The following is a 144,179-nucleotide window of genomic DNA, read 5'->3' on the forward strand; positions in this document are numbered from 1 at the left end:
CGGCAATGGGAACGCGACTCGACCCTAAGACCCTCCGTATTGCAGTGGCTCTGCGCCTTGCTGCCCCAATTCACACAGAATATATGTGTATTTGCAGCGAAGTGCAAGCAGACCAATACGGTCTACATGGTCTTAACTGTTCAAAAACCAAGGGCTGGCATGCAAGACACAATGAGGTCAACGACATCATTAAGAGAACCCTTGCTACAGCCGGATGCCCTGCCGAGAGGGAGCCACGATCACTTGCAGCAAACAATACCCACAGCCCAGCAAACCGCCCCGACGGGATCACCATCTATCCTTGGAAGAATGGCAAGCTCTTAACATGGGACTATACCTGTGTGTCCACACTGGCTGACACCTATATCCATCACAGTGTGGGGCGACAGGGAGGAGCTGCTGATCACAGGGAGGAGTACAAGATCAGCAAGTACAGGGACATTAGCCAACAGTATCAATTTGTCCCAGTGGGATCAGAGACCTTGGGATCATGGGGAAAAAATGCCACACGTTTCCTTAAAGAATTGGGTTCCAGACTCATCGACACCACCAGGGACCCAAGGGCAGCCACTTTCATGTTCCAGCGCCTCAGCGTCGCCATCCAGAGGGGAAATGCTTGCTGCATACTTGGCTCACGTCCAGCCTCGGAGGAGCTGGAGGAAATTCATCATCTTTGATACATTGTGCCATTGTATTCATGTTTATGTTTTTTTCTGTAAATGTATATTGTTTATTAATAAATGTTCACATAGAATAAAAAATATATAGGGGGTGGTAGGAGAAGAAAATATTCAAACAGCTCCTGGGAGAACCTTGAGTTTTCTCTGAGGTACGTTTATTGTCTTCTCTGAGGATGAGGGTCCCCATTCCAGCTATAGAGGTGGTACTTCCCTATATATTATATATATATATATATATATATATATATATATATATATATATATATATATATATATATATATATATATATATATATATATATATATATATGGAGAAAAAGAGAGAGGTTAAGAGAGTGGTGAAGCAATGTAAAAAGAGAGCAAATGAGAGAGTGGGTGAGATGTTTTAAACAAATTTTGTTGAAAATGATAAAAAGTTTTGGAGTGAGATTAATAAGTTAAGAAAGCCTAGAGAACAAATGGATTTGCCAGTTAAAAATAGGAGAGGAGAGTTATTAAATGGAGAGTTAGAGGTATTGGGAAGATGGAGGGAATATTTTGAGGAATTGTTAAATGTTGATGAAGATAGGGAAGCTGTGATTTCGTGTATAGGACAAGGAGGAATAACATCTTGTAGGAGTGAGGAAGAGCCAGTTGTGAGTGTTGTGGAAGTTCGTGAGGCAGTAGGTAAAATGAAAGGGGGTAAGGCAGCCGGGATTGATGGGATAAAGATAGAAATGTTAAAAGCAGGTGGGGATATAGTTTTGGAGTGGTTGGTGCAATTATTTAATAAATGTATGGAAGAGGGTAAGGTACCTAGGGATTGGCAGAGAGCGTGCATAGTTCCTTTGTATAAAGGCAAAGGGGATAAAAGAGAGTGCAAAAATTATAGGGGGATAAGTCTGTTAAGTATACCTGGCAAAGTGTATGGTAGAGTTATTATTGAAAGAATTAAGAGTAAGACGGAGAATAGGATAGCAGATGAACAAGGAGGCTTTAGGAAAGGTAGGGGGTGTGTGGACCAGGTGTTTACAGTGAAACATATAAGTGAACAGTATTTAGATAAGGCTAAAGAGGTCTTTGTGGCATTTATGGATTTGGAAAAGGCGTATGACAGGGTGGATAGGGGGGCAATGTGGCAGATGTTGCAGGTGTATGGTGTAGGAGGTAGGTTACTGAAAGCAGTGAAGAGTTTTTACGAGGATAGTGAGGCTCAAGTTAGAGTATGTAGGAAAGAGGGAAATTATTTCCCAATAAAAGTAGGCCTTAGACAAGGATGTGTGATGTCACCGTGGTTGTTTAATACATTTATAGATGGGGTTGTAAGAGAAGTAAATGCGAGGGTCTTGGCAAGAGGCGTGTAATTAAAAGATAAAGAATCACACATAAAGTGGGAGTTGTCACAGTTGCTCTTTGCTGATGGCACTGTACTCTTGGGAGATTCTGAAGAGAAGTTGCAGAGATTGGTGGATGAATTTGGTAGGGTGTGCAAAAGAAGAAAATTGAAAGTGAATACAGGAAAGAGTAATGTTATGAGGATAACAAAAAGATTGGGTGATGAAAGATTGGATATCAGATTGGAGGGGGAGAGTATGGAGGAGGTGAATGTATTCAGATATTTGGGAGTGGACGTGTCAGCGGATTGGTCTATGAAAGATGATGTGAATCATAGAATTGATGAGGGGAAAAGGGTGAGTGGTGCACTTAGGAGTCTGTGGAGACAAAGAACTTTGTCCTTGGAGACAAAGAGGGGAATGTATGAGAGTATAGTTTTACCAACGCTCTCATATGGGAGTGAAGCATGGGTGATGAATGTTGCAGCGAGGAGAAGGCTGGAGGCAGTGGAGATGTCATGTCTGAGAGCAATGTGTGGTGTGAATATAATGCAGAGAATTCGCAGTTTGGAAGTTAGGAGGAGGTGCGGGACTACCAAAACTGTTGTCCAGAGGGCTGAGGAAGGGTTGTTGAGGTGGTTCGGACATGTGGAGAGAATGGAGCGAAACAGAATAACTTCAAGAGTGTATCAGTCTGTAGTGGAAGGAAGGCGGGGTAGGGGTCGGCCTAGGAAAGGTTGGAGGGAGGGGGTAAAGGAGGTTTTGTGTGCGAGGGGCTTGGACTTCCAGCAGGCATGCGTGAGTATGTTTGATAGGAGTGAATGGAGACAAATGGTTTTTAATACTTGACGTGCTGTTGGAGTGTGAGCAAAGTAACATTTATGAAGGGGTTCAGGGAAACCGGCAGGCCGGACTTGAGTCCTGGAGATGGGAAGTACAGTGCCTGCACTCTGAAGGAGGGGTGTTAATGTTGCAGTTTAAAAACTGTAGTGTAAAGCACCCTTCTGGCAAGACAGTGATGGAGTGAATGATGGTGAAAGTTTTTCTTTTTCGGGCCACCCTGCCTTGGTGGGAATCGGCCAGTGTGATAATATATATATATATATATATATATATATATATGTATATATATATATATATATATATATATATATACATATATATATATATATATATATATATTATCAAAATTAATGTTTATATTAGTTATTGAGGCGTTGGATTGAGAAAGGGAAGGGCTGGCTTTTCCCTACATTTTAAATGATAAGAACCATATACAAAGTACTTTACGGGGAAGTAACAGACTGCATTATCAAAGGATATTAATTTCTGTAATTTCTCTTTTATTCCAGAACTTTTATTGAAGACATCAAATAATATAAATAAACTTAGTGAACAACAGCAATATGTCAAATCGTATTACCTTTGGCAAGTCTAGCTCTCTGAGATTGTATTGTGGTCAGTATCCGTTTCTGTACTTTTTCTTATTCTCTAGCATTGCCACAGATTACGCTTAAAACATTTCTTTAAATATTTTGACTAGCTCCTTCAAGTAATGTAGATGAATGGTTCACAGAACCGACATGTTGGTAAATTAGACACATGTGCAACTCTTGGGTATCTTTATTAAGGAAACGTTTCGCCACACAGTGGCTTCATCAGTCCATACACAGGAGAAACTTGACGAACAGGAGGAGAATGAGGTAATCAGTCCCTCAACCTTGAGTCGATGTGGTCAGTCCATCAATCTTGCCTCCTTCACTCTTATCACCTAGTCTTCCATTGTCTAATGTCTTCTCATGGGGCTGGGAAGCATTATTAGCTCAGGTTTTGCTTCTCCTGCGGAGTTATTTTCAGACTGTTTCTCAGCAGCTCTTCTAACCCTTACTTATTAGTTTCTAGGGCTTGTGTTCTCCTCTCTCTGTTCTTCTGTTCTTCATTTCACGTTTTTTCCCGCCTTTTAACTCCTTGTTTATTTTTCTCTCTGCTATTTTTGCATAGTTCACTTTCTTCTGCACATTGCCTTTTCTTTCTGGGAAGGAAACCCTGCTTCGCCTCTCGGCACTTTCCAGTTAGTCATTGCATCATCTTATTTCCTGATTTTCTTTCCAGTTCCCTTTCCCTCTACACTGCACTCAGGAATTCAGTCAACCCTGCCTAGTGTCCTTTCATGAAAATTGATTTCTCCTGTTCCCCACCTGCTACTCATAACTCAGTGTTCACTTCCACTTGCAACTGTGTTGTCGCCAGCACTCTGAATGCTCTCCAATTCTATTTGGCTTACACTGAATTCGCTTAAGGGGAATACCAGATCCATTATTCTTGGCTCATCTCCTACTCTCTCATTTCTTGTGTCCTGGTGTGCATGTGTGGTGTGTGTGTGTGTGTGTGTGTGTGTGTGTGTGTGTGTGTGTGTGTGTGTGTGTGTGTGTGTGTGTGTGTGTGTGTGTGTGTGTGTGTGTGTGTCAGTGTGTGTGTGTGTGTGTGTGTGTGTGTCAGTGTGTGTGTGTGTGTGTGTGTGTGTGTGTGTGTGTGTCAGTGTGTGTGTGTGTGTGTGTGTGTGTGTGTGTGTGTGTGTGTGTGTGTGCGTCAGTGTGTGTGTGTGTGTGTGTGTGTGTGTGTGTGTGTCAGTGTATGTGTGTGTGTGTGTGTGTGTGTGTGTGTGTGTGTGTGTCAGTGTGTGTGTGTCAGTGTGTGTGTGTGTATGTGTGTGTATGTGTGTGTGTGTGTATGTGTGTGTGTGTGTGTGTGTGTGTGTGTGTGTGTGTGTGTACATGTGTGTATGTGTGTATGTGTGTGTGTGTGTACACACCTACTTGTGGTTGCAGGGGTTGAGACTCGGCTCCTGGGCCCGTCTCTTCACTGAGTGCTACTAGGTCCTCTCTCTGCTCTATGAGCTTTATCATACCTCGTCTTAAAACTATGTATGGTTCCTGCCTCTTCTACATCGTTTGCCAGACTGTTCCACTTTCTGACAACTCTGTGGCTGAAGAAATATTTCCTAACATCTCTTTGACTTCCAATTGTGATCCCTGTTTCTGCGCCCCGTCTCTTGAACATCCTGTGTGCGTGCGTGTGTGTGTACTCACCTAATTGTACTCACCTAATTGTGGTTGCAGGGGTAGAGACTCAGCTCCTGGCCCCGCCTCTTCACTGATCGCTACTAGGTCCTCTGTATGTATGTGTGTGTGTGTGTATGTGTGTGTGTGTGTGTGTGTGTGTGTGTGTGTGTGTGTGTGTGTGTGTGTGTATGTGTGTGTGCGTGTGTGTGTGTGTGTGTGTGTGTGTGTGTGTGTGCGAGTGTGTGTGTGAGTGTGGTTATTTCTGGCCGCATCTCTCAACGTGCCGCTTGCTAGATTCATTACCTTCAAGTCTGGCATTTCTTATTATACTTCGTCTTAAAGCTGTGTATGGAGCCTACGTCCACCACTTCCTCATTGAGGTCGTTCCACCTCCCGAATTTTCTGATACTGAAGAAATGCTTCCTGACATTCCTCTTGCTTATCTGTCTAACATCCAGCTGTTCTCTTGAGAACCTGTTCCCCGCCACTCAAATCTGCACCTGTTACCCCTGTGAATTTCTTATAGTATTGTGTATGGTGTTAAAATTTCATCTCCAGGCGTTTTATAGTCCAGTTTACCTGGAGTTTACCTGGAGAGAGTTCCGGGAGTCAACGCCCCCACGGCCCGGTCTGTCACCAGGCCTCATGCTGGATCAAGGCCTGATCAACCAGGCTGTGGAGGAATTTTCTCCAGGAGGGGGGTATTAGCCCACTTCAGCCCTTTTCAGCCCCTTTTCAGCCCCTTTCAGCCCTGAGGGGCCCAGCCCTCTCAGAAGGGGCAAGCATCTTGTTTACTGCTACAGCAAGTAATTGATCCAAGATGCAGTATGGGTATGTGACGTGGTCAAGCGACCGACGCTCCTTGCAAGTCCAGTGTTGCAAAGTGTAGTTTAATGAAATATAGTCCATCTCTTACCTTAGCAGGACAATTAAGGAAAATCCTGCTCCTACTTTATTACCATGGTAAAGATAGTGTACATTGTTGTCTATGTTTAAGACAGCAAGAATCAAGCATTCTGCTTTGCTTCATGGAGGAAATTTGGCAAGGAAGCAAAAAGTACTAAGTCAGTTTTTCCTTTATGTTCGAGGGGCATTGCAGCGGCGTAGGAGGCTGTGAGGTCAGATTACTTTTGACTCTACTGGGAGTCACACTGACGCCAGGATAACCAACAAAGAACACTGATCCGTGCGTTAGTGTGAACAAAGTGTCTCACAAAACACGATAAACACTTACAGAGAAGTGTGATCAGCTTCTTTAATATGGTGTGAAAAATTATTGATGAACAGTGTAACAACGAGTGTTGCGATCCAACAGAGTGTAGTGCAACATTCTTCAAAGAACACTATTCTTCAATCAACTCATCAGATATCCGGGCATAACTACGGGTCAGATACATATACCCCGGTAAGTGTTCTAACTCGTGATGTACTACTATTGACTGTGCAGTTGAGTCTAAGTTACGAGTTAGTCACTTATAAACCCTGGTGATACGCAGACTTTTAAGTCCACACAAGTATGTACATCAGCCATCAGTGATTGAAATATGCTGACATAACACCCCCTAGGGGTAATTTATTATTAACATAATGTAAACAGTTACAACCCGTTGTGAAGTGACTTCGACAGCTTCTCAAGACCTCGTCTGCTGGGGCGGCTGTGTGGACGATGAGCTAGCTTATCAGCTAAGTACTCCCAATATTTAATGTATAACCTTAGCTGGTAAACCATTTCTCAACACAGGCTGTTACTGCTGGCTGCACGCAGTCCAACGTACGAACCACAGCCCGGCTGGTCAGGTACCAACTTTAGGTGCCTGTCCAGTGCCTGCTTGAAGACAGATAGGGGTCTATTGGTAATCCCCCTTATGTATGCTGGGAGGCAGTTGAACAGCCTTGGGCCTCTGACACTTACTAGTGTCGTAAGATTAATTTCAGTTAGCTTATCTTAGTAGGTAATTTCTCTTAGTATAGCATCTTGACTCATTACATACCCCGGCACTTTCTCCATTTTCTTGACATACCTGGAGTATACCTGGAGGGGATTTCGTGGGTTATCTCCCCTGTGGCCCTGTCTGTGACCAGGCCTCATGGTAGACCAGGGCCTGATCAACCAGGCTGTTACTGTTGCCCACACACAAACCGATGTACGAACTACAACCCGGCTGGTCAGATACTTCTTGATGGTTTGCCATATGTTGCGTAATAGATCTAGGATTACTCTTTATTGGTATTCCTGAAGATTACTCTTACACTTTCCAGGACAGCATTTTCTTCAGACGTTATTCGGGTGAAATGAACCTCTTGCGATATGCTAGATAGTATATTCACAGTCAAGTCTTTCTCTCTGTATTAGGTCTCTAGCCTCTATTCTCCGAGTCTATACTCCGTGTCCGGTTTTTCTGGTCCCTTCCAACTCTTCTCGGCATTACATTTGCTGGGGTTGAATTCAAGCAACAACTTATCTAACCAATACTTCATTACGTCTTGCTCCATTTGCAGCCATTCCTCATCGTTATCTGTTTGTATTTTCATTAATTTTGCGTCATTCACATAAACCTGAAACAGTACTGGTAATAATCAGGATCCCTGAGGTACTCCGCTTGTTGTTCTTCATTATTCTAACATCTCTTCCCAGAAAATTCATTTTACTTCCTCTTTGATCCACCAGAGTACATCTAATGTTATTTATTCCTAGCTACACCTCTAGTTTTTCCCTGAGTCTCATACTGGGAACAGCATCAGATGCCTCCTTGCAGTCTATGAAAACGCAATCCACCCAATCGTCTCCCTCCAGCCTCACGTCCATTACTCTGTAATGGTCGTGAGACTGGAGAGAGACGGTTGGGTAAGAAAAGATTTTTCTTCACTGAACCTATGCTGGTTATTTTAGGTAGCAACTTCTCTGCAAGTGTTCCAACACTTTTCTGCGAAATTGGTCGGTGGTGTAATACTTCCTGCCTGTCTTCTTCCTAAAAAATAGGTACTACATTTTCTGTCTTCCTGATCTCCTGCAGATATCCCATGACTATTGACTGGTTGCAGATTTTAGCTCGTGGTTCGAACACTGCTTCTGCTCCCTCTACATAAATACTTGGGGATACTTTCTCTAGCTCTACTGCCTTTTAGGCATCTATTTCATCATTTTTTTTTATTTATCCCTTTCCCTGTTATGTTCAGTTACAAGTACCTGTTGATGTTCTTTTATCCTTAGCGGTTCTGGCACGGCCTCTGATTCCACAGAAAAGATTTCTTTAAATCATTTTAGCAACATTTCAAAGATTACTTGTCATTTCCCGTGAGCTTTCCCTTGTTCCTTCTTCATTCAAATTACTTTGACCTTTACTGAAGTTATTTTCCTGGCATGGCTACGAAGCAGTTTTATTTCAGACTTGGCCGTCGCTGCATTGTAATTCTCGTAGTGTTGCTCGGCCTCTCTCCTCGCCCTTGCATATTAATTTCTGGCTAATCTGCTCACTTCTCACTTCTCTCTTCTCTCTTCTCTCCAATCCTATAGTTTTTTTTTCACCTACGCTTCTCTTTTTCTGCCTCTCAGCTTGTCTACTTGACTAAAACCTATTTTTTTTCTATTTTCGTTTGTTCTTCTGGGAACAAAGTTCTCCTCTGCCTTCCAACACTTACTGTCGATGTATTCCATCATTTTTTTTCCATTTCCCTTTTTCCATTTATTTTCCCACTGCACAGAATTCAGGAACTGCCTCATCCCTGAATAGCTCTTTCTTCTGAGGTTGTCTTCTCGCTCCCTTCATTTCCTATTCGTTCTTTAACATTTACTTCCACAAGGAACTCACAGTTCAGTACTGCATAATGTGTGTGTGTGTGTGTGCGTGTGTGTGTGTACTCACTTATATGTGGTTGCAGGGATCGATTCATAGCTCCTGGTCCCGCCTCTTTGCTCCTCTATACTAGGTTACTCACTCCCCGCTCCTAGAGCTTTTTTATACCTCCTCTTAAAGCTAGGTATGGAACATACCTCTCCAGAATATTCCACTTCCTGACAACTCTAAGGCTAACGAAATACTTCCTAACATCCCTATGGCTCATCTGGGTTTTCAGCTTCCAACTGTGGCCCCTTGTTCCTGTATCTCATCTCTGAGACATTCGAGCCCTGTCAACCTTGTCAATTCATCTCAGTATTTTATACGTCGTTATCATGCCCCTCCTATCCTTCCTATTATCTAGTGTAATCAGATTGAGTTACCTTAACCTTTCCTCGTAAGACACACCCTTCACTTCCTGGCCTAATCTTATTGCAAACTTTTGCACTTTCTCCAATTTTTTGACGTGTTTGAATAGGTGTGGGTTCCATTCTGGTGCTGCATACTCCAATATAGGCCTGACGTACATGGTGTACACTGTCGTGAATGACTTTACTTGGATGTCGAATTGCTATTCTCAGCTTTGCCAAGCTCCCATATATGCTGCAGCAGTTATTTGATTTATATGCTTCGGTGGACATGGGAACTAGCTAGAAAACGACCATACTATTTCTTTCGAGAACCAACCCTCCACTGCAATCGATGAGGCAATCAACTCCCTCCACGACAGAATCCCGGAGGCCACAAAGGCATGCTGCGAACAAACAACTTCCAAAATTTAGAGAAGTACAAACCAACCAGGGAAATTAAGGACAGCATGAATAACTACCAAGCTGAGTGTAGCAGGCACTTCCACACAGGACAACCCACACGGGAGGCACTACTAACGATGAGGAGAGAACTACTCACCCTAATCACCCAGCACAAAAGAGAAATGTAGAAATATCTTGTGCTCCAAGTTAACCAGTATAAGCACCGCCCAGAACAGTTCTGGAGTAAGACCCGTAGGTTACTGGGGGCTAAACACACCCTCACAACACTTCACATACTCCTTCATCGACGAAGACGGTGAGGAAGTGACTACCCTGCTCGAGGACCCACAAGATGGGCTGATGGGCGAAGTGTGGGAGAAAATCTTTTCACACAATGACAGTAGAAGATTTAACAATAACCACTACCAGTGGGTCATCCAATGGCGGGACGTAAACCTGGAAGACTTCCACCCAATACCATTAATTGACACACTTCTCTCGAAGACGAACACCCTCTCACTAGACCAGTCACCCTCAGGGAGGTGACCCAAATCATTGGCGAATGAGAAATACTGCACCTGGCCCCTTACGCATAACAGAAAAAACAAATAAAGTACCTTGCCCATAACTGCAAGATGTCTCTGGTGAATGTCTTCTCTGCTGTCATGGCGTCGGGATACTTCCCAATGGCACTTAAGACAGCAAGGATGATTTTCGTCGCAAAACCCAGCAAGGACAACCGGAAACCAGAGAACTACAGGCCTATCTCTCTACTCGAAGTCACGGGCAAAGTCTTCGAAAAAATCATCTCAAACAGACTGAACTACTACATGGAATTCAACCACCTCTTCACCGAAAAGCAGTTCGGCTTCAGGTCCCACCGCGGAACACAGGATGCTATAAATATCATCTTTGATGCGGTGGACAGCCTGAGGAAGCAAGGGAACCTGGTCCTAATTGCAACTAGGGATGTACACAAAGCCTTCGACAGCCTGTGGCATGATGGACTCATATTCAATCTTGCAGATCTCCCAGACCACAACTGGACCTTTCTCAAGCTCAAATACAACTTCTTAACAGGTACATGCATCATTCCCAACTTCCATGGTAAGGCAGCAACACCCTTCACACCGACAGCTGGAGTACCACAGGGCTCATGCCTCATCCCCATACTCTTCAATATATATGTAAACGACCTCTCACAACCTGAATTCAATGATACCATCATCACCCAATTTGCAGACGATGTTATCCATGTAGTTTCATCCACCCGCATACCTGGTGCAAACAAGCACAGGAGAGCAATAGAGGAAATGAACGAGGAACTACGAGGAACAGCTAACTGGGAGAAAAAATGGAGAATCATGACTAACCCAGATAAAGTCCTCATCAGCACCGTCGGCTGCTTCGCATCAACCCTAGAAGACAAAAGGGATATCTCCACCAGAGGTTCTCGTATCGCTATCAGAAATCCAAACAAGATCCTGGGTTATGAGATCGACAGATTGCTTCACTCCACATCCCACATCACCAAGAAAGTGAACATAGCAAAAACCCGCCTCAGCAAACTATTCCGATTCAAAGAAGCCCTCTCTCACATCAAGAAACACCTGTATATGATGATCAGACCTCAACTGGAATACCGTTGAGTACCCATGTCACTAACAACTAAATCCAACATGCTACAGCTTCAAAGAGTCCAGAACAGAGCCCTAAGCTTTATCACTGGCACCAGATTTAGAGACAGAATCAGGATGGAAGACCTGCACGTACAACAGGGAATCACTGCAATTAATGTCAGGCTAGACAAACTAAAGAAGACATGCAGGAACTCTATGTACCTGACAGAGAGAACCCATCCCAACCATCGAACACCACCGACTACATCATCAACCCCCCCCCCTTCCCCCACAAATCCCAAAGAATGACCCTCCAACAAAGAGTCCGACGCTTCATTCACAACGAGAACTTCCTTCGACCGAGGATCCTGAGTGATCTTCCCGAAGAAATAGAAGAATGAATATCACCAGAACCATTCTATGTTCAGCAACAAGGAGAAACTCTCTCCGATTTTGGGAGACCTACTTCTATCAATCTACAACTTACAACTAACCTTGTAACATCTGCAAACATCCTACTGCAAGACACCACCACAGAAACTGCTGCAAACTTCAAGTGAAGTTTGCAGTCTTTGGTCTCTTAAAGTGTGCTCCGTTTGCTGCCATCTTTGTCCTGCCCCTATCTTCATGATTTCGCACTTGCTGGGGTTAAACTCCAGGAGCCATTTGTCGGACCAGAGTTGTAACCTATCCAGATTCCCTTCTAATCTTAGCTGATCCTCGCCCGCTAGTATTCTCCTTATCAGTTTCACATCATCAGAGAACAGCGACACTTCTGAATCTATTCCTTTCAACAAGTCATTCACGTATACAAGAAACAGCACCGGGCATAGGGCTGACCATTGTGGAACCCCACTCTACACATGTGCCCACTCTTTGTTTCCTTCCTGTCAGATACTCCCTGTCAGATACTCCCTGGCCCACTGAAGTTCTTTCCCTACTATTCCTACCTGCTCCTCTAATTTCTGAACTAGTCCCTTGTGTGGTACTGTGTCAAACGCCTTCTTGCACTCAAAAAAATGCAGTCTACCTATTCCTCTCTCTCCTGTCTTACTTCTGTTACCTTATCGTAGAACTCAAGTAGATTTATGATACAGAATTTCAAAACCCTGAAGCCGTGCTGATTGTCATGTATGAACCCAATCCTTTCATTGTGCTAAACCACTCTTATCCTGATAATCTTTTCTATGACTTTACATACTATACATGTTAGTGACACTGGTCTGTAATTTAACGCTGCCTGTCTCCTTTCTTAAAAATTGGAACTACATTTGCTGTCTTCTATGCCTCAGGCAATTGCCTAGTTTCGATAGATTTATTGAGGACTCCTGTTAGCGCCAGACACAGTTCCTCTCATCTCTCTCTCAGGACTCATAGAGATAAATTATCTGGGCCCACCGCCTTCAAAATATCTAATTCACCTAAATATCTAATTCACCTTGATTATTCCTTGATTATGTGTATTGTATCCAGCACCTGCTGGTGTATCCTACCTCCACGGTTTGCTGGAAGCATTTGTCTCTACTGTGAATACTTCTCTAAATTTTGTGTTAAGCTCAGCACATACTTGCTAGTCTTTTTTTGTGAGCTTCTCTCCTTCTTTACTCAGCCTTATTACCAGGTACTTCATTATTGTTTTCCTCCTAATGTGACTATAACAACTTTGGTTCAGATTTGGCTTTAGATGCTATGTCGTTCATGTATTGTCTCTTAGCCTCCCTCCTTATACATGCATATTCGTATTTGAATATTCTGCTCAGCTCCTTTTCTTGAGTCCTTTGCCTTCTATACATTCTCCATGTTCCAGAGCACGCACACACACACACACACACACATAAACACACACACACACACACACACACACACACACACACACACACACACACACACACGCACACACACACACACACACACACACACACACACACACACACACACACACACACACACACACACACACACACACACACACACACACACATACGCCAAATGCAAAGTCATGAAGATAGAGGAAGGGCACAGAAGACCGCAGACAGAGTATAGGCTAGTTGGCGAAAGACTGCAAACCTCACTCAAGGAGAAAGATCTTGGAGTGAGTGTAACACCGAGCATGTCTCCGGAAGCACACATCAACCAGGTAACTGCTGCAGCATACGGGCGCCTGGCAAACCTGAGAACAGCGTTCCGATACCTTAATAAGGAATCGTTCAAGACACTGTACACCGTGTACGTCAGGCCCATACTGGAGTATGCAGCACCTGTTTTGAACCCGCACTTAATGAAGCACGTTAAGAAACTAGAGAAAGTGCAAAGGTTTGCGACAAGGTTAGTTCCAGAGCTAAGGGGAATGTCTTATGAAGAAAAGTTAAGGGAAATCGGCCTGACGACACTAGAGGACAGGAGGGTCAGGGGAGACATGATAACTACATATAAAATACTGTGCGGAATAGACAAGGTGGACAAAGACAGGATGTTCCAGGGAGGAGACACAGAAACAAGAGGTCACAATTGGAAGTTGAAGACACAGATGAGCCAGAGAGATTTTTTTTTATTATTATCACACTGGCCGACTCCCACCAAGGCAGGGTGGCCCGAAAAAGAAAAACTTTCACCATCATTCACTCCATCACTGTCTTGCCAGAAGGGTGCTTTACACTACAGTTTTTAAACTGCAACATTAACACCCCTCCTTCAGAGTGCAGGCACTGTACTTCCCATCTCCAGGACTCAAGTCCGGCCTGCCGGTTTCCCTGAACCCCTTCATAAATGTAACTTTGCTCACACTCCAACAGCACGTCAAGTATTAAAAACCATTTGTCTCCATTCACTCCTATCAAACACGCTCACGCATGCCTGCTGGAAGTCCAAGCCCCTCGCACACAAAACCTCCTTTACCCCCTCCATCCAACCTTTCCTAGGCCGACCCCTACCCCGCCTTCCTTCCACTGCAGACTGATACGCTCTTGAAGTTATTCTGTTTCGGTCCATTCTCTCCACATGTCCGAACCACCTCAACAACCCTTCCTCAGCCCTCTGGACAACAGTTTTGGTAATCCCGCACCTCCTCCTAACTTCCAAACTACGAATTCTCTGCATTATATTCACACCACACATTGCTCTCAGACATGACATCTCCACTGCCTCCAGCCTTCTCCTCGCTGCAACATTAATCACCCATGCTTCACACCCATATAAAAGCGTTGGTAAAACTATACTCTCATACATTCCCCTCTTTGCCTCCAATGCAAAGTTCTTTGTCTCCACAGACTCCTAAGTGCACCACTCACCCTTTTCCCCTCATCAATTCTATGATTCACCTCATCTTCATAGACCCATCCGCTGACACGTCCACTCCCAAATATCTGAATATATTCACCTCCTCCATACTCTCTCCCTCCAATCTGAAATACAATCTTTCATCACCTAATCTTTTTGTTATCCTCATAACCTTACTCATTCCTGTATTCACTTTCAATTTTCTTCTTTTGCACATCCTACCAAATTCATCCACCAATCTCTGCAACTTCTCTTCAGAATCTCCCAAGAGCACAGTGTCATCAGCAAAGAGCAACTGTGACAACTCCCACTTTATGTGTGATTCTTTATCTTTTAACTCCACGCCTCTTGCCAAGACCCTCGCATTTACTTCTCTTACAACCCCATCTATAAATATATTAAACAACCACGGTGACATCACACATCAGAGAGATATTAGGAAGTATTTCTTCAGTCATAGAGTTATCAGGCAGTGGAATAGCCTAGAAAGTGATGTAGTGGAGGCAGGAACCATACATAGTTTTAAGACGAGGTTTGATAAAGCTCATGGAGCAGGACCCATCAAGGAAGGTTCCTTGATGTTGGTGAGGGGCTCTTGATTTAGGGAATTGGATCTGTGCTCCAGTTCTCCGAATTAAGCCTGAATGCCTTCCACATCCCCCCCAGGAGCTGTATAATCCTCCGGAGTTTAGCGCTTCCCCTTGATTATAATAATAATCATGGAGCGGGGAGAGAGAGGACCCAGTAGCAACCAGTAAAGAGGCGGGGCCAGGAGCTAAGACTCGACCACAGCAACCACAAATAGGTGAGTACACATACACACACACACACACACACACACACACACACACACACACACACACACACACACACATCCACACACACACACTGTATCTACTCACCTACTTGAAAACATCCTATTTGTGATTGCAGGGGTCGAGTTATAGCTCGACCCCTGTGTGTATGCAGGTGTACTCACCTATTTGTGGTTGCAGGGGTCGAGTCTTAGCTCCTGGCCCAGCCTCTTCACCGGTTGTGTGCACGTGTGTGTGTGTACTCACATAGTTGAGATTGCAGGGGTTGAGTCCCAACTCCTGGCCCAGCCTCTTCAGTGGTCGCTACTGTGTGTGTGTGTGTACTCACCTATTTGTACTCACCTATTTGTGGTTGCAGGGGTCGAGTCCTAGCTCCTGGCCCCGCCTCTTCACCGGTTGCTACTAGACCCTCTCTCTCCCCGCTCCATGAGCTTTATCAAACCTCGTCTTAAAACTGTGTATGGTTCCTGCCTCCACTACGTCATTTTCTAGGCTATTCCACTGCTTTACAACTCTATGACTGAAGAAATACTTCCTACTATCTCTCTGACTCATTTGTGTCTTCAACTTCCAATTGTGGCCTCTTGTTTCTGTGTCCCCTCCCAGGAACATCCTGTCCTTGTCCACCTTGTCTATTCCACGCAGTATTTTATAAGTCGTTATCATGTCTCCCCTGACCCTCCTGTCCTCCAGTGTCGTCAGGCCGATTTCCCTTAATCTTTCTTCATAGGACATTCCCCTTAGCTCTGGAACTAACCTTGTTGCAAACCTTTGTACTTTCTCTAGTTTCTTGACGTGCTTTATCAAGTGCGGGTTCCAAACAGGTGCTGCATACTCCAGTATGGGCCTGACATACACGGTGTACAGTGTCTTGAATGATTCCTTACTAAGGTGTCGGAATGCTGTTCTCAGGTTTGCCAGGCGCCCATATGCTGCAGCAGTTATCTGAGTGATGTGTGCTTCCGGAGACATGCTCGGTGTTATACTCACCCCAAGATCTTTCTCCTTGAGTGAGGTTTGCAGTCTTTGGCCACCTAGCCTATACTCTGTCTGTGGTCTTCTGTGCCCTTCCCCTATCTTCATGACTTTGCATTTGGCAGGATTAAATTCGAGAAGCCATTTGCTGGACCAGGTGTCCAGTCTGTCCAGGTCTCTTTGAAGTCCTGCCTGGTCCTCATCAGATTTAATTCTCCTCATTAACTTCACATCATCTGCAAACAGGGACACTTCTGAGTCTAACCCTTCCGTCATGTCGTTCACATATACCAAAAATAGCACTGGTCCTAGGACCGACCCCTGTGGGACCCCGCTCGTCACAGGTGCCCACTGTGATACATCATAACGTACCATGACTCGTTGTTGCCTCCCTGTCAGGTATTCTCTGATCCATTGCAGTGCTCTTCCTGTTATATGCGCCTGATGCTCTAGCTTCTGCACTAATCTCTTGTGAGGAACTGTGTCAAAGGCCTTCTTGCAGTCCAAGAAGATGGTGTGTGTGTGTATGTGTGTGTGTGTGTGTACTCACCTAGTTGTACTCACCTAGTTGAGGTTGCGGGGGTCGAGTCCGAGCTCCTGGCCCCGCCTCTTCACTGATCGCTACTAGGTCAATCTCTCTGAACCGTGAGCTTTATCATACCTCTGCTTAAAGCTTTACTATGTATGGATCCTGCCTCCACTACATCGCTTCCCAAACTATTCCACTTACTGACTACTCTGTGGCTGAAGAAATACTTCCTAACATCCCTGTGATTCATCTGTGTCTTCAACTTCCAACTGTGCCCCCTTGTTACTGCGTCCAATCTCTGGAACATCCTGTCTTTGTCCACCTTGTCAATTCCTCTCAGTATTTTGTATGTCGTTATCATGTCCTCCCTATCTCTCCTGTCCTCCAGTGTCGTCAGGTTGATTTCCCTTAACCTCTCCTCGTAGGACATGCCTCTTAGCTCTGGGACTAGTCTTATTGCAAACCTTTGCACTTTTTCTAGTTTCATTACGTGCTTGGCTAGGTGTGGGTTCCAAACTGGTGCCGCATACTCCAATATGGTCCTAACGTACACGGTGTACAGGGTCCTGAACGATTCCTTATTAAGATGTCGGAATGCTGTTCTGAGGTTTGCTAGGCGCCCATATGCTGCAGCAGTTATTTGATTGATATGAGCTTCAGGAGATGTGCCTGGTGTTATACTCACCCCAAGATCTTTTTCCTTGAGTGAGGTTTGTAGTCTCTGGCCCCCTAGACTGTACTCCGTTTGCGGTCTTCTTTGCCCTTCCCCAATCTTCATGACTTTTCACTTGGTGGGATTAAACTCCAGGAGCTAATTGCTGGACCAGGTCTGCAGCCTGTCCAGATCCCTTTGTAGTTCTGCCTGGTCTTCGATCGAGTGAATTCTTCTCATCAACTTCACGTCATCTGCAAACAGGGACACCTCAGAGTCTATTCCTTCCGTCATGTCGTTCACAAATACCAGAAACAGCACTGGTCCTAGGACTGACCCCTGTGGGACTCCGCTGGTCACAGGTGCCCACTCTGACACCTCGCCACGTACCATGACTCGCTGCTGTCTTCCTGATAAGTATTCCCTTATCCATTGTAGTGCCTTCCCTGTTATCCCTGCTTGGTCCTCCAGTTTTTGCACCAATCTCTTGTGTGGAACTGTGTCAAACGCCTTCTTGCAGTCCAAGAATATGCAATACACCCACCCACCCCTTTCTCTCTTGTCTTACTGCTGTCACCATGTCATAAAACTCCAGTAGGCTTGTGACACAGGATTTCCCTTCCCTGAAACCATGTTGGCTGCTGTTGATGAGATCGTTCCTTTCTAGGTGTTCCACCACTCTTCTCCTGATAATCTTCTCCATGATTTTGCTTACTATACATGTCAGTGACACTGGTCTGTAGTTTAATGCTTCATGTCTGTCTCCTTTTTTAAAGATTGGGACTACAATTGCTGTCTTCCATGCCTCAGGCAATCTCCCTGTTTCGATAGTTGTATTGAATATTGTTGTTAGGGGTACACATAGCGCCTCTGCTTCCTCTCTCAATACCCATGGGGAGATGTTATCTGGCCCCATTGCCTTTGAGGTATGTGTATGAGTATATGTGTATGAGGTGTATGTGTGTGTGTGTGTGTGTGTGTGTGTGTGTGTGTGTGTGTGTGTGTGTGTGTGTGTGTGTGTGTGTGTGTGTGTGTGTGTGTGCGAGTGTGTGTGTGAGTGTGTATGCATGTGTGTGTGTGTGTGTGTGTGTGTGTGTGTGTGTGTGTGTGTGCGTGCGCGCGTGTGTGTGTGTGTGTGTGTGTGTGTGTACTCTCCTATATGTACTCATCTATTTGCGGCTGCAAGGGCCGAGACATAGCTCCTAGCCCCACCTCTTCACTCATCGCTACTAGGTCCTCTCTCTTTCTCTGCTCCATAAGCTTCACCATACTTTATCTTAAAACTATTTATGGTTCCTGCCTCCACTACATCACTTAAAAGACTATTCCACTTCCTGACAGCTCTGTGACTAAAGAAGTCCTTCCTAACATCTCTCTGACTCATCTGAGTCTTCAACTTCCAACTGGGACCCTTTGTTTCTGTGCCCCATCTCTGGAACATTCTGTCCTTGTCCGTCTTGTCAATTCCTCGCAGAATTTTGTATGTCGTTATCATGTCTTCCCTAACCCTCCTGTCCTACAGTGTCTTCAAGCCGCTTTCCCTTAACCTTTCTTCGTGGGACATTCCCCTGATCTCTGGAACTAGCCTCGTTGGAATCTTGTTGCACTTTCTAATTTCTTGACGTGTTTGACCTGGTGTGGGTTCAAAACTGATGCTGGATTCTCCAGTATGGAACTAACGTACATGGTGTATAGAGTCTTGAAGGATTCCTTGCTGAGGTATCGGAACGCTATTCTCAGGTTTGCCAGGCACCTATATGCTGCAGCAGTTATCTGAATGAAGACAAATGGGTCAGAGAACCGACAAGTTGATAAATTAGATACATATGCAACACTTGGGTATCTTTATTGAGGATACGCTTCGTCAAACAGTGGCTTCATCAGTCCATACAAAGTAGAATGGTGAAGAAGAGGATGAGTTTGAGGTAATCAGTCCCTCAACCTTGAGTTGATGTAATCAGTCCCTCAATCTTGAAAAGAATGCAGCATATGTGCGATGAAGTGGCTTATTTACTGTAGGCAGGTGAGGTGCAGCAGTAGTAGGTGGTGTCACATTTGGATTTGTCAAATGTGATGTCACCTACGACTGCTGCACCTCACCTGTCTACAGTATATAAGCCACCTCATCGCACATATGCTGTATTCTTTTCAAGATTGAGGGACTGATTACATCAACTCAAGGCTGAGGGACTAATTACATCAACTCAAGGCTGAGGGACTGATTACCTCAAAATCATTCTCTTCTTCACCATTCTTCTTTGTATGGACTGATGGAGCCACTGAGTGGCGGAACATATCCTCATTAAAAAGAAACCCAAGTGTTCGCATGTGTTTAATTTATCAGCAATTTTCTAGTGGATGTGCACTTCAGGAGATGTGCTCGGCATTATACTCAACCCAAGATCCATCTTGAATGAGGCCTGCAGTCTTTGGCCACCTATCCTATACTATGTCTACAGTCTTCTTTGCCCTTCCTCGATCTTCATGACTTTGCATTTTGAGGGGTTAAATTCGAGGAGCCAGATGCTGGACCAAGCTTCTAGCCTGCCAACGTCTCTTGGTAATCTTGCTTGGTCCTCGTCTGACTGAATTTTTCTCATTAACTTCACACCATCTTCAAACGGACTTTTCTGAGTCTATTCCTTCCGTCATGTCATTCACATATACCAGAAACAGCACTGGTCTTAGGACTGACCCCTGTGGAACCCCGCTTGTCACAGGCCCCCACTGAGATGCTTTGTCATGTACCATGACTCGTTGCTGAGTCCCTGTCAGGTATTCTGTGATCCATTGTAGTGCCCTTCCTGTTATACATGCCTGATCATCAAGCTTTTGCACTATTCTCTTGTAAGAAACTGTGTCGAAGGCCTTCTTGCAGTCCAAAAAAATTAAATCTACCCACCCCTCTCTCTCTTGTCTTACTTCCGTTACCTTGTCATAAAACTCCAGTAGGTTTGTGACACAGGACTTACCTTCAGTGAACCCGTACTGGTTGTCGTTGATAAGCTTGTTTCGTTCTAGGTGCTCCATCACTCTCCTGATAATCTTCTCCATGACTTTGTATACTATACACGTCAGTGGCACTGGTCTATAGTTTAGTGCCTCGTTTCTGTCTCCTTTCTTAGAAATGGGGACAACATTTGCCGTCTTACATACCTCAGGTAGTTACCCAGTTTCAATGGATGTGTTACAAATTGAGGTTAGTGGCACACAGCGTGTCTCCTCCCTCTCTAAGGACCCACAGAGAGATGTCCGGTCCCACCATCTTTGAGGTATCAAGGTCACTTAGCAGCTTCTTCACTTCCTTCTCGATTTTGTGTATTTCATCCAACACTTTTTGAATATCCCTTTGTTGATGTACTGCTCTGTTCTGACCTCCAGGAGACCTTTCTGTATCCACTCTAAAGACTTCTTTAAATCTCATGTTGAGCCCCTCACATACTTCTTGGTCATTTCTTGTAAGCTCCCCACCTTTTTTACTCAGCCTGATTACCTGGTCCATGACTGTTGTCTTCCTCCTGATGTGGCTATACAATAGCTTCGGGTTAGACTTGACTTTATCTGTACACACTTGTTTCTGGCTCTTCAACTGATGCCTCTAGTTTCCTAGGTCCTTTGTCTTCTGTACTTTTCTCGTTCCCTAGTGCACTGAGTTTTTGCCTCCCAACACTTTTGGGTAAACAAAGGGCTCGTTCTGGTCTTACCATTATTTCTGTTGATCTTGTGAACAAACCTTTCCTCTGCCTTCTTGCATTTTGATGTTTTGTAGTCCATTTCGTTTACTGACTTTCCTACCAATTCTCCTTCCTTCTGAACCTCCTGCAGGAAGTTCCTCATACATGTGTAGTCCCCCCCATTTGTTGTTTGGCCTTTCCCATCCTGCTCCTGCTACCCTCTGCACTTGTAACTCTACTATGTATTCCAAGCTCAGAACCATGTGATCACTAGCTCCAAGGGGCCTTTCATACGTGATGTCCTCGATGTTCGAGCTACTCAGGGTGAAAACGAGGTCCAGTCTTGCTGGTTCATTCTCCCCACTCTCAGGTGGTAGTGTCACTAACATTCTGATTCATGAGGTTTCCCAGTACCACATCCATAATCTTGACTCTCCATGTATTGGGACCCCCTTTGTGGTTCCAGGTTTTCCGTATCAATCTCCTTGTGATTGAAATTGCCCTTAACTAGTAGCTTTGCTCTACCCATGAGAAGCCTTCTGGCCACCTCAGGATCTGATATCCGGGTGGGAAAATTGCGTAAATTATTAACCACGTGAATGTCGTTTCTATGACTGCTATAATGTCTGGGAGTGTCTCTTTGATTCTTTCGTGCCACTCCTCACATTTATTTGTTATTCCATCCGCATTCGCATACTAAACCTTCAATTTCTTTTCTAAAACTGTGGTCTGGGGGAGAACGTTGGGGTTGAAAAGGTGGAGCCCTGTTGGGGACCTGTGGGGGGTTGCTGTGGGGGTGAAGTTTGTGATGAGGAGGGTAGGGGCAGAGGGAACAGTGTATGGGTTTTGGTTTAGATTGTTTGGATGCATTGGGGTTGCTGTGGTTGGGATCCTTCTCTGAGTGGTTCTGTAGGAGGTTGTGTTTCCCCTTCCTCCAGAGCCTGGGTTCTCCTGCTCATCTCCTTCATTGCCTCTAGTTCCTCCTTGCGCCGTTGTACTCTTTCAGTTTCTGCTTTTTTCATGTGTTCTGTCTTGGTCGAGGTACACCCTCCAGTACTTCTGTATGTCTCTTAGTCATGCTTTCTCCTGCAGGATCCTGTTTCGGGCTGAGTCTGCTTTGAAAATCACTTTGACTGGCCGGTTTTTTTTTCTCTTACAAACTACCCAATTCTCAGAAAATTTATCAGCTGGGTAGTGTCGTCCTCTCCTATGCTTTCATGATACTTTCAATCTTTTTTCCTCCTCCTGTCTTCTTGCTTCATAAGTTTCTCCTTCGACTTCTTGGATCCCATAGACAAAAGCTGACCTCTCCCTTTCGTCCTCCCACTGTATTTCCCTTTGCATCCCCTGAGACGATTTAGTTCCTTCCACTGAAGCATCCCTTCCTTCAATCTCTTCTCTAACTGATTCCCTTGTGCTCTGTGGTCTTTCTTTTTCCCTTCTCAGCTCTTCCTGGGCACTGCAGTGGTCTGTTAGCGCCTCTGCATATTGGTTAGCTCCTTCATCACATACAGTCCCCTCTTTTGTTCCTGATGTTCTCGTCTTTTCCCGGGTTCCACGGTGGTCTGATGGGGCCTCTGCACACAGTATAGCTCCTTTGTTCCCTACAGTCCCCTAGTCTATGACTGATGTAGCAGTTCCTGATGTCATGCATATACTGCTCTTAGGTTCTTTAGACTCAGATTTGTTAGTTCCTCTTCTAAGCTCTGAATCTGAGCCTTTGCTTCCATGGCTTATAGCTCCCATTTCCTGCTCTCAGCAGCTATCCTCTCCTCCATGTTCTTACTGAGTTCTTCTAGCTTCCTTTCCCACTCTTCCTCCATTTTTGTGAGCTCTGCCTCCCAATCTTCCTTCCCAAGGTCGACCACCAGTCACCTGGTTCTCCATCCTGCTCTTTGGTAACCCATGTGTGTTGGTATATGTTTTTGTGTGCATGTTAGTGTGTGTGTGTGTGTGTGTGTATATGTGTGTGTGTGTGTGTGTGAGTGTGTGAGTGTGTGTGTGTGTATGTGTGTGTGTGAGTGTGTGTGTGTGTATGTGTGTGTGAGTGTGTGTGTGTGTGTATGTGTTTGTATGTGTGTGTGTGTGTGTGTATGTGTGTGTGTGTGTGTGTGTGTGTGTGTGTGTGTGTGTGTATGTGTGTGTGTGTGTGTGTGTGTGTGTGTGTGTGTGTGTGTGTGTGTGTGTGTGTGTGTGTGTGTGCATGTGTGTGTGTGTGTGTGTGTGTGTGTGTATGCTTGTGTGTCTGATTTTTGTATATGAGAGAACGTACTGAAACACTGATTTTACTGTGATGAAGACTCACCTCCAGTGTGCCCATTCGTAAGATTATGTATACATTTACAAGACTGTGCGTGAGCCCGTATCGTTCATGCATTTGTGAAATTGTGTGCTTTGTGCTTTGTGCATATACACAGCTTTGATGATGTTTCTCCATGCTGTTGTGAGCGCCGTTTGTGTCTATTAGCCAAGTGTACGACTTATACAGTCTGTGTGTCCCTCGCCTCCTTCCATATATGATGTTCTGGTATAATTGTCGTTGTTTTAACACCACTTGTGGATATATGTATCAGCTTCCGCTGGATACACGTATCAACTTCCCGTGGATACACGTGCCAACTCCTTGCTCATACTCGTATCAAATTCCCATGGATATATGTATCACCTTCCTTTGGATGCATATATCAATTTCCCGTGGAGTCATGTATCAACGTCTCGTGCAGACATATGTCAACTTCCTGTAGATTCAAGTATCAACTTCCTTTGAACACATGTATCCTCTTCCTGGGTAATTGTTATGGGTTTAACTTGAGGAGTCGGCAGTGTTTGAAGTTTCTTACCTGTTATCTGGTTCTCAAAGATATGAAATCATGACAGGAGAGATTTCTCTACATACAGCTGAGTATGATAGTTATGGATGTCATCACAGCTGAGTAGATCAATGTCTATATACTGAAACGTTTCCAGACTTTTGCTTGTTTCTCAGTCCTACATTTGGTTAATCGTGCAACGACAAAGCGTTCAGATCTTGTGACTGCACCTTTGTTCCACATATCCACTTTACATTGCCTTTATATTACTCTCTTCTAGTGACACCAAACTCCTAACTCTACGACGCCGTGATGATCCTCTTAGATTTGTACCCAAACCATTGATTTCAAAAAGATATTAATGAATTTTCAACTTCACCTCGCTCTTCTGGCGTTGGTTACCTTGTTAAAAGTTTGGGTGTTTACTGACGCCATTATCCACTATGACCGCTTGGAAACTTTTCTTACCAGCATGATGACATGGAGACTGCTGGGAGACGAGAGTTGTAAGCGTGAGTGTGCTCACTATTATGTGGTTGCAGGAATAAAGACTTACCTCCTGTGTATGTGTGTGTGTTTGTGTGTGTGCATGTGTGTTCACCTAATTGTGGTTGCAGGTGACGATTCATAGTTCCTGGCCCTGTCTCTTCACTGGTTACTACTAGGTCCAATCTCTCCCTGCTCCATGAGCTTTATCATACCTCTTCTCAAAGCTGAGTATGGATTTTGCCTCTACTTCCTCACTTTCCAGACTATTCCACTTCCTGACAACTCTTTGGCTGAAGAAATACTTCCTAACATCCCTATGGCTCATGTGAGTCTTCAACTTCCAACTGAGAACCCCTTGTTCTTATTTCTCATCTCTGAAACATCCTGTCTTTCTCCGACTTGTCAATTCCTCTCAGTAGTTTATATGTATTTATCATGTTACCCCTGTCCCTGGTGTCCTCCAGTGTTGTCAGGAGGACATGTCCCTTATCTCTATCACCTGCACATAATTATAGTCACCTAATTGTGGTTGTAGGGGTCGACACATAGCTCCTGGCCCCGCCTCTTTACTTGTCGTTATAGGTCACTCCCTGCTACCTTAGCTTATACCTCTTCTTAAAGTTATGTATGGATCCTGCCTCCACCACCTCCCTTTCCAGACGTGTGTGTGTGTGTGTGTGTGTGTGTGTGTGTGTGTGTGTGTGTGTGTGTGTGTGTGTGTGTGTGTGTGTGTGTGTGTGTGTGTGTGTGTGTGTGTGTGTATGTGTGTGTGTTTGTGTGTGTGTGTGTGTATGTGTGTGTGTGTGCGTGTATGTGTGTGTGTGTGCGTGTGTGTGTGTGTATGTGTGTGTGTGTGTGTGTGTATATGTGTGTGTGTGTATGTGTGTGTATACTCACCTAATTGTACTCACCTAATTGTGGTTGCAAGGATCGAGACTCAGCTCCTGGCCCTGGCTCTTCATAGAGTGCTACTAGGTCCCCTCTCTCCTTGCTCCATGAGCTTTATCATACCTCATCTTAAAGCTATGTATGGTTCCTGCAGCCACTACCTCACTTGCTAGGCTATTCCACTTCCTGACTACTCTATGACTGAAGAAATACTTCTTAACATCCCTTTGACTCATCTGAGTCTTCAACTTCCAATTGTGACCCCTTCTTTCTGTGTCATCCCTCTGGAACATCCCATCTCTTTTCACCTTGTCTATTCCACGCACTATTTTGTATGTCGTTATCATGTCTCCCCTAACCTTCCTGTCCTCCAGTGTCGTCAGGCCGATTTCCCTTAACCATTCTTCGTAGGACATTCCCCTTAGCTCTGGAACTAACCTTGTCGCGAACCTTCGCACTTTTTTTAATTTCTTGATGTATTTGATCAAGTGTAGGTTCCAAACAGGTGCTGCATACAGGTGTGTGTGTGTGTGTGTGTGTGTGTGTGTGTGTGTGTGTGTGTGTGTGTGTGTGTGTGTATGTGTGTGTTTGTCATATTGTTTTGTTGGAGTGAATCCATGAGCAGGTATGTTGTAAATCCTCTTAATAATGGCTGTTGTCCAGAGTTACCACCTCAGCCTTGCTGCCACCGACACCAGCATCATCATCCTGGACATACATCTGTGTATTCTCACTGAGTAAAGCGCCATTCATATTGTTTATATTTTATTAATAATATACGAACTCTTGGAGAATACATGGCTAGTGGAGATAGTGTTATGAGTCCATGACATATATACAAATAAGAGAAAGACGCTTTTCGCGACTTTTCTGTCCGACTTGGACCACTTACAAGTGATACTAAGACACGAAGGTGAGGGAGCCAGTATATATAGACGGGCGATATGGACGGAATAGAGAGGGGAAGAAAGAATGAAGTACTGGAAGAGGTAATGTTGGTAGTGGACGTAGTAGTTGAAGTAGAAGTGGTAGTAGTAAGTAGTAATGGTAGTAGTAAGTAGTAGTGATAGTAGTAAGTAGGGGGAAATAATGGTGGACACAAAGGGAAGTGAAGCGAGGCAATAGTAGTTGAAGCAGTAGTCTAGGATGTCTCCTTGAACGCCAAGTTAAGTCGCTTATTTCAAGTGTGGTACTTACTCGGAGCTTTCCGTAGAAAGTCACTCACTCCATGGTATGTATTTATTGCTGGGTAACTATTGGAACACATGCTGAGAAACTTACCTCTTCTTTCCACCAAACTTTCCTACTTTAGGTTGTGAATCAATCGTTGAGCCACAATTACATAACTGAGTAGAAAAAGACTGTACCTCAGCTGGCAGTGGATTTCCTGCTTCCATTTGTATCATAAACCATAAAACTATACTCCAAAAATAGATGATAATTTTTTATGCAACTATATATATTTCTCTGATCTCCGGGCAAATCAGAGAATGGGTGAGGCTTGAACTCATGGCAGATGAGGCCCTAAACTCACTGGCCAGTGCGTTAACCTCTCAGCCACCTGGCTAATTAGATTCACCAAACTGACCAAGTGGTTAGCACACTGGCCAGTGTGTTAGCACACGCTTGCCATGGTTCGAGTCCCACATGTTCCCTGATTTCTTTGCAATCGTGTTATGAAGATGTCATGAGTGAGTCTCTGGACATCCAGTGAGGTAAAACATCCTCCTCCTCCTCCCTCTTTATCTCTTCTATACTTTCCAACTCTCTCATTTCTTACTTTTCCTCTTCTTCCTTTTTCATGCTTGTCTTTTCCTTCCGTCTTCGTTTACTTCATTTTTTTCATTTTTTTCTGTTGCTTCCTTCTCCTTTCTCCTCCTCCATCTCTTTCCCCTCGTGTTTGGCCTACTCCTCCTCCTCCTTCACTTCCTCCTACTGTTACTCCTACTTTTTTCTCTCCATATCTTTATTCTCTTATCTGAGTCCTCCTTCTTCTCTCCTCCTCCTCCTCCTCCTCCTGTTTCTTTTCCTCTTCTTCTTTTTCTTCCACTTTCTCGGCTACATTTCCTAATTTTCTTCCTGTTCTTTCCTCTCATTATTTGTCTTCTTTTTCTCTTATTTTTTCTTTTTTCTCCTTTTCCTCTTGTTTCTCCTCCTCTTCCTCGTGTTCCTCGTCCTCTTTCTATTCCTCTTTCTCCTCTTCCTCCTTCTCCTCCTCCTTGTTATCAACAAAACACTGGGGATACAGCCAACAGTGTCACTATCTATCTCCAGTATTCCCCTGGCACTGTTGTGGCTCCCTCGTGGCTCTACCAGAAGACTCACACACCCTGAGGGAGGCCCTGTGGCAGAAACAACACACGTCGCTACAGTCGGCATACCCGGCGGCACAGTAGATGCTGCGGTAAATGCTACGGTAGATGGTGCAGTAGTTGGTGCAGTAGTTGGTGAGGGGTAGATAGTGCAGTAGATAGTGTGGTAGATGATGTGGTAGATGGTGCAGTAGATTGTGCGGCAGATGATGCAATAGATGGTGCGATAGTAGTTGGTACAGCAGTTGGTTCATCAGATGATGTAGCAGACGGTAGAACAAATGGTAAACCAGATTGTTCGACAGATGGCACCAGAGGAGGTTGTAACATGCAGCGAGAACAATCACTGGTGCTTCTGCTTATCCTTCTCTCTCTCTCTCTCTCTCTCTCTCTCATTCGTGTGTCATGAGCCTTGCACACCCACCATCCTGCATATCATCTTAACCAGTCAGTGAATAACTAAAACGTACTGAACACTTATCAGTTGTCAGTAATGATCCACGTGGAGACAAAATGTCAGTAGACTGACTGATCTGTATATATCGACCCCGCATTGCGATCCCCTTATCAGGTTTCACCTCACCGTACGCAAGTCATCATCTGCTGAGATGAAGGCACCGACCTAATGTGAGTGGCTTACAGTGTGGTTTAATGTCCTGATGCTCCTGGCAATTTGACGAAACGTTAGATAATGATGTAAATGGTTTAGAAATCAGACAGGTTGAAGAATGAGACACTTGTGCAATATTTGGAAGCGTTTCGCCAGCCAGTGGTTTTAGTCCAGTACAGAAAAGACCAGTGGAGGATAAGGAAAGGTTTGAGGTAATCAGTCCCTGTGCCTGGAGTCGATGAGTTAATTACATCAATTCTGAGAAATGATTGACGGACTGAACACATCGACTCCAGGCTGAGGGACTGATTACTTCAAACTCCTTTTCATCTTCCATTGTTCTTCTCTGTATTGGACTGAAGAAGCCACTGGCTGGCGAAATGTTTCCACAATAAATATTCCCAAATGCTGCATAAGTATCTCATTGTTCAAGCTCATATCACTTCAAGGAACATCTCAGACCCTCTCCGTCTACTGGCTGGCTCACATAATAAAAATTCTGCCTTCAAACATAACTTTAAAGCGACAGTGTTCTCATATCCATCTCACTGTTAAGATTTATGTGTCTCTGAATACTGTACCTGGGATAATGTACATGTGTTTTAAACCAAATAGGTATTTTCTGAGTATATTTCTTTCTGATTTAACTATTTAACTTGATATTAAAGTGGTGCAACAGAGAGTGTAGTTGACCGTGCAACAGACTGTTCAACAGACGTAGGATTAGATTTTGCAACCGATGTGGTTAGTTTATTGTGCATTCTATATCCATCCTATGGATGGTAGCGCAAGATCATATGGATACGCAAAAGGCCTAGGAACTAGGGCCCAGAAAGGGTTACAGGTCTACATTTGGATTTATATCTACAGTTCACTTATCTCTTATAAGGAAATTTAGGAATTTTGCTTAGTATATCTGGTATATTATTTTCATTAATAAGGTAACTTGACATGTCACATAGATTATTATACTGTCTATCTCTATATTCCTCAATAAATGGACAATTAAGCACATAGTGTTCAAGACAGTGGCCATACGGCTGACCACATAATTAGCATTTAGTTTGTCATCTGTGTGTCTCCCAAACTGCCAGAAGTGGTTGTAACCAAGGCTAAGCCACAACATCATCAGTCAGTGTTCACATTGCAAGTTGCTTCATAAACATACTTATCTACGTTCATGTTATCATAGTGGGTTATAGATCTACTCAGACTTCTAATTGCATTCCAATAACATTCATTTTCATTATTTACTTCTTTCCCAATATTATTCCTAATGCTAGACAAATATACCTAAGTTGTATTCTACATTCTCCTTCAGGGTACCTTTCTTGGTTAACATATCAACTTTATCATGAAGGTGTAATCCAGTGTATGATTGGATCCATAGGAATTGTACATTAATTCCCTTTTCCCCGATTTTTGAGTATCCATACCTGGCTTCTCCAGTGAGCATGTTGCTGGAGTCATTGTATGAGTCAAGAGCCTTCAATGATGGCATAGAATCAGTATTGATGATACAGTCAAGTTCAGTGCCATTAGTTAGTTTTAGCGCCATTAGGATTGTAAACAATTCAGTTTACAGTGTAGACGCCCAGTTGTTAATTCTTATGCCTAGTTGAACAAATTTATTATGGTTCTTAACTAGGGAGGTGGCAACAAGAGCAGATGCAGCCCTGCCAGAAGACTCCTGTTTAGATCCATCAGTGTATATAACTTGTTATAACTTATTACTACCAGCTAGGTGAGAAATTTCTTCTTGAGCAGTTGCTTTAACAAGTGATTTAAGGAAGGGATTACTAGCAATGAGCTTCTTGGGAGGGACTTGCAGGTATGTGATATTAAATGAACACATCTTCCATGGAGGGGTGAAATCCTCTTGTTGTCTACAGTGATACAATTCATTCAGGTTATAAAACATAATATAATTGCATGTTTTTACAGTCTGTTTAGATCTATGTGTATTTACTTCTAGACATTTAGTAAGATTCATAGTGACAGTGTCTGGTTCATTTCTTAACATTTAAATACCGAGTACAGTGTTAATCTCAACAATCCTATCACTGATACTAGATATACCAAGCTCCTTCCTCATATTAAGAACCTTTGTAGATTTGGGACAACCAAGAATAATTCTGAGAGCTTCATTTTGCATTAACTCCAAGGGTCGCAGAGAACTTTCTCTAGCTAATATCAACATGGGAGCAGCATAATCAATTAAAGACCTAACATAAGGTATGTACATCATTCTCACATATTAGCACCATAGTTGGGGTTGTAGCCAGCAACAGCTTTGAGAGCATTTAGCCTATTTTTGCATTTCTTATTTAGTTGTGGTATGGTGGATTTATTGAAGGGTACATCTACACCAAGGTATCTGTAAGATTTGACGTAGTTAATGGGGTTGTAGAAGACAGGGCAGTTTACTGTGCAGCAGACGCTGCAACAGATGATGCAGGAGACAGAGTAGGATACAGTGCAGGAGACAGTGTCGGATACAGTGCAGGAGACAGTGCCGAATGTGAAACATGACATGATATGGGAGACGGCACTATAGCTGGTAAAATAAAACACTGAAGAATATTGCACAGGACGCGGTGTAATAAATGCCACAGGTAACGATACAGTACATGCTACAGAAGGTGCAAGAAATAGCACAGTAAAATAGTACATAACAATGTGCAGTGGATAATATGTGAGATGGTGTATTAGTAAAGGGAACAAAAGTACCTGCCGTGAATAGTAAAGAAGACAGTGCAAAAAAACAGTATTATAGATGGTGTAAGAGACGGTTCGGAAGACATTGCATGAAACGGAATACCAGGCAGTACAAGACTTGGTGCAGCAGAAAATGTTGTGAAACACGACGTTACCAGCATGATCCCAGGATGGGATGAGAAGGTTATCATTCACCTCCATTCATTCAAGTGCTTATTTATTACTAATTCCTCAGCTAATAGTATTTATTTCATATTACATATATATATATATATATATATATATATATATATATATATATATATATATATATATATATATATATATATATATATATATATATATATATATATATATATATATATATATATATATATATATATATATATATATATATATATATATATATATATATATATATATATATATATATATACTATTTAACAACAAAATACATTGACAAAACATTCATAAAAATACGATAGAAAGTAAAACAACATAGGTAACTCATAGCTACATCTCGAATACTTCGTCCAGCTCCTCGGCGGTGGGCCGCGTGCCCAGAATGCTGCAGGCATTTCCTCTCTGGATCGCAACACTGAGTCTCTGAAAGTGGAAGCTGGTCGCCCTGTGGTCCTTGGTTTCTATGATGAGCTTTTCATCCAACTCTATTAGGAACTTTAGAGCACACTTGCCCCATGCTCCAAGGGTCTCCGACCCTATTGGGATGAAGTTATAGCAAGAGGGAAGGTCTTCATATTTGCGGATCTTCTGGGTCTCCCTGTGGCTGGCAGCTCCACCCCCTTCCACTACGGAGTATGGCAAGTAGGTGTCTGCCAATGTGGCAGCACATTTGTAGTCCCAGGCAATCTGCTTTCCATCCTTCCAAGGTAGCATAGTGGCTCCATCAGGACGCTTTTGACTTCAGTCAGACCTCTGCCCTTGGGGTTCCCGTTGAGCTGGGCAACGGGCTGTAGCGAGGCTTCTCTTTATGATGTCACTCACCTCCTTATGCCTGGCATACTTCCCTTCTGCTGTGTGACACACGAGACCATGAAGTCCGAATTGATCAGTTGTCGCCCTGCCGCAAATACACCTATGTTCGGTGAGGATGGGGCGGCTAGGCGAAGAGCAACACCAATCCGAATGGCCTGTGGGTCTAGTCGAGTGCCCAAGGAGGAATTGGGAACAGCTAACAGGAAATCTCCTGAGTGTGGTGTCTTCACTGCCAGGAGACGAGCTTTGTCCTTGCCTGAGGCGTTGGAGAGCATTGTGTTGGCGATTATTTTTTCCATGATCGGATTGTCCCAGTGGGACTCTTTGTGTTCTTTGGGAGGAGCTGGTCTACTGGAGGAATCTGTAAGGGTGTCCCACCGAATCGCTGCTTCAGTAAACCTGGGGTCTTGAGCTCCTACCACATGTCTCAAGCGATCGGGAACAATCTTCTTGACTAATGCACTGGAAGCCAAACACGAAGACAGAAAAGCACGTAAAGCAACATACGTTGCTTTGCGCACCCCTATACCTCCCAGTCGCACTGGGAGGGTTGCCTGATCCCATTGTTGATCCTCTAGTGACAGGTTCAGTGCCTTCTTAAGGGTTGACCTCAGGTGTGCGTCATATTCGTCGAGTGTTGGGTTGTCAAAAGAGGGTGCACACCTCAGGAAGTGAGTCTTGGAATAGTAAGGCACCTTGTGAGGAGATACAGAGCATCATGGGCATCAAGATTGCTTATTCTCTCCTCCATTCTCAACAGGTCATTCAATTTGTCCTGAGGACTGTGTCCATGGCCTGGTGACCCAGCGATGCTCCCAAGAGGGTACTGTTGGACGGAGTTGTAGTAGAGACTTCTGGGAGGATTCTTCGCACAGCATTGATTATTTCCTGGTTCTCTGTGATGATTTCACACTTGGAGGGACTGAGGATGAGTCCCAAGTCTTCTCCCTGTGTTTCACCAGTTGTAGGTCCCCTACCAGGGACTCTTCAGTACCTGCCAGAGTGCCATCATCCAGGTACCAGATGTTGAACCCGCTGCATAGGCTGAAAGTTAGCTCTCTTACTGCCAAGCAGAAGAGAAGTGGAGCTAGTGGGTCACCCTGCTGAACACGTTCTGATTAGAGAATTTCATGTTCTCCAAACAAAAGAATTGAGGGTTTGCTGTAGCCGGCTGAAATGAAGGGAAAAAGACTGGGGAAGCGATCCCGAACAGCTGGCAAGACGGCATCTCTCTTTACCATATTAAAGGCATTTCTAAAATCAAGTTTGACTACGGCCTTGTCTTCTGGTAGGTCCCTGATGTAGGCCCTTGCCGCATGAGCTGCAGCTTCGCTGCCTTGAGTGACCTCAAAGCCCAGTTGGTGTGGCTGGAGTAAACTGGCACCCTCTAGGCGAATGTTTCTTACTGCTGCTTTGGCAACGAGACGGCGAAGAGTGTTTCCAACCGCAATGGGTCTGATTCCCCCATCCTTCTTCAACGCACACAGTGAGGCTCCAAAAAAGAAAGGTTTAATTTCTTCTGGGATTCGCCCAGCCATGCAGTTGTTGACGAAAGTTGTTAACTCGGTGAGAAGAAGTGATGCAGATTCACCGAGTACTTGATTTACCATCTCCTTGAGGAGCTGAGGTCGAATTCCAGTGTAACCTCCTGCAGATCCTGCAGGAAATGACATAATCGCCTTATAGACTTCCGATTCAGGCAAAATTAATTGTTCAGTGATGGGGTCTTCCTCAGGGTTGTTGTTGATGGCTATGGTGTCCCTGGTTGGATGCTTGTCTCTTAGTGCTTGGGCTGTGGTCTCATCTTTGGGGGCTACAGTGTCGTCACTTGTAATTATTAGGATTGCTCCCACTGTGTTACCTTCTTCAAATTTTTTGATATATATATATATATATATATATATATATATATATATATATATATATATATATATATATATATATATATATATATATATATATATATGTATATATGCAAGGAATTCGCAAGAGCAGGCGAAACATACACAAACACTGATCTCTGGCTGAAGGAAACTCGAACCTACGAACCTCGGAACAAGGTACTCAGTGCTATACCAATCTCACCTCACTGGACAATACCTTGGCGTGCAGTTTGCGCTACACGTTGATGCTAGGCAGCCAGCTTTCAGGGAGAGGGCTTACAGCTTTTCATCTCATATATATATATATATATATATATATATATATATATATATATATATATATATATATATATATATATATATATATATATATATATATATATATATATATATATATATATATATATATATGCAAAACAACCACTCTGAAAAAATGGGTCAGCGCGCGTCAGGTGTTTAACCGTTGTGGGATCTGATAGTGAGGTGCCGGCCTGACCTCTTATATAGCTTCCTTGGATGCTTTACTTTCATAGTTCCTTGATAATGTGAGTAGTCACGAAAGCGCTTGGAATTTCTCTATTTTTTCAGAATGGTTGTTTTGCATATTCCGAAATCACCTGTTTACTGTGATCTTATTGCATATATATATATATATATATATATATATATATATATATATATATATATATATATATATATATATATATATATATATATATATATATATATATATATATATATATATATATATATATATATATAAATGATTCATATATGTTGATGATATTTTGACGGCCGCAGGGCGGCCGTCAATGAAATACCACTACTCAGATCGTTTCTTTACTTACTCGGTGAGACGGAATCGGAGTCTCCCCACGCGGGAGTGCTTCCTCTTTCTAGCCCTAAGCGGCGAAAGGGCGACGGTTGGTTGGCCCGGCGGACCGGTGGACGGACGGACGGCTGGATGACCTCCGCGAGGCGGCTACTCCTCCTCCTCCTCTTCCAAGCCCGGGCGTTCGCGCCCGCCCCGTGATCCGCTCCGAGGACATTATCAGATGAGGAGTTTGACTGGGGCGGTACATCAGTCAAATGATAAGGCAGGTGTCCTAAGGCCAGCTCAGCATGGACAGAAACCTCGCATAGAGCAAAAGAGCAAATGCTGGTTTGATCCGGATTCTCAGTACAAATACGGACTGCGAAAGCAAGGTCTATCGACCCTTTTGATTTTAAGAGTTTTAAGCAAGAGGTGCCAGAAAAGTTACCACAGGGATAACTGGCTTGTGGCAGCCAAGCGTTCATAGCGACGTCGGTTTTTGATCCTTCGATGTCGGCTCTTCCTATCATTGTGAAGCAGAATTCACCAAGCGTTGGATTGCTCACCCACCAATAGGGAACGTGAGCTGGGTTTAGTCCGTCGTGAGACAGGTTAGTTTTACCCTACTGTTAAAGGTGTGTCGTTGCGACAGCAGTCCCGCTCAGTATGAGAGGAGCGGCAGGTCCGGACCAATGGTTCCGCTCTTGGTCGATCGGCCAGTGGAGCGAGGCTACGTCCGTGGGATTATGCCTGAAAGCCTCTAAAGCAGCATCCCGGCTGGAGAAGCAACGATATTGCCGTACGGTTTGCGTTGGTACGCTCACACTTGAGACGTGCGGTGCCGCTCCGTCGGCTCGCAGAATGGGCCCAAGCAAGGTTAGCCCGGGGGAGCCGTGACTAATGGAATTGAGTGCCGGCTCTCCCATTCCAAATACAGAACACCCGAATGCCGATGTGCCGTACCGAATCGCTTGTAGACGACTTGCGTACCGGTCAGGGCGTTGTAGGTGGCAGAGCAACATCCTCACTGCGATCCACTAAGACTTCTCCCTCAAAGGCTGGAGTTTTCGACAATTTAAATTTAAAAAAAAAAAACATTGACTAATATTTTTAATATTTCTCTTCAAACAAGTGTAGTGTCTGATATGTGGAAGATGGCTAATGAAATTCCTATTTTTAAAGCAGCTCATGGCATTGGGGGAAAAGTGCTCTCATGGATCGAGTCATGGCTCACTATTAGGGGGTTAAATCCGAGTGGAGATCTGTAACAAGTGCCGTACCACAGGGATCAGTCTTAGGCCCGTTGTTGTTTAGACCCGTTGCTGTGAAGAAGTGTCTCCTCTGTGAAGAAGTGTCTCCTTTATTAAGAAGTGTCTCCTCTGTTAAAAAGTGTCTCCTCTGTGAAGAAGTGTCTTGTGTGCTCCCCGTGGACTGAACCAAGATCCACTCAATTGAGCAACTTTACCAGCAGCTTAAGGAAGAATTGAGGGTAGCGAAGATGGAGATACGGCGATTGACCGAGGAAAACAAGAGGATTCGTAGTAGTCCTCCTGTTTCGAGTCCTCAGGTCAAGAAGGGAACGTGAACAGTGGCTGGACAGCATGAGACGAAGTTGACGATCAAGAAGACGAATGGAAAGGTAGAGACGACGAAGAAGAAAGAGACTGCTGTGGAAACTGTTGTGGAAACATCCAATGCATTCTCGGTGCTACCCGACGAATGTGAGTCGACTACTGGGAACGCCACTACAAACGACACCAAGGAATGTAAGAATATTGTTGTTGTTGGGGATAGCCAGGTTAGATATATGGATAGGGCTTTCTGCTTGAAGGACAGGAGTAGGAGACAGAGAGTTTGCTTTCATGAGGCTCGGATGGAGGACATTGTTAGCCGGCTTGACAACATCATGAACGGTAATGGGATAATCCCATTATCTGCCTCAGTGCTGGAGGCAATGATGCAGGCAAGCGTAGAAGTGAGGACTCAGTTAGAAGGTTCAAGAGAGCAATAGACATAATTAGGAAGAAGGGGGGGGCGCCCTGTTATATGTGGCATTTTGCCAAGAAGGGGTGTTGGAAATGAATGGTTGTCCAGAGTAATTGGTATTAATTGCTGGCTGGATAAACACTAAGGATAATGCAGTACCATTCATTGACAACTGGGATAACTTCTATGGCCGAAATGACATGTATGCCAGGGATGGGGTTCACTTATCCAGGGCAGGTGTGGGTTTTCTTGCTAACTCAGTTGAGGGTGTTGTTAGGACTTTAAACTAGGATTAGTTAGAGGTATGGGTTTAGAAATGATTAATAATGAGTATCGATATATTGACTTATGCTCTGATATTAACAATCTTAATAGTAACTGTCATGGAGTAACCCTAGGTAATGATAATTTCAGAAATTGTGTAAAAACAAAGATGAATAGGAAAAATGTGCAGAAGAAAAAACATATGATGGTATTTTATGCTAACAGTCGAAGTGCAAGAAATAAGATTAATGAACTACGTTTGATAGCATGTGCTGGGAACTTCGATGTCATTGCATTAACTGAAACGTGGTATTATTTAAAGAATCAGGATATGATTGCTGAGTGTAATATTCAGGGGTTTAAGTTGTTCCATGTTGATAGATGTTTTAGGAAGGGGGGAGGAGTTGCATTATATGTTCGAGAAAATATTAACTGTTGCATAAAAACAGGTATAAAAATAGATGGAACAGCAACTGAATCTGTTTGGGTAGAGTTTGTAGAAGGTCAAGAAAAGTTAATTCTAGGTGTAATATACCGACCTCCAGGCTTGGATCACGATAGAGGGAGACTTCTTTGGGACGAAATTGTTAGGGCTTCTAGACACAATAACGTAGTGATTGTAGGGGATTTTAACTTTAGTCAAATAGACTGGAATTCTTTGACCGGTAATCTGGAGTCCAGTGTCTTTATGGAAACAGTTCAAGACTGTTTTCTGAAGCAGTGTGTAACAGAGTCTACCAGGGGTAATAACTTGCTTGACCTAGTCTTGTCAAATAAGGAAACACTCGTAAATAATCTGGAAATCACTGAAGAGCTTGGCGCAAGTGATCACAAATCCATCACTTTTAGCATTAACTGGGAATACAGGAATAATGATAATACAGTAAAAATCCCTGATTTCCGTTCTGCTGATTATAATGGACTTAGGGAACACCTGTCTAATCTTGATTGGGGTTATCTAGCTAATGATTTTATTGACGATGATCATACTTATGATTATGTAGGAATCTGCTTTTATGATTTTTTTCTTAATAAGGTACACCGTGCCCAGAGTATATACATTCCCCAGAGAGATATTAGGTCCAATAATAACGATTCCAAATGGGTTAACAGTAGGTTAAAGCATATATTAGGGGAGAAAAGGGGAATTTATAGGCGCATCAGAAGAGGAGAGGTTAACCAGGGATGGGGTTCACTTATCCAGGGCAGGTGTGGGTTTTCTTGCTAGCTCAGCTGAGGGGGTTGTTAGGACTTTAAACTAGGATTAGTTAGAGGTATGAGTTTAGAAATGATAAAAAATGAGTATGGATATATTGACTTATGCTCTGATATTAAGAATTTTAATAGTAACTGCCATGGAGTAACCCTAGGTAATGATAATTTCAGAAATTGTGTAAAAACAAAGATGAATAGGAAAAATGTGCAGAAGAAAAAGCATATAATGGTATTTTATGCTAACAGTCGAAGTGCAAGAAATAAGATTAATGAACTACGTTTGATAGCATGTGCTGGGAACCTCCTGGCTCTATATAAGGCTCCATCCTATCACTTCAACTCCATATTGTTCCAGACTATGGAACAATACTCTTCTCCAGACTGAGGGACTGACCACCTCAAAACTTCAAGGGTGATGGACTGATTACATCGTCTTCAAGTATCTTCTGCTTCTATCAACTTTTCTGTACTCGACTGAAGAAGCCTACTGTGTAGGCGAAACGTTTCGAAATAAAGATACCTAACTGTTGCATATGTGTCTTACCTAACAACCTGTCGGTATTTCATACCATTTTATTGTTCAGTTGCACATGTGTCTAATTCGACAACATGTCGGTTCTCTGAACCATTCATCTACAAGCTATGCTTATCGAAATGGCTTCTTATAATCTCAGCTATAATTGACTCTAGTAATTTGCCTACAATTGAGGTCAGGCTTATTGGGCGGTAATTTGACGGTAACGACTTGTCCTCTGCTTTAAAAATAGGAATTACATTAGCCATCTACCACATATCAGACACTACACCTGTTTGAAGAGATAAATTAAAAATATTAGTTAATGGTTCACAGACTTCCATTTTGCATTCCTTAAGAACCCTTGAAAAAACCTCATCAGGACCCGGCGACTTATTTTGCTTCAGTCGGTCTATTTGTTTCATATTCATTTCGCTAGTGACTGTGATGTTACATAGTCACTAGTGAAATGGTTATGAAACAAATAGACAGACTGAAGCAAAATAAGTCACCGGGTCCTGATGAGGTTTTTTCAAGGGTTCTTAAGGAATGCAAAATGGAACTTTGTGAACCATTAACCAATATTTTTAATTTATGTTTTATCTCTTTATGTTTCCATGATATTGTTTATTTGGATTTTAGTAAAGCCGTCGATAGAGTACCTCACAAGAGACTCTTAAGAACAGTGGCAGCTCATGGTATAGGAGGTAAAGTTCTAGCATGGATAGAGGCATGGCTTACCAATAGAAATCAGAGAGTTTCCATTAATGGGTTCAAATCAGAATGGGGCTTAGTTACTAGTGGCGTTCCACAAGGATCAGTTTTAGGCACTCTCTTGTTCATAATTTACATTAATGACCTTGATGAAGGGATTACGAGTGACATGAGCAAGTTTGAACATTAAAATGGTATAAAATACCGACAGGTTGTTAGGTAAGACACATATGCAACAGTTAGGTATCTTTATTTCGAAACGTTTCGCCTACACAGTAGGCTTCTTCAGTCGAGTACAGAAAAGTTGATAGAAGCAGAAGAGACTTGAAGACGATGTAAACAGTCCATCACCCTGAAGTTTTGAGGTGGTCAGTACCAAGGTTAGTACCAGATGGTCAGTACCAAGGTCAGTACCAGGTCTGTACCAAGGGTATCTTGGTACAGACCTGAAATCAACTTCGACAACCTCTACTAGTGAGAATGGCTGGATTTGAGAGGAACCTGACCTCTCAACGTCTACGTTCTTACCTCTTCTAGTGACCTACGTCTCACCTCCTGGCGCTATATAAGGCTCCATCCTATTGCTTCAACTCCATATTGTTTTAGACTATGGAACAATACTCTTCTCCATACTGAGGGACTGACCACCTCAAAACTTCAAGGGTGATGGACTGATTACATCGTCTTCAAGTCTCTTCTGCTTCTATCAACTTTTCTGTACTCGACTGAAGAAGCCTACTGTGTAGGCGAAACGTTTCGAAATAAAGATACCTAACTGTTGCATATGTGTCTTACCTAACATGAGCAAGTTTGTAATAAAGTTGGTAGAATTACCGACAATATGTAAAGTAAAAGGACACAAGTGCAACTAATGTGACATTTTATTGTCCCAACGTTTCGCTCTCAAGGAGCTTTATTAAGCCATTACAAACAATACATGGACACGTCTGTGTCCATGAGGGTATATAAAGGCTCAGAGTGAGGTGCAATGCTAGTGAGGTACCATTTCGATGTTCACTAGTGGTAGTAGTAGTAGTAGTAGTAGTAGTAGTAGTTACAAAAGCAATACAATATGGTAGAGCAATTAATTCGTACATGAGTAAAAGGATATAAAAGCTATTACTTGGGTAACATAAAAATAGGTTGGACAAATATATACTGGAAAGAGGCAGCTTGTTTCAGTGTTCACTCTCTGTAATGTGCTTTGTGTAGTATAACAGGAGGGACTATGTGAAGACGATGAAATCAGTCCATCACCCTTGAAGTCGTAGAATTTTGAGGTTGTCAGTCCCTCAGCCTGGAGAAGTTCCTGACTATGGAACTGAACTTCTCCAGGCTGAGGGACTGACAAGCTCGAAATTCTACGACTTCAAGGGTGATGGACTGATTACATCGTCTTCACATCTCTACTGTTCCTGCCTACTTTCTGTATTCGACTGAAGAAGCCTACTGTGTAGGCGAAACGTTTCGGAATAAAGTTGCCTAACTGTTGCCTATGTGTCTTACCTACCAACTCTTGGGTATCTTTGTTGAGGAAACGTTTCGCCAAACAGTGGCTTCATCAGTCCATACAAAGTATAAACTTGAAGAACAGGAGGAGAATGAGGTAATCAGTCCCTCAACCTTGAGTCGATGTGGTAAGTCCATCAATCTTGAATAGAATACGGCATTTGAGCGGAGAAGCAGCTTATAAACCGTATGACAGGAGAGGTGCAGCAGTCGTAGGTGGTATCACATTTATCCAATGTGGAAGTAGGTCGTGCCCAAGGGTTAGGCAAGCGAAGAATTCCCAAGTATTAAGATCCCAAGAAGTTGCAGTGTCTGACAGGATTGCAGATGAATGGTTCAAAGAACCGACACGTTGTTAAATTAGACACATGTGTAACTCTTGAGTATCTTTATTGAGGAAACGTTTCGCCACACAGTGGCTTCATCAGTCTATACAAAGGATAAAGTTGAAGAACAGGAGGAGAATGAGGCAATCAGTCCCTCAACCTTGAGTCGATGTGGTCAGTCCATCAATCTTGAATAGAATACGGCATGTACTTAACTCAGTGGTGGCCTGTACTTAACTCAGTGGTGACCTGTACTTAACTCTGTGAAGAAGTGTCTTGTGTGCTCCCGTGGACTGAAACAAGATGCCCTCCATCGAGCAACTTTACCAGCAGCTTAAGGAAGAATTGAGGGTAGCGAAGATGGAGATACGGCCTGTCATCCACTTATACACTTCAATGATATCTCCTCTCGTTCTACGCCTCTCCAGAGAGTGGAGATTTAAGGCTTTAAGTCTATCTTCATACGGGAGGTTCCTTACACAGTAAATCATTTTAGTCATTCTTCTCTGTATGCTCTCTAATGAGTCTATATCCATCCTGTAGTAAGGGGACCAAAACTGAGCAGCATAATCTAAATGAGGCCTCACTAGTGATGTATAGAGCTGCAAAATAACTTTTGGACTTCTGTTACTTATACTTCTTGAGATAAATCCAAGTAATCTGTTGGCCTTGTTGCGCACACTAAGGCACTGCTGTCTTGGTTTTAGATTTCTGCTTACCATGACTCCCAAGTCTTTTTCACATTCTGTATGATCAAGCTCTACTTCACCTAGATTATAGCTTCGTACTTGCCTAGCAGAGTACTCTCACTTTTTGGCAGATTGTCACCGTCAATTACATCTTTTCGTAATTAGACGATGCCATCGTTGCCTTCCACCTCCCACCCCCCTTCCACTCTCCCTAAACCCCCCACACCTGCCTCTGCTTCTTCTAAATCCAATTCCTTCTCGCTAAACCTCAAATTCTCTAATCCTGTGCAAGACAGGTATACAATACCGACAAGACTGAGGGACTGATTACCTCATCTTTTGTATATAGTTCTTCTGTTTTCTAAATTATGTCCAAGAATTTGTATTGATAAAGCCACTGGATGGCGAAACGTTTACAATAAAGATAACCAGATGTTACACAAGTGTCTTAACTTTCTCTAATCCTGATGCCACTATCTGTCCTGAAAATTTATTATATCAGATCACTGGCGCACCTCAACTTAAAGTCTTCAAAACCAACTCAGGCTTCAAACTCCTTCTTGACAAACATTCCTACGAAACGTACACCTCAACTGATACCAGACAAAAACTTCTCAACACAGGCTTCATCGTTATTTGGACTCCTGAGCACCGTGCCAAAAGCACAGTCATTGCTAAGCATGTAGACTACTCTCTCCTGACAGCCTATGACAGAGACAAAGTCAGTCTCTGTTGACGATATTTACAGACCCGAAAACACTACCATTCTCAAAATACGCTGTTCTACTCCTGCTGACGCCTCTACACTCTTCAGTCAAGGAATCTTTGCCAAGACCATCCGCATTCCTCCAAACTCTCTCATCACTCCGAACTTCCACCCAATCACACAATGTCTTAAATGCTACAAATTCGGCCACGACAAAAACACATGCACATCTACGCAAGTCTGCTCCAGATGTTCAGCAACTGGCCACTTCTGGAATACTTGCAACCTCCCCGTTAAATGTTCTAACTGCGGCGGGTCACACACTGCAGTTGCAAATTCCTGCCATTCTAGAAAGCACATTCTCTCCTCCCTCAGAGCTAGCCAACCTCCCTCCCTCCCCAACCCCTTCCCTGCTCCTCCCTCCCCTTCCATACCTCCCTCCCCTACCCCAAATGCCTGGGCCTCTCCACGCACTTGGTCTACCTCTTCTGCTCTACACACTTCAAACACCAACACACAGACTACAAGCACTTCTCCTTCTACACCTACACCCACACTAGACTACAAAACTAACTGTCAACTCGCCACTGCTGCCCACTCTGAGATGGTAATCTCTCAAGCTTACCAATCAGACTACTCACATGTCTTAACCTAATCTTGTCTGCTAACAATCTTCCCTCTTTAATTATCCCTCCTTCCTGCTTCTCTTCTAAGCCCCCTACAACCTCTCCCTCCTTCCTCTCTCCCACCCCCACTTCCTACTCCCACCGGCTCTCCTCCTCCCCTACCCCTCTTCACTACTTCTACCCCTCCCACCAACACCCCTACTTCTGCTGCTACGACCACCCCTCCCCCCACCTCCTTACCCACTTCCTCATCCCCAACCAAAGCTTCCACTTCCTCATCCCTTACCATAGTTTCCACTTTCTCATCCCCTACCAAAGCGTCCACTTCCTCTCCTTCTACCTCCACCACAACCAAAACTTCATCCAGGTCCAACTCCACCTCCTCCAGACAAAATCCACTCAAACCTAAACCTGCCCCAACTTCTGACAGACAGACCAAAGAACATAAAAACAGATCCATCTCTTCCTCCCCCTCCAGGAAACGGGTCCGTAGCACCTACAAACACACATCCACTGATGGCACCACTATCACGGGCTTTAATCCAAACTCCTCCCCCGACATTAACTTTGCTTTAACGAAACCATTAAATCACGTTTAAGGTGATTCAGTTCAATGTACGTTCTTATTTTACAATTAGACACCTACTGGCCGAGCTCCTTGAAGCAGAGAGCCCAGATATTGTTTTGCTAAACAGTACCTGCCTCAAAGCCGCTCAACGTATCCGCCATTATGATTATACTGCACTACAGTCCCCCTATGATCCCCACGATTCAATTCAAAGTTTATTCTCTATAAGGATTACAATGCTGAGTTTACAGAAATTTGGTTATTGTGTGGTTTACATGTAGTAAAATTGTGATTACAGAGTGTACCACTAGAACGCTTAGCATGGCTAGGCATTTCGGGCAGACTTAGTTTTATTCTTAATTGTAAAATATTACAAATTATGAGGTAAGTAGGTATTATGGCTAAGTGACTAAATACTAGTTTGTGAGTTTAGCAATGTGAATGCTTTTGTTTTGGCACAGCACATAGCTTCAGTATTGGAGTATCACAGGATTCATTATTTTAAGATTGAGATTAATATTTCTGTTTATGGTCAAATGAGTCAGTGAGTGTAAGTGTGAACCACCAGGTGGTATTCGTGTAGTTAGTTGACAGGGTGTATCAGGGAGATAAGATGTTTTCTAATGTTAGTTTTGAAGGTTATGTATGTGTCTGCAGTTCTAGAGTTCTCAGGTAGGGTATTCCAGGTTTTAAGGCCTTTGACATACATTGAATTTTTGTAAAGGTTTAGTCGGACACGGGGAATGTCGTAGAGATGTTTGTGTCTGGTGTTATGCCTGTTGGTTCTGTCACAATTATCAAGAAAGCGTTTTAGGTCAAGGTTGATATTAGAGTTTAAGGCCCTGTAGATGTAGATTGCACAGTAGTAAGTGTGGATGTACTGAACAGGGAGTAAGTTTAGGTCTATGAAGAGTGGGGGGGGGGGGTGTTGCCAGGGATGGGATTTAGTGATTATTCTTACGGCAGCTTTTTGTTGGGTTATTATTGGCTTTAGGTGTGTTGCTGCAGTTGATACCCAAGCACAAATAGCATAGGTGAGGTATGGATAAATAAGTGAGTGGTATAGTGTGAGAAGGGCATTTTGCGGCACGTAGTATCGTATCTTGGAGAGGATCCCAACCGTTTTGGATACTTTTTTGGTTATATGCTGGATATGGGTGCTGAAATTCAGGTTGTTGTCAAGGTATAAGCCTAGGAATTTGCCCCCATTATTTCTGGTAATTAGAGTGTTGTCAATCTTAATGTTAATTTGTGCATCTCCTGCTCTGCTACCAAACATAATATAGTAGGTTTTGTCAGTGTTAAGCGTAAGTTTATTGGCTGTCATCCAAGTCGATATTTTGATCAGCTCCTCATTCACAGTGGTGTTGAGGGTGGCAAGATTAGGGTGAGAGATGACATAAGTCGTGTCGTCAGCAAAGAGAATGGGTTTCAGGTGTTGGGATACGTTTGGAAGGTCATTGATGTATATGAGGAAGAGCAGGGGACAAAGGACACTTCCCTGCGGAACTCCAGTATCAAGTCGCCGTGTTGCTAATGCTGTGTCTTTAATGGTGACATACTGATACCTATTAGTAATGTAAGATTTGAAATAAGCAAGCGCATGGCCTCTTATACCGTAATGATCAAGTTTGTGGAGTAGGATGTCGTGGTCTACTGTGTCAAAAGCTTTTCTTAGGTCAATAAAAATTCCTAGTGGATATGGGGTTATCATCCTTGTCAAATCCCTTTTATTCACCAACACTGTCTTGCAGTCAGAATACACACCCACCTTGGTCCCTTTATCTTTTTCACCACCTATGCTCGCCCAAACACTACTCTCAACATACACGACCTTTCCTTAGTCTTCAACTACACCAACACACCAACATTCCTACTAGCTGATATGAATGCCAAACACACCGCCTTTCATCACACCAGTAACAACCAACTTGGTCACCAATTACTCAACTTCACAAACCACAAACACCTAGTTCACGTCGGTCCAGCCTTCAACACCTTCTACAATCACACTGGCCAAGGCAAACCCGACATCATTCTGGCAAACCGAGCCAGCTCTTTCTTTCAACACTACATATCACCTGGCCCTATTACAGGCTCTGATCACATTCCCGTCATCTTACACATCTCCTCCAACCCTATCCTCATCCCGGCCACACCTTCCTTCTCCTACAAGAACGCTGACTGGGATGCCTTCAAACAACACATAGATAATACTAACCTTACATATGACTACAACAACAAACCCATCTCTGACATTGACACTCAACTTGCTTTCATCCAGGACACCATTACACAAGCAGCCAGCACCGCAATACCAAAGAAAACCCACACCAATCGTTATTCCTTCAAACCGTCAATCAGAACAAGAAGACTAATTATCTGCTACCACAACCGCTTTCTCTACAAAACACATAGATTTAATCAAGTCCGATTAGATCTCACTTACCTCAGAAACAACATTCTACACAGTCTAGACCAAGACCACAACAATCACTGGTCACAGCTCATACTACAAGCGGATAAACAGCGTATCAAAAACATCAAAGCCTTCTGGAACTTTATCCAAAAAATCAGAGGCACAACTCCCACCAACAAATTCAAACACATCACCCACAACAACACACACATCTCAGACCCGCAGGCTGCTACCAACATCTTCAAACACATCTGGGAGAACATCTTCCACCCTCACCCCAAATCCTTCAAAATCCCTTTGGTCTACACATTGTGGCCACAGTTTCTTCCAAGCAGAGTTCAAGGTCCTCTTAGTCACTCCCTCCCAAGCCTTACCTATAAGGTTTACACAATTTAGGATATTAAAGTGATCCTCACCCTAACGTTATTCAACACATTCAGAACATAGAACACTGGAACACTACACACACACACACACACGAAACAACACCAGACAGCCACATCCATCTGGACTCTCTTACCTCCTCCCAAGTTTTTGACACTCCTTTCACCAACACTGACGTTAAAACTCTTCTCAGACACCATCCTCCCAAGCCCCTGGTGCTTCTGGCCTAAACCATATTATCCTGAAACACCTTCCTGACTCTATCATTACTGCCTACACAAACCTCCTCAATGCCTCCCTTGCCTCTGGATACTTCCCTTCCTTCTTCAAAGCTGCTACTGCTATCCTCCTTCCTAAACCCAATAAAGACCACTCTGACCCTAGAAACTATCTCCCTATCAGCCTCCTCGAAACTTTAGGAAAACTCTTTGAAAAACTCATCAATCATCGCCTTCGCAGATACCTGGAACACAATTCTCTACTTTCTGATGGCCAGTTTGGCTTCAGAACACACAGATCCACACAGGATGCCATTAACATCATTCTCAACTACATCCACATCAACACAAAACAAAGAAACAGGACAGCCCTGGTTGCAAAAGACGTTGAAAAAGCCTTTGACACTGTCTGGCACGAAGGGCTCAAGTACAAACTCTGCACTAACTTCAACCTGCCTCTCACTACTCGTAAACTCCTCTGCAACTTCCTAGACGGCCGTACCATGAGAATCAAATTCCAAGGCTGTTACTCTGACTACTTCACACTAAATGCCGGAGTACCCCAGGGATCTGTCCTCTCCCCTACCCTCTACATTTTATACACTAACGACATTCCAACACCTGTACACCACAACTCCATCACACTAGCCTATGCAGACGACATTACACAACTTATCACTCATGCCAATATAGATACACTCACACACAAAACACAAAATGAGGTCGACAGGATAGCCATCTGGGAACAAAAATGGAGGATCAAAACCAATGCAGCTAAATCCAGCATTACATATTTTAATTACAGGAAACGTGATCCTCCATTACCTGTCGAGATCAGAACAGCTGACACCCGCACTTACATCCCCATCACACAATCTGTCCCTGTCCTTGGCGTTAATCTTGACTACCTTCTTCGTTTACATGGACACATTCAATCAAGGCATGCAATAGCTAGTAAGGCCCTTGCAGGCCTCTACAAACTGAAACATGCCTCTCAACGCACCAAACTACACCTCTACAAATCCCTAATACGTCCTCTGAAAACTTACTCTCCTCTAGCCCTCTCTCTTGCAGCAAAAACAAACTTACTTAAACTGCAGCGTGTCCAGAACAAGGCGCTGCGCTGGGTGCTTGATGTCAGATGGGAGGACTTCGTCACAAGCGAGTCTCTCCATGCCCAATTAGACATCCCTGCGCTGAATCTGTACTGGAAGACTCTCAGTGACAGACAGATAGACAAACTTGAGACACGACATGACTACTGTACCTCTCTCCTTGACGAAGACATTCGCAGACCCACAAACCCATTCAACCTTTTCTACTCCTTGCATGATCCTGCTCCTAACCCTGTTTACAAATAACCTTGGATTCGCTGACAGGTACCTTCAATGACAGGTACCATTCTTTGACCCATATTCGCCTTAGCTTTTGGGTCAAGACATGGCCCAGTTCTATACTCCTCTCTAGCGCTAAACGTCGCATGTCCCTTCCTCCCCGCTCACCCCACCGGAGTCCCAACAGAAGAGCCTGAATTTCTCTTCTCAATATCTGTCCCACGATCGCCTTCGCTGCTGGGTTAAGCCCTGGCTCTATTTCTACGACTAAGAACACTCCTCTCCAGCACTATTCTTCGTCTGTCCCGTCTTCCCCGCTCATCCCATCTAGGATCTTACCTGAACTTTCGTTCGTTCGTTCATAGGCCGTATTCTATTCAAGATTGATGGACTGACCACATCCTGTTGAAGAACAGGAGGAGAATGAGGTAATCAGTCCCTCCACCTTGAGTCGATGTGGTCAGTCCACATAAGCGGAGAAGCAGCTTATAAACCGTATGACAGGAGAGGTGCAGCAGTCGTAGGTGGTATCACATTTGTCCAATGTGGAAGTAGGTCGTGCCCAAGGGTTAGGCAAGTGAAGAATTCCCAAGTAATAAGATCCCAAGTATTAAGATCCCGGTGTTGTAAACACCACCTCCAAGGCTGAGGGACTGATTACCTCATCTTTTGTATATAGTTCTTCTGTTTTCTAATTATGTCCAAGAATTTGTATTGATAAAGCCACTGGATGGCGAAACGTTTACAATAAAGATAACCAGATGTTGCACAAGTGTCTCAACTTTCATCTTGTCGGTATTGTATACCTGTCTTGCACAATCCTGTCAGACACTGCAACTTCTTGGGATCTTGTTAGGTAAGACACATATACAACAGTTAGGTATCTTTATTTCGAAACGTTTCGCCTACACAGTAGGCTTCTTCAGTCGAATACAGAAAAGTTGACAGAAGCAGAAGATACTTGAAGACGATGTAATCAGTACATCACCCTTGAAGTTTTGAGGTGGTCAGTCCCTCAGTCTGGAGAAGAGTATTGTTCCATAGTCTGAAACAATATGGAGTTGTAGTGTCAGGATGGAGCCTATATACCGCCAGGAGGTGAGATGTAGGCCACTAGTAGAGGTAAGAATGTTGTCGTTGGAAGGTCAGGTCCCTCTCAAATCCAGCCATTCTCACGAGTAGAAGTTAACAAAGTTGATTTCAGGTCTGTACCAAGATACCCTTCCAACGACAACATTCTTACCACTACTAGTTGCCTACATCTAACCTCCTGGCGGTATGAACATTAAAATGGTGTCTTACCTAACAACTCCTGGCGGTATATAGGCTCCATCCTGTCACTTCAACTCCATATTGTTTCAGACTATGGAACAATACTGTTGGTATTTTATACCATTTTAATGTTCACTTCTTGGGATCTTAATACTTGGGAATTCTTCGCTTGCCTAACCCTTGGGCACGACCTACTTCCACATTGGACAAATGTGACACCACCTACGACTGCTGCACCTCTCCTGTCATACGGTTTATAAGCTGCTTCTCCGCTCATATGCCGTATTCTATTCAAGATTGATGGACTGACCACATCGACTCAAGGTTGAGGAACTGATTACCTCATTCTTCTCCTGTTCTTCAAGTTTATCCTTTGTATGGACTGATGAAGCCACTGTGTGGCGAAACGTTTCCTCAATAAAGATACCCAAGAGTTGAAAGTTAAAACACTTGTGCAACATCTGGTTATCTTTATTGTAAACGTTTCGCCATCCAGTGGCTTTATCAATACAAATTCTTGGACATAATTAGATATAAACAGCTATTGGAGGATAGATGGGCTAATGAGAGCATAGGCAATGGGGTCGAAGAGGTATGGGGTAGGTTTAAAAATGTAGTGTTAGAGTGTTCAGCAGAAGTTTGTGGTTACAGGAAAGTGGGTGCAAGAGGGAAGAGGAGCGATTGGTGGAATGATGATGTAAAGAGAGTAGTAAGGGAGAAAAAGTTAGCATATGAGAAGTTTTTACAAAGTAGAAGTGATGCAAGGAGGGAAGAGTATATGGAGAAAAAGAGAGAAGTTAAGAGAGTGGTGAAGCAATGTAAAAAGAGAGCAAATGAGAGAGTGGGTGAGATGTTATCAACAAATTTTGTTGAAAATAAGAAAAAGTTTTGGAGTGAGATTAACAAGTTAAGAAAGCCTAGAGAACAAATGGATTTGTCAGTTAAAAATAGGAGAGGAGAGTTATTAAATGGAGAGTTAGAGGTATTGGGAAGATGGAAGGAATATTTTGAGGAATTGTTAAATGTTGATGAAGATAGGGAAGCTGTGATTTCGTGTATAGGGCAAGGAGGAATAACATCTTGTAGGAGTGAGGAAGAGCCAGTTGTGAGTGTGGGGGAAGTTCGTGAGGCAGTAGGTAAAATGAAAGGGGGTAAGGCAGCCGGGATTGATGGGATAAAGATAGAAATGTTAAAAGCAGGTGGGGATATAGTTTTGGAGTGGTTGGTGCAATTATTTAATAAATGTATGGAAGAGGGTAAGGTACCTAGGGATTGGCAGAGAGCATGCATAGTTCCTTTGTATAAAGGCAAAGGGGATAAAAGAGAGTGCAAAAATTATAGGGGGATAAGTCTGTTGAGTGTACCTGGTAAAGTGTATGGTAGAGTTATAATTGAAAGAATTAAGAGTAAGACGGAGAATAGGATAGCAGATGAACAAGGAGGCTTTAGGAAAGGTAGGGGGTGTGTGGACCAGGTGTTTACAGTGAAACATATAAGTGAACAGTATTTAGATAAGGCTAAAGAGGTCTTTGTGGCATTTATGGATTTGGAAAAGGCGTATGACAGGGTGGATAGGGGGGCAATGTGGCAGATGTTGCAAGTGTATGGTGTAGGAGGTAGGTTACTGAAAGCAGTGAAGAGTTTTTACGAGGATAGTGAGGCTCAAGTTAGAGTATGTAGGAAAGAGGGAAATTTTTTCCCAGTAAAAGTAGGCCTTAGACAAGGATGTGTGATGTCACCGTGGTTGTTTAATATATTTATAGATGGGGTTGTAAGAGAAGTAAATGCGAGGGTCTTGGCAAGAGGCGTGGAGTTAAAAGATAAAGAATCACACACAAAGTGGGAGTTGTCACAGCTGCTCTTTGCTGATGACACTGTGCTCTTGGGAGATTCTGAAGAGAAGTTGCAGAGATTGGTGGATGAATTTGGTAGGGTGTGCAAAAGAAGAAAATTAAAGGTGAATACAGGAAAGAGTAAGGTTATGAGGATAACAAAAAGATTAGGTGATGAAAGATTGAATATCAGATTGGAGGGAGAGAGTATGGAGGAGGTGAACGTATTCAGATATTTGGGAGTGGACGTGTCAGCGGATGGGTCTATGAAAGATGAGGTGAATCATAGAATTGATGAGGGAAAAAGAGTGAGTGGTGCACTTAGGAGTCTGTGGAGACAAAGAACTTTGTCCTTGGAGGCAAAGAGGGGAATGTATGAGAGTATAGTTTTACCAACGCTCTTATATGGGTGTGAAGCGTGGGTGATGAATGTTGCAGCGAGGAGAAGGCTGGAGGCAGTGGAGATGTCATGTCTGAGAGCAATGTGTGGTGTGAATATAATGCAGAGAATTCGTAGTTTGGAAGTTAGGAGGAGGTGCGGGATTACCAAAACTGTTGTCCAGAGGGCTGAGGAAGGGTTGTTGAGGTGGTTCGGACATGTAGAGAGAATGGAGCGAAACAGAATGACTTCAAGAGTATATCAGTCTGTAGTGGAAGGAAGGCGGGGTAGGGGTCGGCCTAGGAAAGGTTGGAGGGAGGGGGTAAAGGAGGTTTTGTGTGCGAGGGGCTTGGACTTCCAGCAGGCATGCGTGAGCGTGTTTGATAGGAGTGAATGGAGACAAATGGTTTTTAATACTTGACGTGCTGTTGGAGTGTGAGCAAAGTAACATTTATGAAGGGATTCAGGGAAACCGGCAGGCCGGACTTGAGTCCTGGAGATGGGAAGTACAGTGCCTGCACTCTGAAGGAGGGGTGTTAATGTTGCAGTTTAAAAACTGTAGTGTAAAGCACCCTTCTGGCAAGACAGTGATGGAGTGAATGATGGTGAAAGTTTTTCTTTTTCGGGCCACCCTGCCTTGGTGGGAATCGGCCGGTGTGATAATAAAAATAATTAGAAAACAGAAGAACTATATACAAAAGATGAGGTAATCAGTCCCTCAGCCTTGGAGGTGGTGTTTACTACACCGTGGTTGTAGAGATTCTGAAGCACAGGTAAGGAGACTGGCGCTTATATAGGCGTCAGTGAAGAGAGACGTGTAGCAGACGAGGGCATAGTTACTGGTAGGCGGGATTCCCCAGTGGAAGCAGGTCCTTCCCAAGTTGATGGGCTAGTTGTAGAAGTCGTGAAGAAGGTCATGTAGATGTCTTCTGAACCAAGATACCATGATGTTGCAGTGCCTGACATAACGCCTACCAGTAACTATGCCCTCGTCTGCTACACGTCTCTCTTCGATGATAAATTAGACACATGTGCAACTCTTGGGTATCTTTATTGAGGAAACGTTTCGCCACACAGTGGCTTCATCAGTCCATACGTAGGAGAAACTTGAAGAACAGGAGGAGAATGAGGTAATCAGTCCCTCAACCTTGAGTCGATGTGTTCAGTCCATCAATCTTGAATAGAATACGGCATATCAGCGGAGAAGCAGCTTATAAACCGTATGGCAGGAGAGGTGTAGCAGTCATAGGTCGTGTCACATTTGTTCAATGTGGAAGTAGGTCGTGCCCAAGAATTAGGCAAGCGAAGAATTCCTAAGTATTAAGATCCCAAGAAGTTGCAGTGTCTGACAGGTTTGTAGATGAATGGTTCAGAGAACCGACATGTTGATAAATTAGACACATGTGCAACTCTTGGGTATCTTTATTGAGGAAACGTTTCGCCACGCAGTGGCTTCATCAGTCCATACGTAGGAGAAACTTTTCTGTACTTGATTGAAGAAGCCTACTGTGTAGGCGAAACGTTTCATAATAAAGATACCTAACTGTTGCATATGTGTCTTACCTAACAACCTGTCGGCATTTTATACCATTTTAATGTTCAATCTGTCAGACACTGCAACACAAGGGTATCTTGGTACAGACCTGCAATCAACTTCGACAACTTCCACTAGTGAGAGGGGCTGGATTTGAGAGGGACCTGACCTCTCAACATCTGAGTTCTTACCTCTCCTAGTGGCCTACGTCTCACCTCTTGGCGCTATAAAAAGCTCCATCCTGTCACTTCTTCTCCATATTGTTTCATACTATGGAACAATGCTCTTCTCCAGACTGAGGGACTGACCACCTCAAAACTTTAAGGGTGATGGACTGATTACATCGTCTTCAAGTATCTTCTGCTTCTATCAACTTTTCTGTACTTGACTGAAGAAGCCTACTGTGTAGGCGAAACGTTTCATAATAAAGATACCTAACTGTTGCATATGTGTCTTACCTAACAACTTTCATTTTGTCGGTACTGTATACCTGTCTTGCACTACCCAAGAGTTGGTATACCAACCTGTCGGTATTGTATACCATTTTGATGTTCATACCCGAGAGTTGCACATGTGTCTAATTTAATATCAAGAAGTGTAAGCAACAGAAGTCCAGAGGTTATACTGCAGCGTTGTAGATGCGTGGAACAGTCTTCCCAGTGGGGTGATAGAGGCTAGGACCTTGGGTAGCTTTAAGAAGAGACTGGACAAATATATGAGTGGGAGGGGCTGGGTTTGATTGATGTCATGGGGTACGGGAGTTATTTCTTGGGTAGCTTTAGGTAGAGGTCGTTTTAATAAGGACCTGCCTCGTATTGGCCAGTAGGCCTCCTGCAGTGTTCCTACATTCTTATGTTCTTATGTTTATACATCATTAGTATGGCCTCACCTAGATTATGCTGCTCAGTTCTGGTCTCCAGATTACAGAATTGATATAAATTCGTTAGAAAACCTTCAGCGTAGAATGACTAAATTAATACATAGCATTAGAAATCTTCCTAATGAAGAAAGATTGAAGAAATCTAAAGCCAAGACAACAGTGCCTTAGTGTGCGCAACAAGGCCAACAGATTACTTGGATTTATCTCAAGAAGTGTAAGTAACAGAAGTCCAAAAGTTATTTTACAGCTCTATACATCACTAGTGAGGCCTCATTTAGACTATGCTGCTCAGTTTTGGTCCCCTTACTACAGGATGGACATAGACTCATTAGAGAACATACAGATAAGAATGACTAAAATGATTTACTGTGTAAAGAACCTCCCGTATGAAGATAGACTTATTTTTTATTATTTTTTATTATCACACTGGCCGATTCCCACCAAGGCAGGGTGGCCCGAAAAAGAAAAACTTTCACCATCATTCACTCCATCACTGTCTTGCCAGAAGGGTGCTTTACACTACAGTTTTTAAACTGCAACATTTACACCCCTCCTTCAGAGTGCAGGCACTGTACTTCCCATCTCCAGGACTCAAGTCCGGCCTGCCGGTTTCCCTGAACCCCTTCATAAATGTTACTTTGCTCACACTCCAACAGCACGTCAAGTATTAAAAACCATTTGTCTCCATTCACTCCTATCAAACACGCTTACGCATGCCTGCTGGAAGTCCAAGCCCCTCGCACGCAAAACCTCCTTTACCCCCTCCCTCCAACCTTTCCTAGGCCGACCCCTACCCCGCCTTCCTTCCACTACAGACTGATACACTCTTGAAGTCATTCTGTTTCGCTCAATTCTCTCTACATGTCCGAACCACCTCAACAACCCTTCCTCAGCCCTCTGGACAACAGTTTTGGTAATCCCGCACCTCCTCCTAACTTCCAAACTACGAATTCTCTGCATTATATTCACACTACACATTGCCCTCAGACATGACATCTCCACTGCCTCCAGCCTTCTCCTCGCTGCAACATTCATCACCCATGCTTCACACCCATATAATAGCGTTGGTAAAACTATACTCTCATACATTCCCCTCTTTGCCTCCAAGGACAAAGTTCTTTGTCTCCACAGACTCCTAAGTGCACCACTCACCCTTTTCCCCTCATTAATTCTATGATTCACTTCATCTTTCATAGACCCATCCGCTAACACGTCCACTCCAAAATATCTGAATACATTCACCTCCTTCATACTCTCTCCTCCAATCTGATATCCAATCTTTCATCACCTAATCTTTTTGTTATCCTCATAACCTTACTCTTTCCTGTATTCACCTTTAATTTTCTTCTTTTGCACACCATACCAAATTCCTCCACCAATCTCTGCAACTTCTCTTCAGAATCTCCCAAGAGCACAGTGTCATCAGCAAAGAGCAACTGTGACAACTCCCACTTTGTGTGTGATTCTTTATCTTTTAACTCCACGCCTCTTGCCAAGACCCTCGCATTCACTTCTCTTACAACCCCATCTATAAATATATTAAACAACCACGGTGACATCACACATCCTTGTCTAAGGCCTACTTTTACTGGGAAATAGTTTCCCTCTTCCTACATACTCTAACTTGAGCCTCACTATCCTCGTAAAAACTCTTCACTGCTTTCAGTAACCTACCTCCTACACCATACACCTGCAACATCTGCCACATTGTTCCTCTATCCACCCTGTCATACGCCTTTTCCAAATCCATAAATGCCACAAAGACCTCTTTAGCCTTATCTAAATACTGTTCACTTATATGTTTCACTGTAAACACCTGGTCCACACACCCCTACCTTTCCTAAAGCCTCCTTGTTCATCTGCTATCCTATTCTCCGTCTTACTCTTAATTCTTTCAATAATAACTCTACCATACATTTTACCAGGTATACTCAACAGACTTATCCCCCTATAATTTTTGCACTCTCTTTTATCCCCTTTGCCTTTATACAAAGGAACTATGCATGCTCTCTGCCAATCCCTAGGTACCTTACCCTCTTCCATACATTTATTAAATAATTGCACCAACCACTCCAAAACTATATCCCCACCTGCTTTTAACATTTCTATCTTTATCCCATCAATCCCGGCTGCCTTACCCCCTTTCATTTTACCTACTGCCTCACGAACTTCCTCCACACTCATAACTGGCTCTTCCTCACTCCTGCAAGATGTTATTCCTCCTTGCCCTATACACGAAATCACAGCTTCCCTATCTTCATCAACATTTAACAATTCCTCAAAATATTCCCTCCATCTTCCCAATACCTCTAACTCTCCATTTAATAACTCTCCTCTCCTATTTTTAACTGACAAATCCATTTGTTCTCTAGGCTTCCTTAACTTGTTAATCTCACTCCAAAACTTTTTCTTTTTTTCAACAAAATTTGTTGATAACATCTCACCCACTCTCTCATTTGCTCTCTTTTTACATTGCTTCACCACTCTCTTAACTTCTCTCTTTTTCTCCATATACTCTTCCCTCCTTGCATCACTTCTACTTTGTAAAAACTTCTCATATGCTAACTTTTTCTCATTTACTACTCTCTTTACATCATCATTCCACCAATCGCTCCTCTTCCCTCCCGCACCCACTTTTCTGTAGCCACAAACTTCTGCTGAATACTCTAACACTACATTTTTAAACCTACCCCATACCTCTTCGACCCCATTGCCTATGCTCTCATTAGCCCATCTATCCTCCAATAGCTGTTTATATCTTACCCTAACTGTCTCCTCTTTTAGTTTATAAACCTTCACCTATCTCTTCCCTGATGCTTCTATTCTCCTTGTATCCCATCTACCTTTTACTCTCAGTGTAGCTACAACTAGAAAGTGATCTGATATATCTGTGGCCCCTCTATAAACATGTACATCCTGAAGTCTACTCAACAGTCTTTTATCTATCAATACATAATCCAACAAACTACTGTCATTTCGCCCTACATCATATCTTGTATACTTATTTATCCTCTTTTTCTTAAAATATGTATTACCTATAACTAAACCCCTTTCTATACAAAGTTCAATCAAAGGGCTCCCATTATCATTTACACCTGGCACCCCAAACTTACCTACCACACCCTCTCTAAAAGTTTCTCCTACTTTAGCATTCAGGTCCCCTACCACAATTACTCTCTCACTTGGTTCAAAGGCTCCTATACATTCACTTAACATCTCCCAAAATCTCTCTCTCTCCTCTACATTCCTCTCTTAAAGCCTTAAGTCTCCACTCTCTGGAGAGGCGTAGAATGAGGGGAGATATCATTGAAGTGTATAAGTGAATGACAGGCATAAACAAGGGAGATATTAATAAAGTACTGAGGGTATCGAACCATATAAGAACCAGAAATATTGGATATAAGTTGGATAAATTTAGATTTAGAAAGGACATAGGTAAGTACTGGTTTTCTAACAGGGTTGTGGATGCGTGGAGCAGTCTTCCCAGTGGGGTGATAGAGGCTAGGACCTTGGGTAGCTTTAAGAAGAGATTGATGGACTGACCACATCTTCAAGATTGATGGACTGACCACATCGACTCAAGGTTGAGGGACTGATTACCTCATTCTCCTCCTGTTCTTCAAGATTCTCCTTTGTATGGACTGATGAAGCCACTGTGTGGCGAAACGTTTCCTCAATAAAGATACCCAAGAGTTGCACATGTGTCTAATTTATCAAGATGTCGGTTCTCTGAACCATTCATCTACAAAGAAGAGACTGGACAAATATATGAGTGGGAGGGGCTACGTTTGATTGGTATCATGGGGTACGGGAGTTATTTCTTGGGTAGCTTTATGTAGAGGTCTTTTTGATAAGGACCTGCCTCGTATGGGCCATTAGGCCTTCTGCAGTGTGTTAGGTAAGACACATATGCAACAGTTAGGTATCTTTATTTCGAAACGTTTCGCCTCCTACACAGTAGGCTTCTTCAGTCGAGTACAGAAAAGTTGATAGAAGCAGAAGAGACTTGAAGATGATGTAATCAGTCCATCACCCTTAAAGTTTTGAGGTGGTCAGTCTTTCAGTCTGTAGAAGAGCATTGTTCCGTAGTCTGAAACTATATGGAGTAGAAGTGAAAGGATGGAGCCTTATATAGCGCCAGGAAGTGAGACGTAGGTCACTAGTAGAACGCAGATGTTGGGAGGTCAGATCCCTCTCAAATCCAGCCGTTTTCACTAGTAGAGGTTGTCGAAGTTGATTTCAGGTCTGTACAAAGATACCCTTGTGTTGCAGTGTCTGCAACACAAGGTGAATTATACGGCCTATCTTTGTATCATCAGCAAACTTACTCATGTCACTCGTAATCTCTTCATCAAGGTCATTAATGTAAATTATGAACAGGAGAGCGCATAAAACTGATCCTTGTGGGACTCCACTAGAGACTAATCCCCATTCAGATTTCACTCCATTAATGGTAACTCTCTACTTTCTGTTGGTAAGCCATGCCTCTATCCATGCTAGAACTTTACCTCCTATACCATGAGCTGCTACTTTTTTCAAGAGTCTCCTGTGAGGTACTCTATCGAAGGCTTTACTAAAATCCAAATAAACAATATCATATTCCTTATCACTGTCAACTGCCTCAAATGTTCTATTCAAGAACGTCAGTAAGTTTGTCAGGTAGGAACGACCTCTGGTGAATCCATGCTAAGATTCATTTATTAAGTTATGCTCTTCAAGGTGACTTCTAATAATGTCATCTATAATTGATTCTAATAACTTGCCCACTATAGATGTCAGGCTTATTGGACGGTAATTTGAAGGAACGGACTTATCCCCTGATTTGAATATAGGAACCACATTAGCCATCTTCCACAACTCTGGCACAACACCGGTAAGGATGGATGCATTAAACACACTCGTTAATGGCTGACTAAGCTCCTTATTGCATTCCTTAAGTACCCTTGAAAACAACTGATCGGGTCCAGGGGACTTATTTTGCTTCAGTTTGTCTATCTGTTTAATAACCATGTCCCTCGTGACAGTAATATTAGTTAATTTAAATTCATCAGGAACTAAATAATTGTTAATTACTGGAATCTCATTTACATCTTCCAGTGTAAAAACTGACAAAAAATAGTCATTAAATAAGGAACACATTTCCAGTTCATTATCCGTCAGCTGTCCATTCCCAATTTTCAGAGGTCCTACTTTTTCCTTCACCTTCGTCCTATAAACTTGAAAGAGCCCCTTTGGATTAATTTTTGATTCATTAGCAACTCTAATTTCATAGTCAGGTTCAGCCTTTCTAATTCCCCTTTTTTACTTCTCTTTTAAGCTGAACATAGTGGTCAGTAAGGTTAACCTCTCCTCTTCTGATGCGCCTATAAATTCCCCTTTTCTCCCCTAATAGATGCTTTAACCTACTGTTAACCCATTTGGGATCGTTATTATTGGACCTAATATCTCTCTGGGGATTGTATATACTCTGGGCATGGTGTACATTATTAAGAAAAAAATCATGAAAGCAGATCCTTTCATAACCATAAGTATGATCATCGCCAATAAAATCATTAGCTAGATAACCCCAATCAAGATTAGACAGATGTTCCCTAAGTCCATTATAGTCGGCAGAACGGAGATCAGGGATTTTTACTGTATTATCATTATTCCTGTATTCCCAGTTAATGCTAAAAGTGATGGATTTGTGATCACGTGCGCCAAGCTCTTCAGTGATCTCCAGATTATTCACGAGTGTTTCCTTATTTGACAAGACTAGGTCTAGCAAATTATTACCCCTGGTAGGCTCTGTTACGCTCTGCTTCAGAAAACAGTCCTGAACTGTTTCCATAAAGTCACAGGACACTAGATTACCTGTCAAAGAATTCCAGTCAATTTGACTAAAGTTAAAGTCCCCTACTATGACTATGTTATTGTGTCCAGAGGCCCTAACAATTTCGTCCCAAAGAAGTCTCCCTCTATCGTGATCCATGCCTGGAGGTCGGTATATTACACCTAGAATAAATTTTTCTTGACCCTCTACAAACTCTACCCAAACAGATTCTGTTACTGCTCCATCTATTTTTGTACCTGTTTTTATGCAACAAATAATAATTTCTCGAACATATAATGCAACTCCTCCCCTGTTCCCATTAGATCTATCCACATTGAACTACTTAAATCCCTGAATATTACACTCAGCAGTCATATCCCGACTCTTTAAATCATACCACGTTTCAGTTAATGCAATGATATCAAAGTTCCCTGCACATGCTACAAAACGTAGTTCATTAAATTTATTTCTTGCACTTCGACTGTTAGCATAAAATACCATCATATGTTTTTTTCTTCTGCACATTTTTCCTATTGATCTTTGTTTTTACAAAAATTTCTGAAATTATCATTACCCAGAGTTACTCCATGACAGTTACTATTAAGATTCTTAATATCAGAGCATAAGTCAATATATCTATGCTCATTATTTATCATTTCTAAACCCATACCTCTAACTAATCCTAGTTTAAAGTCCTAACAACCCCCTCCACTGAGTTAGCAAGAAAATTCACACCTGCCCTGGATAAGTGAACCCCATCCCTGGCATACATGTCATTTCGGCCATAGAAGTTGTCCCAGTTGTCAATGAATGGTACTGCATTATCCTTACAGTGTTTATCCAGCCAACAATTAATACCAATTGCTCTGGACAACCATTCATTACCAACACCTCTTCTTGGCAAAATGCCACATATAACAGGGCGCCCCCCTTCTTCCTAATTATGTCTATAGCTGTCTTGAACTTTCTAACTAAATCCTCACTTCTACGCTTGCCTACATCATTGCCTCCAGCACTGAGGCAAATAATAGGATTGATCCCATTACCGTTCATGATGTTGTCAAGCCGGCTAACAATGTCCTCCATCCCAGCCCCAGGAAAGCAAACCCTCTGTCTCCTACTCCTGTCCTTCAAGCAGAATGCCCTATCCATGTATCTAACCTGGCTATCCCCAACAACAACAATATTCTTACCTTCCTTGTTGTCGTTCGTCGTGAGGATCCCAGTAGTCGACTCACATTCGTCGGGTAGCACCGAGAATGCGTTGGAGGTTTCCATAAGTGTTTCCACAGCAGTCTCTTTCTTCTTCATCGTTTCTGGCTTTCCGTTCGTTTTCTTGATCGTCAACTTCGTCCCCTGCTATCCAGCCACTGACCACGATCCGTTTTTGACCTGAGGGCTCGAAACAGGAGGATTACTACGAATCCTCTCGATTTCCACGGTCAATCGCCGTATCTCCATCTTCGCTACCCTCAATTCTTCTTTAAGCTGCTGGTAAAGTTGCTCGATGGAGGGCATCTTGGTTCAGTCCACGGGGAGCACACAAGAACCTTCTTCACAGGGTTAAGTACAGGTCACCACTGCATTAAGTACAGGTCACCACTGAGTTAAGTACAGGTCACCACTGAGAGTTAAGTACAGGTCACCACTGAGAGTTAAGTACAGGTCACCACTGAGAGTTAAGTACAGGTCACCACTGAGAGTTAAGTACAGGTCACCACTGAGAGTTAAGTACAGGTCACCACTGAGAGTTAAGTACAGGTCACCACTGAGAGTTAAGTACAGGTCACCACTGAGAGTTAAGTACAGGTCACCACTGAGAGTTAAGTACAGGTCACCTCTGAGAGTTAAGTACAGGTCACCACTGAGAGTTAAGTAGAGGTCACCACTGAGAGTTAAGTACAGGTCACCTCTGAGAGTTAAGTACAGGTCACCACTGAGAGTTAAGTACAGGTCACCACTGAGAGTTAAGTACAGGTCACCACTGAGAGTTAAGTGCAGGTCACCACTGAGAGATAAGTACAGGTCACCACTGAGAGTTAAGTACAGGTCACCACTGAGAGTTAAGTACAGGTCACCACTGAGAGTTAAGTACAGGTCACCTCTGAGAGTTAAGTACAGGTCACCTCTGAGAGTTAAGTACAGGTCACCTCTGAGAGTTAAGTACAGTATTTAAAAATCTTGATACAGTAAAAAAACTTTTGATTAAGAATTCCCCACAAAATGCTGATGGATGTGTCTATAAGATTCCTTGTAAAATTTGGGATAAAGTTTATTACGGTCAAACTGGTAAAAATCTCGAACTAAGATTAAAACAACATAAATATAGCATTAGAACTGGACAAGATTCCAATGCTCTATTTATTCATGTAAGAGATTTTAACCATCCAATTGATTTTCAAAAAGTTGAGAAAGTTGTATCAAGCAAGTTCATCGTCGACAGGAATATAATTGAATCTTGTTTCATAAAAAGTAGTTTTGACAATAATATGAATATTTCTTTTGGTTTATATAAATTAGATCCATTTATAATTAATAGAATTTGTGAAGAATTCAATAATACATTGGACAAATAATAAATTTTAAAATTCTTAATTCTTGGGTAGAATAGTTTGTTGGTGGGTTGTGTGAAGGACCTGTCTAGTTGGGCCAGCGGGCCTGCTGCAGTGTTCTCTTTCTTACGAGTCGCGCGTCAGGTGTAGCTTTGTTGTGGGATGTGACAGTGAGGTGTGGTATAGACCCTTTATATGCCTTCCTTTGATGCATTACTTTCATTGTTCCTTGATAATGTGAGTAGTCACGAATGCGCTTGGAATTTCTGTATTCTTTCACAGTGGTTGTTTAGCATATGCATACACACACACACACACACACACACACACACACACACACACACACACACACACACACACACACACACACACACACACACACACACACACACACACACACACACACACACACACACACACACACACACACACAAACACACACACACACACACACACACACACACACACACATACATATATATATATATATATATATATATATATATATATATATGTATATATATATATGTATATATATATATATATATATATGTATATATATATATATATATATATAAATGTATATATATATATATGTATATATATATATGTATATATATATATATGTATATATATATGTATATATATATATTTTTTTTTATTATCACACTGGCCGATTCCCACCAAGGCAGGGTGGCCCGAAAAAGAAAAACTTTCACCATCATTCACTCCATGACTGTCTTGCCAGAAGGGTGCTTTACACTACAGTTTTTAAACTGCAACATTAACACCCCTCCTTCAGAGTGCAGGCACTGTACTTCCCATCTCCAGGACTCAAGTCCGGCCTGCCGGTTTCCCTGAACCCCTTCATAAATGTTACTTTGCTCACACTCCAACAGCACGTCAAGTATTAAAAACCATTTGTCTCCATTCACTCCTATCAAACACGCTCACGCATGCCTGCTGGAAGTCCAAGCCCCTCGCACACAAAACCTCCTTTACCCCCTCCCTCCAACCCTTCCTAGGCCGACCCCTACCCCGCCTTCCTTCCACTACAGACTGATACACTCTTGAAGTCATTCTGTTTCGCTCCATTCTCTCTACATGTCCGAACCACCTCAACAACCCTTCCTCAGCCCTCTGGACAACAGTTTTGGTAATCCCGCACCTCCTCCTAACTTCCAAACTACGAATTCTCTGCATTATATTCACACCACACATTGCCCTCAGACATGACATCTCCACTGCCTCCAGCCTTCTCCTCGCTGCAACATTCATCACCCACGCTTCACACCCATATAAGAGCGTTGGTAAAACTATACTCTCATACATTCCCCTCTTTGCCTCCAAGGACAAAGTTCTTTGTCTCCACAGACTCCTAAGTGCACCACTCACTCTTTTTCCCTCATCAATTCTATGATTCACCTCATCTTTCATAGACCCATCCGCTGACACGTCCACTCCCAAATATCTGAATACATTCACCTCCTCCATACTCTCTCCCTCCAATCTGATATTCAATCTTTCATCACCTAATCTTTTTGTTATCCTCATAACCTTACTCTTTCCTGTATTCACCTTTAATTTTCTTCTTTTGCACACGCTACCAAATTCATCCACCAATCTCTGCAGCTTCTCTTCAGAATCTCCCAAGAGCACAGTGTCATCAGCAAAGAGCAGCTGTGACAACTCCCACTTTGTGTGTGATTCTTTATCTTTTAACTCCACGCCTCTTGCCAAGACCCTCGCATTTACTTCTCTTACAACCCCATCTATAAATATATTAAACAACCACGGTGACATCACACATCCCTGTCTAAGGCCTACTTTTACTGGGAAAAAGTTTCCCTCTTTCCTACATACTCTAACTTGAGCCTCACTATCCTCGTAAAAACTCTTCACCGCTTTCAGTAACCTACCTCCTACACCATACACTTGCAACATCTGCCACATTGCCCCCCTATCCACCCTGTCATACGCCTTTTCCAAATCCATAAATGCCACAAAAACCTCTCGAGCTTTATCTAAATACTGTTCACTTATATGTTTCACTGTAAACACCTGGTCCACACACCCCCTACCTTTCCTAAAGCCTCCTTGTTCATCTGCTATCCTATTCTCCGTCTTACTCTTAATTCTTTCAATTATAACTCTACCATACACTTTACCAGGTACACTCAACAGACTTATCCCCTTATAATTTTTGCACTCTCTTTTATCCCCTTTGCCTTTATACAAAGGAACTATGCATGCTCTCTGCCAATCCCTAGGTACCTTACCCTCTTCCATACATTTATTAAATAATTGCACCAACCACTCCAAAACTATATCCCCACCTGCTTTTAACATTTCTATCTTTATCCCATCAATCCCGGCTGCCTTACCCCCTTTCATTTTACCTACTGCCTCACGAACTTCCCCCACACTCACAACTGGCTCTTCCTCACTCCTACAAGATGTTATTCCTCCTTGCCCTATACACGAAATCACAGCTTCCCTATCTTCATCAACATTTAACAATTCCTCAAAATATTCTCTCCATCTTCCCAATACCTCTAACTCTCCATTTAATAACTCTCCTCTCCTATTTTTAACTGACAAATCCATTTGTTCTCTAGGCTTTCTTAACTTGTTAATCTCACTCCAAAACTTTTTCTTATTTTCAACAAAATTTGTTGATAACATCTCACCCACTCTCTCATTTGCTCTCTTTTTTCATTGCTTCAGCACTCTCTTAACCTCTCTCTTTTTCTCCATATACTCTTCCCTCCTTGCATCACTTCTACTTTGTAAAAACTTCTCATATGCTAACTTTTTCTCCCTTACTACTCTCTTTACATCATCATTCCACCAATCACTCCTCTTCCCTCCTGCACCCACTTTCCTGTAACCACAAACTTCTGCTGAACACTCTAACACTACATTTTTAAACCTACCCCATACCTCTTCGACCCCATTGCCTATGCTCTCATTAGCCCATCTATCCTCCAATAGCTGTTTATATCTTACCCTAACTGCCTCCTCTTTTAGTTTATAAACCTTCACCTCTCTCTTCCCTGATGCTTCTATTCTCCTTGTATCCCATCTACCTTTTACTCTCAGTGTAGCTACAACTAGAAAGTGATCTGATATATCTGTGGCCCCTCTATAAACATGTACATCCTGAAGTCTACTCAACAGTCTTATATCTACCAATACATAATCCAACAAACTACTGTCATTTCGCCCTACATCATATCGTGTATACTTATTTATCCTCTTTTTCTTAAAATATGTATTACCTATAACTAAACCCCTTTCTATACGAAGTTCAATCAAAGGGCTCCCATTATCATTTACACCTGGCACCCCAAACTTACCTACCACACCCTCTCTAAAAGTTTCTCCTACTTTAGCATTCAGGTCCCCTACCACAATTACTCTCTCACTTGGTTCAAAGGCTCCTATACATTCACTTAACATCTCCCAAAATCTCTCTCTCTCCTCTGCATTCCTCTCTTCTCCAGGTGCATACACGCTTATTATGACCCACTTCTCGCATCCAACCTTTACTTTAATCCACATAATTCTTGAATTTACACATTCATATTCTCTTTTCTCCTTCCATAACTGATCATTTAACATTACTGCTACCCCTTCCTTTGCTCTAACTCTCTCAGATACTCCAGATTTAATCCCATTTATTTCCCCCCACTGAAACTCTCCTACCCCCTTCAGCTTTGTTTCGCTTAGAGCCAGGACATCCAACTTCTTTTCATTCATAATATCAGCAATCATCTGTTTCTTGTCATCCGCACTACATCCACGCACATTTAAGCATCCCAGTTTTATAAAGTTTTTCTTCTTCTCTTTTTTAGTAAATGTATACAGGAGAAGGGGTTACTAGCCCATTGCTCCCGGCATTTTAGTCGCCTCATACGACACGCATGGCTTACGGAGGAAAGATTCTTTTCCACTTCCCCATGGACAATAGAAGAAATAAAAAAGAACAAGAGCTGTTTAGAAAAAGGAGAAAAACCTAGATGTATGTATATATATATATATGCATGTGCGTGTCTGTGAAGTGTGACCAAAGTGTAAGTAGGAGTAGCAAGATATCCCTGTTATCTAGCGTGTTTATGAGACAGAAAAAGAAACCAGCAATCCTACCATCATTCAAAACAGTTACAGGTTTTTGTTTCACAGTCATCTGGCAGGACGGTAGTACTTCCCTGGGTGGTTGCTGTCTACCAACCTACTACCTATATATATATGTATTATATATATATATATATGTATATATATTATATATATATATGTATATATTTATATGTATATATTATATATATATATGTATATATATATATATATATATATATATATATATATATGTATACATATATATATATATATATATATATATATATATATATATATATATATATATATATATATATATATATATATATATATATATATATATATATATATATATATATATATATATATATATACATTTACATATTTACATATATATTTACATATATATTTATATATATATTTATACATATATATATATATATATATATATATATATATATATATATATATATATATATATATATATATAAATGTATTATTAACACACTGGCCGATTCCCACCAAGGCAGGGTGGCCCGAAAAAGAAAAACTTTCACCATCATTCACCTCGTCACTGATTGCCAGAAGGGTGCTTTACACTACAGTTTTAAAACTGCAACATTAACACCCCTCCTTCAGAGTGTAGGCACTGTACTTCCCATCTCCAGGACTCAAGTCCGGCCTGCCGGTTTCCCAGAATCCCTTCATAAATGTTATTTTGCTCACACTCCAACAGCACGTCAAGTATTAAAAACCATTTGTCTCCATTCACTCCTATGAAACACGCTCACGCATGCCTGCTGGAAGTCCAAGTCCCTCGCACACAATACCTCCTTTACCCCCTCCCTCCAACCTTTCCTAGGCCGAACCCTACCCCGCCTTCCCTCCACTACAGATTTGTACACTCTCGAATTCATTCTGTTCTGTTCCATTCTCTCTACATGTCCGAACCACCTCAACAACCCTTCCTCAGCCCTCTGGACAACAGTTTTGGTAATCCCGCACCTCCTCCTAACTTCCAAACTACGAATTCTCTGCATTATATTCACACCACACATTGCCCTCAGACATGACATCTCCACTGCATCCAGCCTTCTCCTCACTGCAACATTCATCACCCATGCTTCACACCCATATAATAGTGTTGTTAAAACTATACTCTCATACATTCCCCTCTTTGCCTCCAAGGACAAAGTTCTTTGTCTCCACAGACTCCTAAGTGCACCGCTCACCCTTTTCCCCTCATCTATTCTATGATTCACCTCATGTTTCAGAGACCCATCCGCTGGCACGTCCACTCCCAAATATCTGAATACATTCACCTCCTCCATACACTCTCCCTCCAATCTGATATCCAATCTTTCATCACCTAATCTTTTTGCTATCCTCATAACCTTACTCTTTCCTGTATTCACTTTTAATTGTCTTCTTTTGCATACCCTACCAAATTCCTCCACCAACCTCTACAACTTCTCTTCAGAATCTCCCAAGACCACAGTGTCATCAGCAAAGAGCAACTGTGACAACTCCTACTTTATGTGTGATTCTTTATGTTTTAACTCCATGCCTCTTGCCAAGACCCTCGCATTTACTTCTCTTACAACCCCATCTATAAATATATTAAACAACCACGGTGACATCACACATCCTTGTCTAAGGCCTTCTTTTACTGGGAAATAATTTTCCTCTCTCCTACATACTCTAACTTGAGCCTCACTATCCTCGTAAAAACTCTTCACTGCTTTCAGTAACCTACCTCCTACACCATACACCTGCAACATCTGCCACATTGCCCCCCTATCCACACTGTCATACGCCATTTCCAAATCCATAAATGCCACAAAAACCTCTTTAGCCTTATCTAAATATTGTTCACTTATATGTTTCACTGTAAACACCTGGTCCACACACCCCCTACCTTTCCTAAAGCCTCCTTGTTCATCTGCTATCCTATTCTCCGTCTTACTCTTAATTCTTTCAATAATAACTCTACCATACACTTTACCAGGTATATTCAACAGACTTACCATCCTATAACTTTTGCACTCTCTTTTGTCCCTTTTGCCTTTATACAAAGGAACTATGCATGCTCTCTGCCAATCCCTAGGTACCTTACCCTCTTCCATACATTTATTAAATAATTGCACCAACCATTCCAAAACTATATCCCCACCTGCTTTTAACATTTCTATCTTTATCCCATCAATCCCGGCTGCCTTACCCCCTTTCATTTTACCTACTGCCTCACGAACTTCCCCCTCACTCCTACAAAATGTTAATTCCTCCTTGCCCTATACACGAAATCACAGCTTCCCTATCTTCATCAACATTTAAGAATTCCTCAAAATATTCCCTCCATCTTCCCTATACCTTTAACTCTCCATTTAATAACTCTCCTCTCCTATTTTTAACTGACAAATCCATTTGTTCTCAAGGCTTAAATAACTTGTTAATCTCACTCCAAAACTTTTTATTATTTTCAACCAAATTTGTTGATAACATCTCACCCACTCTCTCATTTGCTCTCTTTTTACATTGCTTCACCACTCTCTTAACCTCTCTCTTTTTCTCCATATACTCTTCCCTCCTTGCATCACTTCTACTTTGTAAAAACTTCTCATATGCTAACTTTTTCTCCCTTACTACTCTCTTTACATCCTCATTCCACCAATAGCTCCTCTTCCCTCCCGCATCCACTTTCCTGTAACCTCAAACTTCTGCTGAACAATCTAACACTACATTTTTAAACCTACCCCATACCTCTTCGACCCCATTGCCTATGCTCTCATTAGCTCATCTATCCTCCTATAGCTGTTTATATCTTACCCTAACTGCCTCCTCTTTTAGTTTATAAACCTTCACCTCTCTCTTCCCTTATGCTTCTATTCTCCTTGTATCCCATCTACTTTTTTCTCTCAGTGTAGCTACAACTAGAAAGTGATCTGATATATCTGTGGCTCCTCTATAAGCATGTACATCTTGAAGTCTAATCAACAGTCTTTTATCTACCAATACGTAATCCAACAAACTACTGTCATTTCGCCCTACATCATATCGTGTATACTTATTTATCCTCTTTTTCTTAAAATGTGTATTACCTATAACTAAACCCCTTTCTATACAAAGTTCAATCAAAGGGCTCCCATTATCATTTACACCTGGCACCCCAAACTTACCTACCACACCCTCTCTAAAAGTTTCTCCTACTTCAGCATTCAGGTCCCCTACCACAATTACTCTCTCACTTGGTTCAAAGGTTTCTATACATTCACTTAACATCTCCCAAAATCTCTCTCTCTCCTCTACATTCCTCTCTTCTCCAGGTGCATACACGCTTATTATGACCCACTTTTCGCATCCAACCTTTACTTTAATCCACATAATTCTTGAATTTACACATTTATGTTCTCTTTTCTCCTTCCATAACTGATCCTTCAACATTACTGATACCCCTTCCTTAGCTCTAACTCTCTCAGATACTCCAGATTTAATCTCATTTATTTCCCCCACCGAAACTCCCCTACCCCCTTCAGCTTTGTTTCGCTTAGGGCCAGGACATCCAACTTCTTTTCATTCATAACATCAGCAATCATCTGTTTCTTGTCGTCTGCACTACATCCACGCACATTCAAGCATCCCAGATTTATAAAGTTTTTCTTCTTCTCTTTTTTAGTAAATGTCTAGAGGAGAAGGGGTTACTAGCCCATTGCTCCCGGCATTTTAGTCGCCTCATACGGCACGCATTGCTTTACGGAGGAAAGATTCTTTTCCACTTCCCCGTGGACAATAGAAGAAATAAAGAAGAACAAGAGCTATTTAGAAAAAAAGAGAAAAACCTAGATGTATGTATATATATATATATATATATATATATATATATATATATATATATATATATATATATATATATATATATATATATATATATATATATATATATATATATATATGGGTTGGTAGGTTGGTAGACAGCAACCACCCAGGGAAGTACTACCGTCCTGCCAGATGACTGTGAAACAAAAACCTGTAACTGTTTTGCATGATGGTAGGATTGCTGGTTTCTTTTTCTGTCTCATAAACACGCTAAGATAACAGGGATATCTTGCTACTCCTACTTACACTTTGGTCACACTTCACAGACACGCACATGCATATATATATATACATACATCTAGGTTTTTTCTCCTTTTTCTAAATAGCTCTTGTTCTTTTTTATTTCTTCTATTGTCCATGGGGAAGTGGAAAAGAATCTTTCCTCCGTAAGCCATGCATGTCGTATGAGGCGACTAAAATGCCGGGAGCAATGGGCTAGTAACCCCTTCTCCTGTATACAATTACTAAAAAAGAGAAGAAGAAAAACTTTATAAAACTGGGTTGCTTAAATGTGCGTGGATGTAGTGCGGATGACAAGAAACAGATGATTGCTGATGTTATGAATGAAAAGAAGTTGGATGTCCTGGCCCTAAGCGAAACAAAGCTGAAGGGGGTAGGAGAGTTTCAGTGGGGGGAAATAAATGGGATTAAATCTGGAGTATATGAGAGAGTTAGAGCAAAGGAAGGGGTAGCAGTAATGTTAAATGATCAGTTATGGAAGGAGAAAAGAGAATATGAATGTGTAAATTCAAGAATTATGTGGATTAAAGTAAAGGTTGGATGCGAGAAGTGGGTCATAATAAGCGTGTATGCACCTGGAGAAGAGAGGAATGCAGAGGAGAGAGAGAGATTTTGGGAGATGTTAAGTGAATGTATAGGAGCCTTTGAACCAAGTGAGAGAGTAATTGTGGTAGGGGACTTGAATGCTAAAGTAGGAGAAACTTTTAGAGAGGGTGTGGTAGGTAAGTTTGGGGTGCCAGGTGTAAATGATAATGGGAGCCCTTTGATTGAACTTTGTATAGAAAGGGGTTTAGTTATAGGTAATACATATTTTAAGAAAAAGAGGATAAATAAGTATACACGATATGATGTAGGGCGAAATGACAGTAGTTTGTTGGATTATGTATTGGTAGATAAAAGACTGTTGAGTAGACTTCAGGATGTACATGTTTATAGAGGGGCCACATATATATCAGATCACTTTCTAGTTGTAGCTACACTGAGAGTAAAAGGTAGATGGGATACAAGGAGAATAGAAGCATCAGGGAAGAGAGAGGTGAAGGTTTATAAACTAAAAGAGGAGGCAGTTAGGGTAAGATATAAACAGCTATTGGAGGATAGATGGGCTAATGAGAGCATAGGCAATGGGGTCGAAGAGGTGTGGGGTAGGTTTAAAAATGTAGTGTTAGAGTGTTCAGCAGAAGTTTGTGGTTACAGGAAAGTGGGTGCAGGAGGGAAGAGGAGCGATTGGTGGAATGATGATGTAAAGAGAGTAGTAAGGGAGAAAAAGTTAGCATATGAGAAGTTTTTACAAAGTAGAAGTGATGCAAGGAGGGAAGAGTATATGGAGAAAAAGAGAGAAGTTAAGAGAGTGGTGAAGCAATGTAAAAAGAGAGCAAATGAGAGAGTGGGTGAGATGTTATCAACAAATTTTGTTGAAAATAAGAAAAAGTTTTGGAGTGAGATTAACAAGTTAAGAAAGCCTAGAGAACAAATGGATTTGTCAGTTAAAAATAGGAGAGGAGAGTTATTAAATGGAGAGTTAGAGGTATTGGGAAGATGGAAGGAATATTTTGAGGAATTGTTAAATGTTGATGAAGATAGGGAAGCTGTGATTTCGTGTATAGGGCAAGGAGGAATAACATCTTGTAGGAGTGAGGAAGAGCCAGTTGTGAGTGTGGGGGAAGTTCGTGAGGCAGTAGGTAAAATGAAAGGGGGTAAGGCAGCCGGGATTGATGGGATAAAGATAGAAATGTTAAAAGCAGGTGGGGATATAGTTTTGGAGTGGTTGGTGCAATTATTTAATAAATGTATGGAAGAGGGTAAGGTACCTAGGGATTGGCAGAGAGCATGCATAGTTCCTTTGTATAAAGGCAAAGGGGATAAAAGAGAGTGCAAAAATTATAGGGGGATAAGTCTGTTGAGTGTACCTGGTAAAGTGTATGGTAGAGTTATAATTGAAAGAATTAAGAGTAAGACGGAGAATAGGATAGCAGATGAACAAGGAGGCTTTAGGAAAGGTAGGGGGTGTGTGGACCAGGTGTTTACAGTGAAACATATAAGTGAACAGTATTTAGATAAGGCTAAAGAGGTCTTTGTGGCATTTATGGATTTGGAAAAGGCGTATGACAGGGTGGATAGGGGGGCAATGTGGCAGATGTTGCAAGTGTATGGTGTAGGAGGTAGGTTACTGAAAGCAGTGAAGAGTTTTTACGAGGATAGTGAGGCTCAAGTTAGAGTATGTAGGAAAGAGGGAAATTTTTTCCCAGTAAAAGTAGGCCTTAGACAAGGATGTGTGATGTCACCGTGGTTGTTTAATATATTTATAGATGGGGTTGTAAGAGAAGTAAATGCGAGGGTCTTGGCAAGAGGCGTGGAGTTAAAAGATAAAGAATCACACACAAAGTGGGAGTTGTCACAGCTGCTCTTTGCTGATGACACTGTGCTCTTGGGAGATTCTGAAGAGAAGTTGCAGAGATTGGTGGATGAATTTGGTAGGGTGTGCAAAAGAAGAAAATTAAAGGTGAATACAGGAAAGAGTAAGGTTATGAGGATAACAAAAAGATTAGGTGATGAAAGATTGAATATCAGATTGGAGGGAGAGAGTATGGAGGAGGTGAACGTATTCAGATATTTGGGAGTGGACGTGTCAGCGGATGGGTCTATGAAAGATGAGGTGAATCATAGAATTGATGAGGGAAAAAGAGTGAGTGGTGCACTTAGGAGTCTGTGGAGACAAAGAACTTTGTCCTTGGAGGCAAAGAGGGGAATGTATGAGAGTATAGTTTTACCAACGCTCTTATATGGGTGTGAAGCGTGGGTGATGAATGTTGCAGCGAGGAGAAGGCTGGAGGCAGTGGAGATGTCATGTCTGAGGGCAATGTGTGGTGTGAATATAATGCAGAGAATTCGTAGTTTGGAAGTTAGGAGGAGGTGCGGGATTACCAAAACTGTTGTCCAGAGGGCTGAGGAAGGGTTGTTGAGGTGGTTCGGACATGTAGAGAGAATGGAGCGAAACAGAATGACTTCAAGAGTGTATCAGTCTGTAGTGGAAGGAAGGCGGGGTAGGGGTCGGCCTAGGAAGGGTTGGAGGGAGGGGGTAAAGGAGGTTTTGTGTGCGAGGGGCTTGGACTTCCAGCAGGCATGCGTGAGCGTGTTTGATAGGAGTGAATGGAGACAAATGGTTTTTAATACTTGACGTGCTGTTGGAGTGTGAGCAAAGTAACATTTATGAAGGGATTCAGGGAAACCGGCAGGCCGGACTTGAGTCCTGGAGATGGGAAGTACAGTGCCTGCACTCTGAAGGAGGGGTGTTAATGTTGCAGTTTAAAAACTGTAGTGTAAAGCACCCTTCTGGCAAGACAGTGATGGAGTGAATGATGGTGAAAGTTTTTCTTTTTCGGGCCACCCTGCCTTGGTGGGAATCGGCCGGTGTGATAATATATAAAAAATAAATATATATATATATATATATATATGAATGCGCGTGTCTGTGAAGTGTGACCAAAGTGTAAGTAGGATTAGCAAGACATCCTTGTTATCTATCGTGTATATGAGACAGAAAAAGACACCAGCAATCCTACCATCATGTAAAACAGTTACAGGTTTCTGTTTCACAATCATCTGGCAGGACGGTAGTACGTCCCTGGGTGGTTGCTGTCTACCAACCTTTAATTTTGCACCAAAAGAATCTTAGAAAACTTACCTAACCTTATTATAACAAATACAATTTATTTTTGCCTAACCCAACTAAATATATTTTAGATTTGTTTACAATAATTTAATATTAAACAAACACAGTGAAATAGATTTTTTTCGTTAGGTTCAGAATGATTTTGGCGAAATTAATGCATACACAAATTTTCACTTGTCCTATATGGCAAGATGAACGTTGCTATTTAAGCCAAGATCGCAAGTTCTGCCTATTCGGCACGACATATATATATATATATATATATATATATATATATATATATATATATATATATATATATATATATATATATATATATATATATATATATATATATATATATATATATATATATATATATATATATATATATATATATGCAATAAGATCACAGTAAACAGGTGATTTCAGAATATGCAAAACAACCACTCTGAAAGAATAGAGAAATTCCAAGCGCTTTCGTGACTACTCACATTATCAAGGAACTATGAAAGTAAAGCATCCAAGGAAGCTATATAAGGGGTCTGGTCGGCACCTCACTATCAGATCCCACAACGGTTTAAACACGTGACGCGCGGCGAGCCAACTTGGAAAGGTCCTTGGCTCAACTCACCCCGAACTAAGATTAAAACAACATAAATATAGCATTAGAACTGGACAAGATTCCAATGCTCTATTTATTCATGTAAGAGATTTTAACCATCCAATTGATTTTCAAAAAGTTGAGAAAGTAGTATCAAGCAAGTCCATGGTCGACAGGAATATAATTGAATCTTGTTTCATAAAAAGCAGTTTTGACAATAATATGAATATTTCCTTTGGTTTATATAAATTAGATCCATTTATAATTAATAGAATTTGGGAAGAATTTAATAATACACTGGACAAATAATCTTTAAAATTTCTTATTTCTTGGGTAGAATAGTTTGTGGGGTGAGTTGAGCCAAGGACCTTTCCAAGTTGGCTCGCCGCGCGTCACGTGTTTAAACCGTTGTGGGATCTGATAGTGAGGTGCCGACCAGACCCCTTATATAGCTTCCTTGGATGCTTTAATTTCATAGTTCCTTGATAATGTGAGTAGTCACGAAAGCGCTTGGAATTTCTCTATTCTTTCAGAGTGGTTGTTTTGCATATATATATATATATATATATATATATATATATATATATATATATATATATATATATATATATATATATATATATATATATATATATATATATATATATATATATATATATATATATATATATATATATATATATATATATATATATATATATATATATATATATATATATATCGTGCCGAATATGTAAAACTGGTCAATTAGCAAGAACTCATTTAAAATTAAGTAATTTCTAAAATTTTCTCTTATACGTTTTAAGATATATTTTTTTTCATTAATGTTAATGTAAACATTTTTAATTTTGCTCCAAAAGGAACTTAGAAAACTTACCTAACCTTATTATAACAAGAACAATTTATTTTAGCCTAACCCAACTAAATATATTTTAGATTTGTTTACAGTAATTTAATACTAAACAAACACAGTGAAATATTTTTTTTTTTCGTTAGGTTCAGAATAATTTTGGAGAAAATATTGCATACACAAATTTTCACTTGTCCTATATGGCAAGATGAACGTTGCTATTTAAGCCAAGATCGCAAGTTCTGCCTATTCGGCACGACATATATATATATATATATATATATATATATATATATATATATATATATATATATATATATATATATATATATATATATATATATATATATATATATATATATATATATATATATATATATATATATATATATATATATATATATATATATATATATATATGCAATAAGATCACAGTAAACAGGTGATTTCAAAATATGCAAAACAACCACTCTGAAAGAATAGAGAAATTCCAAGCGCTTTCGTGACTACTCACATTATCAAGGAACTATGATAATGTGAGTAGTCACGAAAGCGCTTGGAATTTCTCTATTCTTTCAGAGTGGTTGTTTTGCATATATATATATATATATATATATATATATATATATATATATATATATATATATATATATATATATATATATATATATATATATATATATATATATATATATATATATATATATATATATATATATATATATATATATATATATATATATATATATATATATATATATATATATATATATTTATATATATATATATTCCCTCAGTTCTATGCTCTGTCAGTTTCATTTCCTTTCATCCCTCATCTCCCTCTTCTTGCCTCACTTCTAAGATCTGAAATCTCTAAGATCATTTCCTCTTCCGACTTCCGTTCCACATGACTGATAGACTTTATACCTTCGCACCCCCCCCCACTCTCTCTCTCTCTCTCTCTCTCTCTCTCTCTCTCTCTCTCTCTCTCTCTCTCTCTCTCTCTCTCTCTCTCTCTCTCTCTCTCTCTCTCTCTCTCTCTCTCTCTCTCTCTCTTCTTTCTTTCTTTCTTTCTCTCCCTCTCTCTCTTTCTCCCCACGTCAATTATCCTCTAACATCATCAACACACACAGTGTCACTCGTCTTCCTGCACCTCCAGACTCAGCAGCCTCTTCTACACACACCGTGTATGTGTCTCACCATTCATTGCTATAACAGTGAGGGGCACCTGGTTGTTACAGTGTGTGACGCTGTCAATACAATGTGTGGGACACAATTTTTAGAGTGAAGCGAGGTGATTATAGGGGAAGAGGCAAGATTGCAACATGGGGAGACGCGAGGTTGATACACTGTGTGGTTAGTGGTTATTGGTTGCTGTTCGTATAGTGTGTGGATTAAAGTGGGTGATGTGTGCCGGGTATGGCAGATTAAATTGTTTGGCGCGTGGCTGTTGTAGTGTTTGGGGTGACCAATGACCTTCTTATAGTGTATAGCAGAGATATTTATAATCCTTGAGGCGTGCTAGTTATAACGCATCTGGCATAACTTATGTGTGAGTACTTGTTATAACGCATCTGGCATGGCTTTCATATTGCGTGAGGAGTGCTTGTTATAGCGCATCTGGCATGGCTTATAGTGTGTGAGGAGCTTGTTATATCACATCTGGCATGGCTTTCAAAATGCGTGAGGCGTTCTTGTTATAGTGTGCGGACGGCTGGTCTTGATACTATCCTGCATCTCAAACAGTATGCACTCCTCCAGGGGAGTTACCCCTGCATTTACTCACCAATGTTGTCGCTACCTGGTCCCTGACCACACCCTTTTTCCAATGTTAACACACAGGAGAGGTTACACAGTTCTATAGCCCCCACATTGGTTATGCATTTTCCACTGGAGGACAGAGCCATATAATGCTTTAATTATATGTAGATCCATTTTTGAGCTACTAATTATTAGTTATTTATAATGCCAAATGTTCTAGGGGCCATCGCACCCCTTCATGTCATAATTATAGCTCCAATTTCAATCTCTCCCGGATCTATGGAACGGGCGTCACTGTTGTTCTGAGTCCCAGCAACGTCCTGCTGCGCGTTAGGTGTATCTGCTGGGTAGCCCTGATTTGTCGTGTATCATAACAGGTGGCTTTCTGCTGGTAGTGTTCATTCATAGACGCAATCTGGGAGTCACTGGCAATCTTTACGTCTAATATGAACGCCTTCCTCTTTTCAATATTACAAATAAGCAAGTCAGGCATTCTCGTTCCGGCTGCCGTTGGAATTTGTGGCTCCTTCACAACCGCATGTTTATAACTCATGCAATCAGCTGCTATAGCATCAACCACCTCATCGTGCCTTCGCACTCTTTGACCGTGCAATGGCGGACATACCTGGAGCAGGTGACTCAGAGATTCCGTCTGTCCACAACCATCACAGGCTGTTGTTATCGGTCTTCCACCTCTGGACTTCTGTATTTTGGTTCGCATCAAATTATGTTTGATTTTTAGAGCATCAATATATACAGCACCTCTAAGCAACCCAGTCCCACTCGATGTCCATCTATGAACTCGAGGAACTTGATGATGCTCTTATAACCTCGTTCCATCCATAGAATTCACTAAGACTCCTCGCCATTTCTTCATTTCATAATTGTAACCACTACGTTTCTCACTTAACTCCTTCCCACAAACCTTGATAATATCAGGATGTATTGCTAAGGCTTTCATTATAGTCTTCTGACCCAGGAAAGGCATTAAATCTGTTCCTTCTCAGTATAGGAAGTCTAGATGACAGACATCGACATCCCCCCTCCCCCAGCTGCCGTATAGGCATACAAGACCCCCGGAGATGTATCTTTTGGAAATATCAAACACTTCCTAATCATTTTCCAGATTTCTCTATCAGCCGATTTCGGTGTATTGTGGCATACCCTCCCCAGTACCATAGAAATTTCTCGGGATTAGATGCTTAATTAGGAGAAACGTAGGTTGTTGAGGCTTTAATGGGGCTTCATCTAATGCCACTAATTTATCCTTTAACTTCAGATTATCAGGCCTTTCCCTTCCTGATAACATAAAATGCATTCCAAAGTATTTATATATAGCAGTAGGCTTCAGTGACTGTGCTTCAGGTTATTGTGCACGATTCTGGTTTCTTATAGTGAGCGGAGAGAGCTTGTGATAGTGTACAAGGCATGGTTGTTATAATGAGTGGGTAGTTGTGGTGAATGTGTTTGGTTGTTATACTACGTGACGTATATTTTATATAGTGTTCTGCAAAGTTGGAATAGTGAGTAGGATATGAGAGTTACAGCGTATTGCGTTGGGTTGCTTTGAGTGCAGCGTGGTAGTTAGTGTGTGGAGTGATGGTGTTATTGCTTAGTGAGTATTTTTATTTAGTGTGTGTAAAGCGTGGTTTATATAGTGAGAGAATCGTAGTTGTTACAGTGTGCTGTTCATATTTCTTAGTGTGAGATGAATGTAATGTTTGGGATAGTGAAGGGATAGTTATTCTTTTTGTATGAGGTTCTTAATTGTTATTATGTGTATAGATGTTATAGTGTGTGAGGTATGGTTAGTATAGTGTGTGAGGTATGGTCAGTATGATGTTTGAGATATGGTCAGTATAGTGTGTGAGATATGGTTAGTATAGTGTGTGAGATATGGTCAGTATAGTGTGTGATATATGGTTAGAATAGTGTGTGAGATATGGTCAGTATAGTGTGTGAGATATGGTTAGTATAGTGTGTGAGATATGGTCAGTATAGTGTGTGAGATATGGTTAGAATAGTGTGTGAGATATGGTCAGTATAGTGTGTGAGATATGGTTAGTATAGTGTGTGAGATATGGTCAGTATAGTGTGTGAGATATGGTCAGTATAGTGTGTGAGATATGGTCAGTATAGTGTGTGAGATATGGTCAGTAAAGTGTGTGAGATATGGTTAGTATAGTGTGTGAGGTATGGTCACTATAGTGTGTGAGGTATAGTCAGTATGATGTTTGAGATATGGTCAGTATAGTGTGTGAGATATGGTTAGTATAGTGTGTGAGGTATGGTCACTATAGTGTGTGGGGTATAGTCAGTATGATGTTTGAGATATGGTCAGTATAGTGTGTGAGATATGGTTAGTATAGTGTGTGAGATATGGTCAGTATAGTGTGGGAGATATGGTCAGTATAGTGTGTGAGATATGGTTAGTATAGTGTGCGAGATATGGTTAGTATAGTGTGTGAGATATGGTCAGTATGGTGTGTGAGATATGGTTAGTATAGTGTGTGAGGTATGGTCAGTATAGTGTGTGAGATATGGTTAGTATAGTGTGTGAGACATGGTCAGGATAGTGTGTGAGATATGGTCAGTATAGTGTGTGAGATATGGTCAGTATAGTGTGTGAGATATGGTCAGTATAGTGTGTAAGATATGGTTAGTATAGTGTGTGAGATATGGTTAGTATAGTGTGTGAGGTATGGTCAGTATAGTGTGTGAGATATGCTCAGTATAGTGTGTGAGGTATGGTTAGTATAGTGTGTGAGGTATGGTGAGTATAGTGTGTGAGGTATGGTTAGTGTAGTCTGTAAGGTATGGTTACTATAGTGTGTGAGGTATGGTCAGTATAGTGTGTGAGATATGGTCACTATAGTGTGTGAGGTATGGTCAGTATGATGTTTGAGATGTGGTCAGTATAGTGTGTGAGATATGGTTAGTATAGTGTGTGAGATATGGTCAGTATAATGTTTGAGACATGGTCAGTATAGTTGTGTGAGATATGGTCAGTATAGTGTGTGAGATATGGTCAGTATAGTGTGTGAGGTATGGTCAGTATAGTGTGTGAGATATGGTCAGTATAGTGTGTGAGGTATGGTTAGTATAGTGTGTGAGGTATGGTTAGTATAGTGTGTGAGATATGGTCAGTATAGTGTTTGAAGTATGGTCAGTATAGTGTGTGAGGTGTGACCAGTATAGTGTGTCAGATATGGTTTGTATAGTGTGTGAGATTTGGTTAGTATAGTGTGTGAGTTGTGACCAGTATAGTGTGTGAGGTATTGTCAGTATAGTGTGTGAGGTATAGTCAGTATAGTGTGAGATATAGTCAGTATAGTGTGTGAGATATGATTAGTATAGTGTGTGAGGTATAGTCAGTATAGTATCAGATATGTTCAGTATAGTGAGTAAGGTATGGTCAGTATAGTGTGTGAGGTATGGTTATTAAATTGTGTGAGGTATGATCAGTATAGTGTGTGAGGTATGATTAGTATTGGGTGTGAGGTATGGTCAGTATAGTGTGTGAGGTATGATCAGTATACTGTGTGAGGGATGGTCAGTATAGTGTGGGATATGGTCAGTATAGTGAGGTATGGTCAGTATAATATGTGAGGTATGGTCAGTATAGTGTGGGATATGGTCAGTATAGTGAGGTATGGTCAGTATTGTGAATGAAGTGTGGTCAGTATTGTGAGTGAGGTACAGTCAGAATGGTGTGTGAGGTATGACCAGTATGGTGTGTGAAGTGTGGTCAGTATAGTGTGAGTAATGGTCACTATACTGACCATAGGTCACACACTATACTGCTCATACCTCACACACTATACTGACCATACATCACACATTATACTGACCATACCTCACACACTATACTTACCATACCTCACACACTATACTGACAATACCTCACACATTATACTGACCATACCTCACATACTATACTGACCATACCTCACTCACTATACTGATCATACCTCACACACTATACTGACCATACCTCACGCACTATACTAACCATACCTCACACACAATACTGACCATACCTGACTCAGTATACTGACCATACCTCATACACTATGCTAACCATATTACACACACTATACTGACCACACTTCACACTATACTGATATAGTCAGTATAGTGTGAGGAATGGTCAATATAGTGTGTGAGGTATATCAGTATACTGTGAGAAACGGACAGTATTGTGAGTGAGGTATAGTCAGTATAGTGTCTGAAGCGTGGTCAGTATAGTGTGTGAGGTACGGTCAGTATAGTGTATGAGGTGTGGTCAGTTTAGTGCGAGATATGGTCAGCATAGTGAGAGAGGTATGGTTAGTATAGTATGAAAAGTCTGGTCAGTATAGTGTGATATATGGTCAGTATAGTGTGTGAGGTATGGTCAGTATAGTGTGGGATATGGTCTCTATAGTGAGTGAGGTATGGACAGCATAGTGTGTGAGGTATGGTCAGTATAGAGTGTAAAGTATGATCAGTGTAGTGTGTGAGGTATGGTGAGTATAGTGTGTGAGGAATGGTCGGTATAGTGTGGGATATTGGCAGTTTAGTGTTTGAGGTAATGTCAGTATAGTGTGTGAGATATGGTTAGTGTAGTGTGTGAGGTTTTGTCAGTATAGTGTGTGAGGTAAGGTCAATATAGTGTGTGAGGTATGGTCAGTATAGTGTGTTAGGTATGATCAGTATAGTGTGTGAGGTATGATCAGTATAGTGTGAAATATGGCCAGTATATTGAGTGAGGTATGGTCAGTATAGTGTGTGAGGTATGGTCAGTATAGTGTGTGAAGTACGGTCAGTATAGTGTACGAGGTATGATCATTATAGTGTGTGAGGTGTGGTCAGTATAGTGTGTGAGGTATGGTCAGTATAGTGTGTGAGGTATGGCCAGTATAGTGTGTGAAGTGCGGTCAGTATAGTGTATGAGGTATGATCATTATAGTGTGTGAGGTGTGGTCAGTATAATGTGTGAGATATAGTCAGTATTGTGTGTGAGGTATGGTCAGTATAGCGTGAAATATGGCCTGTATAGTGAGTGAGGTATGGTCAGTGTAGCGTGTGAGGTATTGTCAGTATTGTGTGTGTGAAGTGTGGTCAGTATAATGTGTGAGGTGTGGTCAGTATAGTGTGTGAGGTATGGTCAGTATAGTGTGTGATATATGGTCAGTATAGTGTATGAGGTATGGTCAGTATAGTATGAGATATGGTCAGTATAGTGTGTGATATTGCCAGTGTAGTGTGTGAGGAATGGTCAGCATAGTGTGTGAGGTATGGTCAGTATAGTGTGTGAGGTATGGTGAGTACAGTGTGTGAAGAATAGCCAGTATAGTGTGTGAGGTGTTGTCAATATAGTGTGAGGAATGGTCAGTATAGTGAGTGAGGTATGGTCAGTATAGTGTGTGAGATATGGTGAGTATAATGTGTAAAGTATGGTCAGTATAGTGTGTGAGATGTGGTCAGTATAGTGTGAGATATGGTCAGTATAGTGAGTGAGGTATGGTCAGTATCGTGTGTAAAGTGTGGTCAGTATAATGTGTGATATATGGTCAGTATAATGTGTGAGGTATTGTCAGTATAGTGTGTGTGAGGTATGTTCAGTATATTGTGTGAGGTATTGTCAGTATAGTGTGTAAAGTGTGGCAAGTATAGTGTTGGAGGTATAGTCAGTATAACGTGTGAGGTATGATCAGTATTGTCTGTTAAGTGTGGACGGCATAGTGTGTGAGGTATCTCCAGTATAGTGTGTGAGGTATGGTCAGTATAGTGTGTGTGAGGTATGGTCAGTATAGTGTGTGAGGGATGGCCAGTAGAGTGTGTGAGGTTTGGTCAGTGTAGTGTGTGAGGTATTGTCAGTATAGGTTTTGAGGTATGGTCACTATAGTGTGTGAGGTATGGTTAGTATAGTGTGTGAGGTATGGTCAGCATAGTGTGTGAGGCATGTCAATATAGTGTGTGAGGAATTGTGAATATAGAGTGTGAGGAATTGTGAATATAGTGCGTGAGGTATGGTCTATATACTAGTGTGGAGGAATTCTGTGCTTGTCGAGGTCTTCGTTACTTTTGTGTCCCGGGGTGACGTGGTTGTTGTATGGATCGAGCGTGGGGTTTTAGCGTGTGCTTTGCGTTGTTATTATGCTGTGTAGGGCAAAGCATGTTCGTTTTGCTGTGTGGGACGAGGGAGGGTGTGTTTGCTGTCGGGTTTTGGGCTGAGCGTGTGTGGTGCGTGATTGTTCTAATGAGTTTGGCATATATGTTACAATGTATGAAGCGTGGTTGTTGTGGTAATGGAACAAGGGGTAGTTTTACAATGTCGGAGATAATGTGTGGTTTTCTTTGTGTGTTGTTAAAGCTATGCGTGGATTCATGCTACCACTTCGTAGTCAGGTCGTTCAACGTCCTCACCAGTCTAAGGCTTAAGATGTACTCTGTGATTTTAACTTTCAGTTGTGAGATCGCGTACTTGAAATCCGCCTCTCAAACTGAGTCCCTGGGAACCCTTTCAATTCTTCAGAGTATTTTGTAAGTCGTAATCATGTCACCTACGGTCTTTATGTCCTCTATTGTCATCAGGTTTAGCTCGTTTACCCTCTCTTAGTGACTAATTTCGTTTCCAGCCTTTGCACTTTTCCCAGCATATTTACATGCTTAACTAAATGTGGTTTCCATACGGGTGTTGTACATGCTTCAAGATGTGCCTGAAATGAGCCGTATATTAAATCGGGAATGTATTCTTGTTGACGTACCGGAAGCTACTCTTAAATTGGCCAGTCTCACGTTTACTGCAGTAGTTATTCTGTTGATGTGTGGCACAGGCAGAATGCTGGGGACTATATGCACACCCCGAGGTACTCCTCTCTGAGGGAGCCCATCAGGCCTGTGCTCAGTCGCACCCCATCAGGTCCTTGCTGTGTCGAACCCCATCATGCCCGTGCTGAGTCGCACCCCATTAAGCCCGTGCTGAGTCGCACCCCATCCCGGCCACTCTTACTCAGGGCCGTGTTGTGTCGCACCCCATCAGGCCCGTGCTGAGTCGCACCCCATCAGGGCCACTCTTACTCACGGCCGTGTTGTGTCGCACCCCATCATGCCCGTGCTGTGTCGCACCCCATCAGGTCCGTGCTGTGTCGCACCCCATTATGCCCGTGCTGTGTTACACCCCATCAGGTCCATGCTGTGTCGCACCCCATGATGCCCGTGGTGTGTCGCACCCCACCAGTGCCACTCTTACTCCCTTGCTACTATTAATACTAATCTGCTTTTCCCAGTGTTGAATTTTTACCACACACTAGCCTCTTCTCCTCCCATGCTCAACCATTCCTTTTCGTCATCAATATTCCCTTAAAATCATTTACTCTCATGCTAAAAAAACGATCCCAAGCACTACTTGTTTATTTTATACCAAATAACACCCTCCATCACCACCCTCTATCATCACCCTTCATCAACACCCTTCATCAGCCCCTTCCATCAACACCCTCTATCATCACCCTCCATAATCTCCATCAATATCCGGTCACTACTGACCAGCTGTGCTTTCGATCCTAAGGCAGATGATCTCCCTGCCAGCTAGTAACACTAAGGCTGATGGCGTCTACAACAGCTGGTGACATTAAGAAAGAAGAAGGGGGAGGGACGGTCTCTGTACCAGCTGGTGACACTGTCTTACTCTGCCCAACAAATAACCTAGTAACGACTGCTTTGATCTGATCGGTGGAACATTACGTCGCAGTGAAGCCTCCATCAAGTTCTTAATATTCGCATTTCCTCAATTTTTTTCCCCTTCGCTTTCTGGACGAGAAAAGCGAGAAAGATTTGACAGGTGTGTGTGTGTGTGTGTGTGTGTGTGAGTGTGTGTGTGTGTGTGTGTGTGTGTGTGTGTGTGTGTGTGTGTGTGTGTGTGTGTGTGTGTGTGTGTGTGTGTGTGTGTGAGTGTGTGTGTGTGTATGTGTGTGAGTGTGTGTGTGTGTGTGTGTGTGTGTGTGTGTGTGTGTGTGTGTGTGTGTGTGTGTGTATGTGTGTGTGTGTGTACTCACCTATTTGTACTCACCTATTTGTGGTTGCAGGGGTCGAGTCATAGCTCCTGGCCCCGCCTCTTCACTGATTGCTACTAGGTCCTCTCTCCCCCTGCTCCATGAGCTTTATCATACCTCGCCTTAAAACTATGTATGGTTCCCGCCTCCACTACTTCACTTTCTAGGCTATTCCACGGCCTGACTACTCTATGACTGAAGAAATACTTCCTAACGTCCCTTTGATTCATCTGAGTCTTCAACTTCCAATTGTGACCTCTTGAGTCTGTGTCCCATCTCTGGAACATCCCGTCTTTGTCCACCTCGTCTATTCCGCGCAGTATTTTATATGTCGTTATCATGTCTCCCCTGACCCTCCTGGCCTCCAGTGTCGTCAGGCCGATTTCCCTCAACCTTTCTTCGTAGGACAATCCCCGTAGCTCTGTGACTAGTCTTGTTGCAAACCTTTGCACTTTCTCTAATTTCTTGACGTGCTTGACTAGGTGTGGATTCCAAACTGGTGCTGCATACTCCAGTATGGGCCTGACGTAAATGGTATAGAGAGTCTTGAACAACTCCTTCCTGAGGTATCGGAACGCTATCCGTAGGTTTGCCAGGCGCCCGTATGCTGCAGCAGTTATCTGATTGATGTGCGCTTCAGGAGATATGCTCGGTGTTATACTCACCCCAAGATCTTTTTCCTTGAGTGAGGTTTGCAGTCTTTGGCCATCTAAACTATATTATGTCTGCGGTCTTCTTTGCCCTTCCCCAATCTTCATGACTTTGCATTTGGCAGGGTTAAACTCAAGGAGCCAGTTGCTGGACCAGGCTTGTAGCCTGTCCAGGTCTCTTTGTAGTCCTGCCTGATCCTCATCCGATTTGATTCTTCTCATTAACTTCACATCGTCCGCAAACAAGGATACTTCTGAGTCTATCCCTTCCGTTATGTCATTCACATATATCAAGAACAGCAAAGGTCCTAGGACTGACCCCTGTGGAACCCCGCTTGTCACAGGCGTCCACTTTGACACCTCGTCACGTACCATGACTCGTTGTTGCCTCCCTGTAAGGTATTCTCTTATCCATTGCAGTGCCTTTCCTGTTATGTGTGCCTGATCCTCTAGCTCTTGCAGTAACCTCTTGTGAGGAACTGTGTCGAAGGCCTTCTTGCAGTCCAAAAAAATGCAGTCGATCCACCCCTCTCTCTCTTGTCTTACTTCTGTCACCTTGTCATAAAACTCTAATAGGTTTGTGACACGGGATTTTCCCTCCCTGAAACCATGCTGGTTGTCAGTCATACACTTGTTTCTTACCAGGTGCTCCACCACTCTCCTCCTGATGATCTTCTCCATGACCTTGCATATTATACACGTTAGTGATACAGGTCTGTAGTTTAGTGCCTCATGTCTATCTCCCTTTTAAAAATTGGAACTACATTTGCCATCTTCCATTACCTCGGGGAGTTGCCCAGTTTCATATGATGTGTTGAAGATCTTTGTTAATGGTACACACAATGTCTCTGCTCCCTCTTTAAGGAACCACGGAGAGATGTTGTCTGGTCCCACCGCCTTTGAGGTGTCAAGTTCGCATAGCAGCTTCTTCACCTCCTCCTTGGTTACATGTACCTCATCCAGCACTTGCTGGTGCACCCCCCTGCTCTGATTTCCTGGAGTCCTACTGGTTTCCACTGTAAATACTTCTTTAAATCTTGTGTTGAGCTCCTGACATACCTCTCGGTCGTTTCTTGTGAATTCCCCATCACCCTTCCTCAGTCTGATTACCTAGTCCTTGACTGTTGTTTTCCTCCTGATGTGGCTGTACAACAGCTTCGGGTCAGTCTTGACTTTCGATGCTATGTCATTTTCGTATTGCCGCTGAGCCTCCCTTCTTATCTGTGCATATTCGTTTCTGGCTCTTCGGCTAATCTCTTTATTTTCCTGAGTTCTCTGTCTTCTGTACCTTTTCCATTCTCTAGTACACCTAGTTTTTGCCTCCCTACACCTTTGGGTGAACCAAGGACTCGTTCTGTTCTTCCCATTATTTCTGTTTCCCTTGGGAACAAACCTCTCCTCTGCCTCCTTGCATTTTGTTGCCACATAGTTCATCATTTCTTGTACTGGTTTTCCTGTCAGTTCCCTCTCCCATTGAATGTCTTGAAAGAAGTTCCTCAAGCCTGAGTAGTTACCCCTTTTGTAGTTTGGTTTTTTCCACCCTATTCCTGCTGCTCTCTCCACTTGGAGCTCAACTATGTAGTCGAAGCACAGAACCACATGATCACTAGCTCCCAGGGGCCTTTCATACCTCCTCGATGTCAGAACTACTCAAGGTGAATACAAGGTCCAGTCTTGCTGGTTCATCCTCTCCTCTCTCTCTGGTAGTGTCTCTAACATGTTGATGCATGAGGTTTTCCAGTACCACATCCATCATCTTGGCTCTCCATGTTTTGGGACCCCATGGGGTTCCAGGTTTTCCCAGTCAATCTCCTTGTGATTGAAATCACCCATAACTAGTAACTTTGCTCCCCCCATGTGTGCTCTCCTGGCCACCTCGGCTAGTGTGTCGACCATTGCTCTGTTGCTCTCATCGTATTCTTCTCTTGGCCTCCTGCAGTTCTCTGGTGGGTTGCGCATTTCTGCAATTATCACCTTATGTCCCTCAGACTGGATTGTTCCTACTAAGTAGTCCCTTTCGCCTGTGCCATCCATTCCTTCCATTTTCTCAAACCCCCACTGGTTTTTAATGAGCAGTACAACTCCTCCTCCCCCTCTCCTCCCTCTGTCTTTCCTGAGGATTTGATATCCAGATGGAAAGATTGAATCTGTTGTTATTCTGGTGAGTTTTGTTTCTGTGAGTGCTATTATGTCTGGGGATGTCTCCTTGATTCTTTCGTGCCACTCCTCATACTTATTTGTTATTCCATCTGCATTTGTATACCACACCTTCAACTTCTTTTCTAAGATTGTGGTCTGGGAGGTGTATTGGGGTTGGGGAAGTGGGAGACCTGATAAGGAACTATGGGTGGTTGCTGTGGGGGGTGGGGTTTGTAATGCAGTGGGTGGGGGCATTGGATGTGGCATGGGTGTTTTGGTTTAGAGTGTTTGGTTGCACTGGGGTTGACCTGGTTGGGAGGCTTCTATAGGAAGTTTTTGAGGGAGGCTGTATTTGATCTTCCTGTGTCTGGGATCTCCTGTCTGTCTTCTCCACCCCCTCTCTTTCCTCCTTTCGCTTTTGTACCATCTCTCTCTGTTTCTGCCTTTCTGCTTGTGTTCTGCCGCGGTCGAGATACACCTTCCTGTATGCCGGCATGTCCCTTAATCGTGCTTTCTCCTGCAGGATCCTGTTCCGAGTCGATTCTGCCTTGAAGGTCACTTTCACTGGCCGGGTTCTTTTTTTTACAAACCCACCTATTCTCCGAAAATTTTCCAGCTGGGTCATGTCGTCTTCTCCTATTGCTTTCATGATGCTTTCAATTGCTTTTTTTTCCTCTTGTTTTCTTGCTTTATATGTTTCCCCTTCAACTTCCTGGAGCCCATACACAAAGACTGACCTCACCCTTTCATTCTCCCACTGCATATCCCTGTGTATCCCCTCATTCAATTTGATTTCCTCCATTGCAGCTTTCCTTTCTTCAGTTTCACTAGCTAATGTACTTGGGCTCAGTGGCCTGTCATTTTCCCTTCTCGGCTTTCCCTGGGCTCTGCTGTGGTCTGTTAGGGCCTCCACATATAGCTTAGCTCTTTCATTTACTACAGTCTCCACTGATTGAGCTTCTACATGCAGTTTTGCTCCTTCTTTCCCTACAGTCCCCTTATTTGTGACTGAGGTAGCAGTCTCTGTTGTCAATCCCAAAATGTTCTTTAGTTCTTTAGGCTGTTTCAGATTTTTCAGTTCCTCTTCTAAACTCTGTATCCTGGCCTCAGCTGCTTTAACTTGCACCTCCCACTTCCTGCTTTCCATGTCTATCCTCTCTTCCATTCTCATGCTAAGTTCTTCTAGTTTCTTTTCCCATACATGTTCCCTTTTTGTGAGCTCTGCTGCCCAATCTTCCTTTGCAGTTTCCTCCTCCTGTCCCTTGGTTTTTCTTGTTGCTCTCTGGAAACCCATTTTTGTTTTATCCTGATTGCCTCAGAGTGGGAAACTTTTGTAATTCTGTATGTTAGGTTAGCATTGTGTATGTCAGAGTGTGGGGGAGGGGAGGTAGAGGAGGAACTGTGGCTATGTGGGAGAGTAGTGGGGAGGGGGAGTGGGAAGGAGAGTGAAGCAAGTGGTTGAGTGGGAGAGGGAGAGGGGGAAGGAGGGAGAGGTGGGGAGGGGGAGGGTGAAAGAGGGAGGGGAGGGATCAGGTGGAGTGAGATGTCGGTGGGGTAGGGGGGGAGTGTATGTGTGAGTCTGGCAATGTGTGTGTGTGTGTGTGTGTGTGTGTGTGTGTGTGTGTGTGTGTGTGTGTGTGTGTGTGTGTGTGTGTGTGTGTGTGTGTGTGTGTGTGTTGTGTGTGTGTTGCGTGTGTGTGTGTTATGTGTGTGTGTGTTGTGTGTGTGTGTATGTGTGATGTGTGTGTGTGTGTATGTGTGTGTGTGTGTGTGTGTGTGTATGTGGGTGGGTGTGGGTGTGTGGGTGTTGTGGGTGGGTGGGTGTGTGTGGGTGTGTGTGTGGGTGTGTGGGTGTGTGGGAGTGTGTGGATGTGTGTGGGTGTGTGTGGGTGTGTGGGTGTGTGTGGGTATGTGTGTGTGTGTGTGTGTGTTGTGTGTGTGTGTGTGTGTGTGTGTGTATGTGTGTGTGCGTGTGTGTGTGTGTGTGTGTGTGTGTATGTGTGTGTGTATGTATGTGTATGTGTATGTTTGTGCATGTGTGTGTGTGTATGTGTATGTGTGTATGTGTACTCACCTAGTTGAGGTTGCAGGGGTCGAGTCCAAGCTCCTGGCCCCGCCTCTTCACTGGTCGCTACTAGGTCACTCTCCCTGAACCATGAGCTTTATCGTACCTCTGCTTAAAGCTATGTATGGATCCTGACTCCACTACATCGCTTCCCAAGCTATTCCACTTCCTGACTACTCTGTGGCTGAAGAAATACTTCCTAACATCCCTTTGATTCATCTGTGTCTTCAACTTCCAACTGTGTCCCCTTATACTGTGTCCAATCTCTGGAACATCCTGTCTTTGTCCACCTTGTTAATTCCTCTCAGTATTTTGTATGTCGTTATCATGTCCCCCCTATCTCTCCTGTCCTCCAGTGTCGTCAGGTTGATTTCCCTTAACCTCTCCTCATAGGACATACCTCTTAGCTCTGGGACTAGTCTTGTTGCAAACCTTTGCACTTTCTCTAGTTTCTTCACGTGCTTGGCTAGGTGTGGGTTCCAAACTGGTGCCGCATACTCCAGTATGGGCCTAACGTACACGGTGTACAGGGTCCTGAATGATTCCTTATTAAGATGTCGGAATGCTGTTCTGAGGTTTGCTAGGCGCCCATATGCTGCAGCAGTTATTTGGTTGATGTGCGCTTCAGGAGATGTGCCTGGTGTTATACTCACCCCAAGATCTTTTTCCTTGAGTGAGGTTTGTAGTCTCTGACCCCCTAGACTGTACTCCGTCTGCGGCCTTCTTTGCCTTTCCCCAACCTTCATGACTTTGCACTTGGTGGGATTGAACTCCAGGAGCCAATTGCTGGACCAGGTCTGCAGCCTGTCCAGATCCCTTTGTAGTTCTGCCTGGTCATCGATCGAGTGAATTCTTCTCATCAACTTCACGTCATCTGCAAACAGTGACACCTCGGAGTCTATTCCTTCCGTCATGTCGTTCACAAATACCAGAAACAGCACTGGTCCTAGGACTGACCCCTGCGGGACCCCGCTGGTCACAGGTGCCCACTCTGACACCTCGCCACGTACCATGACTCGCTGCTGTCTTCCTGACAAGTATTCCCTGATCCATTGTAGTGCCTTCCCTGTTATCCCTGCTTGGTCCTCCAGTTTTTGCACCAATCTCTTGTGTGGAACTGTGTCAAACGCCTTCTTGCAGTCCAAGAAAATGCAATCCACCCACCCCTCTCTCTCTTGTCTTACTGCTGTCACCATGTCATAGAACTCCAGTAGGTTTGTGACACAGGATTTCCCCTCCCTGAAACCATGTTGGCTGCTGTTGATGAGATCATTCCTTTCTAGGTGTTCCACCACTCTTCTCCTGATAATCTTCTCCATGATTTTGCATACTATACATGTCAGTGACACTGGTCTGTAGTTTAATGCTTCATGTCTGTCTCCTTTTTTAAAGATTGGGACTACATTTGCTGTCTTCCATGCCTCAGGCAATCTCCCTGTTTCGATAGATGTATTGAATATTGTTGTTAGGAGTACACATAGCGCCTCTGCTCCCTCTCTCAATACCCATGGGGAGATGTTATCTGGCCCCATTGCTTTTGAGGTATCTAGCTCACTCAGAAGCCTCTTCACTTCTTCCTCGGTTGTGTGCACTGTGTCCAGCACTTGGTGGTGTGCCCCACCTCTCCGTCTTTCTGGAGTCCCTTCTGTCTCCTCTGTGAACACTTCTTTGAATCTCTTGTTGAGTTCTTCACATACTTCACGGTCATTTCTTGTTGTCTCTCCTCCTTCCTTCCTTAGCCTGATTACCTGGTCCTTGACTGTTGTTTTCCTCCTGATGTGGCTGTACAACAGTTTCGGATCAGATTTGGCTTTCGCTGCTATGTCATTTTCATATTGTCTTTGGGCCTCCCTTCTTATCTGTGCATATTCGTTTCTGGCTCTACGACTGTTCTCCTTATTCTCCTGGGTCCTTTGCCTTCTATATTTCTTCCATTCCCTAGCACACTTTGTTTTTGCCTCCCTGCACCTTTGGGTAAACCATGGGCTCATCCTGGCTTTTTCATTAATCCTGTTACCCTTGGGTACAAACCTCTCCTCAGCCTCCTTGCATTTTGTTGCTACATATTCCATCATCTCATTAACTGGCTTCCCTGCCAGTTCTCTGTCCCACTGAACCCCGTTCAGGTAGTTCCTCATTCCTGTGTAGTCCCCTTTCTTGTAGTGTGTGTGTGTGTGTGTGTGTGTGTGTGTGTGTGTGTGTGTGTGTGTGTGTGTGTGTGTGTGTGTGTGTGTGTGTGTGTGTATGTGTGTGTGTGTGTGTGTGTGTGTGTGTGTGTGTGTGTGTATGTGTATGTGTATGTGTTAGTTACCATTTTGTCCTAGGCACATGTCGATTAGACACTTGGCCTGTTGTATATAAGTGTGTGTGTGTGTGTGTGTGTGTGTGTGTGTGTGTGTGAGAGAGAGAGAGTTTGTGTGTGTGTGTGTGTGTGTGTGCGTGTGTGTGTGTGTGTGTGTGTGTGTGTGTGTGTGTGTGTGACTCAACAATCAATATTTGCACCAATAACTCACTACAGTTGTGACCGGGTGTGGAAGTGTGAATTGCTCATTACTCTATAATTTGTTCATGATTGTAGCCATGTATAAACGTAAGTAACCATTCTTACAGGATTCATTACCTTTGTAACTTGTGAGTTCATTACCTTTGTACCTAGTTCATCTATCAAAACTTTGGGGGCCCGGCCCCTGGACCCATTACGTACCTCTGTAATCTGTAAATACCTTTGTAATTTGTCATGATTGTGACTAGACCTACCTGGAGTTCATTTCCTTTGTAAATTGTGAGTTCATTACCTTTGTATACTGTGAGTTCATTACCTTTGTAAATTGCTCAGCTATCAAAACTTTGGAGTCCAGTCCCTGGACCAATTATATACCTCTGTAATCTTTTGACTACGGCCCACAGGATGGGTATGGGGTGCGTAATAAACATATTAAACTAAGCTTGCTCATATTTTCTCCTCACTCCTTTTACTATTATTTTTTATAATTAACACATTGACTGTTTCCCACCAAGGCAGGGTGGCCCGAAAAAGAAAAACTTTCATCATTCACTCCATCACTGTCTTGCCAGAGGCATGCTTACACTACAGTTATAAAACTGCAACATAAACACCCCTCCTTCAGAGTGCCGGCACTGTACTTCCCATCTCCAGGAATCAAGTCCGGCCTGCCAGTTTCCCTGAATCCCTTCGTAAGTGTTACCTTGCTTACATTCCAGTACGTCAAGCCCTAAAAACTATTTGTCTCCATTCACTCCTATCTAACATGCTCATCCATGCTTGCTGGAAGTCCAAGCCCCTTGCACACAAAACCTTTACCCCCTCTCTCCAACCTTTCCTAGGCCAACCCCTACCCAGCCCTCCCTCCACTACAGATTTATACACTCTCGAAGTCATTCTATTTCGTTCCATCCCCTCTACATGTCCAAACCATCTCAATAACCCCCTCCTCAGCCCCCTGGATAATAGTTTTGGTAATCTCACACCACCTCCTAATCTCCAAACTACAGACTCCCTGCATTATGTTCATACCACACACTGCCCTCAGACCTGACATCTCCACTGCCTCCAGCCTTCTCCTTGTTGTAACATTCACAACACATGCCTCACACCCATACAAGAGCATTAGTATAACTATACTCTCATACATTCCTCTCTTTGCTTTTATGGATAAAGTTCCGTGTCTCCACAGACTTCTCAGTGCACCACTCACCTTTTTCCCCTCGTTAATTCTATGATTCACCTCATGTGTGTGTATGTGTGTGCGTGTGTGCGTGTGTGTGTATGTGTATGTGTGTGTATGTGTGTGTGTGTGTGTGTGTGTGTGTGTGTGTGTGTGTGTGTGTGTGTGTGTGTGTGTGTGTGTGTGTATGTGTGTGGGTGTGTGTGGGTGCGTGTGTGTGTGTGTGTGTGTGTGTGTGTGTGTGTGTGTGTGTGTGTGTGTGTGTGTGTGTGTGTGTGTGTGTACTTACCTAATTGTGATTACAAGGGTCGATTCATAGCTCTTGCCTCCCTCTTCACTGGTCGCTACTAGGTCACTCCCTCCCTGCTCCGTGAGCTTCATCATACCTATTCTTATACCTATGTATGACTCCTGTCTCTCCCACCGCCCTTTCTAGACATCCGCTTCAGGACAACTCTATGGTTGAAAAAATGTATCCTAACATCCCTGTGACTCATCTGAATCTTCAGCTTCCAGTTATGACCCTTTGTTGCTGTGTCTCATCTCAAGAACATCCTGTCACTGTCCAAGTTGTAGATTCCTCTCAGTATTTTGAATATCGTAATCATGTCCCCCTGTCCCTCCTGTCCTCCAGTGTCGTCAGGTCGAGTTCTCTTAACTTATCGTAGGATATGCCCCTTAGCTCCGGGACTAGCCTTGTTGCAAACATTTGCAATTTCTCTAATTTCCTTAAGTGCTTTCCTTGATGTGGGTTCCAAAATGGTGCTGCATACTCTATTATAGGCCTAACGTATGCGGTGTACAGGTTTTTGAACGATTCCTTATTGAGTTATCGGAATGCTATTCTCACGTTTGGTAAGTGCCGGTGACCATATGCTGCAGCAGTTATTTGGTTGATGTGCGCCTCAGGAGATGTGCCTGGTGTTACGCTCACCCCAAGATCCTTTTCCTTGAGTGAGGTTTGAAATCTCTGGCCTCCTAGACTATACTCCGTCTGCTGTCTTCATTGCCCTTCCCCAATCTTCATGCACTTGTGGGGTTGAACTCCAGCAGCCACTTTCTAGACCAGGCCTACAGCTTGTCCAGATCCCTTTGTAATTCTGCCTGGTCCTAGTCCGACTGAATTCTTCTCATTAACTTTATATCATCACCATACAGGGACACTTCTGGGTCTATTCCTTCCGCCATATCGTTCACGTGTACCAGAAACACCACCGGTAGAACCCTACTCGTTACAGGTGCCCACTCTGACATCTCGTCACGTACCATGACTTGCTGTTGTCTTCCCGACTGGTATTCCCTGATATATTGCAGTGCCTTCCCTGTTATCCCTGCCTGGTCCTCCAGCTTTCGCAGTAATCACTTGTGTGAACCTGTGTCAAACGCCTTCTTACAGTCCAAGAAAACTCAATCTACTCAGCCCTCTCTCTCTTACTGCTATCACCCTGTCATAGAACTCCAGTAGGTCTGTGACACAAGATTTCTCGTCCCGGAAACCGTGCTGGTTGTCGTTGTCAAACTCATTCCATTCTAGGTGCTCCACCACTCTTCTCCTGATAATCTTCTCCATGACTTTGCATATTATACGTGTCAGTGACACTGGTCTGTAGTTTATTGCTTCGTTTCTCTCCATTTTTTTTTAAAAAATTGGGACTACATTTGCTGTCTTCTATATCTCTGGTAGTCGCTCTGTTTCAATAGATGTGTTGAAGGCTGTTGTAAGTGGTATACATAGTGCCTCTGCTCCCACTCTCATGACCCATAGAGAGATATTATCCGGCTCCATAGCCTTTGAGGTATCTAGCTCGCTTAGCTAGTGTGTGTGTGTGTGTGTGTGTGTGTGTGTGTGTGTGTGTGTGTGTGTGTGTGTGTGTGTGTGTACTCACCTATTTGTACTCACATATTTGTGGTTGCAGGGGTCGATTCACAGCTCCTGGCCCAGCCTCTTCGCTGATTGCTACTAGGTCCTCTCTCTCCCTGCCCCTTGAGCTCTATCATACCTCGCCTTAAAACTATGTATGGTTCCCGCTTCCACTACGTCACTTTCTAGGCTATTTCACGGCCTGACTACTCTATGACTGAAGAAATACTTCCTAACATCCCTTTGATTCATCTGAGACTTCAACTTCCAATTGTGACCTCTTGTGTCTGTGTCCCTTCTCTGGAAATCCCGTCTTTGTCCACCTTGTCTATTCCGCGCAGTATTTTATATGTCGTTATCATGTCTCCCCTGACCCTCCTGTCCTCCAGTGTCGTCAGGCCGATTTCCCTCAGCCTTTCTTCGTAGGACAATCCCCGTAGCTCTGGGACTAGTCTTGTTGCAAACCTTTGCACTTTCTCTAATTTCTTGACGTGTTTGACTAGGTGTGGGTTCCAAACTGGTGTTGCATAGTCCAGTATGGGCCTGACGCAAATGGTGTACAGAGTCTTAAACGAATCCTTACTGAGGTATCGGAACGCTATGCGTAGGTTTGCCAGGCGCCCGTATGCTGCAGCAGTTATCTGATTGATGTGCGCCTCAGGAGATATGCTCGGTGTTATACTCACCCCCAGATCTTTTTCCTTGAGTGAGGTTTGCAGTCTTTGGCCATCTAAACTATATTGTGTCTGCGGTCTTCTTTGCCCTTCCCCAATCTTCATGACTTTGCATTTGGCAGGGTTAAATTCAAGGAGCCAGTTGCTGGACCAGGCTTGTAGCCTGTCCAGTTCTCTTTGTACAGTGTCTTGAAGATTCCTTACTTAAGTATCGGAATGCTAATCTCAGATTTGCCGGGCACCCATATGCTGCAGCAGTTATCTGGTTGATGTGTGCTTCCAGAGACGTGTTTGGTGTTATACTCACCATAAGATCTTTCTCCTTGAGCGAGGTTTGTAGTCTTTGGCTACTCAGCTTATACTCTGTCTGCGGTCTTCTTTGTCCTTCTCCGATTTTCATGACTTTGCATTTGGCAGGGTTGAATTCAAGAAGCCAGTTCCTGGACCAAGTGTCCAGCCTGTCCAGGTCACTTCGAAGTTTTGCCTGATCCTCATCTTTTTAAATTCTCTTCATTAACTTCACATCGTCTGCAAACAGGGACACCTCTGAGTCTATCCCTTCCACCATGCCACTCACATATACCAAAAATAGCACTGGTCCAAGGACTGATCTCTGTGGGACCCAGCTCGTCACAGGTGCCCACTGTGATACCTCATCACTTGCCATGACTCGTGGTTGCCTCCCTGTCAGGTATTCTCTGATCCATTGAAGTGCCCTTCCCGTTATATGCTCCTGATCATCTAGTTTCTGCACTAGTCTCTTGTGAGGAACTGTGTCGAAGGCCTTCTTGCAGTCCAAGAAAATTCTATCGATCCACCCCTCTCTCTCGTTTCTTATTTCCTGCCTTCTGGGGACCATCAGTCCCGCTCATCTTAAACACTCAGGTGACCTTCTCAACCGCATCCGTAACCTCTCCATCCGTAACAAGAAACTAAGCAGTTTGGATGTGACTTCCCTCTTCACAAAAGTACCTACGAAAAGTCAATCAGGACCTTAATCTTCCTCTACCTCCCGGAGATTTTGTTAACTCTGTGTTAATTTCAATTGTTTTTCTTTCAATAACAAGCTCTACAAACAAACCTACGGCATGGGAATGGGGTCCCCCATCAGCGCCGTCCTAGCCAACTTATACATGGAACACCTAGAGTCCGAACACTTCGCCAACATCATCCCTTCAAGCGTCACTTGGTTACGTTACATGGACGACGTCCTCGTAATAACTCCCAAACGTTTTGATGTACGGAATCTTCAGGCAAGGCTCAACGCAGTTGAACCGGCGATCCAGTTTACACTAGAAGAAAAGTCCAATGACAAGCTATCTTTCCTCGACGTCCTCATTCACAAAGTAGACAACAACCTAAGATTTCAAGTTTATCGGAAACCCACCAATAAAAATGATCTCACACACTTCTATTCCAGTCAAGACACCAAGACCAAAAGAGGCATCATCATCGGGTTTTTCCTAAGAGCATACCGAATTTGTAGTCCTGAGTTTCTTGACGAGGAATGTACATACATTCACCAAACATTCACTGAGTTACATTTTCCTTCTTTTTTCATCAAAGACTGCAAGAAAAGAGCTCTTAATATCATTAATTCTCCACGCATCAACACCACTCCCAACAAAGTTATATTTCTTCCCAACAGCCAGGTTGCACTGAACGTCTCAAAAGTACTTTCACAAGCTAACACCAGAGTCGCCATCGCTTCTAGCACTTCAATCAAGGATCTAACCAGGACAAAATCCAAGCACCACGAACCAGTCAATGCAGGAGTTTACACTATTCCCTGTGGAGGCTGTGACAATATTTACGTAGGTGAAACAGCAAGAAACCTCGACACCCGCTTCAATGAACACATTTACGCATGTAGGAACGATAACTTGAACAACGCCTGTGTACAACACCGAAATTCCACCAATCATCTCATGAAATTCAGAGACGCCCAATTAGTGATCAAAGAAACTAATTTCCGCAGACGCAAGTGCCTCGAATCAGCACTGATCGCTGTTTCGAATACAATTAAACAAAACAACGGCAGTTTCACAATCTCCGAAGTCTTAGCAAGAATCCTCCTGAAAACAGTAAACCCTGCCATCACATAGTCTCTTCTGTTATACTACACAAAACACATTACAGAGAGTGAACACTGAAACAAGTTGCCTCTCTCCAGTCTATATTTGCCCAACCTATTTTTATGTTACCCAAGTAATAGCTTTTATATCCTTTTACTCATGTACGAATTAATTGTTCTACCATATTGTATTACTTTTGTCACTACTACTACTACTACCACTAGTGAACATCGAAATGGTACCTCACTAGTATTGCCCCTCACTCTGAGCCTATAGTTTAGTGCCTCTTTTCTGTCTCTTTTTTTTTTTTAAATGGGAACTACATTTGCCGTCTTCCATACCTCGGGTAGTTGCCAAGTTTCAAGGGATGTGTTGAAGATTGTGGTTAGTGGCACACACAGCATTTCTGCTCCCTCTCTAAGGATCCACGGGGAGATGTTGTCCGGTCCCATTGCCTTTCAGGTATCAAGGTCACTTAGCAGCTTTTTCACCTCCTCAGTTGTGTGTATGCAATCCAGCACTTGTTGGTGTATTCCCTGTTGGTGTCTCCCTCTGTCCTGTCTTCCCAGAGCCCTTCCTGTCTCCACTGTGAATACTTTCTTAAATCTCTTGCTGAGCTCCTTGCACACCTCTTGATCGTTTCTTGCGAGTTCCCCACCTTCTTTCCTCAGCCTGATCACCTGGTCTTTGACTGTTGTCTTTCTCCTTATGTGGCTATACAGCAGTTTCGGGTCAGACTTGACTTTCGATGCTATGTCATTTTCGTACTGTCGCTCGGCCTCCCTCCTTATCTGTGCATACTTTGTTTCTGGCTTTTCGACTGATCATCCTTATTTTCCTGGGTCCTTTGCCTTCCGTACCTCTTCAGTTCTCTAATGCTCTTAGTTTTTGCCTCCCTACACCTTCTGGCAAACCAAGGACTCTCTTTGGTCTTCCCACTGTTCCTGTTGCCCTTGGGAATAAACTGTTCCTCTGCCTCCTTGCATTTTGTTGTTACATATTCCATCATTTCATTTACTGACTTTCCTGGAAGTTCCTCATACCTGTATAGTCCCCTGTTTTAAAGTTTGGCCTTTCCAATTCGACTCCTGTTACCCTCTCCACTTGTAACTCGACTATGTAATCAAAACTCTGAACTTCGTGATCACTAGCTCCAAGGGGCCTCTCATATGTGATGTCCTCAATGTCTGAACTGCTCAGGGTGAACACAAGGTTCAGTCTTGCTGGTTCATCATCCTCTCTCTCTCTGGTAGTGTCTCTGACATGTTGACGCGTAAGGTTTTCCAGTACCACATCCATCATCTTCGCTCTCCATGTTTTGGGACCCCCATGAGGCTCCAGGTTTTCCCAATCGATCTCCCTGTGGTTGAAATCACCCATAACCAGTAATTTTGCTCTGCACGATTGAGCTCTTCATGCCACCTCAGCCAGTTTGTCCACCATCACTCTGTTGTTCTCTTCATATTCCTCTCTTGGCCTCCTGCAGTTCTGTGGTGGGTTATACATCACTGCAATGACTACCTTATATTACCCACACTGAATCATACCTACTATGTAGTCCCTTTCTCCAATCTCGTCCATGCCTTCCATTTCCTCAAAACCCCACTGTTTTTTTTATGAGCAGTGCAACCCCTCCCCCCCCCCTGTGCTCCTTCTATATTTCCTCAGCATCTGATATCCCAGTGGGAAGATTGCATCTGTTATTGTCTCAGTGAGTTTCGTTTCTGTGACTGCTATGATGTCTAGGGACTTCTCATTGATTCTTTCATTCCACTCCTCATATTTATTCGTTATTCCATCTGCGTTATGTACCAAACCTTCAGCTTCTTATCTATCACGGTGGTCCTGGGAGAATATTGGGATTGGGGAAGCGGGAGCCCAGGAGGGGGGCCTATGGGGGTTTGTGGTGTGGGTGGGGATTGTAGTGGGGGTGAGAGCAGAGTGCCCATAGGGAACTGCTGTAGGGGTGGGCTTTGTAATGTGGAGGTGGGGGCAGAGGGAACAGTGTGTGGGCATTGGTTTAGATTGTTCAGTTGCATTTGGGCTGTCACGGTGTGGGCGGGGTTTGTGGTGGGGGCGGCAGAGTGCCCATAGGGGGCTGCTGTAGGAGTGGGGTTTGTGATGTAGTGGGTGGGGGCAGAGGGGACAGTGTGCAAGCTTTGGTTGAGATTTTTCAGTTGCTTTGGGGTTGTCATGGTTGGAGTCCTTCTGTTGGTGTTTCTGTAGGGTGTGTTCGCCCATCCACCTGAGTCTGCGTACTGCTCATCTTCATCAATGCATCCCGTTCCTCCTTTCGTCTTTGTACTCTCTCTCTCAGTATCGTCCTTTCTTCATGTGTTCTGTCGCGATCGAGGTACACACTCTGGTACTCTGGTTTGTCCCTCAGTTGTGCCTTCTCCTGCAGAATCCTGGTTTGAGCTGATTCTGCCTTGAAAATTACTTTGACAGGCCGTTTCCTTCTTCTCGCAAACCACCCAATTCTCCGAAAATTTGTCACCTGGGTCATGTTGCCCTCACCTATTGCTTTCATGATACCTTCGATTGCTTTTTTCTCCCCCTGGTTTCTTTCATCGTAGGTTTCCCCTTCGACCTCTTGGAGCCCATAGACAAACACTGACCTCTCCTTCTTCTCCTCCCACTGTGTCTCCATTTGCATCCTCTGAGGTGTTTTAATTCCTTACATCGGAACTTTCCTGCCTTCAATCCCAGCCCTTGCTGCAGCCCCTATACTCAGCGGACTGTCTTTCCTGCTCAACTGTTCCTTGCCACTGTAGTTGTCTGTTAGAGTCACTGCATATGTTATAGCTCTTTCATTGCCTTCAGGCATCTCAGTTGATCTTAGTGTGCTCATCTTTTCCTGGATTCCCACAGTCCCCTTGTCTGTGACTGGTATAGAAGTTCCTGATGTCATGTCTGTACTGTTATTTGTCTCTCTAATCTGTTTCATATTTTTTAGTTGTGTGTGTGAGTTTGTGTTCGTGTGTGTGTGTGTGTGTGTGTGTGTGTGTGTGTGTGTGTGTGTGTGTGTGTGTGTGTGTGTGTGTGTGTGTGTGTGTGTGTGTGTGTGTGTGTGTGTGTGTGTGTGTGTGTGTGTACAGTAGCAGAGCTATGTCTGTGGTGCCACGTCCTCAGTATTTTGCTTGTCATATATATACTTTTTTATATTTCCAAATGTTGCATCACTTACAAAGTGTTTCATCAATTCAATCCACTAGTCAACTGCTCTTATTAAGAAGAAAAAATTGTATCTTTTTTCCACTCAGCTTTTTCCTCAGTTTTCACCACATAGTTATTTTATATATTATCATTAACATTTAGTTAACCTTTCTCAGACTTTAATAAAAGCTCTGCTTCTACCACGCTTTTGTCTACTATTTAATTTTCAAAAATTCTTTCTTGCTCTCTCTTATGGTGGTATAACAATATTCAAAATAATGAGAGGAACTGATAGGTTGAACAGGGACAAGTTGATCGAGAAACAAGAAACAAGGACACGAGGGCACAGCTGCAACTTAAAAATATAGATGAGTCACAGTAATGTTCGGAAATATTACTTCAGTCATTGAGTAGTCACGAAATGGAAGCGCCGGGGGAGCTGAGTGGTTGAGGCAGGATCCACGCATAGTTTTAGGAAGAGGCACGATATTCTTTCGAGGAGAGGAAAGAGTGAATCCAATAGCGGCCAGCAAAGAGGTTGGGTTAGTTGCTTAGACTAGACCTCTGCAGCTATGTATATGTGTGTACACGCCCACACACACACACACACACACACACACACACACACACACACACACAATAAGGCGATCCCAAGCCAAAGTTTTTCTTGGCAGCTTGCCACTGATCGACGTAACAATTTACCGTAACTGGTGAAGCTGTTAAGACGGAGCCTCAGTGCTGACTCCTCCCTCCCCTGCCGGGGCTCCATCAAGTGCATGACATATCCAGGCTCCATCTAGCGGCAGAAATTTCGAGGCTCTTTCTAACAAAATATTAACTATAAGCTCCATCTAGGTGTGCACAGCCTCCTTGTAGATAATAATATATCGCGGCTCTTATAGCGGTAACTATATCGTATTTCAGTGGTATACAGCACCGACAAAATGATGAATTAGACATATGTGTAACATCAGCGTATCTTCACTTGTAGACGTCTCTCCATACAGTGGCTTTGTCAATACATTACATGGACATAACGTAACGACTGAAGAAATATATACAGACAGTGGAAGATGAGGTAATCAATCCCTGAGCTTAGCAGCAGGATGTGAGTACCATAGTCTTGAAGCAGTCTTCCTGCCTGGGCTGCACAGACTTCAAGACAATGGTGGTCATCACCTGATCCTAGGCTGAAGGAATGAATACCTCATCTTCCACTGTGTGCTGTACATGCTTCTAGTCTTCACATTATGTCAATGTGATGTACTGATGAAGTCACTGGATGGCGAAGCGTCTACAATTAAACACACCCAGTTATTGAAAATGTGTCAAATTCATGATCAAATAAATCGAAGCTCTTTCTAGTTTTATTAAAATAAATTTTCCAAACATAAAAATATAGATTCATATATAAATCTAACACTGAGCGTCGTGAAAGAACTATTAAGATCTTTTGCTCTCTGAAATATTTAAGTAATCAATGCCCTTCTAGTCCTGAAAAGCTGAAGAAAAACATTACAGGATATACATTACTGAAGTGAAAGACGTGGGCGGATGAAGTGAGAGAGAAACAGAGAAAGTGAGAGAGAGAGAAAGATAACAGCTCTTAGATTGTAAATGAACTGAGATCATTTAACAGGCTGTTAACAAATAATCATATTTTTTTACGATTCAGTAGAGTGGGGTATGCGTATTGTGAATCAGTAAAGTGGTAGGTGAATGTAGTGACTCAGAAGAGTGGAAGATCAATGTAGTGAGTCAAGTGAGTGGAATTTGAGTGCTGTAGGTTAGTAGACAGAACGTAATTCGTGATGAGGGTCAATGGAGAGAGGTTGAAAACTTCTGTCCATATATATATATATATATATATATATATATATATATATATATATATATATATATATATATATATATATATATATATATATATATATATATATATATATATATATATAAATATAGGGAGATACCACCACCTCTAGAACTGTTATAGGGACCCTCATCCTCAGAGAAAAGAATAAACTTGCTTCAGGGAAAACTCAAGGTTCTCCCTGAAGCTGTTTGAGAATTTTCTCCTTAACCCCCCTATATTTTATATATATTTTATTTAAAGACAAAATACATTGACAAAACATTCACAAAAATACGATAGAAAGTAAAACAACATAGGTAACTCAGAGCTACATCTAGAATACTTCGTCCAGCTCCCCGGCGGTGGGCCGCGTTCCCAGAATTCTGCAGGCATTTCTTCTCTGGATCGCAACACTGAGTCTCTGAAAGAGGAAGCTGGTCGCCCTGTGGTCCTTGGTTTCTATGATGAGCTTTTCACCCAGCTCTATTAGGAACTTTAGAGCACACTTGCCCCATGCTCCAAGGGTCTCCGACCCTTTTGGGATGAAGTTATAGCAAGGGGGAAGGTCTTCATATTTGCGGATCTTCTGGGTCTCCCTGTGGCTGGCAGCTCCACCCCCTTCCACTACGGAGTATGGCAAGTAGGTATCTGCCAATGTGGCGGCACATGTGCAGTCCCAGGCAATCTGCTTTCCATCCTTCCAAGGTAGGTTAGTGGCTCCATCAGGACGCTTTTGACTTCAGTCAGACCTCAGCGCTTGGGGTTCCCGTTGAGCTGGGCAACGGGCTGTGGCGAGGCTTCTCTTTATGATGTCAGTGACCTCCTCATGCCTGGCACACTTCCCTTCTGCTGTGTGACACACGAGACCATGAAGTCCGAATTGATCAGCTGTCGCCCTGCCGCAAATACACCTATGTTCGGTGAGGATGGGGGCGGCTAGGCGAAGAGCAACACCAGTCCGAATGGCCTGTGAGTCTATTCGAGTTCCCAAGGACGAATTGGGAATAGCTAACAGGAAATCTCCTGAGTGTGGTGCCTTCACTGCCAGGAGACGAGCATTGTCCTTTCCTGAGGCGTTGGAGAGCATTGTGTTGGCGATTTTTTTTCTTGATCGGTTTGTCCCAGTGGGACTGTTTGTGTTCTTTGGGAGGAGCTGGTCTACTGCAGGAATCTGTAAGGGTGTCCCACCGAATCGCTGCTTCAGTAAACCTGGGGTCTTAAGCTCCTACCACGTCTCTCAAGCGTTCGGGAACAATCTTCTTGACCAATATATATGTCGTGCCGAATAGGCAGAACTTGCGATCTTGGCTTAAATAGCAACGCTCATCTTGCCATATAGGACAAGTGAAAATTTGTGTATGCAATAATTTCGCCAAAATCATTCTGAACCTAGCGAAAAAAATATATTTCACTGTGTTTGTTTAGTATTAAATTATTGTAAACAAATCTAAAATATATTTAGTTGGGTTAGGCTAAAATAAATTGTTATTGTTATAATAAGGTTATGTAAGTTTTCTAAGTTCTTTTTGGTGCAAAATTGTAAATTTTTGCATCAACATTAATGAAAAAAATATATCTTAAAACATTTTAGAAAGGACTTAATTTTAATTGAGTTCTTGCTAATTTACCAGTTTTACATATTCGGCAGGACATATATATATATGTATATATATATATATATATAAATATATATATATATATATATATATATATATATATATATATATATATATATATATATATATATATATATATATATATATGTGTGTGTGTGTGTGTGTGTGTGTGTGTGTGTGTGTGTGTGTGTGTGTGTGTGTGTGTGTGTGTGTGTGTGTGTGTGTGTGTGTGTGTGTGTGTGCGTGTGTGTGTGTGTGTATATATATATATATACATATATATATATATATATATATATATATATATATATATATATATATATATATATACATATATATATATATATATATATATATATATACATATATATATATATATATATATATATATATATATATATATATATATATATATATATATATATATATATATATATATATATATATATATATGTACATATATATACATATGTATATACATACGTACATACATATATACATACATATATACATATATATATATACATATATATATACTTGACGTACTGTTGGAGTGTGAGCAAAGTAACATTTATGAAGGGGTTCAGGGAAACCGGCAGGCCGGACTTGAGTCCTGGAGATGGGAAGTACAGTGCCTGCACTCTGAAGGAGGGGTGTTAATGTTGCAGTTTAAAAACTGTAGTGTAAAGCACCCTTCTGGCAAGACAGTGATGGAATGAATGATGGTGAAAGTTTTTCTTTTTCGGGCCACCCTGCCTTGGTGGGAATCGGCCAGTGTGATAATAAAAAAAAATATATATAAATATACATATATATATATATATATATATATATATATATATATATATATATATATATATATATATATATATATATATATATATATATATATATATATATATATATATATATATATATATATATATATATATATATATATATATGTATATATATAGGTCGTGCCGAACAGGTAAAACTTGCGATTGTCGCTTAAAAAGCAACGCACCTCTTGCCGAATAAGGCAAGCGGCAAGCTAGAATTTGTGTCTACAATAATTTCGCATAAAAGCTTTCCGAACCTAACGAAAAAAAATATATTTCATTGTGTCTATTTATTATTAAATAATTGTAAACTTATCTTATATATTTAGCTGGATTACGTTAAATTAAATTGAGCTTGTTATAATAAGGTTAGGTAAGTTTTCTAAGGTACTTTTGGTACAAAATTTTTCATTTTTACGTTAACATTAATGAAAAAAAACTCTTTAAATGTATTAAAGAAATTTTAGAAGGAAGTTAATTTTTTAATGAGCTCTTGCTAATTAACCAGGTTTACCTATTCGTCACGACACACACTCACACACACACACACTCACACACACACACACACACACACACACACTCACACACACACACACACACTCACACACACACACACACACACACACACACACACACACACACACACACACACACACACACACACACACACACACACACACACACACACAGGAGAACTACAATTAAACATTCGTTTAACGTAATGTTAAACAACTTGCACACTAGTAGCCAAATTACTCCCTTGGTGACATATGTTTGGCAGTTTTACAGCAACACTGTGACTGTCCTGGAAAATGGTGAGTACACCTGCTACTGGTTCAGTGCAGTAGCTTCAAGATAAGTTATGGCTATCATTAAATAGTGTGTATATGTTGATAAGGTGTGACCATCATTATTAATCTGTATATACACCTACTTCTGGTTCTTTTTAAAGCGCCAATCAGAATACATATATATGTATATTTTGGTGATGAAATATTACTAATGAACTCCTCACTTGAAAAAATCGTAATGTAAACTGATTATAATGACAAAACACATTTCCTGATCAATTTGCTTCTAACCAATATTTGATTATGAGATTAGAGAGAAATATACATCACACCAACCACACAATTCTCTTGTTCTACATCGTAATAACTAATACCTATACGGAGAATTAAGTTGGTCGCCATTGCTACACTCTCAAATAAACGAAGAGTGATGGAAGAAAATATATTTTCTATACCGTGGATGGCAAAGTCATAAGGTGTAACAAGAGAAAAACATCTTAGTAATCATTGCTGTACATGACAGTACATTACGCATTGCTTTACCATTGCTACTTAATCATTATCAAAGAGGCAGGTTTTGGCTGCCTCATGGCCCGTACACCAAGGTATCTCTCAGTGTATTGATGCTGTGAGTTTAATCGTCTTTCAGAATTAAAATATTTTTAACAGACGGTGTTCAGGTGAGATGCAGCCTTAATGACCATTGTGTATGTTAGGTACAAGACACAAGTGCAACTAATGCGACATGTGCCAACGTTTCGCTCTTCAGGAGCTTTATCAAGCCGACCCATGGACTCACCTGATAGTGGTCGCAAGAGTCCAGTCACAGCTCCTGGCCCTGCCTCTTCACTGGTCGCTACTAGGGCCACTCTCTGCTCCTTGAGCTTTATCATGCAAAGATTGATGCCAATAGCATTTGGTGTTTCCAGTCGGTCTCCCATTCAAGTACTAAGCAAACCCAACGTTGTAGTTGAATGGTTCAGAGAACCGACAAGTTGATAAATTAGACACATGTGCAACACTTGGATAACTTTAATGAGGAAACGTTTCGCCACACAGTGGCTTCATCAGTCCATGCAAAGGAGAATAGTGAAGAACAGGAGTTTTGAGGTAATCAGTCCTTCAGCCTTGCTTATATACTATAGGCAGGAGAGGTGCAACAGTCGTAGATGGTGTCACCATTCTTCTTTGTATGGACTGATGAAGCCACTGTGTGGCGAAATGTTCCTTCATTAAACATACCCAAGCGTTACACATGTGTCCAATTTATCAAATCCAACGTTGCTTAACTGCGCTGATCGCACGAGAAAGTGTGCGTTCAACGACGTAAGGCCGTTGTGTAGTACATGGGATGTAAGCATAATAAATTAGTTATTATTACCTATTACTGTATTACGGACTGAATCTATGACTGTCAACTGAGCGCCATTCTGCTGGGAATGGCAGGATACAGAGGAGATGGAGGGCAACTGACAGGGGGAAAAGCGAAAGGCAAAAATTAAAGGAGATAATGGGAGAGCAAAATAGAGGATGGAATGGATTGAGGGAGGGGAAAGGCATTCCGAATGGTCCAATTAGCTGGTCATCACATGACAGACCAGTGTCAGCAAACATTTTTTCCCCTTGTTTTCTGACTAAGAAAAGAATAATAAAATGAGAGGAATAGAGAATATAGCAAAGACTGAGGGAGGAAGGTGAAACTAGGGATAAATTTCTGACGAGTGCAATACGATAATAAGTAATGTCCCTCATCACAAAAAAAATGACGAGAAGCTAAGCATTGAACCTCCGTAAAGAACAATCATTGTATATTGACATTCGTGTACATTGCCATGAAGGCAGTAATGGCAGAAGAGGAAGAAACTATGTATAAGGACTCAAGAAATCGTAATGACACGATTGCAAACAAACCATACCACCCAGTGGCTAACAAGACGATCTGGAGTTTTGAGACTCGCGTATGGTTATTTTTTTATGTATAAAAACACAAGAACACACTGTACTCGTGTAAAGAGCATTATCTACCCTCACTGTTGTAGACAGAGGGCATACATGACCCAGGCTGTGTTGCAACACTGCTGTCTACTGAGTCCAAGATACAAGGTGTATAGACCCGTGTCATACCTGTTACTGTTTTCTAGTGTTTCTCTACCACCTCAGTATGGTCTCAGACCACCCAGGTGAATGCTTGGCCTATTCTTTTCCTCCAAATGTGCTACTCAAGCCTCGGTCAGACGACCAAAAGCTCCAAAGGCTGGCCATCAACTGACAAACACCCGCGTTTGAAAACGCTTGTCCGGGTTTCTGACAAACTTAACCTAATCCGGTACTCAGCCCACAACCCGGCGCCTCCCACCCTCATCAGTACCAGAGAGAAAATAAAGAATGGAGAATTTTAAAGAAAAAACCTCCTTTATCATCACGTAAATTACTCTTCATTTATGGGAAGGAAATAAGCAGCATTAGGAGAATTTGTACACCGTGGCCTGGTGGCTAAAGCTCTCGCTTCACACGGCGAGGGGTCCGAGCTCCATTCTCGGAGAGGGTAGAAACATTGGGCTTTTATTTTTTTTTACACCCGTTGTCTATGTTCCCCATCAGTAAAATGGGTACCTGGGTATTAGTGGACTGGTGTGGGTCGCATCCTGGGACATAACTGACCTAATTTGACCGAAATGTTCTGCATAACAAGCGGCTTTCTATTTAGTAGTATGTCATTGACGTCAGCTAGGACTGTATACCTTGAACATGTAGAAACAAAGATATTATTATTATTATTATTATTATTATTATTATTATTATTATTATTATTATTATTATTATTATTATTATTATTATTATTATTATTATTACAAGTCACAATAGTAATAAAGGCTATCAGTATCCCATATCTTTACCAGATTACTCAGAAATGCAACAACTATCATGGCAATCCTCACAGTTACCATGGTTAACTCACTCACAGATACCATGATAAACAACTCACAGATACCATGATAAACCACGGTTACAAAGCATGGCTTGCTTCTGCAGTGTTTTAAAAATTGAGGTTGGAGAGTTGAAGGAGGAGGTCTTGCTTCTCCAGGAGGAGATTAGGAGGCTGAAGGTCCACCTCAATGGGTCTGGGAGAGAGTGTGAGGTGGTTGGAGTTGTGGGGAATGAGGCTTCTAGCAGTGAGGTGCAGTCTGTCTCTCACTGTGAGGAGGCTGTAGTTGGGGAGGGAGCAACGGCTACCAGCAGTGAGGTGCAGTCCAGCACCTGCTACAAGTGGCGAGTGGTTCACAGTAATGGAAGGCGCATCAGAGTAAGGAAAGTTAAGACTGAAGATCTGAAGGTAGGAAATCGCTTCTCTGTTCTTCAGGATGAATGTACTTCAGTGGCCAGTGAAGGTAAGGGTACTACTGCCCCTGTTAATGGAGGTAAGCGCATTCTTGTGGTTGGTGACTCTCAGGTAAGATATATTGACCGTGCTTTTTGTAATAGGAATAAGAAGATGAGAGATAGAGTGTGCTTCCCTGGAGCTGGTGTTGGGGACATTGTCAACAGGCTGGATAATATCATGTCAGGTAATGGGAACAAGCCCATTATCTGTCTCAGTGCTGGTGGAAATGATATTGGGAAGGGTAGGAGAGAAGAGCTGCTAGATAAGTACAGGTCAGCTATAGATTTCATTAAGTCTAAGGGAGGGATCCCAATCATATGTAGCATCTTGCCTAGAATGGGAGTAGGAAATGAATGGTTGTCTAGGGCAATTGGTGTAAATTGCTGGCTAGACAGATACTGCAAGGAACTTGCAATCCCATTCATTGACAACTGGAACAACTTTTATGGCAAACATGATATGTATGCAAGGGATGGGGTACATCTCTCTGGGGCTGGGGTGGTAGCACTTGCAGACTAGATTGAGAAGGCCATTGGTGAAATGCCTATGATTTTAAACTGATGGAAGATAGAGGTATGGGTGTGTGTGGGAAACAAGCAGGTTGCAACACTTGGGTTGGAAACAGTAAATGTATAATAGGCATTCAGCATGAAGTTATAAATAAAGACAATAGATCAGGTCAGCAAACAAAGGGGGACAGCAGAGGGCAGCAAGGGACTAGCTCCCTTAAGGTTTACTATACTAATAGCAGGAGTGTAAGAAATAAGATAGATGAGCTAAGATTAATTGCAAGTGCAGGAAACATAGATATTATTGCTATAACAGAGACCTGGCTCAATCTGAAAGATAGAGAGATGCCCTCTGAATGTCACATACAAGGCTATAAATTATTCCACACTGACAGGGTCAACAGGAAAGGTGGTGGAGTAGCGATGTATGTCAGAGACAATTTAAATTGTTGTGTTAGACAAGATATTAAATTAGAAGCGTCAGCCACTGAATCTGTTTGGTTACAGCTTCTCGAGGGCCGAGAAAAACTAATTTTGGGTGTGATTTACAGGGCCCCAAATCTTGATAGGGAGTGCAGTAAACTTCTATGGGACGAAATTCGTAAGGCATCTACATACGAAAATGTTGTGCTAATGGGAGATTTCAACTATAGACAGATTGACTGGAGCAATTTGACAGGAAATTTAGAGTCAGGTGACTTTCTTGATACGATCCAGGATTGTTTTTTAAAACAGTTTGTGACAGAGCCAACTAGGGGAAATAACCTCCTTGATTTGGTTCTTGCCAGTAGGGAAACACTAATTAATAATCTTGAGGTTAATGATGAGCTTGGGGAAAGTGATCACAAATCACTCAGTTTTAATATATCATGGAATTCCCCTAATAATGGCAATCAAGTCTCCGTCCCTGACTTTCGCTTGGCTGATTTCATAGGACTGAAAAATTACTTAGGTGGGCTGAACTGGAATGACCTGACTAAGGGTCAGGTAGGTGGTGATGGTTGCCGATATGATGCTTTCCAGGGCATAGTTCTAGCTGCTCAGTCAAATTATGTTCCAAATAGGGAAATCAGATCAAACAAAAATGATCCTAAATGGATGAACAATAGATTAAAATATCTGATTGGTCAAAAGAGAGGCATATATAGGCAAATCAAAAGAGGAGAGGGGCAATTGAGAAATCGATATATTCAGTTAAAGAGAGAAATAAAAAAGGGAATTAGAAAAGCAAAAAGAGATTATGAGGTTAAAGTTGCAAGAGAATCGAAGACTAACCCAAAAGGATTCTTTCAGGTATACAGAAGTAAGATCAGGGACAAGATAGGCCCACTCAAAAGTTCCTCGGGTCAGCTCACTGACAGTGATAAGGAAATGTGTAGAATTTTTAACACATACTTCCTCTCAGTTATTACACAGGAGGATACCAGCGATATTCCAGTAATGATAAATTATGTAGAACAGGACGATAATAAACTGTGCACTATTAGGGTCACAAGTGACATGGTCCTTAGGCAAATAGATAAATTAAAACCTAACAAATCCCCAGGCCCTGATGAACTGTATGCAAGGGTTCTAAAGGAATGTAAAGAGGAGCTTAGCACACCTTTGGCTAATCTTTTCAACATATCACTACAAACTGGCATGGTGCCAGATAAGTGGAAAATGGCAAATGTGATACCTATTTTCAAAACAGGTGACAGGTCCTTAGCTTCGAACTATAGACCAATAAGCCTAACCTCCATAGTGGGAAAATTTATGGAATCAATAATTGCCGAGGCTGTTCGTAGCCACCTTGAAAAGCATAAATTAATCAACGAATCTCAGCATGGTTTTACAAAGGGGCGTTCCTGCCTTACGAATTTATTAACTTTTTTCACTAAGGTATTTGAGGAGGTAGATCATGGTAATGAATATGATATTGTGTATATGGACTTCAGTAAGGCTTTTGACAGGGTCCCACATCAGAGACTATTGAGGAAAATTAAAGCACATGGAATAGGAGGAGAAATTTTTTCCTGGATAGAGGCATGGTTGACAAATAGGCAGCAGAGAGTTTGCATAAATGGGGAGAAATCAGAGTGGGGAAGCGTCACGAGCGGTGTTCCACAGGGGTCAGTGTTGGGCCCCCTGCTGTTCACAATCTACATAAACGACATAGATGAGGGCATAAAGAGCGACATCGGCAAGTTTGCCGATGACACCAAAATAGGCCGTCGAATTCATTCTGACGAGGACATTCGAGCACTCCAGGAAGATTTGAATAGACTGATGCAGTGGTCGGAGAAGTGGCAGATGCAGTTTAATATAGACAAATGCAAAGTTCTAAATGTTGGACAGGACAATAACCATGCCACATATAAACTAAATAATGTAGATCTTAATATTACGGATTGCGAAAAAGATTTAGGAGTTCTGGTTAGCAGTAATCTGAAACCAAGACAACAGTGCATAAGTGTTCGCAATAAAGCTAATAGAATCCTTGGCTTCATATCAAGAAGCATAAATAATAGGAGTCCTCAGGTTGTTCTTCAACTCTATACATCCTTGGTTAGGCCTCATTTAGATTATGCTGCACAGTTTTGGTCACCGTATTACAGAATGGATATAAATTCTCTGGAAAATGTACAAAGGAGGATGACAAAGTTGATCCCATGTATCAGAAACCTTCCCTATGAGGATAGACTGAGGGCCCTGAAACTGCACTCTCTAGAAAGACGTAGAATTAGGGGGGATATGATTGAGGTGTATAAATGGAAGACAGGAATAAATAAAGGGGATGTAAATAGTGTGCTGAAAATATCTAGCCTAGACAGGACTCGCAGCAATGGTTTTAAGTTGGAAAAATTCAGATTCAGGAAGGATATAGGAAAGTACTGGTTTGGTAATAGAGTTGTGGATGAGTGGAACAAACTCCCAAGTACCGTTATAGAGGCCAGAACGTTGTGTAGCTTTAAAAATAGGTTGGATAAATACATGAGTAGATGTGGGTGGGTGTGAGTTAGACCTGATAGCTTGTGCTACCAGGTCGGTTGCCGTGTTCCTCCCTTAAGTCAATGTGACCTGACCTGACTAGGTTGGGTGCATTGGCTTAAGCCGGTAGGAGACTTGGACCTGCCTCGCATGGGCCAGTAGGCCTTCTGCAGTGTTCCTTCGTTCTTATGTTCTTATGTTCTTATTTATGGAGCCGAGGTAGCCCACTCACGGTTACCATGGTGGTTCACTCGCAGATACCATGATGAACCACAGCAGCCATAATCCACTCAGATTTAGCTTCCATGATAGCACACTCCCGACTATCATTGTCACTCAAAACTACCATGGCAACCCACTCACAGCAACAATGGTAGCCCACTCACGGGTGTCAGGGTTGACATAGTAACCAAGTATCGGCTACCATGCTAGTCCCACTCATTTTTTAATATCGTAACTCACGGCTGCAGTGAAAACCACTCCACATCTACCATGATACCCCATTTGCAGCTCCAATAATAACCCACCCAAGACCACTCGTTTACATGTAATACTGCCATAACAGCCCACTCGCTGATACTAAGCTAACCCACTCAATGATCCTATAAGAACCTACTTAACTTTGTCCAAGACTTAGTAATATATTGAGGGGCAGGCGCTAAACCCTCATGAGTCATATACCATGTCCTTCACGGTGAATCAGTACTGCCGTTACTATCAAATAAAATATACATCCCTGACCCAGGTAATGAGTCTAATAAGTTTAATAAGTTGAAAGCAGGAATAAAAATGTTAGAACATTAGAAGGCAGGAACACTGCAGCAGGACCTTCTGAAACACAACCATTCCCACCCGCATATATATCTAACCTATTTCACAAGGCGACCCAGGAAATTAGATTCAGTGCTCCATGATAGGCAAGTCCTAATCTAACCCAACCCTACGTCCGACTCAGGAGGAATGAAAGTTGCAGCACAAGAGCCGGAGGGAGGATAATGGTTAAGAGAGGAAAGAAGCAACGAAAGATCAGCTTCGGTAGGAAATGACGTGACCTTAATATTCCTAATCAATACAGAGCAGGAAGATGGAAGCAAGAACGGAGGCGGCGGCGGAGGATATTTGGACCTCTGGTAGCGCTGTAGGGAAGGTGTCTTTAGATATTCTGAAAAAATAGGTAATGGTTTCATAGCGTTGAAGGTTAGGGGACGATTTGTGTGAGATAATACTGCAATAGCATGTAGTATGAACATCCAGTATGAGCATCTAGTGTGATGAATGGTTTGAAAAACCGACAAGTTGAAGATTGAGACACTTATGCAGCATATGGGAATCTTTATTCAGGAAACGTTTCGCCACACAGTGGCTTCATCAGTCCAATACAAAGAGGAAGGCGTAAGGAGAGGAGGAGTATGAGGTAATCAGTCCCTCGGCCTGGAGTCGATGTGTTCAGTCCATCAATCTTGTAGAATGTACAGCATAGGGCCGTAGACGTGGCTTATATACTGTAGTGAAGTGAGGTGAAGCAGGCGGAGGCGGGGTCACAGTGGTACCATCCACTAGTCGAAGTAGGTCTTCGTCCAAAGGTTGAACAAGTGTTGAAGAATTCTTTGTAACAAGATCCCGGCCCTATGCTGTACATTCTACAAGATTGATGGACTGAACACATCGACTCCAGGCCGAGGGACTGATTACCTCATACTCCTCCTCTCCTTACGCCTTCCTCTTTGTATTGGACTGATGAAGCCACTGTGTGGCGAAACGTTTCCTGAATAAAGATTCCCATATGCTGCATAAGTGTCTCAATCTTCATGAGCATCTGGTATGAACAGCCAATATGAGTATCCAGTATGAGCTTCTCACTGACTGTTTCAGAACATAATGAAGCTCTGGAATTGCACAACGAAAGTTACCTGACAATATTATTAACATTCTTGTAGGGACAATTCGAATTCCTATGGTAATTTCCATCTCAGCTAATGCAAATAGGTAGAGATCGGAGGAATATTTTTGATCACCAAGGGCATCTTTGACTCATAAATCGTGATTGAAGGCTCAATCCTTAATAAGTACGGTAAGCTGCGGCATAAACATCAGCAGATTCAGCACTCAGCAGCAGTGTGCATGTTATCACCTCTGACTAACGTTCGAATCTCGTTAGTGAAAGCTACCAGGAACTGATCTGCAATCGTGGAATTTCTTGGAAATGATAACAGTTTTGGTCAGTATCTTCAGGCCAATAGGCCTACTGGAGTGTTCCTCCTTCATTGTGTTTTTAGGAGAGTCATATCGGACTGGGGTATATTTTGGCTTGGCGTTACAGTGACATGACGAAGTTCTCTCCTGTAAGAGTCAGGAGAATTTTGAAAAGTCTTAAGAGTCAACCTCTTTTTTTTCTCAAAATAGTGTAATCGCAAACGATATTTATTAAACAACGTAGTATATATGCTTTTGACAGCAGCAGAAAATAGCACACTCAGTCTTGTAGCACAGATATCATTATGTCAATCACACAGAGTGGCAGTGTTCTCAATATATAATTTGGACGAGGTGGTGTCCTCTCCTGCTAATAATGGTAAGCTCGGCATGTTAATTTTGGTAAACTGTGGAACAGTTTCTACCACACCATCATATACTTTGTGTATAGAAGATACCTAGATTCCTTTGTTCATTGACTAATTTCCTTTTTTAAATTCCAAATCCCTTTGTCCGGCTTAGAGTGTTCCTCCATTCATATGTTCTTATGACTCTGGAGTTCAGGCTGAAGCCGCCTTTGCTCCGAAGTTCGTAGTTCAGAACTATGATGAGGGTCCTTCTCTCTAAGCGCTAACTCTTTCTTTGTCCTAGCATTCGCTCTCGCTCTTGCTCTCTCATCACATTCAAGCCTTTCAAGCCCTTTCTCCTCTATTTTTTCCTCCAAACTATTCTTTTTGCTCCCTTTTCTCATCTCTTTCCATTTTTTGATATACTTTTTAACTTTTTACTTTTTTTCCACATTTTCTCTTTTGTCTGGCTAAGTGATCTTAGATCACATGAAAGTTAACACTTCTAGAACAGTTCCCGAGAGTCACATCTGCATTCCTGTTTACAACTAAAGCTTATTCTCATATATTTGTTTAAATGCATACAAACACTCATTTGATAATTTTCCTAATAAGGGAACACAAAATTGGATAAAAAAAATACTGAGAAATCAATAACAACTGAAACATGGAGACTAACTCCATAATCTTGGAGGGAACAACGTTCTCTTCCAAAACTATATCATAAATGATAATGGGGTCATTTATCAATTTACTACTTTAAGGAAATCGCGAATATTTCTAGACATTTCTTTCCATTTACAAAATAATCAATAAGACAATTCCGAGTCTCTGGAATATAATCATCTAGAACACGGCAAGCCTAATGTTGACATGGCAAGCCTAATGTTGACATGGCAAGAATAATGTGAACAGAAAATCAAATTTTAATCAGTCTTGCTGCGACAGGTTGACGGTCTACTTCACTGTTGTTGATAACTCAAGTGTGGGTAATAACAGTGTCTCGAACCATCGCAGAATATACACACTACAACATAAAAATATAATGTGATAAATGGTATAGAAAACCGACAAGTTGACGAATGAGACACGCAACTGTAAAGATTCTCATATGTTGCTTAAGTGTCTCATTCGTCATAAAAATATAAGCAAAAAGGGGGAGAACAAAACTTCTAAAATAATTTAAACTTTAATTACAAGATGTCTAGAATTAATAATTCACAGTCAATAACTCTTATTCTAACAGAAGCAAATAAAGAGAAGAGAATGGAAATGTACTACTTAATTATAAGTATGACCAGTTATTTGATTATTGTACTTAAGTATGACCTAAAACTAAACTACAGAAACACTAATTTGAATAGTGAACAGCTGTGTTTATTCCCGGCAGTAGAGGAAAAAAATTACAAATAGGAAGACACCTCACGTTCCAAGGTAATCCTTCAAGTGAATCTGGGAAAATGAAATCAAGACTACAGTGGTGCAGAGGCTTGAAGCGGTAATCACAGTAGTAAGCAGTGTTCTGAAGAACTGAGACACTTATGCAACATATGGGAATCTTTACTGAAGAAACGTTTCGTCACACAGTGGTTTCATCAGTCCAATACAACGTAGAAATGGGTTAGGAGAGGAGGAGATTGAGGAAATCAGTCCCTCAGTCCATCACTCTTGCAGCATATGGCCAGATAGGTGGGTTATATACTTCAGTCAGGTGAGTCGAAGCAGGAGGAGGCGGGATCACAGTAGGACCTTCCACTAGTTTAAGTAGGTCGTCGTCCAAAGGTTGGACAAGCGTTGAAGAAGTCTTTGTACCAAGATCCCATGATGTTGCAGTGTCTGACAGATGTGATGAATGGATCAATGCAACTATATGTTGCGTAAGTGTCTCAGTTCTTCAACTTGTCGGTTTTCAAAATCATTCATCACATCACAAGCAGTGTTCTAGTCAGGCGACTCCACACTCCAATGCTGAATAAGGTTTATCCTAAGTGGTGAGAAAGCGAGGCACGTAGTCACTTTAAATGATGGGAGACCGGCTGTTTTCTAGTCGAGATACAAGTTAACGACAGGCTAACTACGCAGACTTGTTAACATTCAACACTAGTAGCAGCAGCAGTTAGATGAATCGCAGTGTTTACTATGGCCGTCTCACACACAGAAACTGATGATGCAGTAATTACCAAGTAGAAAATTCATGACCACATTCGTGGTCAGGTAACAGATCCTCTTCTGCAAAGTACAAGTGACCCAGAACGTTAGCTTACGGGCTGAAAGGAAGAAAGAACAGCAGTTTCACCATATAGTAAAATCTCACACAATCGAACACCATGTTATAAAGCAAGGGTCCGCAGAATTCAAGACTGATAACAGATGTACAACGGGATGGCACAAAATCACAGTAAAACCAAATTCTCTGAATAACACAGATAACAGGAAACAAGGTTGGACAAATACTTGGGTGGGAATGGGTGGTTTTTAGAAGCACCTCCCTTGATAAATTAGACACTTTTGCAACATTTGGAAACGTTTCGCCACACAATGGCTTCTTCAGTCCAATGCAGAAAAAGATGGAATGAGAGGATGAGTTCGAGGTAATCAGTCCATCAGCCTGGAGTCGATGTGATCAGTCCATCACTCTTGACAAATATGCAGCATATTCGCGGAGATGGAGCTTATATACTGACAAGAGATGAAGTAGAGTAGTGGTGGGCGGAGTTATTAGCGATCAAAGGCACTAGTGGAAGCATGTCGTGTCCATAGATTTGACAATTATTATAAACCCGTAGGATTATACAGTGCATGTGGGATGGATGGGAGGCATTCAGGCTCAATTCAGGAAACTGGAGCACAGATTCAATTCCCTAGATCAAAACGCCCTCACCAGCGTCAAAGAACCTCCCTTGAGGAGTTATAGATTTGACAGGAATTGAAGAAATACCTGCATCAAGATCCCATGGAGGACCTGCCTTGTATGGGCCAGTAGACCTGTCGCAGTGTTCCTCCGTTCTCTTGTTATTAAGTATTAAGGGAACCGATGAATCAAGTTATGTAGGTAAAGGCTGTCGCTTTATCAATAAAAGTACTTTGAGTGTTCTACAAGCGGCGCTGAAGAAATACTCCTTTACAAACGGTCAAAACCTTCAGGTAAATGGCCAACATCGGAATTTATTTTGTTAGCGAATTATTTACACTCATATTGCTGTACAATGTGGCCGAAATTTTTACGAAAAATACCTATAATTCTTGTGAAAATTGGTACTTGTTTTTGTGAAAATTAACACAGATATTATGAAGAAAGAGGAAACGTAGTACAGAACAAGGTTTAATTGTGATAATGGTGTGAAATTTTGTCCAACGGGTCCGTCTCTCCGTTTCCCTCCCTTGGAAGAGTGGTGATACCCCGTGGGTATCACCCAGTGGGGTATCACCACCACTGGATATCGCCCAGTGGGGGAGGGGGATTGCTGAACGGACTCTCCCACCTCGAAGAAAAAAAGCCACTTTGTATTCCACCGTAAACAAAACACGGAAAAATTGTTTTCTACTGGCATTTCAACAAAGGCAATTTGTAAATCTCTGGTATATTCACAAAACCAATTTTCATATAAATCGTAAATAAGCAAAACTATTTTGTATAAGACAGGTTTATAAACAAAAAAAAATATGTATATATATTTATACCTCTGGTATATGAACAAATACAATTTTTTCACCACTGATATATAATCAACGCTTAAGTTTATTGTCTCGCTGTGAAAATTATAACTTCGCTTAATAATTCACTGTAATTCGCCCTGCAACTCCCAACTGCAAATGTTGCAGATTTCTCCATTCTAAATTAAGTGCAGTAAGTTACATTGCGTTCCATAAGCTGAAGTGTTATTCCGGACTGATACCATACAGCGTTCACGTAAAAATAAGATAATTTTGGCTGAGTTTTGGCGTTAATGTCGTTGTTCTTGGCTTCTGTATTTGTTCACCGGGGCTGGCTGGAAGCTCTCCAACACTGCACTCTGATGCTACACCCGGAAACTCAATTACGAGTGTTAAATATACAAGATACACTGCTAACGAGGAGATTGAACTCATTCATAGACTTAAACCATCCACCCGCCTGGAAAATCTGGATGTAATTAAGTTTAGCATAAGACTTGGGAAAGGATCCGGTCTGCAAAAGCTGGAAGAACTTAAGAGAGTTGCAGATCCTGAAAGACCTTAACTACCCTGTAAAACCCAGCCATTGGGGGCAAACGGCGCTGACTGATAATGAGTGTCGAGGCTCCAGAGTGCACCTCAACTTTCCCGCCGGTTGCGTTTATCACTCTTAGAGAGTCAGCCAAGAAAAGCGATAAGCTGTTGTATGTTTTGAATTCAGAAAGAAAGGTAGTTATCGTAATAACATGTCGCTCAGCTCCTAAGCTGAGGAACTAATTACCTCGTCTTCCAAAGTCTTCCATATATATTTCTACAGTCTTTAGATTATGTCCACATTTTATACTGATAAAGCCACTGGATGGCGAAACGTCTAAAAGCGAAGATACCCTTATGTTGAACATGTGTCTTCATAATGAAATGATGTACGTGATGTACGTGACCATTATTATCCTGTTCATAACACGTTCTACCTTGCTTCATTTTAAATATTCGATTAGTTTAGGATTATTAAAAAACACGTGCAGTCTGGCCAACACATACTGTATTTCAGCTCATAAGTAACTAAAAGAAATCGCTTAGGATTTTCTCTTTTATCCCAGGTTGCTGTATAACACGAGCGACTGGCAGAAATACTTTCATTACCACAAGTCAACTGTTATTATTGAAAATTATCATCACAAAGCATATGGTAAAAATTATTATTGCTTTATAATTGCAATGGATTAATTGGTATATAATTGCTTTGTGATTATAGCTTGCTCTACACTAACAATTGTTCAAATTTGTTTCAAATAATTATATATAAAATATTTTTTTAATTAAATATCCCCTCCAATTAGGGCAAAAAAGACACTGGGACTTATCTGTTGTGAGAGAATATTAAAAAAAATATATAAAAAAATACATATTTATATTCAGAGGTTTGCTCCTAGTATTTTTCTTTATTATAACACCAGAAGACAGAGATTAAACATATAATTAATATACATTGTTTGGCTGACAGGTAAGCTCATGAGATATATACATTTTGTGTAATAAATGCTCTCTACGTTTTTGTAATGCTCTTGAACTAATCTTGTAGTAGCCTTGTATTAGTTTTGAACTAATCTTGTAGTAGCCTTGTGTTAGTTTTGAACTAATCTTGTAGTAGCCTTGTGTTAGTGTTGAACTAGTCTTGTAGTAGCCTTGTGTTAGTCTTGAACTAATCTTGTAGTAGCCTTGTGTTAGTTTTGAACTAATCTTGTAGTAGCCTTGTGTTAGTTTTGAACTAATCTTGAGGAAGCCTTGTGTTAGTTTTGAACTAGTCTTGTAGTAGCCTTGTGTTAGTTTTGAACTAGTCTTGTAGTAGCCTTGTGTTAGTTTTGAACTAATCTTGTAGTAGCCTTGTGTTAGTTTTGAACTAGTCTTGTAGTAGCCTTGTGTTAGTTTTGAACTAATCTTGTAGTAGCCTTGTGTTAGTTTTGAACTAATCTTGTAGTAGCCTTGTGTTAGTTTTGAACTAATCTTGTAGTAGCCTTGTGTTAGTTTTGAACTAATCTTGTAGTAGCCTTGTGTTAGTTTTGAACTAATCTTGTAGTAGCCTTGTGTTAGTTTTGAACTAATCTTGAGGTAGCCTTGTGTTAGTTTTGAACTAATCTTGTAGTAGCCTTGTGTTAGTTTTGAACTAATCTTGTAGCCTTGTGTTAGTTTTGAACTAATCTTGTAGTAGCCTTCTGTTAGTTTTGAACTAATCTTGTAGTAGCCTTGTGTTAGTTTTGAACTAATCTTGTAGTAGCCTTGTGTTAGTTTTGAACTAGTCTTGTAGTAGCCTTGTGTTAGTCTTGAACTAATCTTGTAGTAGCCTTCTGTTAGTTTTGAACTAATCTTGTAGTAGCCTTGTGTTAGTTTTGAACTAATCTTGAGGTAGCCTTGTGTTAGTTTTGAACTAGTCTTGTAGTAGCCTTGTGTTAGTTTTGAACTAGTCTTGTAGTAGCCTTGTGTTAGTTTTGAACTAATCTTGCAGTAGCCTTGTGTTAGTTTTGAACTAATCTTGTAGTAGCCTTGTGTTAGTTTTGAACTAATCTTGTAGTAGCCTTGTGTTAGTTTTGAACTAATCTTGAGGTAGCCTTGTGTTAGTTTTGAACTAATCTTGTAGTAGCCTTGTGTTAGTTTTGAACTAATCTTGTAGTAGCCTTGTGTTAGTTTTGAACTAATCTTGTAGTAGCCTTGTGTTATTTTTGAACTAATCTTGTAGTAGCCTTGTGTTAGTTTTGAACTAGTCTTGTAGTAGCCTTGTGTTAGTTTTGAACTAGTCTTGTAGTAGCCTTGTGTTAGTCTTGAACTAATCTTGTAGTAGCCTTGTGTTAGTTTTGAACTAATCTTGTAGTAGCCTTGTGTTAGTTTTGAATTAATCTTGTAGTAGCCTTGTGTTAGTTTTGAACTAATCTTGTAGTAGCCTTGTGTTAGTTTTGAACTAATCTTGTAGTAGCCTTGTGTTAGTTTTGAACTAATCTTGTAGTAGCCTTGTGTTAGTTTTGAACTAATCTTGTAGTAGCCTTGTGTTAGTTTTGAACTAATCTTGTAGTAGCCTTGTGTTAGTTTTGAACTAATCTTGTAGAAGCCTTGTGTTAGTTTTGAACTAATCTTGTAGTAGCCTTGTGTTAGTTTTGAACTAATTTTGTAGTAGCCTTGTGTTAGTTTTGAACTAATCTTGTAGTAGCCTTGTGTTAGTTTTGAACTAATCTTGTAGTAGCCTTGTGTTAGTTTTGAACTAATCTTGTAGTAGCCTTGTGTTAGTTTTGAACTAATCTAGTAGTAGCCTTGTGTTAGTTTTGAACTAATCTTGTAGTAGCCTTGTGTTAGTTTTGAACTAATCTTGTAGTAGCCTTGTGTTAGTTTTGAACTAATCTTGTAGTAGCCTTGTGTTAGTTTTGAACTAATCTTGTAGTAGCCTTGTGTTAGTTTTGAACTAATCTTGTAGTAGCCTTGTGTTAGTTTTGAACTAATCTTGTAGTAGCCTTGTGTTAGTTTTGAACTAATCTTGTAGTAGCCTTGTGTTAGTTTTGAACTAGTCTTGTAGTAGCCTTGTGTTAGTTTTGAACTAATCTTGTAGTAGCCTTGTGTTAGTCGTCTTGAACTAATCTTGTAGTAGCCTTGTGTTAGTTTTGAACTAGTCTTGTAGTAGCCTTGTGTTAGTTTTGAACTAATCTTGTAGTAGCCTTGTGTTAGTCTTGAACTAATCTTGTAGTAGCCTTGTGTTAGTTTTGAACTAATCTTGTAGTAGCCTTGTGTTAGTTTTGAACTAGTCTTGTAGTAGCCTTGTGTTAGTTTTGAACAAGTCTTGTAGTAGCCTTGTGTTAGTTTTGAACTAGTCTTGTATTAGCCTTGTGTTAGTTTTGAACTAGTCTTGTAGTAGCCTTGTGTTAGTTGTGAACTAGTCTTATAGTAGCCTTGTGTTAGTTTTGAACTAGTCTTGTAGTAGCCTTGTGTTAGTTTTGAACTAGTCTTGTAGTAGCCTTGTGTTAGTTTTGAACTAGTCTTGTAGTAGCCTTGTGTTAGTTTTGAACTAGTCTTGTAGTAGCCTTGTGTTAGTTTTGAACTAGTCTTGTAGTAGCCTTGTGTTAGTTTTGAACTAGTCTTGTTCTAGCCTTGTGTTAGTTTTGAACTAATCTTGTAGTAGCCTTGTGTTAGTTTTGAACTAGTCTTGTAGTAGCCTTGTGTTAGTTTTGAACTAGTCTTGTAGTAGCCTTGTGTTAGTTTTGAACTAGTCTTGTAGTAGCCTTGTGTTAGCTTTGAACTAGTCTTGTAGTAGCCTTGTGTTAGTTTTGAACTAGTCTTATAGTAGCCTTGTGTTAGTTTTGAACTAGTCTTGTAGTAGCCTTGTGTTAGTTTTGAACTAGTCTTGTAGTAGCCTTGTGTTAGTTTTGAACTAGTCTTGTAGTAGCCTTGTGTTAGTTTTGAACTAGTCTTGTAGTAGCCTTGTGTTAGTTTTGAACTAGTCTTGTAGTAGCCTTGTGTTAGTTTTGAACTAGTCTTATAGTAGCCTTGTGTTAGTTTTGAACTAGTCTTGTAGTAGCCTTGTGTTAGTTTTGAACTAGTCTTGTAGTAGCCTTGTGTTAGTTTTGAACTAGTCTTGTAGTAGCCTTGTGTTAGTTTTGAACTAATCTTGTAGTAGCCTTGTGTTAGTTTTGAACTAATCTTGTAGTAGCCTTGTGTTAGTTTTGAACTAATCTTGTAGTAGCCTTGTGTTAGTTTTGAACTAATCTTGAGGTAGCCTTGTGTTAGTTTTGAACTAGTCTTGTAGTAGCCTTGTGTTAGTTTTGAACTAATCTTGTAGTAGCCTTGTGTTTGTTTTGAACTAATCTTGTAGTAGCCTTGTGTTAGTTTTGAACTAATCTTGTAGTAGCCTTGTGTTAGTTTTGAACTAATCTTGAGGTAGCCTTGTGTTAGTTTTGAACTAGTCTTGTAGTAGCCTTGTGTTAGTTTTGAACTAATCTTGTAGTAGCCTTGTGTTAGTTTTGAACTAATCTTGTAGTAGCCTTGTGTTAGTTTTGAACTAGTCTTGTAGTAGCCTTGTGTTAGTTTTGAACTAATCTTGTAGTAGCCTTGTGTTAGTTTTGAACTAATCTTGTAGTAGCCTTGTGTTAGTTTTGAACTAGTCTTGTAGTAGCCTTGTGTTAGTTTTGAACTAATCTTGTAGTAGCCTTGTGTTAGTTTTGAACTAATCTTGTAGTAGCCTTGTATTAGTTTTGAACTAGTCTTGTAGTAGCCTTGTGTTAGTTTTGAACTAGTCTTGTAGTAGCCTTGTGTTAGTTTTGAACTAGTCTTGTAGTAGCCTTGTGTTAGTTTTGAACTAGTCTTGTAGTAGCCTTGTGTTAGTCTTGAACTAATCTTGTAGTAGCCTTGTGTTAGTCTTGAACTAATCTTGTAGTAGCCTTGTGTTAGTTTTGAACTAATCTTGTAGTAGCCTTGTGTTAGTTTTGAACTAATCTTGTAGTAGCCTCGTGTTAGTTTTGAACTAATCTTGTAGTAGCCTTGTATTAGACTTGAACTAATCTTGTAGTAGCCTTGTGTTAGACTTGAACTAATCTTGTAGTAGCCTTGTGTTAGTCTTGAACTAATCTTGTAGTAGCCTTGTGTTAGTTTTGAACTAATCTTGTAGTAGCCTTGTGTTAGTTTTGAACTAGACTTGAAGTAGCCTTGTGTTAGTCTTGAACTAATCTTGTAGTAGCCTTGTGTTAGTCTTGAACTAATCTTGTAGTAGCCTTGTGTTAGTTTTGAACTAATCTTGTAGTAGCCTTGTGTTAGTCTTGAACTAATCTTGTAGTAGCCTTGTGTTAGTTTTGAACTAATCTTGTAGTAGCCTTGTGTTAGTCTTGAACTAATCTTGTAGTAGCCTTGTGTTAGTCTTGAACTAATCTTGTAGTAGCTTTGTGTTAGTTTTGAACTAATCTTGTAGTAGCCTTGTGTTAGTCTTGAACAAATCTTGTAGTAGCCTTGTGTTAGTCTTGAACTAATCTTGTAGTAGCCTTGTGTTAGTTTTGAACTAATCTTGTAGTAGCCTTGTGTTAGTTTTGAACTAGACTTGTAGTAGCCTTGTGTTAGTCTTGAACTAATCTTGTAGTAGCCTTGTGTTAGTCTTGAACTAATCTTGTAGTAGCCTTGTGTTATTTTTTTTTTTTTTTATTATCACACCGGCCGATTCCCACCAAGGCAGGGTGGCCCGAAAAAGAAAAACTTTCACCATCATTCACTCCATCACTGTCTTGCCAGAAGGGTGCTTTACACTACAGTTTTTAAATTGCAACATTAACACCCCTCCTTCAGAGTGCAGGCACTGTACTTCCCATCTCCAGGACTCAAGTCCGGCCTGCCGGTTTCCCTGAATCCCTTCATAAATGTTACTTTGCTCACACTCCAACAGCACGTCAAGTATTAAAAACCATTTGTCTCCATTCACTCCTATTAAACACGCTCACGCATGCCTGCTGGAAGTCCAAGCCCTTCGCACACAAAACCTCCTTTACCCCCTCCCTCCAACCCTTCCTAGGCCGACCCCTACCCCGCCTTCCTTCCACTACAGACTGATACACTCTTGAAGTCATTCTGTTTCGCTCCATTCTCTCTACATGTCCGAACCACCTCAACAACCCTTCCTCAGCCCTCTGGACAACAGTTTTGGTAATCCCGCACCTCCTCCTAACTTCCAAACTACGAATTCTCTGCATTATATTCACACCACACATTGCCCTCAGACATGACATCTCCACTGCCTCCAGCCTTCTCCTCGCTGCAACATTCATCACCCACGCTTCACACCCATATAAGAGCGTTGGTAAAACTATACTCTCATACATTCCCCTCTTTGCCTCCAAGGACAAAGTTCTTTGTCTCCACAGACTCCTAAGTGCACCACTCACTCTTTTTCCCTCATCAATTCTATGATTCACCTCATCTTTCATAGACCCATCCGCTGACACGTCCACTCCCAAATATCTGAATACGTTCACCTCCTCCATACTCTCTCCCTCCAATCTGATATTCAATCTTTCATCACCTAATCTTTTTGTTATCCTCATAACCTTACTCTTTCCTGTATTCACCTTTAATTTTCTTCTTTTGCACACCCTACCAAATTCATCCACCAATCTCTGCAACTTCTCTTCAGAATCTCCCAAGAGCACAGTGTCATCAGCAAAGAGCAGCTGTGACAACTCCCACTTTGTGTGTGATTCTTTATCTTTTAACTCCACGCCTCTTGCCAAGACCCTCGCATTTACTTCTCTTACAACCCCATCTATAAATATATTAAACAACCACGGTGACATCACACATCCTTGTCTAAGGCCTACTTTTACTGGGAAAAAATTTCCCTCTTTCCTACATACTCTAACTTGAGCCTCACTATCCTCGTAAAAACTCTTCACTGCTTTCAGTAACCTACCTCCTACACCATACACTTGCAACATCTGCCACATTGCCCCCCTATCCACTCTGTCATACGCCTTTTCCAAATCTATAAATGCCACAAAGACCTCTTTAGCCTTATCTAAATACTGTTCACTTATATGTTTCACTGTAAACACCTGGTCCACACACGCCCTACCTTTCCTAAAGCCTCCTTGTTCATCTGCTATCCTATTCTCCGTCTTACTCTTAATTCTTTCAATTATAACTCTACCATACACTTTACCAGGTACACTCAACAGACTTATCCCCCTATAATTTTTTCACTCTCTTTTATCCCCTTTGCCTTTATACAAAGGAACTATGCATGCTCTCTGCCAATCCCTAGGTACCTTACCCTCTTCCATACATTTATTAAATAATTGCACCAACCACTCCAAAACTATATCCCCACCTGCTTTTAACATTTCTATCTTTATCCCATCAATCCCGGCTGCCTTACCCCCTTTCATTTTACCTACTGCCTCACGAACTTCCCCCACACTCACAACTGGCTCTTCCTCACTCCTACAAGATGTTATTCCTCCTTGCCCTATACACGAAATCACAGCTTCCCTATCTTCATCAACATTTAACAATTCCTCAAAATATTCCTTCCATCTTCCCAATACCTCTAACTCTCCATTTAATAACTCTCCTCTCCTATTTTTAACTGACAAATCCATTTGTTCTCTAGGCTTTCTTAACTTGTTAATCTCACTCCAAAACTTTTTCTTATTTTCAACAACATTTGTTGATAACATCTCACCCACTCTCTCATTGTGTTAGTCTTGAACTAATCTTGTAGTAGCCTTGTGTTAGTCTTGAACTAATCTTGTAGTAGCCTTGTGTTAGTCTTGAACTAGTCTTGTAGTAGCCTTGTGTTAGTCTTGAACTAATCTTGTAGTAGCCTTCTGTTAGTCTTGAACTAGTCTTGTAGTAGCCTTGTGTTAGTCTTGAACTAATCTTGTAGTAGCCTTGTGTTAGTCTTGAACTAGTCTTGTAGTAGCCTTGTGTTAGTCTTGAACTAGTCTTGTAGTAGCCTTGTGTTAGTTTTGAACTAGTCTTGTAGTAGCCTTGTGTTAGTTTTGAACTAGTCTTGTAGTAGCCTTGTGTTAGTTTTGAACTAGTCTTGTAGTAGCCTTGTGTTAGTTTTGAACTAGTCTTGTAGTAGCCTTGTGTTAGTCTTATATTACATATGTACTTTTGGTTCATTACTTTTCTAAATCTATAGAATTTTTCTTGTACTAAACATGTATAACTCTCGTACTACTCTTGCGTTACTTATCACATGACTATTGTTGGTGTCACTGAAAGATACTGTTGATGTTACTGTAAGATACTGTTGGTGTCACTGTAAGATACTGCTGGTGTCACTGTAAGATACTGTTGGTGTCACTGTAAGTTACAGTTGTTGTCACTGTAAGTTACTGTTGGTGTCACTGTAAGTTACTGTTGGTGTCACTGTAAGTTACTGTTGTTGTCACTGTAAGTTACTGTTGGTGTCACTGTAAGTTACTGTTGGTGTCATTGTAAGTTACTGTTGGTGTCACTGTCAGTTACTGTTGGTGTCACTGTAAGTTACTGTTGGTGTCACTGTAAGATACTGTTGGTGTCACTGTAAGATACTCTTGGTGTCATTGTAAGTTACTGTTGTTGTCACTGTGAGTTACTGTTGGTGTCACTGTAAGATACTGTTGGTGTTACTCTAAGTTACTGTTGGTGTCACTGTAAGTTACTGTTGGTGTCACTGTAAGTTACTGTTGGTGTCACTGTAAGTTACTGTTGGTGTCATTGTAAGTTACTGTTGGTGTCACTGTCAGTTACTGTTGGTGTCACTGTAAGTTACTGTTGGTGTCACTGTAAGATACTGTTGGTGTCATTGTGAGATACTGTTGTAGTCACTGTAAGTTACTGTTGGTGTCACTTTAAGTTACTGTTGGTGTCACTGTAAGTTACTGTTGGTGTCACTGTAAGTTTCTGTTAGTGTCACTGTAAGTTACTGTTGGTCTCACTGTAAGTTACTGTTTGTGTCACTGTAAGATACTGTTTGTGTCACTGTAAGATACTCTTGGTGTCACTGTAAGTCACTGTTTGTGTCACTGTAAGTTACTGTTGGTGTCACTGTAAGATACTGTTGGTGTCACTGTAAGTTTCTGTTGTTGTCACTGTAAGTTAATGTTGGTGTCACTGTAAGTTACTGTTGTTGTCACTAAGTTACTGTTGGTGTCATTGTAAGTTACTGTTGGTGTTACTATAAGTTACTGTTGGTGTCACTGTAAGTTACTGTTGTTGTCACTGTAAGTTACTGTTGGTGTCACTGTAAGTTACTGTTGGTGTTACTGTAAGTTACTGTTGGTGTCACTGTAAGTTACTGTTGGTGTCACTGTAAGTTACTGTTGGTGTCACTGTAAGTTACTGATGGTGTCATTGTAAGTTACTGCTGTTGTCACTAAGTTACTGTTGGTGTCACTGTAAGTTACTGTTGCTGTCATTTTAAAATACTGTTGTTGCCACTCTAAGTTACTGTTGGTGTCACTGTAAGTTAATGTTGGTGTCAATGTAAGTTACTGTTGTTGTCACCGTAAGTTACTGTTGTTGTCATTGAAAGTTACTGTTGTTGTCACTGTAAGTTACTGTTGGTGTCATTGTAAGTTACTGTTGTTGTCACTGTATGTTTCTGTTGTTGTCATTGAAAGTTACTGTTGTTGTCACTGTAAGTTACTGTTGGTGTCATTGTAAGTTACTGTTGTTGTCACTGTAAGTTACTGTTGGTGTCACTGTAAGTTACTGTTGTTGTCACTGTAAATTACTGTTGGTGTCACTGTAAGTTACTGTTGGTGTCACTGTAAGTTACTGTTGGTGTCATTGTAAGCTACTGTTGGTGTCACTGTAAGTTACTCTTGGTGTCATTGTAAGTTACTGTTGGTGTCACTGTAAGTTACTGTTGGTGTCACTGTAAGTTACTGTTGGTGTAACTGTAAGTTACTGTTGTTGTCTCTGTAAGTTACTGTTGGTGTCAACGTAAACTTCTGTTGTTGTCACTGTAACTTACTGTTGGTATCACTGTAAGTTACTCATGGTGTCATTGTAAGTTACTGTTGGTGTCACTGTAAGTTACTGTTGGTGTCACTGTAAGTTACTCTTGGTGTCATTGTAAGTTACTGTTTGTGTCACTGTAAGTTACTGTTGGTGTCACTGTAAGTTACTGTTGGTGTCACTGTAAGTTTCTGTTGTTGTCACAAAGTTACTGTTGGTGTCACTGTAAGTTACTGTTGTTGTCACTGTAAGTTACTGTTGGTGTCACTGTAAGTTACTGTTGTTGTCACTAAGTTACTGTTGGTGTCACTGTAAGTTATTGTTGGTGTCACTGTAAGTTACTGTTGTTGTCACTGTAAGTTACTGTTGGTGTCAATGTAAGCTTCTGTTGTTGTCACTGTAAGTTACTGTTGGTGTCACTGTAAGTTACTGTTGTTGTCACTAAGTTACTGTTGGTGTCACTGTAAGATGCTGTTGTTGTTACTAAGTTACTGTTGGTGTCACTGTAAGTTACTGTTTGTGTCACTGTAAGTTACTGTTGGTGTCACTGTAAGTTACTGTTGTTGTCACTGTAAGTTACTGTTGGTGTCACTGTAAGTTACTGTTGGTGTCATTGTAAGTTACTGTTGGTGTCACTGTCAGTTAATGTTGGTGTCACTGTAAGTTACTGTTGGTGTCACTGTAAGATACTCTTGGTGTCATTTTGAGATACTGTTGTAGTCACTGTAAGGTACTGTTGGTGTCACTGTAAGTTACTGTTGGTGTCACTGTAAGTTACTGTTGGTGTCACTGTAAGTTTCTGTTGGTGTCACTGTAAGTTACAGTTGGTGTCACTGTAAGTTACTGTTGGTGTCACTGTAAGATACTGTTTGTGTCACTGTAAGATACTCTTGGTGTTATAGTAAGTTACTGTTGTTGTCACTGTGAGTTACTGTTGGTGTCACTGTAAGTTACTGTTGGTGTCACTCTAAGTTACTGTTGGTGTCACTGTAAGTTACTGTTGTTGTCACAAAGTTTCTGTTGGTGTCACTGTAAGTTACTGTTGTTGTCACTGTAAGTTACTGTTGGTGTCACTGTAAGTTACTGTTGTTGTCACTAAGTTACTGTTGGTGTCACTGTCAGTTATTCTTGATGTCACTGTAAGTTACTGTTGTTGTCACTGTAAGTTACTGTTGGTGTCAATGTAAGCTTCTGTTGTTGTCACTGTAAGTTATTGTTGGTGTCACTGTATGTTACTGTTGTTGTCACTAAGTTACTGTTGGTGTCACTGTAAGTTACTGTTGTTGTCACTGTATGTTACTGTTGTTGTCACTAAGTTACTGTTGGTGTCACTGTAAGATACTGTTGTTGTCACTAAGTTACTGTTGGTGTCACTGTAAGTTACTGTTGATGTCACTGTAAGTTACTGTTGGTGTCACTGTAAGTTACTGTTTTTGTCACTGTAAGTTACTGTTGGTGTCACTGTAAGTTACTGTTAGTGTCATTGTAAGTTACTGTTGGTGTCACTGTCAGTTACTGTTGGTGTCAATGTAAGTTACTGTTGGTGTCACTGTAAGATACTGTTGGTGTCATTGTGAGATACTGTTGTAGTCACTGTAAGTTACTGTTGGTGTCACTGTAAGTTACTGTTAGTGTCACTGTAAGTTACTGTTGGTGTCACTGTAAGTTTCTGTTGGTGTCACTGTAAGTTACTGTTGGTGTCACTGTAAGTTACTGTTGGTGTCACTGTAAGATACTGTTGGTGTCACTGTAAGATACTCTTGGTGTCATTGTAAGTTACTGTTGTTGTCACTGTGAGTTACTGTTGGTGTCACTGTAAGTTACTGTTGGTGTCACTGTAAGTCACTGTTTGTGTCACTGTAAGTTACTGTTGGTGTCACTGTAAGTTACTGTTGGTGTCACTGTAAGTTACTGTTGTTGTCACTGTAAGTTACTGTTGGTGTCACTGTAAGTTACTGTTGTTGTCACTAAGTTACTGTTGGTGTCATTGTAAGTTACTGTTGGTGTCACTGTAAGTTACTGTTGGTGTCACCGTAAGTTACTGTTGTTGTCACTGTAAGTTACTGTTGGTGTCACTGTAAGTTACTGTTGGTGTTACTGTAAGTTACTGTTGTGTCACTGTAAGTTACTGTTGGTGTCACTGTAAGTTACTGTTGGTGTCACTGTAACTTACTGTTGGTGTCATTGTAAGTTACTCTTGTTGTCACTAAGTTACTGTTGGTGTCACTGTAAGTTACTGTTGCTGTCATTGTAAAATACTGTTGTTGCCACTGTAAGTTACTGTTGGTGTCACTGCAAGTTACTGTTGTTGTCACTGTAAATTACTGTTGTTGTCACTGTAAGTTACTGTTGTTGCCCTTGAAAGTTACTGTTGTTGTCACTGTAAGTTACTGTTGGTGTCATTGTAAGTTACTGTTGTTGTCACTGTAAGTTGCTGTTGTTGTCACTAAGTTACTGTTGGTGTCACTGTAAGTTACTGTTGGTGTCATTGTAAGTTACTGTTGTTGTCACTGTAAGTTACTGTTGGTGTCACTGTAAGTTACTGTTGTTGTCACTGTAAATTACTGTTGGTGTCACTGTAAGTTACTGTTGGTGTCATTGTAAGTTACTGTTGGTGTCACTGTAAGTTACTGTTGGTGTCACTGTAAGTTACTGTTGGTGTCACTGTAAGTTACTGTTGGTGTCATTGTAAGTTACTGTTGGTGTCACTGTAAGTTACTGTTGGTGTCATTGTAAGTTACTGTTGGTGTCACTGTAAGTTACTCTTGGTGTCATTGTAAGTTACTGTTGGTGTCGCTGTAAGTTACTGTTGGTGTCACTGTAAGTTAGTGTTGGTGTCACTGTAAGTTACTGTTGGTGTCATTGTAAGTTACTGTTGGTGTCACTCTAAGTTACTGTTGTTGTCATTGTAAGTTACTCTTGGTGTCACTGTAAGTTACTGTTTGTGTCACTGTAAGTTACTCTTGGTGTCACTGTAAGTTACTGTTGGTGTCACTGTAAGTTACTGTTGGTGTCAATGTAAGTTACTGTTGGTGTTGCTGTCAGTTACTGTTGGTGTTACTCTCAGTTACTGTTGGTGTTACTGTCAGTTACTGTTGGTGTCACTGTAAGTTACTGTTGGTGTCATTGTAAGATACTGTAATGATTATGATGAGCTTCACGCTTCTTATTAATATTAAATTGATAATATTTCAAAATTATATTCACATGTTATCTTTATAGGATAAATAAGATATAGTCTAAGAGAGACATGAGAAACTAAATATAAACAAAGATTTATACACCGCGAGGTGTGTTTCTTCTAGTGTACTTAACATCTAGTCTAGGATATTCTTATATAATCGGAAGTCTATAGGGTGATCGTGTCATTTCCAGCAGGATCTGCAGGAGGTTACACTGGAATTCGACCTCAGCACCTCAAAGAGATGGTAAATCCAGTACTCGGTGCATCTGCATCAATTCTTCTCACCGAGTTAACAACTTTCGTCAACAACTGCCTGGCTTGGCGAATCCCAGAAGAAATTGAACCTTTCTTTTTTGGAGCCTCACTATGTGCGTTGAAGAAGGATGGGGGAATCAGGCCCATTACGGTTGGAAACACTCTTCGCCGTCTCGTTGCCAAAGCAGCAGAAAGAAACATTCGCCTAGTAGCTGCCAGTTTACTCCAGCCACACCAACTTGGCTTTGGGGTCTCTCAAGGCAGTGAAGCTGCAGTTCATGCGGCAAGGGCCTACATCAGCGACCTACCAGAAGACAAGACCGTAGTCAAACTTGATTTTAGAAATGCCTTTAATATGGTGAAGAGAGATGCTGTCTTGCCAGCTGTTCGGGATCGGTTCCCCAGTCTTTTTCCCTTCATTTCAGCCGGCTACAGCAAACCCTCAATTCATTTGTTTGGAGAACATGAAATTCTCTCACCAGAAGGTGTTCAGCAGGGTGACCCACTAGCTCCACTTATCTTCTGCTTGGCAGTAAGACAACTAACTTCCAGCCTACGCAGCGAGCACAACATCTGGTACCTGGATGATGGCACTCTGGCAGGTACTGAAGAGTCCATGGTAGGGGACCTACAACTTGTGAAATCACAGGGAAAAGACTTGGGACTCATCCTCAATCCCTACAAGTGTGAAATCATCACGGCGAACCAGGAAATAATCAATGCTGCGCGAAGAATCCTCCCAGAAGTCTCTACTACCACTGCGTCCAACAGTACCCTCTTGGGAGCACCGCTGGGCCATCGACACAGTCCTCAAGGACAAATTGAATGACCTGATGAGAACGGAGGAGAGAATAAGCAATCTTGATGCCCATGATGCTCTGTATCTCCTCACAAGGTGCCTTTCTATTCCAAGACTCACTTCCTGAGGTGTGCACCCTCTTTTGACAACCCAAAACTCGACGAATATGACGCACACCTGAGGTCAACCTTTAAGAAGGCACTGAACCTGCCACTAGAGGATCAACAGTGGGATCAGGCAACCCTCTCAGTGCGACTGGGAGGTATAGCGGTGCGCAAAGCAACGCATGTTGCTTTACCTGCTTTTCTGTCTTCGTGTTTGGCTTCCAGTGCATTAGTCAAGAAAATTGATATTTTGTGTCTTATGCCCAAAAATGTAGATATACACCATTTCCTTGGAAAATTAAATAGCTTAGCCCATTCTATAAACTTTACTGTTGAGTTTGAAGAAAATAACTCATTGCCTTTTCTAGATGTTTTAATTATTAAGGGTAATAATGAATTCAAATTTAAAATTTACAGAAAACCTACAAATAACTGTTCCTATGTCCACTATTATTCCTCGCATCAAGATAGAGTCAAACTGTCTGTTTTCTCATCAATGTTTTTGAGAGCTTTACGAATTTGTAGTCCTGAGTTCATAGATGAGGAAATATCCAAAATTTATGAAATAGGTAATGATTTAAAATACCCAAGAAATGTAATTGATAAATCTTTTAAAGTTGCTAGAAACACTTTTTATAATCCAAAAAGGGACAACCAGCCTTATTCAACTAAAAATATGTTGGTTCTCCCTTACCATGAAAACTTGGTTGATATGCCTTCTCTTCTTAAGACTTTTAATATTAAAGTTGTATTCAAAAATCTTGATACAGTGAAAAAACTTTTGATAAAGAATTCCCCCCAGAATGCTGATGGATGTGTCTATAAGATTCCTTGTAAAATTTGCGATAAAGTTTATTACGGTCAAACTGGTAAAAATCTCGAACTAAGATTAAAACAACATAAATATAGCATTAGAACTGGACAAGATTCCAATGCTCTGTTTATTCATGTAAGAGATTTTAACCATCCAATTGATTTTCAAAAAGTTGAGAAAGTAGTATCAAGCAAGTCCATGGTCGACAGGAATATAATTGAATCTTGTTTCATAAAAAGCAGTTTTGACAATAATATGAATATTTCCTTTGGTTTATATAAATTAGATCCATTTATAATTAATAGAATTTGGGAAGAATTTAATAATACACTGGACAAATAATAATTTTTAAATTTTCTTGGGTAGAATAGCTTGGGGGTGAGTTGTGCAAGGGACCTATCCAAGTTGGGTCGGCGCGCGTCACGTGTTTAACCGTTGTGGGATCTGATAGTGAGGTGCTGGCCAGACCCCTTATATAGCTTTCTTGGATGCTTTACTTTCATAGTTCCTTGATAATGTGAGTAGTCACGAAAGCGCTTGGAATTTCTCTAATCTTTCAGAGTGGTTGTTTTGCATATATATATATATATATATATATATATATATATATATATATATATATATATATATATATATATATATATATATATATATATATATATATATATATATATATATATATATATATATATATATATTTATTTATTTATTTATAAATGTAATCTCGTACCGAATTGGTAAAACTTGCTATTTTTTGATCAAATAGCAACGCTCTTCTTGCAGAATGAGGAAAGTGAAAATTTATGTATGCAATAATATCGAAAAAATCAATCTGAAACTAACGAAAAAAATATATTTCATGTTATTTGTTAATTATTAAATTATTGTAAACTTATCCAAAATATATATGTATATATATTTGGATTAGGCTAAATTAAAGTGCGCTTCTTAAAATCAGGTTAGGTAAGTTTTCTGTGGTTCTTTTGGTACAAAATTATTAATTTTTACCTTAATATAAATGAAAAAATATATGTCTAACATAGAAGATTTTAGAAAGGGCTTAATTGTGAATTGACCAGTTTTTACCTATTCGGCATTACATATTTATATAATATAAACAAACCACCGAGTTAGGCCTAAAATTAGGCAAAGGTATTTTCTTCCGAGTAAGCAGAATGAAATATATTTTATGTCATAAATTTGCGAAAATCAATGTGAACCACGATTCTTGTACTCCTCTGTTTATTTATATCGACTTTTCTTCGATTTAAAAACTTGAAGTCTTTGAGGACTATGAGGAGAGATATGTTATGAAGGTTGTGGAGGTGTGAGAAGTAGACGGTAATCATAATGTTAGGTAAGACACATATGCAACAGTTAGGTATCTTTATTTCGAAACGTTTCGCCTACACAGTAGGCTTCTTCAGTCGAGTACAGAAAAGTTGATAGAAGCAGAAGATACTTGAAGACGATGTAATCAGTCCATCACCCTTAAAGTTTTGAGGTGGTCAGTCCCTCGGTCTGGAGAAGAGCATTGTTCCAAAGTCTGAAACAATGCTCTTCTCCAGACTGAGGGACTGACCACCTCAAAACTTTAAGGGTGATGGACTGATTACATCGTCTTCAAGTATCTTCTGCTTCTATCAACTTTTCTGTACTCGACTGAAGAAGCCTACTGTGTAGGCGAAACGTTTCGAAATTAAGATACCTAACTGTTGCATATGTGTCTTACCTAACAACCTGTCGGTATTTTATACCATTTTAATGGTAATCATAATGTTAGTCAACAGACACATCCACCTCACAGAAGTACTGGTTGTAAAATCTTTCTAGTAAGAACCCTAGTGAGTGATTAGTTATATCTGTGGGCATGTTACCAGTACGGTAGCATGCAGGTATCAGCCAAAATAATTATTTATTATCGTCGGTTCGTTTATGAAGCAGGAACGTCGTCACGAAAATTTTGAGATGAAAATCGTGAGAGAAAATGCCTTGCTCTGAGAGCTTCATTCATGCGTTAGAGATCAGTACAAAAGTTTGAGAGTAAGAATCAAAGGACTAAAATCTGTAAGATGCTTTACAGGTATGAAGAGGAGAAGACATCGGAAAATAAGTACGCAGAGAGGGTCAGGAGAAGCAGAAAGAGGAGAATCTCTGATCGAGGAAGAAATAAAGGAACCATTCAGAGAGATTAGAGAACACACTTCTGTCAGAAATAAAATTTGAAACCGTATGTTGCCAGTTGTGTTGCTGCACCGCGTTGTATCAGATACTGTGTTGCAGTATTAGGTGTGTTGCTGTACCGTGTTATAGCACATGCTGTGTTGCTTCCCCGTATTAAATCACACACTGTATTAGAGGACCATAATGTATGATACGCTGTGTTCCTGTAACGTATTGCAGCAAACGTTAAGTTGTAGGGCCGTGCAGGAACACACCTTCATTACTCCATAAACCTCACCTCTGTTATACACTGTCACTACTTCATAAACCTCACCTCTGTTATACACTGTCACTATTTCATAAACCTCACCTCTGTTATACAATGTCACTACTTCATAAACCTCACCTCTGTTATACACTGTCACTACTTCATAAACCCCACCTCTGTTATACATTTTCATTTGATCAATAACTTGCATGTTGCAAATGATCAAGGTCCCAAACCCGAAACTTTTCTATCAAATATATCTTAATTCTTCCTCACGTATTTGTGTAAAGATCATGTTGGAGTCTGTTACCTTGGTTTATAAAAGTTCCCGTGTTGTTGGTCCGAATTACAGCTCTTGTATTGGATGATGTTGCAGCGGATGCTGGGTGTTGGACTGTGTTGCAACACACGCTGTATTGCTAGAAATGTGTTGTTAGCAAGCGTTGTGTTGCTGGACCCTGCTGCAGCTGACTGTTTTGTTAGACCCTGCAGCATCAGACTGTGTTGCTGTACCGTGGTTCCGCAGACATTGTCTTGCTGGATCATATTGTTGGTGACTTTGTGTTGTTTAACCATATTGCAACACACACACACACTTAATGCTTCTGGACCGTGTTACAGCAAATAATGTGTTGCTGATCCGTGTTGCAGCAGACGTTGTGTTGTTGAAATATATTACAGCAGACACCGTGCTGCTACAGCGTGTTGCACTATATGATGTGTTGCTAGAAAGTGTTGCTGGACTGTGTTGCAGCACACACTATCTTGACAGACTATGTTACAGAAAACATTGTTTTCTGGACTTTTGTTGCAGCAAACAGTGTGTTGCTGGACCGCTTTCTGTAACTGAGGCAGAAATCACTGTTCTATTGAACTGTGATTTGTTGAACTGTGTTGCAGTAGATGTGTTGCTGATTCATGTTGCAGCAGATGTTATGTTCCTGATCCGTGTTGCAGCAGATGTTGTGTTGCTGATCTGTGTTGCAGCAGATGTTGTGTTCCTGATCCGTGTTGTAGCAGATGTTGTGTTGCTTATCCGTGTTGCAGCAGATGTTGTGTTACTGATCCGTGTTGCAACAGATGTTATGTTGCTGATCCGTGTTGCAGCAGATGTTGTGTTCCTGATCCCTGTTGCAGCAGATGTTGTGTTGCTGATCTGTGTTGCATCAGATGTTGTGTTCCTGATCCGTGTTGTAGCAGATGTTGTGTTGATTATCCGTGTTGCAGCAGATGTTGTGTTACTGATCCGTGTTGCAACAGATGTTATGTTGCTGATCCGTGTTGCAGCAGATGTTGTGTTCCTGATCCGTGTTGCAACAGATGTTATGTTGCTGATCCGTGTTGCAGCAGATGTTATGTTGCTGATCCGTGTTGCAGCAGATGTTGTGTTACTGATCCGTGTTACAGCAGATGTTGTGTTGCTGATCCGTGATGCAGCAGATGTTATGTTGCTGATCCGTGTTGCAACAGATGTTATGTTGCTGATCCGTGTTGCAGCAGATGTTGTGTTACTGATCCGTGTTGCAGCAGATGTTATGTTGCTGATCCGTGATGCAGCAGATGTTATGTTGCTGATCCGTGTTGCAGCAGATGTTGTGTTACTGATCCGTGTTGCAGCAGATGTTGTGTTGCTGATCCGTGATGCAGCAGATGTTATGTTGCTGATCCGTGTTGCAACAGATGTTATGTTGCTGATCCGTGTTGCAGCAGATGTTATGTTGCTGATCCGTGATGCAGCAGATGTTATGTTGCTGATCCGTGATGCAGCAGATGTTGTGTTGCTGATCCGTGTTGCAGCAGATGTTGTGTTGCTGATCCGTGATGCAGCAGATGTTATGTTGCTGATCCGTGTTGCAGCGGATGTTGTGTTACTGATCCGTGATGCAGCAGATGTTGTGTTACTGATCCGTGTTGCAACAGATGTTATGTTGCTGATCCGTGTTGCAGCAGATGTTATGTTGCTGATCCGTGTTGCAACAGATGTTATGTTGCTGATCCGTGTTGCAGCAGATGTTATGTTGCTGATCCGTGTTGCAACAGATGTTATGTTGCTGATCCGTGTTGCAGCAGATGTTGTGTTGCTGATCCGTGTTGCAGCAGATGTTATGTTGCTGATCCGTGTTGCAGCAGATGTTGTGTTCCTGATCCGTGTTGCAGCGGATGTTGTGTTACTGATCCGTGTTGCAACAGATGTTATGTTGCTGATCCGTGTTGCAACAGATGTTGTGTTCCTGATCCGTGTTGCAGCGGATGTTGTGTTCCTGATCCGTGATGCAGCAGATGTTATGTTGCTGATCCGTGTTGCAGCAGATGTTATGTTGCTGATCTGTGTTGCAACATATGTTATGTTGCTGATCCGTGTTGCAGCAGATGTTGTATTCCTGATCCGTGTTGCAGCGGATGTTGTGTTACTGATCCGTGTTGCAACTGATGTTATGTTGCTGATCCGTGATGCAGCAGATGTTGTGTTGCTGATCCGTGTTTCAGCAGATGTTATGTTGCTGATCTGTGTTGCAACATATGCTATGTTGCTTATCCGTGTTGCAACAGATGTTGTGTTGCTGATCCGTGTTGCAACAGATATTGTGTTGCTGATCCGTGATGCAGCAGATGTTGTGTTGCTGATCCGTGTTGCAGCAGATGTTATGTTGCTGATCCGTGATGCAACAGATGTTGTGTTGCTGATCCGTGTTGCAGCAGATGTTGTGTTGCTGATCCCTGTTGCAGCAGATGTTGTGTTGCTGATCCCTGTTGCAACAGATGTTGTGTTGCTGATCCCTGTTGCAGCAGATGTTGTGTTGCTGATCCCTGTTGCAGCAGATGTCAAGCTCTTGAAATCTCTTTCAAAGTTGCTTGATTGATGTAAGTTATGTCGAATTTTTAGAACTTCTAGTCGAAGCAATCACAGTTAGCTAAACGTTCTGAGGTGTCTTCTCTAGCTTTGTTCTGTTGGGATGAAAAAATCTTCGTCAGTGATTTCCAAGAAATATTCTCAGCTCTTCTATACCATTATCCTAGAAGTTGCCGTAACTACAGATACTATTTTAATCCTTGACGATACTCTCACCTTTTACTTACGGATTTTATTACCCGATTCAGGAAATCTGTCCCGTGTGTAAGATTAAAACAAGAATACAGTTTCTACTTAAATCCTGAAACTGTTGTATTACACGGGTAGCAGAAAACTACTGAATTACCCGTATTAATTTATTTAAATCATATTTATTAAAGAGGCTTCAAAACCATTAGTATAAGTTTCTATTATGATGATTATATTTTGACTTTGACGCTGGAGAGATGAACACGTAAAGAGAACTAAATTCATCAAAGCATCAAGAATACTAAACACGGCTTTACAGTGTCAGTGGAAGAGATATTCCAGAATTATGTTAACCAGAGAGAGAAGAGAATGAGGAATGATTTGACTGGTTGTTAAAACGTCTATTCTACGTTACAATACCGAGAGTAAACTTGGTAAGCTGAAATATAAAATAGTATTGGGAAAGATAATAAGTAATATTTAAGAACTGAAGTTGTAAAATTGAAGGTTCGATCCTAAATGAATCAGCGTTTAGTCAAATGTGGCTAAACTCTCACCTTTTCCTTGAGAATTATTTAAAATGTAATAGTTTGCAGGGAAACTAGAACACACATGAAATTTGGTCGACTACAACTTGTTAGGAGTTTCGCCACTGTAAAAAGCAAACTAATGACCCAATGATTTGAGAAGAAAAGGCAAGTGTGGCAGAACCAACTGGGGAAAAGGAACATTACGGAAATAGTCGAAGAAACACCTAGAGATAGAGCTTATTTCAGACCTGCGCAGTGAAGAACACATAAACACTATGAAGAACAGTTGACAAACAGAGCTTAAAAACGCAAGAGCTACACATAGACATGTTTAGGACACGTTTTATTTCCAATGTGAGACTCTTAAGTGTACCAAATTAATAAGGAACAATATCTAAGGTAATCACGAAAGTGAAACTCGGTAATGACGAGAGAAGACTACGTTGACTGATGCCTCAGGCGATTCATATCGAAGACAAGACTGGAAAAGTTTTCCCTGTATGTGGCAGGCTAAAGAATGAGCGGAGATATGATAGCGGAATACAAAATACCCCTGGAAAAAGACAGTGTGGATAAAAGAAAACAACAAGAGAACATGGATGGATACTATATACGAAAATGAGCTACAAGGATTTAAGAGGAAAATATTTTTTTCACCATTAATATAAGTTTAAGAAAAATTACGACATAAAATTAGCAACTGTTGATCAAATATCATGAAATGGGAACCAAAGTTGAAGCTCAAATCTCATCTTCTTCCACTCTAAAAATTAATGAATGATTTGTATTTGCACAATGTTGTACATATTACAGGTTGTTTTTTAGACATCTGAGTAACTCAGTCTACGTTTATCAATGATTTATAATACCAACCAGGTGAAGAATGAGACTCCCAGATGTTGCACAAGTCTCTTATTCTTCAACTTGTTGATTTTCTAATCCATTTGCATCATATAGACAAAGTGACGATTTAGACATACCTGCAATATCTGGGTGTTTTTTTTTATCGTGGTTGGTAAATGTCTACAGAATGAAGATATCCAGATGTTGCACATGTGTCTAAATCAGCAGCTCAGTCTATCACTCACACATATGGCACATCACACCTGACTGACACCGAAATGGTTATACAAGACTATGTCAGAGATCAAGGGGGACTGACTTAAGAAATCGTAATGACACGATTGCAAATAAACCATACCCCCGGCCGGGATTGAATCCGCGGTCATAGAGTCTCAAAACTCCAGCCCGTCGCGTTAGCCACTAGACCAGGCTGGAGTTTTGAGACTCTATGACCGCGGGTTCAATCCCGGCCGGGGGTATGGTTTAAGGGGGACTGACACTGATGCGACTATAAGACTGCTAAAAAATCAACGTGGCTGACAGTCCAGATGGTATAGCACTGAGTCACAAATCTAAAGTGGCTGACATTGACGCAGCTATACCACAACGTCACAGATGCAACTTGGCTGACATCCTCGTCACCATATCTTGGCTTCAAAACACTGTAATGTCACCGTAAAAAAAAAAAATCCACGTGACTTATAGTGAGTCACAAACCAGCAAGAGAAACATGGATTATTTAAACGAGAAATAAACTTGTCCTTTCCCTCAGCATCCTGGATGTCAACACATTTAAATCAGTGTTATCTACACATGTGTGACACGGACGCAACCAAGATTAACCCAGGATCAACACTGGAGTAGCTGGATAAATATAGGAACAACGTTGTGAGGAAATAGATATCCAAGTCAATATTCAGACTCACAGATCGTATGAATAGAATGAGTGTGTGTGTGTGTGTGTGTGTGTGTGTGTGTGTGTGTGTGTGTGCGTGTGTGTGTGTGTGTGTGTGTGTGTGTGTGTGTGTGTGTGTGTGTGTGTGTGTGTATGTGTGTGTGTGTACTCACCTAGTTGAGGTTGCGGGGGTCGAGTCCGAGCTCCTGGCCCCGCCTCTTCACTGATCGCTACTAGGTCACTCTCTCTGAACCGTGAGCTTCATCATACCTCTGCTTAAAGCTATGTATGGATCCTGCCTCCACTACATCGCTTCCCAAATTATTCCACTTACTGACTACTCTGTGGCTGAAGAAATACTTCCTAACATCCCTGTGATTCATCTGTGTCTTCAACTTCCAACTGTGTCCCCTTGTTACTGTGTCCAATCTCTGGAACATCCTGTCTTTGTCCACCTTGTCAATTCGTCTCAGTATTTTGTATGTCGTTATCATGTCCCCCCTATCTCTCCTGTCCTCCAGTGTCGTCATTTTGATTTCCCTTAACCTCTCCTTGTAGGACATACCTCTTAGCTCTGGGACTAGTCTTGTTGCAAACCTTTGCACTCTCTCTAGTTTCTTTACGTGCTTGGCTAGGAGTGGGTTCCGAACTGGTGCCGCATACTCCAATATGGGCCTAACGTACACGGTGTACAGGGTCCTGAACGATTCCTTATTAAGATATCGGAATGCTGTTCTGAGGTTTTGCTAGGCGCTCATATGCTGCAGCAGTTATTTGACTGATGTGCGCTTCAGGAGATGTGCCT

This window comes from Cherax quadricarinatus, chromosome 10 (assembly GCF_038502225.1).
Source record: "Cherax quadricarinatus isolate ZL_2023a chromosome 10, ASM3850222v1, whole genome shotgun sequence".
Lineage (NCBI taxonomy): Eukaryota > Metazoa > Arthropoda > Malacostraca > Decapoda > Parastacidae > Cherax > Cherax quadricarinatus.